At 32.8% G+C, this 144,076-nt stretch overlaps 6 protein-coding genes and 1 long non-coding RNA gene across 11 annotated transcripts; 6 read left to right on the forward strand and 1 right to left on the reverse strand.

Annotated features, from left to right (window-relative positions):
* The first annotated feature begins 2,575 nt into the window (after positions 1-2,575).
* LOC136980387 (putative fatty acyl-CoA reductase CG5065) lies at positions 2,576-17,434 on the forward strand. 2 transcript variants are annotated; one of them, XM_067276492.1, is made up of 13 exons: positions 2,576-2,649; positions 7,612-7,695; positions 7,774-7,887; positions 11,788-11,963; positions 12,030-12,102; positions 12,616-12,722; positions 12,792-12,969; positions 13,044-13,088; positions 13,148-13,275; positions 14,077-14,316; positions 14,408-14,537; positions 17,005-17,132; positions 17,201-17,434. In XM_067276492.1, exons 2-13 carry the CDS (start codon positions 7,627-7,629, stop codon positions 17,277-17,279), a joined length of 1,467 nt encoding a protein of 488 aa, XP_067132593.1. In that variant the 5' UTR covers positions 2,576-2,649; positions 7,612-7,626; the 3' UTR covers positions 17,280-17,434. The 2 variants fall into 2 exon arrangements, with proteins under 2 accessions (XP_067132593.1, XP_067132594.1); XM_067276493.1 differs by having other exon boundaries at positions 2,612-2,645.
* A 24,349-nt stretch (positions 17,435-41,783) lies between these two features.
* Positions 41,784-112,917, forward strand: LOC136980388 (cholesterol 7-desaturase nvd-like). Of its 3 annotated transcripts, none has more exons than XM_067276495.1 (7): positions 41,784-42,053; positions 42,148-42,343; positions 43,291-43,479; positions 43,979-44,157; positions 111,279-111,518; positions 112,443-112,613; positions 112,700-112,917. In XM_067276495.1, the coding sequence occupies exons 1-7, from the start codon at positions 41,859-41,861 to the stop codon at positions 112,853-112,855; spliced, it is 1,326 nt and encodes a 441-aa protein (XP_067132596.1). In that variant the 5' UTR covers positions 41,784-41,858; the 3' UTR covers positions 112,856-112,917. The 3 variants fall into 3 exon arrangements, with proteins under 3 accessions (XP_067132596.1, XP_067132597.1, XP_067132595.1); XM_067276496.1 differs by lacking the exons at positions 41,784-42,053; positions 42,148-42,343; positions 43,291-43,479; positions 43,979-44,157 and adding exons at positions 102,106-102,197; positions 109,968-110,163; positions 110,404-110,592; positions 111,035-111,213; XM_067276494.1 differs by lacking the exons at positions 41,784-42,053; positions 42,148-42,343; positions 43,291-43,479; positions 43,979-44,157 and adding exons at positions 109,608-109,873; positions 109,968-110,163; positions 110,404-110,592; positions 111,035-111,213.
* Positions 63,909-76,568, forward strand: LOC136980386 (putative fatty acyl-CoA reductase CG5065). Of its 2 annotated transcripts, none has more exons than XM_067276489.1 (13): positions 63,909-63,978; positions 69,853-69,936; positions 70,016-70,129; positions 71,998-72,173; positions 72,241-72,313; positions 72,792-72,898; positions 72,968-73,145; positions 73,219-73,263; positions 73,323-73,450; positions 74,253-74,492; positions 74,584-74,713; positions 76,110-76,237; positions 76,306-76,568. In XM_067276489.1, exons 2-13 carry the CDS (start codon positions 69,868-69,870, stop codon positions 76,382-76,384), a joined length of 1,467 nt encoding a protein of 488 aa, XP_067132590.1. In that variant the 5' UTR covers positions 63,909-63,978; positions 69,853-69,867; the 3' UTR covers positions 76,385-76,568. The 2 variants fall into 2 exon arrangements, with proteins under 2 accessions (XP_067132590.1, XP_067132592.1); XM_067276491.1 differs by having other exon boundaries at positions 63,946-63,974.
* Positions 112,918-116,339: 3,422 nt separating the features above from the next.
* LOC136980381 (uncharacterized) lies at positions 116,340-117,257 on the forward strand. The gene has a single exon (XM_067276482.1). The coding sequence runs from the start codon at positions 116,340-116,342 to the stop codon at positions 117,255-117,257; it is 918 nt and encodes a 305-aa protein (XP_067132583.1).
* Positions 117,258-119,136: 1,879 nt separating this feature from the next.
* LOC136980385 (uncharacterized) lies at positions 119,137-121,639 on the forward strand. Its single transcript, XR_010881549.1, has 3 exons — positions 119,137-119,235; positions 121,352-121,475; positions 121,564-121,639. It is a non-coding gene; the product is annotated as an uncharacterized lncRNA (long non-coding RNA).
* A 6,993-nt stretch (positions 121,640-128,632) lies between these two features.
* On the reverse strand, positions 128,633-129,529 carry LOC136980382 (mitochondrial cardiolipin hydrolase-like). The gene is made up of 3 exons (XM_067276484.1): positions 129,302-129,529; positions 129,148-129,241; positions 128,633-128,853 (listed from the first exon to the last, which is right to left on the reverse strand). The coding sequence occupies exons 1-3, from the start codon at positions 129,527-129,529 to the stop codon at positions 128,633-128,635; spliced, it is 543 nt and encodes a 180-aa protein (XP_067132585.1).
* A 10,296-nt stretch (positions 129,530-139,825) lies between these two features.
* Positions 139,826-143,837, forward strand: LOC136980389 (cholesterol 7-desaturase nvd-like). Its single transcript, XM_067276497.1, has 5 exons — positions 139,826-140,057; positions 140,152-140,347; positions 140,530-140,718; positions 141,183-141,361; positions 143,323-143,837. The coding sequence occupies exons 2-5, from the start codon at positions 140,296-140,298 to the stop codon at positions 143,332-143,334; spliced, it is 432 nt and encodes a 143-aa protein (XP_067132598.1). The 5' UTR covers positions 139,826-140,057; positions 140,152-140,295; the 3' UTR covers positions 143,335-143,837.
* The last annotated feature ends 239 nt before the right edge of the window (positions 143,838-144,076 follow it).

Raw genomic sequence — 144,076 nt, forward strand, 5'->3', positions numbered from 1 at the left:
AATTTGTTTCGACAGTAAATATACGTCGTAACAATTATAATTGTTATTTTTATGTGTAGCAATTAATATAGCATTTAAAAGAATGTGACATTTTTTAAAGCTTTAACAAGTAAATTATAAAAAATAATAAATCTGCAGTAGCTCAACTTTCCTTGAATTTCGCAATAGTTTCTTACACAATGTTTATTTTCAGTTTCAATTTCGAATACACAGCGACAATTTAACAAACAAAGGTATTGTTTGTTGATTTATTTACTCGTTGATAAGTGCGATCATATTATAAATATACCTTCTATCAAAGAAAAACGTATAGAATTTTGTTCACTTCGATCGTCATGAAGTGTTACTCTTATATAATTATCTACTCCTTATTTATTTATAAGGTGTAATAAAATACTTAACTTAAAATCGTCACAGGATTTATATATCGGAAACTGCTTGTAATTAACAAGTTAATAGCACTAATTTGCATAAAATCATTTTTGAATAAATTAATAGGAAATTATTATAAACAACGACAAGATTGGAATTTCCTATTTCTCAAGGTAATTGATGACGTAAATAACAGACATTATTTGAGACAAATTTTAATTCCAGAATAAATCAGACTCTACGAAAATTAATTACTTTACCAATAAATTATCGGCTCGAGTTTTTTATATCCACTGTTGTAGTTAAATTAAACAATGGTGTGGGAAAATGGCTGCTATTAATTGACACACGAAGGACATAATAGACATTAAGTGATTTTATGAGAACGAAGTACAGTTTAATTGTCTGCATCGAGAACATAGAACGACTTACTTCATGTACTTATGATATATAGACTAATAAACGATACAATATAAATTAAACTATAAACATATCTCATTTAAACATTGAAAAGACATCAAAATTTGTCAATTTGTCTCTAATTTTCCTTACAAATATAAATTCTATTGAATTATATAACTAAGAAATATTGTCGTTGTTGGCAGAGTTTATATAATAAGTTTTTATGTGCACTTCTTCTGAATACTTCAGAACGTTTCTCTATTATGATATTTTTTCAAAACACTTTTTGAATTATTAATTATTATAAAATGACAAAAATATTAATTTTCATGTTATAGATTACTTTTTTAATCGTAAATACCAATAACGCGTAAAGTCTTCATTAAATGAAACCCCACTCGAGATACGACACCCCCCTGTATCTCTTCGTCCCTTCGACCTTTTACCACCGAAATTTAATAGTATCAATGCCCCTTATATACAAACCACCACATAAAATTTTAGAAAGTTTCGACAAAAGATGCAGGAGTTATTAAGCTTTAAACACGGTGAACAATATGGTGCTACCCACACACACTTACATCCATACATACAGAAAAAAAAACCCGATTTTATTTTTGTATTTGTCAATGTTTCGAGGAATTCAAATCTTGCATGGGGGTCATTTTTTTGAACAATCGTCATACTTTTTCTCTGTTATTAACAAGCGGGAGCGTAACATTGCAGTATTTTATCAGTTAGAATGAAATTTCTCGTAGACAATAACGTAATAAAACATTATATATATATTGAGAAAATAATTATTATATATTAACAGTCTTTTCTTTATCTGGAGAACGGAGTTAAACAGATCAAATCCAAGGCAAGACATGGAAAGATTAGTGGTAGGAGGTCCCAATTAACTCAAACTTCTCAAACTCACGGTTTGCACTGGATGTCGTTATTTCAATTCAAAAAATTTCGCCCGAAAGGAGTTAGATAGATAACCGGCACGATTCTATTGTATCAGGAAAAGTATGATGTATACAGTACAAGGGCAAGACACTACTAATTTGAGATCAAGAGCATACATATGTAGTAATTAGGTAATGAGAGAAATAGAGAACTAGAAATTACAATAACCAGCGTTCGTAATTGTCGTAAATATAACCTTCTTTTGTTTCGTCCGTCACCGTCTTAATCGTCTTTTTCGTCCATTCTCCTTTCGCGCCGTCACCAACTGTCGTCCTGGTTTTGCCATCACCCACACTTCTCCCCTTACTTTACTCCCTCCTTCTCCCTCGTCAATTTATTATCTTAACGGTTTAGGAATGTTAGTCGTCTAAACCCCACATATATTAAATAAACTAAATGTAAAATATAATTGAAAATTACAGCCTGCGTAGTGACCATGTCACAACAAATAATTACTCGTTACAGTATTGCATTTAACTGTTATTGCAGCAATTCCGACTAATTGTTTGGACTCAAAATTAATTTCTGTTTTTATATTTATTTGTAGTCGTGTTATACGAGTAAAGAATGCAACGTTGGAGATAAAAAGAAAAATAAAAGAGCGATTTGTTATTTAACACACGCAATTTGTAAAGTTAAAGTGGAAGTCAAGACCGCTAGAAAGCATTTCCTTTAATTAATAATTACATAAGCGGTATTTGGTATTTAATTATAGTGTACGTTTTTAATAGAGACTCGAAGTAGTAAAGTAAGAACTATCGTATGCCAAGAAATTAACTTCGAAACACAAAAAAAAAATCAAGAAAACCGGTCTTGACCGACAAAGGAAATAAATTTCAATGGATGAGGAAGTTCTGTCTTTTTCTCTGTTCACTTAACTCAGACGTAGTATTAAATCGACTTCGTCATCGAATTTTGTAGGTAAGACTTTACTTATAGTTATTTTCTAAATAATTATAGGTATAGCTTTTATGATGATTGAATCATTGCATATAAATGTTAACAGATCTAGCAAAAGTATTTGATTAACAAGTGTTTCAAGAGGCTATATCTGTTTCCATTTATTCTACACACCAATTTATCAGGCTTATTATCATTACAGATAATTTTTTCCGAATAGTCTTTGCCATTTTTGAAAAGAAATCAATTTAAAAAATTCGTTTCCAGTTGTTTAGCACTTTTGTTTTGCTATTTATTACTTTAAATGAATGATAGGAAAGTAAAAAGGGTAATCAGGTGTATATTAGTGTAGTGTCACAATAAGAAGCTGAAAATTTTAAATTTAAAAGTCAAGCGACTTCCAGTTTAGACAAAAGATTGTATTTAGTTTATTAGCGCCTACAGCAAGGACTCTTTCCACATCCGACTTCTATTTTCATCTAACTCCGGTTCGAGACTAATGAAGGACAGACAACAGACAAAACTAAAAACGTATACATCTGCAATTTGAAAATTGCTAGAAACTTTCATCTTCACGTAGAAGCATTATTTATAAGCTTTTACATAAAGTAATTATGTTGACTTTATAAACGTAAGTTAATGCTAATTTTCTGTAGAAACAACGTTAATTTTTCAGTGTCACAAAGGTTTTTCAACGTTTCAGTTTGTTTACGTAAAACGCTCGCTACTTACGTCAAGGAAAGGCTTGTTAACCATGTAAATTGGCTTTCTAAGTCGATTTCCTCAAAACAAAAATAATTGATAACAGGATAAAATGTTCACAATTCAACAAAAATATCATTCTTAGATAAATTACGTGATAATAATGCAAATGAAATTAAGCTGCTGAAGTAACCATAAGTAATGGCCAGTTCATTGTTGCAATAAGAAGTACGCATACCTATTAAAAAACAAATCCTGTAATGGCTGCCAAAAATGTAATTTCAATTTAGCAATTCTTAAATCTATACTTATTTCATTCAAAAACTTTTGGAACCAGGTTTATACGAAATTTTCGATACTTTGTACTGTACATCACTTAACGTGAGGGTACTATAACTTGTATGATTAGATCGCATCTGGGCTATTGTTTTGTAGCATTTGGCATACCAGCCTTGTCGTGCTGCAAAATGTAGGCTTATCTTTGGAGAATTTTACGTCTTATATTCGCGTAGATGTTGCTGAGAGATTAGAATATAGAACTGAGTCCACGGCACCATCGCAAAAATGCAAATCTCCAATTGCCTCTGCGCTTGTCCATCCCAAACAATTAGAGGCTCTGGACGGGTCTTAATTAACATTCTGAATTGCTAGTTTGTCTTTATTACAAATGAGTTTGTAACCTATATTCCCACGGTTTACATGAAATGTTGATTCGTGTATTGTTCTAGTCAACGTTTTTCCGCTTCAGATAAGTTCTGGCCGAAGCTAAACGTCTGCACTTGCATGATTCATTTATGAGAGGATTTCACTTGGATTGTACGTATTGTCGGGTATATCTCTACACTATGCATTCAGATAATGGGATATTAGAGTATTCCCTTGTTCATTTTGTCAAATCTTCTACGGAAACTTGCCTGTTTTGAGAAATATAGCATAAAAAAGATCATAGTTTTGTTCCTAATGTTTTTCCTAGACGAGTGTTTCCCCGTTTCTCGAAAACATTTTATGATTTTCTATATTATAGACTGAGATATCTGCACATTCCGCGCAATACAGCACCGAGAGACTCTTTCTTTATGCTTCTGGATAGTAATTTTCCTGATTGGTACCGCTAGTGCCTTACCTCTCGCCATTTTTCACAAACATTAATATGAACCGCTAAAGGTAACTTGTCTTTTATATGCTATACGTGTGACGTAAGATAAACTGCCAGAAATTCCAGAAAATTCTCCAAAAATCCTTTCTGAACGAACGTCATTCCAATGTATTGCTCAAGTGGTTCAAGATCCGCGTAACTATTGTATTCTAAACTAAATTAATCTAAGATAGTGAGTAACTGGAATGAACTTGTTTATTTACAAAAGGAATTTTTAATACCACTTGGTTTAATATATATTAATATACAAAAGAGTTTTTAATTTTATGAAAATGTCTACAACTTAAGAAATTATAAACGACGTTCATTGCAAGCCGGGTTTTATTATTATTTATGAGTAAGCTTTAACCAAGTTCAATTTATTTCAATTTATATAGAAATCTGGGTTTTGTTTATAACTAAGTTACAAGCATATATACAACAGTAATTTTCTATATTGTAGTATAATAGTAGTAGTAGTTCCTTCAATGCTAGATAGCATACCGGGCAGCAATTATCTTCCATCTGTTTCGATTATGGGCTTCCTCCCAAGTCATGTTGAGCATCTTCAAATCTTGAAGAAAAGTTCTACGCCAAGTATTCCTGGGGCGTCCTCGTGGTCGTTTGGCACCAGGAAAGCCCATTTTATGGATCCTATTGTTCTCCGAAATATGTCAGATTCTTCTACGGGCGACAATGTTATGAAGTTTGCATATCTGACTCCTTCGGAAAACCTCTTCATTGGTGGTATGATCTAAATATCGGATCTTTAGGATTCGTCGTTGACATCTCTGTTAGAAGACATCGAGCCTCGTATTGATGTTTCCCGATGTCTTCCAGGACTCACTAGCATAAATAGCTATCGGAATCACGATGGAGGTGAACAAGCAAAATTTGATTCTCAATGAGATGGATGGTGAGGACCAAATTTTATTATATATTTGTCAACTTGGACATTAATCATTAACAGGGCAATTATACTGGTGTTAAGCATTTGCACAAGAATGAGGAAATTCTTGTGTAAATAATTAACACCAGTATAATTAGCCTGTTAATGATTAATGTCCATGTTGACAAATATATAATAAAGTGAACAAGGACGGTAAGGCAATAATAATGGACCAAATTTTGTTCATCTGCCAGAAGACTGTCGCCGTTTTTCTGTTGCGGCACTTCACGTCCATTTATGCGTCACCTTATGGGAAATAACACTACCCAAGTAAGAAAATTCTCCACTTCCTCCAATCGTTGTGCTCAGACAATTGTCTAAGCACAACGATTGGAGGAGGTGGAGAAATTACTCCCTGTGTTTGGGCAGTCTTACATGCATAATTTTCGATGTCACGGCGTTTATACTGAGACCAATTTTTTGTGCTTCTTGACCCAATGCGGCCGTGACGTGCTGTATCATTGTCTCGCCTTCCTCTAATAGGGCAATATCGCCCTATTAGAGGAAAGCGAGATAATGATGCAGCATGTCACGGGTCAAGAAGCAATAACTAAATCTCCAAGACGGTCCAGGTCAAACCAGTGGATGCCGGCCCCAGTGCGCGCACCGGACTCTCCTACCTGCCGTATGACGTAATTGCTTTAATTATATAATAAAAAACCTAGCTTGAAAAAAAGAAGAAATATGTAAGGTAATTCAAAAGTTTTCATGCATAAAAAACTAAAATTTCGAATATAAAAAACTAGATTGTTACCGTGACCCATGCAATATCCTAAAAAGTATACAGATCTCAGCCGATTCGAATCGTCGAAGGTTATAGTGTGCCCTATGAGTACAGAACACACAAATAATCTAACACCAATTAATTTTCACTTGTAACGATCACTCGAAGGAAAGCATTCGAAATTCATGTATAGTCACACCATTTCTGTTAAAATGAGTTAACGAACAGCGAGAATGACAATTAGATATGTATTACGAAGATACAATCATACATGTTCGTTTTGTACATAAAAAGACTGGAATTAACATAAATATATTATATTTTAACATTAGCAATATTACAGTATGTACAGTACCTAATTAAGACTATGTATTCTTACATATTCTTAATGATATTTGTAATAAGAGTATAAAAAATGTAGATAATTATCTTATATAAAAATGAATTTGTTTAAGTCAGTATTTACACACAATTAGACTAAGTTAATGAGTAATTAATACAATGATTTAAATTTTTCCGTGGAAGAAAATATTCTGTGAGGTTAACCGGGGATAGAGAGTCTGGATTATACTCTCCATCACTTAATCGGCTAGAGATTGGTAAAATCCGTCCCACAGTCGTAGGGTGGGAATTTTATGTGTGAAAAAGATGCGGAGACAAGACGATCGTATAATCACCGTCTCCTATCAGAATTCCCGACACCAGTTAAACTGTTTTTATCGTGGTTTAACTCGCGTATAAAAAGGATGATTACAAGGAGGGCTATTCATCGATAAATGTCTTAAAGATAAAGATTGAACAAAAACCAATAGATATATACATCAAACATTATTTATTAAACTATTAATATAACGATAAAGTATATAGAATATTCCACAAGCATTATTAGTTGTTACGAGTATTATATCAAGGATGTAAACCTAACTCTATTTTGTATATCTAGCACGAATACTACACGAGGGAGAGAGATCTTACAAAAGTTCAAAATATTATATACTATCTTTACTTGATGTTTGATCTTCTCTTGGGTGTCGTCGTATTGATAAGGATTCTGGAGAACGTGGAATGGGAGGATCAATATATCAATATAATATATTTCTATGTCTTCTATATGGTTCCCTCTATGGCATTTCTAACTATAGAGTACTGCCTTCTATGGGACTTTCCAAATTCTTGTGGACTGCCTTCTTATGACATGTTCGGATTCCGTTGAACTGCCTCGAGTGGCGGGAAAATTCCCACTTTCCCAAAAATATCTGAAGTTGAGAAACAAATCAATTGTGAGTGTTCGATCAGAAAAAATTTTTTACTGAGCACTTCTCGAGTTATTTTTCTAGAAATTTTACGTGTGAGCGACGTAAAATTTTTCTGGTTTTGGCGCTCAGTTCACGTTTTAAGTGGTTTTTTTTTCTGTAAATGTGACTCCAGTTTTACAGTCCTCCGCGACGATTGATTTAACTAAATATTTGACAGATTCACAGAAGAAGAATGTCTGTATCGAAATTTTATGAAAATCGTGAGATATTTGTAACAGGAGCAACTGGTTCATTGGGAAAGGCAAGCATTTTTGCATCATGTTATTACGCGCAGATATTTTAATAAGTTATTTATACCTAATTTTTCTAATATTTGAAGGTGCTTTTAGAAAAATTGCTAAGATCTTGCAATGCTCGAAAGATTTACGTTTTAATTAGAGGCAAAAAAGGAATGCCAGTGGAAGAAAGGAAAAAAGAATTGTTTCGTTCTAAAGTAAGTTAAAATAATATTTTTCATTAAAGATAAACTAGAAATAAACAGATTAAGATATTTTACCTATATTTTCTTAAAATAATTATTGGGTGTTAAAACTTCAGACCTACATTCAACAGTTACGCCAAAATTTAGAGTGTAGTCAAAAGTTTCGCAAACAAATTACATTGTTTAGAAGATGATGCTCAAAATATGTCCCACGTGATCAAATCTGGTAAGGGACACACGTTAATCCTGCCTACGATTATATTTGATACATCATTTATAAATAATAGAAATAGGTCTGGATAAGCATTGTATATTTATCGAATATACATTGCTTGTGAACTTGTGAACAATTTTGTAAGTTTGTGTACCACTAATGTTGAGGATGCTCATTATATGACATTGTCAAAGTTACTGATTAGAAAAATAAGATGAACAGAGACAGAAATTAGTTACAAAGAACATTTGATAAAACCATTTTATTACATCGAGACAGTAATTATAACTAAAACTTGTATACAACGTTGGTATTTCCAAACTCAGGTCATTCTTCTTCACACCTTCAAAATAAAAATTTTTAAATATGAATTTTTAAAATTATTATTGACTGTTGGATCACTTCGTATATTCAAATGTTATAGGAAGCTACTCTTAATTCTACATACATATAAATAATCCTTAAAAAACATACGGAATTGTGTATGGTTTTAACTTTCCTGGCTGTTATGAATATATAAGAAGGGAAACTAGAGGAATTGTGTCAAATTTCATTCGAATATTTTTGCAAATTTCTACGTTTTGAAACCTTCGAAACCAAAAAATTTTTAAAACGAGAAAAATTCAGTGGATATTTGTGTTTGTGTGTTTATTGGCGTCCTTTTCTTTAATATCTCAGGATGGAGTAAAAATTAAAAAATCAAATTTGGTATGTAATTTATATATAAGGAGCATCGATGCTATTAAACTGATGGTTAAGGTCGACTGGTGGGGATTTCAGACTTAATGATTTTACTTGTTATTAGCAGTTACAATTTTTTCAACTCATCTTTATGCTCAAAATTAAGCTCTGTGCCATTTATAATAATTAATAAATATAGAAAGATTTTTATAAGAAAATCTCATAACAGATGGCTTCACACACAACTTTATATATTATGATTAATAATGCAAAGTTACTTTTTAAATAAAATCTCATAATAGCCCGGAAAATTATGTAACTCATTACTGGATTTTTATATATATATTTTGGGCACCTTCGGTATAAAAATGTCGAGAAATACAAAAATTAGAGGGTCAGTATTTATCCCTATCAACACATTTTTCCTGTTATATTGTAAAGTTTTTATATTGTACACTGACAAAAGTTGAGCTACCAAGAAAAGTATGCAAATTAGTTTGCATTGTTGTATGGAACAGAATGCAATCATAATCAGTTGGATGAATATATATTAACTGATTTTATAAGAAATATAACAAAATGCCTCAAAGGAATACAATTATTAAATAATATCGAACAAAGAATGGTAGGTAGTGTTTGAAGAAAAAAAAGACCTATACTGAAATTAGTAAAATATTTAATGTGCATAAAACTGTTGTAGCGAAACTGGTGGAGCGTTTTCAAATATATGTGACCATTGTTTCTACCAAAAAGTCAGGTAAAAAAACAACACCACAGTTAGATCGTTTGATCAGGCATACTTGTGCAGCCAATCCTTGTTTGATTGCTTCACATATTAAACGGTAACCCAGATATAAGCATAAAGACTGTACGAAGACGTTCGACTAGTTTTGGATTACATGGGAGATGACCAGCAAAGAAACCACTCATCTCTGCAAAAAACAAAAAGTTGAGATTAGAGTTTTCACATGAACACATCACTTGGGCCGACTCGACCAAAAATGGTCCAAGGTGTTATAGAGTAATGAATCTAAATTTAGTGTCATCTCTAGTAAAGATGAAATACGATATGTCAGACGACCAGTGAATATGAGATATGACCCAAAATACACAGTTCCTATAATAAAGCATAATGATAAGAAGATGATTTTCTGCAAAGGGATTTAGTGCAGTTCATAGAATTAATGGAATAATAGATCAAACCATTTATCGGAATACATTGCATAATGAAATGCTTCTTCATGCACGTCGTTTAATGTCAAGGAAATGGATCTTCCAACAGGACAACGACCCAAAACACACAGCAAATTTGGGAGAGCAATGCTTTCAACAGAAAATGGTGAATCTTATGACATGGCTAGCCCAATCTCCAGATTTAAACCCCATAGGAAATCTTTTAGATGAAGTTGAGCGCCGTGTACGTCAGCGTACATATTCAAATCCGGTTGAATTGTGGTCTGCCAGCTAAACATCATGGTATGAGATTTCCCAATCAGTGCTTGACAACTTAGTTCATTCAGTGGAACGTAGTAGTCATGCAGTGATCTGAAGCTCTGGTTACGCCACAAAATACAAATATTTTGTCCTAAAAATACTGGACAAATCTGCATACTTCCTTCGGTAGCTCTACTTTTGTCACAGTGTAAACTATAAAAACTTCGTCCTTTCTTTTGTAAATCAGATTTAAAATAAAATCTGTTTGATTCAGTATTGACTATTTTGACTCTTTTTTGTGCTCTTTTCAACTATCACAATATTCATTATGTGGTAGATGGTAAACAAAACAGAGGTCGTGTCAAGAGCAGCTCTACTTATGGCCACTTCTGTATGCTCTCCACCACAAATTAGTAGAGGCTTGCCCCTCTACCTCATACTTTTCTTTTAATAACGAGGGCAAGACACTGCTAATTTGAAGTTGAGAGCATATACTTTAAATTAAGTTTTTTATCCCTGCGTTCTGGCGACGTCACAATAAATAATTTGCTCATTTCACTTAAGAATAAGTTCTGTTAATGGTAAATGACATCGAAAATGATAAATCGTAAAAGAAAAACAGTTTTATTGAAATCAAATTCTGACGTTATGAATTTAGATGATTGTAGAACACATCACATTATATCCCGACATTCGACTTAAATTTCTATTAAGATGTACTCTGGTTTAATCAGTGTTCATTTGTGATTTATAATAACTTGTATTGTCTGCATTGTAGATGTTCGTCAATGTATAATTTTGAGTGACTAGTTTACTTTTTTTACTTCTAAAATACATGCAATTGTAAGCAGCAGCACCACTACACACTTAAAATATAATTTCAATTTCGAGGTCATAGTATTGTAGACGTAAGAAAGAACACAATAGGCTATTCATTATCAGTAATCTTTCTTCATTTCTCCTGTGTAATAGTTAATCAGTCATGGCTGAGGAATCCAGAAAATTGCTGATAGATTGTACAGTACACGCGTTAGAATATAGAAACAAAAGAAATTTTCTACAATTTCTATTGTTTTAATCATTATTATATATATTAATGTTTTTGATTAGATTCGTTCATTTGGCTCTTAGTGACCTTCCGTCAGAGAAAATTGTTTGAAAAACAATTATTTGAATCTATTTGGCTATATTATGGACGTTAATTAATTTGAACGATGTTTTTAAAATTATTATAAAAAAGAATATTTAAGGAAACATTTTAAAAAATGTCATTAAATTTATTTTATACCCACGGAAATGATTATTTTTAATTATAATATTTCATATACAATACATACAAACTATTTGTAAACTATATAATAAAGTCCAATCGACATCACCTTCACACTTTCCATTGCCAAATAATTTAAGCATGACGTCAAACTAATATAAAAATAAACACAATTATGTCAATGCAAGTAAGTGTATTTAATGTTATAATACCTGACGCCATTCTGGTTGTATATCACTTACATTATCACGTGTATATATCATAAAAGTTGATACTAAAATTTTCGTAATATTTCATATTTATGATATAATAGATTTTCGAAAGTGTCTTACTGAAAAATCCGGAGATTTGTAATAAAGTCGAATGCATCGAAGGGAACCTCACTGAACGTAATATAGGAATTTCCTCTTCGGAAATGGGTTTGATTACGAAGAATGTTTCGGTGGTGTTTCACTTGGCCGCTTCGGTTAAATTCGATGAACCTTTACGGTATGTTTTGCATTAATTAAACACATAATCTGCGAGTTTCGTATTTATTTTTGATCTATTTCGCAGGGATTCATTTATCAACAATGTGGAATCGACAAAAAATCTAGCCGAAGTTTGTCGCCAAATGGAAAATTTGTTGGTAAATGTTTTGATTATAAATAATTTTTGATGAACAAGATTAGGTACATATTTCAAAAACCTTTATTTGTTTCTATTTTCAAATTTAAATCAAATCAGCACAAACACTATCTGTAATTAGTGAAAAACGTAAATTATAGGAAGCATTTTAATGCTATTGAAAAAAATCAGAAGAATTAATTAATAATTCTACAATGAAGCATTTACTCTTTTCTATTAATAGATTGCCCATTAAACTAATTTACATTAAAATAACAAAAAGTGAAAATACTAGGAAGTGTCGAGCTGGGTATATTTTATTCAAGCCTTTTTTTTAAATTAATTTAAATATAAAATGGAGGTTTCTTTAAATACGAAACTCTTGTACACTGTATGGTAACTGCGAAACTTTTGTACAAATAATGTTTGTAAATACTAAAACTGGAAACACATTATAAAATATCTTGTAGTGTCTAATCAGCTGTATTCATTTATAAGTATTGAATACAACATACGTTGTATATCTTAATTTCAGGTATTCGTGCACACATCTACGGCTTATTCTTTCTGCAATAGAAAGGAAGTGGATGAAAAAATTTATACAATGTCCAGAACTTTTGAAGAATTTAAGAAAATCGCAAAGTATTATAGTATAGCGCTTTAAATGCATTTTTCAACACTGGCATCTTATTGATATTTTTATAATTGTAGTCTAGAAAATATTGATTCAGCAAAGATAACAGACGAAAATGTTTTCGAAGGTCGACCCAACACCTATACTTTAACAAAGGCCATAGCAGAAAATTACTTGAATAACTTCTGTAGAGATTTGCCTGTAGTTATCGTAAGACCTTCTATAGTAGGTTGCAGTTGGAAGGAACCCATTCCCGTGAGTAGATTTTATTATGCATTAAAATAAGTTAGCCGCTTAAAGTAAAATCGTTGTAAATTTCTTTATTGTAGGGATGGAACGATAGCCATAGCGGTGCAGATTATGTAATTGCTGCCGTAAGTACATTTAAATACTTTTGGAGATGAAGAAGGGATTAAAAATTGCGTACTTTCAGGTATTAAAAGGAATAGCCAGAAGCTTATTAGTTGACGAAGACAAAATTTTTGATGTTATTCCTGTAGATACAGTGATTAATTTGATGTTGGCTGCCGCTTGGAAAAAGGCAACGATTCTTCATCGAGAGTAAATTTTTTTATTTATTTTTTTTTTTTTGTTGAAAATTCTAGAAAAAATGTCAATTATAAAAATATTGCAAATGCTAACGAGCAATTATTAATGTGATACAGTTACCATGCGAGGCTGCAATTTTTAATTTATTATATTTATAGTATATTATTTTTACGTGAAATTAATGGTATCTTGCCTCCGTACATCATACTTTTCCTGTTAGAAATAGAGTTGTACTGGTCATGTACCTAATTCTTTTCGGGGGAAATTTTCGAATTGAAATAACGAAACTTTCGGTTCGCATGAAAATTTCACATATAATTAATGGGATCCTCCTGAACCTAAGATTTCCATTTCTTGTCTGAACTTTCATCTGTCTAATTCAATTCTCGAGATTGTGGAAAGACAGCCAGACATATGACAGTGGGAATTTATAGGTATACAATTCTTAAATTGCAGCCCAATCAATATATTCACAAATATTTTTTTATTTAAATATGTATTAATCAAAAGTTTTATATTAGTTCGTCTTATAAATGATAATCATCCCTGTATATTAGCGAAAGAAATACTTTTGTCTTTAATAATTTCACTTCATACGAATTTTCAGAAATTAGCAGACAAAATACATCTATATTAAATTATCCCTTAAAGAAATTAAATTGGAAAAGATTCTGAAGTGAATTAATAGATAAATTTAAAATATGTTAATCATATATACCCTAGCTTGAAAATTTTAATTCGTGTAATTTCGTTCAGAATCTTATGTAACTTCTAGATACATTTAAGAAATTCTCTTTGCTATTCTCTTTGCAGAAAAGATGAAATCCCAATTTACAATTGCACTTCAGGATATATAAATCCTATTATATATCGAAAGTTTTTCCAACGTTTGTATTTCCATTCTTGGAATTCTCCATCGGCGAACACATTTTTATATCCAACAAAAGTAGCCAAGAAGAATTATTATTGGAATCGTGTATGCATTGTGATGCAGCATCAATTTCCCGCAATGTTAACAGATTTATTTCAAGTTGCTGTTGGCAGAAAACCAAAGTATATTGTTTTGAATTTGCTTAAGTATTATATATTAAATAAAGCATATATGTATAAATATTAATTAATTTATTTGTTTTTCGTTATTAAGGATGGTGAATGTCTACGAAAAGTTTCACAAGATGGTGAATGTATTAGAATATTTTTGCAATAGAGAATGGAACTTTTGTTCTAATAATATGGAAAAATTGATAGAAGCGATGTCCAGCGAAGATAAACAGGTAGGATGAATTTACAAGTATTGTACGTAACATCTTATTACTACTTGCATAGATATTTACAATCGAATTTGCACTGTAGGCAACCAAAGCTTATGAATTAAACTTTGAATCAGTTATGATAATGAAGTTCAGGAAAGTAACTTTAGAAAAGAACGTTAATGTTAATGATGATTTTATATCTACTATTAACACCAAAGCATACACAGGAACTAAGTAGGATACTGTGAAAAGAATGTAACAGTATATGAATTGACAATTGCCTTGTTTTATTTATTATTTTTCCGAAAATCTTTAACTTTATCAGAACACGCTATAATATGAGAACGTAACATGTATTTTTCGAATATACATTCCGTATTTATTTCATAAAATCCGTTAAGATTAAATAGCATAACGTGTCCAATTTCATAGCAATAAGAATTGCTGTCATAATAGAAATTTTATACTAATCTTAGTACTAATATTAATTCTTACTATTGTTATAGTAGCAAGAATTATTTATGAGATAGCAAATACAGATATATGCATTAAATTTAAATTTTAGATAGTAAAAAAAAAATATTGCTATGTTCCATGCTGCTTTGTTTCTTGTACATTCTACCAAAGCGAGTGTCATTAGCATGCACCAAATTCCAAAATATAAAGTTAAAAAAGGAATGACGATGTATACTGCCAATCGGAAAATCTATCACTAACACCATGCAAGGGTACAGTTTGCATTTTTGTCCTCTGGTTTTCGTCTCCTTCCACAAATTGAAGGTAAACCACTTTGGTTCAATAAATATGTCCTAGTCTCTGTAAATGACAAAATCATTACTCTAGGTTTCATGTAAAAAGTGACTGGGTGTTCCTGGAAACCCACACCTAGATAAAAAGTTCGACCGTAAGAAGGACTTGTCAAGCTCTCTTCGAAATACAGAATTTCAATTTACAAGAGGTATTCTGCACCAAGATAAGTTCATTAATTGTATATAGTATGACTCCGATTTGTGAACTTATCTTTTTCCATAATACAGTACTGTACTTGTTGTGAACTGAAATCCTGTAGATTGCGGTGAGCTTTTCCAAACAGTAAAATGCTTGTTATGGAGTAATATTGCCACTTCAGATGCCAAGGGAATCTAAAATGTTCTGTAAATATAGCCCTTCAAAAGCATGGTTTCAGTACCAGAAGGGTTTAAAGTTCGGACTAGCAATTTCTTAAGATTCTGATCTACAGTAGTTCTAAGCGCTGCAGAAAAGTCGAATTTCCTGTATGGGAGGAACACGGTTTTGTTCACCTAATTTAAAGTTTAATATCGCCTGCGTTCTTTGTCGAAAATTCTGATCAGAGAGTTTTTGTACTAGTAAAACTGATGCTGTCAAAAATTGGTAACTAGAGGTGTACGGGTAGACAGATAGAGAGGAGTCAGCAAGTATCGCATCTCCAGTGGTGTTGGACTTAATGGAGATTTCACTCGTTATTAGTATTTAAATATTTTTCTTTTTATTTTGTAAAACTCGTTTTATTTTCAAAACTAAGCTATTTTCTATCGAATAATAATTAATTATATAAAAGTTTTTAATAAAATATGATAACAGATGGCGTCAGACCTAGTTTCAAATGTTGCTGGAAAATTTACGCAACTCGTAAATTGCTGGATTTTTTTCTTTTAGGAAGGACCAAAGAAACAATTTGAACAGATTGTGCATGCTTACACACATATATATATATATATATATAAGTTGTTATGTTTTCTACAGAGTCTGCACATTTAACTTTGAGAACCTCTGACTTGACTAATTGTAAGTATTTGGGAGCAAGCACTAAAACATTCTGGACAGAGTAGCACATTCACGTGACAAATACATAAAATTTACCTTGTTAAGGTTTATTGCTATCAGTGTGCATCATACTTCGCGAGGTTTTCCATGAATACCGGAGATTACAGATAATCGAATGCTAAATTAAGAAATTTCTACTATAGGTCTGTCAGTTTCGTTGTCAGTGGGATAGGGCTTTCTGTATGGTCCATTGTCGACGACTTTACACCACCAACCCATTTTCCGCCATTGGACCTCGAGGTCCTTCCAAAGGAAACAAGGCATTTTGACCTTGTCTAGTGCCCTATTATTGCTGGCGCAAAAGTAAGCAACAAGCATATTATTATCTTGAATCAGCTGACAAACAGTACAAATCGAAAATTTATAACATAAAACTTTAAACATTTTCGTTTATTTCTGAATATCTTCTGAATTGCTGTTATTAAAGTTTACATAAATATAATCGAAGAAGAAATTACCAATTCAAGAATTGACTATTGATTTCTTTATGCTCCATCTAACAGAAAGAACAAACCAAAATTTACAATCATGGGATATGGCGAGGTAACTAAATTGCACGCCACTATTGCCTGCAAATAGATCTATTGAATGAAAACAAGAAAACCATTCGCAAAATGTACAAAATATCGAAATTTTCTTTCAGAATTTCGACTTTGACATCTCGAAACTCAATTGGGACGATTACTTGGACGAGTACGTTCTCGGCATCAGGAGATTTGTGTTGACGGAAGATGATTCGACCATCCCTCGAAGTAGAAAACGGTTGTTAATGTAAGCATCTATCTACATTCTTCTAACTCAAAATAAAATAATTTTTAACATAATGTTATATTTTACAGGAAATATTATTCCATTTTACTTGCCCAAACTGGATTGTTTTTGGGATTTCTTTACAGTCTCACCTTCTTATCATTGTAACTTTTTAGAGGATAATATATTAAATTGCATTTTAATGATATTACACTATCAAGATGTATATCGTAATGACGTTACTCCTGATGTTGATTGATTGATTGCTGTTTTCGAATGTAAAAGGAGAGAGATACATTAAGAATGAATATTTTTCGTATAAATTTTGAACTTTTTATTTCATGGATGATTTTCAAAATTCAGACGAAGTATCCTTTACGAATATTCCTTATTCCTTACTTTTTATATAGAAGTAGAGGTGTCAGAATACTCAACGACACTCACGAGATTATTGTTACACATTTCTCTAACTTGCAGTGAACATTGGCTTTGCTAGTTAAGACGGATTATTTTGCTAAAAGTTGAATAAGCAACATACCAAGAAAACAGAATTTTAATAGCTAAGAATTGTAAAACTTTCACTCCGAGCTGTAAGCAAAGACAATTAGAAAGTCACCGATCCCCGAAGCGATAAATCAACTAAATCTCGCCCGACTTTTACCAAATTTGGCAGGTTAATAAAACAAGACGAGGGGAATCGCTGATTATATTTTCACGAATATCCATTGAACATTTAACTAATTATCGGTAATAAACCACTAAAAAAGCAACTAAAGTGTAAACTTACACCATAAGATGGGGCCACAGTGCCGAGCTAGTCTGTTATGTACCGGTACGTAGACATTCGGGTATCTCAAATACTTAACACGCGCAGGAACGTCATCAGCAAGGTCAGTACAATTTCTTATTCTTATACGCTTCACGCTTTTTTAAAAAATTATTTATTCAGTATTAGAAAATGTATAATCTTGTATAAAACATCAATGGAGCTGGGGAATTTAAAAGTTTACATTTAGCATAAAGCAAGCGAGGAACATCTCCTAGGTTTGGAAACATCACACCTAACACCATTATATAAGAATGCTGGACTCATTAATCTGAAAAACGGAAGCATACGATGCAGTTATTGGTTTGCATACTTTCAACTTATTTGGAATATTTCAAAACACTCTCACGTAATAATGTAATTTAATAATAATTAAACATTAAGTACAGTAGAATCCCGATTATCCGAAAATAAATGCATTAATTTTCTTAAATGTAAGAGAGTTTTCAAAAAAAGTCTAAAGCGGTAATACGTACTACAATATGATTTGTTTATGATCTTACGTATGTGTTTATCACACCGAGTTTGGTAGGATAACCTTTGTAAATTTAAATCAAATACAGTATAATAATATAACATAGTAGAAGGTTAGAAGTACGAAATAATCTAATAATCTTAAGAATAATAAACTCTTTTATAACATAAGACATAGATCTTCAATTGGAATTCAATTTTTTAATTTAGATGGCTTCCAGACATTTTAAGATTGCCAATTTTTGAATTGTTGCAAGTTCCACGCATTCCAAAACTGAATTTTCGAATTGCTGCAGGTTTTCATATTCAAAACTTGTCACTTTCTAAATTTTTTAGGTTCCAGACATTCCATGTGTAAATTTATGAAGTATTGATAGTTACACGCATTTTGAAACTGTCAATTTTCGAATATTTGTGAATTCCTCACGTTTCAAAATTATCAATTTTTCAAATTTATCAACTACAGACATTTTAAAACTGTGAATTTTTTAAAATCCTTTAAACTGCAGACATTCCAAAACTGTGTTTATGTAATACATTTAATATCAATTAGATCAGTGTTTTTCAGTCAGTTGATATGGTCTCCTCGTGATCGTTTATTTCATTTTTGAATCGATGAGCTCTAAATTACGTTTTGCGGACGAATTGAAAGTGCTATGAACGATTTCGTAACAAACGAATATTTCATTTATATCTGCACTTTAATTCGGCTTACAGGAGTTCTTTAATGACTAAAAATCTTACTACATAATCGTAATTACATATGTCTAATGCTAATCAAGTTCCTATCGAATATAATGCCGCTACGTGTTAATGAGTGAAAATAGAAACGACTTTAAAACGCTACAGAATGAAATCAAATGACTTTGCTAATTATGGCATTTCCTACTTCTGATGGTGCCATTCTTTACTTGTTGTCCAAAGAAAAGAATCGTTTAATGTTCCGATAATTTGTTTTAGTTTACTTTCTCTATAAGATAAAGTAGACTGGTACAAAGTTGAAAATAAAGTTTACTTTATCTGTAAGATAAAGTAAATTTTGTTTAAAGCTTACTTTATGTGTTTACTTTATATGTAAGATAAAGTAAATTTTGTTTAAAGTTTACTTTATGTGTTTACTTTATCTGTAAGATAAAGTAAATTTTGTTTAAAGCTTACTTTATGTGTTTACTTTATATGTAAGATAAAGTAAATTTTGTTTAAAGTTTACTTTATGTGTTTACTTTATCTGTAAGATAAAGTAAATTTTGTTTAAAGCTTACTTTATGTGTTTAGTTTATATGTAAGATAAAGTAAATCAAAACCTCATATTTCGTTATCAAGATATAAATGTAAAATTTATCCAAAAAATGCTGTAAAATTACATAACTTCAGTTATTAAATATTATTCATTTTTAGAGAACACAACTAAATTTTCAAAACTTAAAGCATCTCAGTTTAATTCATCTGGTGTTGTACTTAAATTTTTTGATGAATTTACTGAAAAAAGTTATATAAAAATACCTGCATCTCTGTTACATAGTTTTTAATGATGTTTTGTTCATTTATCTTCATCATTTATAGTAAATAAAAATGTTTGCAGCCCTATCGGGTGTCTTTAGTAAAAATGAGAAAGTATGTAATTTTTTGAAAAATTAATGTGTCTAAAATGTAATGTATATACGTTAAGGAATATTGTTACAATAGTCGATTATTATAATCGACTATTACCATCTGCTGCTTAATTTTCGTACTAATAATTAAATTACACAGTTAAAACAGAAAAATTTCAATTTCTGGATTTTGGAAATTTATCAAAACTGTTTTACAACATACATTTACCTACAGTTCTAATACTGTAGGTAAATGTAGTTGATGAAATGTCGATTACACGAATATGGATATTGTGTATTTCATGGCTATTTGATAGATGTCGATATTTCTTATAGTTTACATCGTAACCGATCTCCTTGGCAACTCCATTAACACTACTCCACTAACCGTCTGAACTTAATCAATATTAGTATATGTGAAAGTCTAGATTTTCTCTCGCGTGTTTCTATGGCCTTTTATATAGAGAAAAAGTTATAAATAAAACGTTTATGAACAAGCTATTAACGTTTAAAATTTATATTATTTAACTACAAGGCAAATTGTTTCAGAGAGAAGAAAAAACTTTTTTCAACAATTAATAAAAGATAGATGGATGTAATTGTGTTTTCCACCGGATTTACTTCCTTCACACATCTTTTTGACTGTGTCACTCGGAACTTCTACCGAAATTCATCTATTGGCTACGACCTATAACATTTAGAAAAAAGGGCAGGAGGAAACGCGAAGTAGAACCCCCAATAAAAGACAGGGTTAGAGCCTTTGAGATTTCATTTTGGAGATGTATACGACGCCTTCCTAAGCATTTACAAAAACCAATAAATTAATAATTTAATAAGAGACAAGGCCTAGGGTTTATTAAATTGTATTAAACAATTTAAGTTTTTGTGTTCATTAGTTATTTGGCATAAAATTCTAAATTCCATTAATCCAATAAACTTGCTTATTGGATTACGGAACCGCGAAAGTAACAAAACAAAAGATGCAAACAAAAGATTTTGATCTAGCCTTTGCACTTGATCTTTTACAAAGCTGCAAAATATTTTTTAAGAATCTTCTATCGAATTCGTCCTTCGATGAAACTATTGTGATGTCGAGGGAGGTCGGAGGAAGTCGTATCTCCCTTTTCCGGTAACAGGTCGTTGATCTTTCACTTGTCAAGATGGCTAAAGTTTCGTTTTCGGTCCCGAGAGACGGGACTCTTCTTGTCGGGCGAGTGGATAGGAGGAAGGATGGGGTCGACGATAAGGCGCAAGCGATATTCGAGACACAGAGGAGACCATTTAACAACAAAACAAGATTTATTAAAGTTAACAAAGACACCAGTACAAAATCTGACTAACTTCCCTAAGTCGCGTAGGGTTCGAGAGAGAGAGCTTACAAGTTCGGTTCATACCTCATTAGTTCGTTCCTTAGGGTTAACACTTGATATCTACGAGGTGGGGATCAGCATCCGAAACAGGCACAGTTTTATATAGTCGCGACTGAGCGCGGAGACGTTCGGACAGTAGGTCCGAGTCGGTGACGACGAGCGACGGCGTTTTGTCCGGCAGATGATAGGAGACTCCCCGGGGGAAGGAGTGTTTTTTATAGCTTTTGGCTGGGAAAATCGGTCACGTGATCGTGGGTGAATGGCGATCGAGGTCATAGGTGCTCCCGGGACTAAAAATATATGACGAGTTCGGACGTTAACTATAAACTCAGGTTGCAAGATGATCTGGATACAGTTTAAGAACAAAGGATTGTTGACAGTTATATGGCCAGGGACGCATATTTTCTCATCCAGGACCGTTTTTAGACAGGATGTTTATATTAGGAGAAAATTCCTAAAACGAATTATTACAAAAAGTGACTCTGACAGAATTCCAGATCTCACACTATTATTGATGCAAAAGAACTTGATACCGAATTTTGGATCAACAATAACACGACATTACGTTAGAAGAAGGAAAAGAAACTTGTTATACGAACCCATCAAACATCCAAAAGAAAAATATAAAATAGATTTTTTTTATTTTACAATCGATCAAGCACTAAATTCACTAGATGCTAGATTTGAACAACTTATTATTCATAGTAAGGGGCCGTCTATAAATTACATAAGGGCGATTTCGGTCATTCTAGACCCCCACCCACCCCTGTGTAAGAAACTGTAATATTTTCTTCGATCCCCCTCCCTTCCCCTTCCCTTCCCCTTCCCTTCCTCTTCCCCTTCCCTTCCCCTTTCCCCTACCCTTCTCCTTCTTCTTTCCTATCTTACTTAATATTTAGGCATAATTTTATAGAAAAGTTTTAACAAAAAAAAATTGTTTTATGAAACTCTAAAAACCTTAGGTCCAAAATATATAATTATTAATTAGTTAATTAATATGTACAGTAGAGAACCGAAAATCGGAATCAATTGGGGACTGAGGTTGTTCAGATTAGTGATTTGTTCCGATTACCGATTGTGTACGAAAAAATACATTAACCTGTCCGATGTTCAAATTTTTCTCCGTTGCGTGTCGCTTCGTGTTGAATTTTCGTCGATTTTAAGCCTAACGAAAATTTTTATAATAATAATCGAGGCTATCGTATCGTTAAAAATTATTTTTTCATTTTGTACAAAAAAAATAAATATATTGAAGAATATAAAAACATAAAAATTATACTTTAGAAGTAAATCTAGTATCAAAAACGTTCGATTCAGCACGACACAGTCCGACTGAAAATCGTTCCGATTACCGGCAATTTCGATTACCGTGGTTCCGATTTACGAGTCTCTACTGTACTATTATTTATAAAAGACTATGTGAACAAATTTAAAAATATAAATATTTAATGAATTCGAATGAACAATTTATTTTAAGAGCTTTATTTTTTAATTATTAACAATATTTTTATTATTATCATCATTAATCAACATCATAATATTCATTTTTATATTAATTATAATTTTCACAAAAGGACGCAAAATACTTTGACAGATCGACTAGCTAGTGCACGTGTAAACAGAAACGTCATACAAAATAAAACAAGAGACAATAGAGAGAAACCACATTCCGTTACCATATTGATTACATCTTGGCTAAGGCCAAGAAAATAAACTACATGCTACTAAAATGTGCTAGGTGCACCTGGGGACTAAATCACGAAGCTTGTAAAACTCTATATAATGGGGCAATATTTATATTTATTATATTTATTAAATTCCTCTCTGATACTAGCAGAGCTCCTTCCTTTGCCTTTGTATTGTAGAAAAGGTTTTAAACTACAACATCAGAACTACAAACATCAAGACTCAACAACGGTCTCTACTCCTATTTACGGCTGTTCATATGCTACCACATTGCAATTACCCTACTATCAGGCTGTAAACAAGGTTATCCCCAGGGTAAATTTGGTGTCATCTGCTTTCTCCATGGATAACCATGCAGACATTAATATCTACACAGATGGGTCCAAAAGCACCTTTCATGTCGGCTCAAGTATTTGTATCTTCCTCCAAACTGACATATTTTGCCCATAATATGTTAGAAGGTACAGATACCCCCACATACCAAGCTGAAGAAGATGCTGTCTACCAAGCTGTTCAGTGGACCACATCACTACCAAACAAAACTCTGTCTATCAACATTTACAGTGATTCTCAGTGTGTCCTAAAAGCTCTATTAAATCCCAATTGCAATAGCAATAAAATCACATATATCTAGCACCATATTAAAAATCTTGTAAATAAGATAACTTTTATATTTGTTTCTGGCAATACTGGCATACTAGGAAATGAAAAAGCCGACTTTGAGGCTAAGTCAGCTGAAAAGGACACTGACTAGTACTACACTCACATTTCTCTCTGACGTAGCAGCATTAAAAATTATATTCATGACAACGCTATGCGAAAGTGAAATCAACAATGGTTGAGCAGAAAAATTGGTAGAATAAGAAGACTTTATTTTCCCTAGTGTTGAATGCAGGTTCTCATCGTCATTTAAAGATTTAACGTTTGCTACTGCTCAACTTACTGAGCATGGTAATTTTAGAAGCTACCTGGCGATGTATAACCGGGCAGAAACTGCCTCTTGCTATTGCTCTACAGAAAACCTAGACACTGTCGACCATATTATCTATCAAGCATATCCACTCGACATGCTTGTTCAGAAGCCACTGTTTGATGCTTTTTACTATTATGTTAAAAATACAGTCAAACCTGTTTTTATGCGGGGGATAGGGACCGCATTAAAAAAGACGCATTAAAAAAAATTGCACGAAACTTCACGAATGGCTGTAAAAAATAGTTTTCGCAACACAATTAAAAAATATTTTTTTATGCGGTCAACAGGGACCGCATAAAAAAAGTCTCACATAGAAAATAACTCAAAACCGTACGAAATAGAACTTATTGACAACAGATATCAGCACTTGACTGCATCGTCTGGTCTATCGTCTGTTTTACATATTTTTGTCCAGGTGGTGTTTTGTTGACTTAAAAAGTAAATTATTTCATTTTTCGCATATTCATGCAATAATATTACTATAATAAGTGCATTTATGCTATAATAAGTTTATTTAGCTATAATAAGTCAACGTGAGACATGATGAATCGCACGAAACTAGTCGCCAACTATACCGCACAAATAAAAAATCGCACAAAAAAAAACCGCATAAATTAAAAATTCGCATTAAAAAAATCGCACAAATAAAAATCGCACATAAAAAGAGCGCATAAAAACAGGTTTGACTGTATATGGAAAAAAAGACTATTATTTGTAATTTCTAGTTTTACATTTTTGTTTTCACTAAAAGCCGAATACTAATTTTGTTTACTTTGTATCATGTATTTCGGTTTACGTATTCTTAGTGTTATACACCCATAGGAGTGGTTCACTTATTCTAATAAAAAAAAGAGAGAGAGAGAGAAATCACCACAAAGCCTTTCTCCCATGATAAAATATGTGTAGAGCGTGAGTCTGCTAGTGTTATTATTCTATCACCTCACACAAGATGACGTTATTACAACGAGCATTCTTAATAGAAACCGCCAAATTCAAAACTCCGCCACTGAACGAGATTAAAAAATAAAAATAAGAATATTACGTAAGACGAAATCTATTACACCTGAGTAAGAAATTGTAAGAAATCCTTGATCCCCACTCACCCTAAAATACCTTACGTAATTTATGGATGGCCCATATTTTCAATTCTTATATAATATATACAATTTAAATATGTCCAAAGAAATGCTACTAAAATGCTGTAAGAATTTAGAATGCATTTTAACTGATGGTGATTCTGTTGACCTAAATGGGGTAGAATTAGCAGAGGAAATTTCAGGAGTATCTTCGCTTTCGGGCAAAAAAAGAAAGCCTAATCAATGTACTGAGCTTAATTACAAAGTTAAATTTTGCCCCAAATCTTACTATTGCTTTAAGAATATTGCTAACGATACCAATAACTGTAGCGAGTGGCGAAACGAGTTTCTCTAAGTTAAAATTAATTAAAAACTTTTTACGTTCGACTACTACACAAAATCGTCTTAATGGTTTGGCCATGTTGGCAATTGAGCATGATATTGCTGATCGAGTAAATTTAAAAGATGCAATAAAAATAAATTAATATGCCTCAATGTCCTAAATTTGTTACAATTTTATTATTGTCTACAAGTACGCAATTTCTATTAATAGGACCTGTTATACTGGTTTTAAGGATTCTACAACTTCAGTTTCACAGATCAGGAATTTATTTTATTTGATATAGGCTACCTGTATATCAAATAATCAGGTATATCAAACAAAATAAATTCCTGATCTGTGAAACTGCTATTGTAGAATCCTTATAACCAGTATAATAGGTCCTATTAATCGAAATTGCGTACTAGTAGACAATAATAAAATTGATGTAATAAAAAGTTTGCAGAACTGAAAGTAAGAAAAAAAAGATTTTGCGATTTTAGCGAATTTGTTTTATTTTCAAAATACAGTAGACCTCTCTATAATACGGGTTCATATAACACGGATTCGTATAACGGCGAAAAAATTGCGCTCGTGTTCGTATAACACGCTAAAAGGGACTCGTATAACACGGTAAAACGTCATCGCCGACTTGTGTCGCGACGGGGTTGGTCGACTCTGGACCAATAGCGGATATTGCAAAAACCATTGAGTTTAAACGAGCAGCGGACCTACTAAAAACCATTTATTATTTAACGGCCATAAAAATTATATTTTTATTAATGATGTCTCCAAATTTCAGCGAATTTTTCGCAGAAAAATAACTTATCAAGAAACTCGCGCCTGCCGTTCGATGAGCCGCTCCGCGACGAAAACAAGCTTAAGCAATGGCGTTGTCGAACGTTGCACACTCGGTAAGTAATCGTACAATTTTTTGTTTATAGCATAGTTTATATGGATTATTCCCAAAAAATTATACGTGTTTTGGAAATGTTGAGTCAAATTAGTCTAGAATCGATTAATTTTGTGTAAAAAAACCTTTCAAACAGCGGTAGACCCTAAACTGCACACGTGCCAGGCTGTGATTGGCTCATGTATTTAAGTGACTCCTACAACACGGAATTCATATAACACGTAATGTATCTACCGTATTATAGGGGGCTACTGTAATGGCATTTTGATTGTTTGTGCAATAATTCATTTTTAATAGTGTGAGAACACCAGGAGGTAGACGAAGTCGTACCTCCTTTTTGGTGGCTTACGGGTTAGTGAGAGACCCGCCGGATGTCGGAGGGCTGACCTCCGGTCTGGATTATCGGGATTAATTATTTGTCAGATCGAGTAGAGGGAGTGAATGGGCTCGTCGATAAGACAGAGGCTATGCTGGAATAAACGAAACCATTGTGACAACAAACCACGATTTATTTAAACCAACAAAAAAATACAGATAATAGCTCTAATCTAGCACGTCCGGTTCCTACCATTTGGGGCAATTACCGAGAGTTTACAAATTTCGGGGTTATACCTCTTCCTAGGATTAATATACGGAGGCGATCAGATCGGTCTTCGGTCCGGTCGGAGAGGCAGGAGGATCGGTCGGGTGCGGCTCGTCGGCGGGCTTCGGCGTCGGAGAGTTTCGGCCCTGGAGTCTCGATCATAACTCCACGTCCCAGGCGTTATATTCGGTCCTTCAGCGACCCCGTTATCAGCCTTTTCCTCTCTTATATACTACGGGTCACGTTATCTCCGATAATCAATCGTGATAGTTGGTGAATCGCTGGTGATTTGATCTCCGTGACTAAGAGTTAGGATCCGAAGAGACATGAAGTGCTTTCCGGCGGAGAAAGGCTGAACATCCTTTCAATTTCGAACTTTTCTAAAATTTCACACGAAGGGGTTAACAAAAGAAAAAAAAAACAATTTGGGCCGGGCTTAACCCGGTCCATACAATAGCATTTAAAAATGTAAAAAATTATATGGTTAACAATTTGTGGCTAGGTACAGATATTTCTTAATTAATTTCTACTGTTTTGTGCTCCTTGATTATAAATGTTATGTTATATATTTCTTTCTAAATATATGCTTTTATTAAGATTTAAATAAAATGATTTGATTTTTTTTAAATAAAGGTACTGTACATATTTTTTTATTTTCAATAAAAATCAAATCATTTTATTATGAATATTTTTTATTAAGAATATGAATAAATAAATAAATATATATTACTTTATATATATATCTATAATAGTCACTCATAACTTCTTAAGGAGCAGCAATTTGTCTTTTTGTCCGGGGCGACGTAACCGCTACAGCGGGCCCTAACATAACCAAGTAAATATAACTTACGGACGATATACCTGACATAGAGAGACGCGTTACACTAAGCTATATATTGTTCGTGTTACATATCATCGAAATACAAGTTTACCACAAGTGTCGTGAAGGGACGATCGTCCACCGACACCGAAATACACCGTGACGACTTTACGAGACTAAATCCTATCCCGCGTCGTACGAATGATACAGACAAAATGTAAATTACACAATTGTAGAGTGTCTCAAATTTAATAAGAAGCATTTTCTGTGCGATTAAAATATCCAAACACAAGAACTTGGATAACTGAAAACAAAAGAAAGAAAACAGTTTGTGAAATTTTTGTGATGCTTGTTTCCATCATCTTGCGCTATCTCATTAGATTAACAATACGAAAGCAGTACAATAGAGCAATATTGCTATTAGGGTTTCTCAAACGGGATCACGGGATTCCGGTTGTTTCTTTAACCCGGGAAATCTCCCAAAGTTTCTTAAAAATTCACTTCTTTTTTTATAATTTTGTTAAGGTTGAAGAAATTTTGCAAATAAAAAGTATAATTAAGTCATAAACTGTCAGAATTCATTTGTATTTATTAATTTTAAACCTACTTTTTAGTTTTTTGAATTTTTGCTCGTTATGGCATCTTACAAATGGTCAATAATCCATAGTTAACTTATTTGTAGCAGGACTCTAAAAATTCTTTACTTGTCAGAGCCTGTAATATTTGGAATAATTCCGCTTATGCTGTCTTAATTTTAACTATTCCCAATGGCTTCAATGGGCAAGGATACAAACAAGTACGAAGTCTGCAAGTGTGAAGTTTTTCTTGATAAACCAGATTATTAAAGACAAACGAACTACCGAATTATTTGGCTATAAAATTGATGTTTCTATTAAAGCAGCCGAGGTAGACAAATCAACAATACTAGAGAGCAAAAGAAATACTACAATCTCAAAAACAAACGAGAAACCTTCCAGAATACAAGTGAAAAAAACACATAATATCTGTCTTCTCTTAAATGCATTAAACACGATTCCACTCATATCAATTGAATCAGAAAGGGCACTTTCGGTAGTAGGACTTTTCATTACTAAAATAATTATCAGATGAGTAATCGGAGTATTGACCATCTTTGGTTTTTAAAATTTTATTATAAGAATTTACAATAACATTTTGTATTATGTTTCATTTATAAAACGAAAATTACCTATTAAGTTAGAAATTTGACCTAAGTTCTTTTTTTTTTAATTTTCAACTCAATTCAAAGCATTTCTTTGTTGTTGTTGTTGTTAATAGTATGCAGTTTCCAGCAAACTTTAATAATTTTTTTTTTCTATTTATGCAAATTTCTACGTAATTCAAAGGTAATTTTAATATAAATCTTACGCAGTATTATCAATATGATTTTGGAGGTTGCAAAACGTATTAAATTACTTTAAAAATGAAAAATAATTATATCATTTGATTTCAAGATATTTTGTATATCTTCGTAATGATTAATTCTATGCCGGGAAACAGTTCAGTTTTATCCCGGAATTCCGGGACAAGCAAAAGACTGGGAAATAAGAAACCCTAGTGCACACTATAACTAATAAAAAATAGCACTATCGTTTTGTCAAATCACAGTCAATCTTCACTTAAACGAAATTGTAAACGTCATTATTCGATCGCCTGTTCTATCAGTTACTGGTGTTGCGTGTAACAGATTCTACTGTATTTCGGAGAGATTCGTTTAGCGTAATTCCAAAATTATAATCGTAGTGTATAATTATTTTTAGAAGAACGCTTCTCACCTATTCAGAATTATAAAGTTACTGTTTTAAATATGTAACTAAGGAGAAAGAGCGACTTTAGTAAAGCTGACGAATAACCATAAACTAATGCAAGAAATAAAACTTTATTACACAAAAAAAATTCTTTTTTACATGTTTTCTGCTGGGTGTTTTATTTATCGATGTAATTATCGTTAGAAAACGATTCGAAATACGTGAAAGCAATTAAACACACCAAGCACGTAATTAGCATTAATTGACTCTCCAAGGACGAAATTGATTCGTTTTCGCATGCACACAAGGTAAGTAGAAATGAAACGGTGAAAATGCAAACAATATATTTATAGATATACAATATAATCCGATTTTCTACAGTTTACTGTATACAAATTTATAGTTTCATTCATACAGTTTACTGATATTTACAGTTCAGCATTAAAAAGATACGACAATTTGTATCCGTATTTCCTGTACATACGGTGACATCGTACCAGTGTTTATATACGTACTTAAATATTTATTGTTTAATTTCATTTAATTGTTTTAATTAAAGAAATAACGATGTCAATAAAAAAATTTTAACTCGTTTTTTCTCATCGAGAGATGAATCTTTTTAGATTAAAAATGTACAGAAAATACAACAAGGAAGTAGAGATTGAAACTCTATACGATATTGCAGAAAGACTGTTTCAAAAGCAAATTTCTCTCATATAATAATTAATATGCAAAATTATGAATTTATCTATAGTCTACACATTTTGAAAAGAAGGCACGATTTCAAAAGAGATTGGTTATTAGTTTTTCTTCATTAAAAATACAATTTATTGTGGTATTTATCGCCTTCCATTAAGTAGTGAACTAGAAACATACGAGACACAGAAAAACCAGTCCAGCTGTATCATAAGATCAGTAACAATTTCGAGTAATCATTTGTATGCTTGCATCTTACAACATTCGTTTATTTTCTTACCGAGGCCAAAGTCTGCAAAGTAGAGAAAATTTCTACAAAAAAACTTGATGGAGGACATCAGATATTTGCGTATTTGACCTGTTGATAAGTAATTAATCATTTCTTGAACATACAAATAATAAAGAAAACCGATCGTCGTCGACATATAAAGTGAATTTCGACACTTTGTTTGACTCCACTAATTCTCAAGATCAAGTGTGGAAACAGCTGTTTGGAAGAACTTTTTGGGTAATATTTTTCATGTATTTATGAATAAACTAAGCGAAAGTTATATTTAAATTTAATCCTTTTTAAGTGTAACTTTTCGAATTTAAGTTGAATTTTACTCTCGCATTATAACATTAATATAAATTAAATAGTTTGTAAAATATTATAAATCGCCTGTTTAATTAAAACACACATTGTTGTTATTACATAAGTAGTTATTACAGTATATGTATTTATATACTGTATTAACTTGTAGAAAAATATCTAGCAATGAGTCATGCCATATTCTCAGCAAAAAGTAAAAATTGTGTATAGCGTCATCTGTTACCAGATTTTATTTTTAAAAGTTTTATAATATTAACTATTATAAAATGCCGAAAAGCTTAATTTTTACGGATGTGAATGCTAATAACAAGTATAACCTTTATTCAGTCGGACTCTACTCCAGTTATGACACATCACTCCTTTTCTATCCAGTTTAAAAAACAGTTTGAAAAAATACTTTTATCTATCCAGAACAGTTTTTTAACCAAACTAACTTCAGAATTTAGCTAGATTTATCTATAGTGTTAAGTATCTATTTTTACTTTTTTCATTTTCCTTCTATTTTTTCATTCATCTACCACATACTTTTACAAAAATTATTTTATGATTTAAATTTGTTGTTAATACGGAACTCCAGAGGAGACGGGTTCCATATTAAAAGCACTAATGGGGTCCGTATTTTACGCATCGCCATCTTGAATTAACTTGTCTGTCAAGACCAAACTCTAAACAACGAGATCATCACACAGATTAATATGTACCCCTAAGTCTCTGGAACGGAATACGTGCACCAGTGAACCTACAACTACACGTTTTATATTTTAGAAATAATTAAATTCACTTACCATTTAATTTAGAATTTCGATAAACACAAATATGCTGATCCACTACGGACAACCGTTTAACTGAAGTGAAACGGGTTTTTCCCTTGCCATGAATATCTGCCTAGTGCAGTTCAGCCACAATCCGCAAGTGTTCTCCTTTATCATCAGTTTGAAATGGAAGGTTCCATAATACCATTTTTTCCTCTACTTTTCATCTATTCTAAGTTATAATTTTACTGTATTAATTACGAAAATATGGGTTTTTTTCATTAATCCTTGCTCAAAAGTTCTACGCAAAATCATAAATTGAGATTAAATCTTTCTCAGTATTCACTTTTTAAAAGCTTTTTTTAAATTCCCTGTATTCAACATAATACTTTCTTTACATTAGAAGAATAGTAAATGACTTTTAGTTAAAATTACGAATAGATACGAAATAATACAAACACCTTCATTTTGTACATAAGATTTCTGCTAATTATCCTTAAAAACCATATAACCGCAACTGGTAAGCACGTCAAACAGGTAATAAACATTAATAGATTTTTCGAGGACGATGTTGATTTGTGTTAACACGCGGAGAATATAATAGATAAATCTGTGAAAATATGTAAATACAGTAATAGCTGTACAATAAAATATTTAGTTTAGTATTGATAAGATGCAAACTTCCTTGACTGAATTTAATGATTTTTTTCAGAAGCATTCGCAACATCCGTATCTGCTATTTTTTGTAAACACGACTCTAGCATCCCTGTTTAATTTTCTGCTGTTATTTAATTGATTTAATTACACTGGAAAAAGTCGTTTTGCATGAAATAATTTTATTCTATCTGCAGGTGCAAATACAGTCAACAGTTGTTAGTTGGCTTTATCGAAAACTCGTATTAACGATTTTCACGGGGTCGAACTCAAAGTTATACAAATTAGAAGTTAAGGATTAATAGGCGATCGAAATTTCTATATTATAATATCATGAATTAATGTATTAAATAAACTTAAATAAATTGATGTTCTAAATGTTTTTAAAGGAAAGAAAATGAGGAGGAGAGTGCATTTCCCGTTTAAGTGTGCAGCATCATAACAGTACTTAAACAATACAAAGCTAGAAAAAATCGTGAATTTTTTTTTCTTGAAGATTGTTTGAGAAAGTAAAGAATAATTTCTGGTGTAAGGTCTGGTGTCCTTTAAATTCCCTTTATCTCTGTTTGTTTTAAGGCGAATCGAATGTAAAGTGAGATTACACATATAAAATTACAGTAGTAGAATGGTACAAAGTGATTAGGATGACAATAAACAGATTAGAGATGAATCTTCCTAGATTCAAAACGTACAGTAAATAAATAAATAAATAAAACAGAGATTGAAACTGTAGATAATGTGCAGATAGACTGTTTCAAAAACAGGTTTCTTTTATATAATAATTAAATAAGCGGAATTATGAATTTATTTATAATATACACGTTTTGAAAACAAGGCGCGATTTCGAAAAAGACTGGTTATTACAATTTCCTTTATTAAAAAATCGTTTTCTTTTTGTGGTTTTATGGTATTTACCGCCTTCCATCGAATAGTGAGCTAGAAACATACGAAACACAAAGAAAATTCAGTTCAGTTGTATCATAAGACCATTAATAATTTCGAGTAAACACTTGATTACGGTCATCTCACAACAATCGTTTTTTTTATCCAGGCCAAAATTTGCAAACTAAAAAAAATTCCTAAAATTCGATGAAAAACATGGTATATTTGCGTGTTCGATCTGTTGCCATGAAATTAATTATTATATAAATAAGGAAGAAAACCGGTCGTCATCGATAGACAAAGTGTCTTTCGACGCTGAATGACACCACTAATTTCCCGGTACAAGTATCGAAATAATTGTTTGGAATAACTTTTTGGGTAAGATTTTTCTGCTGCATTGTTTTTCTCATTGCGAAATTATTATCTTAGCAAACAATTATAAAATATTAAAAAAATTAAACGGTTGCAGAGAATATTTTCTGAATTAAATCATTCGTTTTTTGAACACGAATCAGTTTAATTGACAAAATCTAACAAAAGTCAAAAAGCTTTCGAGGTTTCCAACTATTATTTTCTACAGATTTACTTGAAGATTCACAAAATGGTGGATGCTGGTGATTCATTTTCGTATATAGCAATTCATATTTTATAAATTTTTCAGAAAATGTTTTATTTTATTTAACTACACACTTTTTGTCTCCTTCTATATAATTTGATAAATTATTATAAATCACCTGTCGAAACAAGTTTGTATTATGATTATTACGTGTATTTGTATATTAACTTCTTAACATTTATGTTTATGATGGAAGTACACGATTACATTCGCATCTATTATTCTTTTTCATGTAAAATAACAAGAAGTTAATGATTTATTACTATTCGCACACATCCATTAAAACATATCAGCCTGGCGAAGTTTCCCTTAATTCTACATTCATTTTAAACATGTTTATATTATTAATCATTATAAAATGACATAAAGCTTAATTTTCTGGGTAGAAACGAGCTTTATACATTTTTAAAAAACGTCTAAATGCTAATTACGAGTGAAATCATTAAATCTAACATCACTGGAAATATGACATATGATACGTGATCACTCCTTTCTATCTCATCACTTCCTGCACCTTTAACCATAAAAATTTATGTTATGTTAATCAGCCTTAATATCCAAACCCTCCTGCAAAATTTCAGAAATTTTTGCCAAAAGTTAAAGGAGTTATTAAGCATCAAACTTGGTGAAAAAAATCGTGTCCCCCCTCACACACACACAATTAAGACTAAAGCTTAGTTCACACCAGTGGCGTAGCGTAGTGGGGCGGCATTTTTTCACAGTAAATAATAATAATAATAATATCTTGTAAAAATTTGAATCATTTCATTTCATATTTTTGTCGCATCTACTATTCGGACCGATTGAAATGAGCACAGAATTTTTCATTACTTATTCTGTGACGAAACTGGGGATCCCCTTTCTTTAAATGAACGTATAATAATGACATCGTTGCTCATCGTAGCGACTGACAACACCGTCTACACTGACTTGTAGGGATTCCCTGTATTTTATTTAAGGAACGTAATTTTCCTTTGCCCCGGGCGGCTGACACCCACGCTACGCCACTGGTTCACATTGAGCGCGATTTGCTGGCGAAAACGGAAAACAGAGCGAATAACACGTCAGACGTGACGTCGTTTCCGGCGAATTTTACTATTTCGCGAATCGCTTTGAAGTTCGGAACCGCCGAGCTTTTTCGCTAGCGTAAAAATTTTGCCACCAATCCTATTCCCGCTAGTTGTCACGTGGTTCTTGTTGTTTTCAAGATGGCTACAGAAACTTCCTCACGCAATAGAGTAAATGTTGTGATTACGGATTTTTAATATTCCTCTCACTCTGCATCGTTTTCTTTTTAACGTATCTTTCTTTCTCGATAAATAAACAAACGTAGTTAACGACAGAATATCGGCAGAAGCCATTTTGTTTTTCGAGATGACGTTTTCTCTCTTGCAAATGACCGGCTGCTTAAAATTCGCAATCGCTTTTGGTTGTATGGGTCAATTTCGCTAAGCGAATAAAACTCGTTTTTCGCTTTTCTCATTCGCTTACGCTATTCGCTCAGTGTGAACTAAACTTTACACTAGTATCCAAAAATACAGAAAATGCCATGATTATTTTACATTTCTCGACATTTCGAGATACGGGTCCAACCATGTCGAAATCTTATGCAGGAGGTTATTTTTTGACTGATGGCCATACTTTCCAGAGAAGGTAAAAGTGATAATTATTATGAAAGTTTAGAATAATAACCGGTTGGAACGGATTTAATTATTAAGAATTGAAAAAGTTAGAAAACGCATGACGTAAGGTTTGAAATACACCCCATTTTTCTTTTTTTGTTTTTTACGCGATTTTAACACACACAATTTAAGGTTGTAACATGAAAAATAATTAAACTGATGTATAATAAAATGAAAATTGCATATACATGTACCTCATTGAGGAGTGATAAAGTCCCGTATCTCAAGGTCACTACGCAGCCGTTTGGCTTTTGTGGAATCGAGTAAAACATTCCACAAACTATAATCTCAAAAGTAACTGAGATTTGTATTCCTACATCGTCGATCATGCGATGCTTTGATGCAATACAGTATTTTATAATCTATTGTAAAAGAAAAAACAGACATTTAAATAATTAAATAAATAAATCACCACAGTATTAATTCATACCAGCAGTCGAGACTTAAAATGTAACAGAATTATATTCAATTTCATTGAGAAAAAAGAAATCTGTGTATAATTTTGAATATTTAAGTGTTTACGAAAAATCTGCAGATATAGTTACACATATAGGGCATTCAATAGTAGACAGTGCTGGCTCTGCTAATTAATTCGCGATTAAATATTTTACACTCAATTGTCAAATTAAAATATCCCAGTCACTAAATCCATCATTCAAAATCCTCTCTCGTGTCGTCCTCGCGATTTTCTCAATTTAATGCGTAATTAAAATCTAACTGCAAATTGAAGTTCTCCTTTTCCCCCAACCCTCATTCTGTCTACACCTAGTAGCTCCCCTCTCCCCGCTACACATATTATTACAACTGTAAACTAACTGATTAAAAAAAATATAGAAATTAATATTTACCTACTACTAGATTTAAACTTACGTCACAGAATAACACTTAGCTCTCTCCCTCCCCCCCTCCAGTTTCCCAACCTACCTGACCTAATTTCTTTTTGTAGACATATTCTCACAGCGTCATAGGGTTCTTGTTTCGAGCGCTCTTCCTCGCATCTTTCAGTGGTCTTTTCCCACAATTTTGGCTGCTTTATTAAATTTTTACACATCACTTTGTCTTTATAATTTTACAGTAATTATCTATACATCTCTTAGCCACAGAAATACAAGAGTACAATCTATTGTATGCCCCCTAAGCTGGTCTCTTCTCACTACAAGAAAACTCTTTCTTTCTTCTTTCAGCCATTATTGCACTGTCCACTTCCCCTCTTTATCATCTTTCCCCATTGTAAGCCTGTTTCAGTCTGTCAATTCCTTCCTCCCATGTGTTTCTCAGCTCCAACCACCGCATTCTCTGAAATGAATTTAATAATACAGTAAGTCCTCTACTTACGAACTTAATCCGTTCGTAGCGGTCGTTCGCAAGTGGAAAAGTTCGTAACTCGAAAAGACGATGTGTGACGCAAAACTCAAATACAACGTTGTTTTTACAATTATTTAATGTTTAGGCTACTTGAATAATGTTGAATTAAGATTGTTAAAGGAAAGTATAAATTCAAATCAATCACATGTACTGTACAGTACAGTACATTATTTATTAAAATTACTCATTTAAAATAATTACAAATGTACAGTACATATGTATGTGCTGTAAGTGTTTTAACGTAAAACTTCAAAAATAAACTTGACTCTACATAAAAAATAACCAACTGCACTTTAACCCGCCATCTTTCGGCTTTGTTCGTAACTTCGAAAGTTCGTAAGTCGAATGTTCGTAAGTAGAGGACTGCCTGTAAATAGGCCTAATTTTATATCAATACAATACACTAATTTAATTGTCTAGCACCACATTCACATAATTAAAATTCTCACCCAATCAGAACAAAATAAAATCAATTAACGTAACTCAACTCCGCACAATAGCACTTGTCAAGTTCTGTATAAGAAGGTCAGGACACGCTCCTGTGATTCTATGCAGCAGCGGCCATTTTGGGACTTATCGATAGAGCTCACCACACGTGGTTCCTGCGTGAGTCGACTATTATTACGTATATACGTATTCAAAACGTTAAACAATGGGTTTACGGAGTTTACAGCTTTCTGTGTGTTTACAGAGAAAGGAGTTATGTCACAGATAAGCTCTGTTAAAAATATCATTAAATTGTGTTTAATATTATTCGTTTTTGTTAAAGTTTATATAATTAGGAAAATAAAACGTTTAAGCCTTTGTAAAACCAAAAATGCTCATTAATTAAACGTTAGTTTAGTATTTATTTTTTTAATGCATTAATATTGTGTTGGTAAATGCTTTAAAATAAAATTTTGGATAACTTCATTGTATATTCTTTATTATACTTTAAATCTTCTTTGATGTTATTGCATCACTTTACGAAGTGACTATATACGTAATTGCATCAGTTTTAGCACCTATTTAATTAGTTTCAATTCACGACAGCAAATGATATGGATGATTGTTTCTTTTAAACTATTTGATCGAAAAGTTACATAAAATTGGGGTTGCATAATCATCCGAAATTATATTTTTGACTGGAAATCACTGGATTTATGCAATTTTAGTTTAATTAATGTCGTATAAAACTGACTGCTCGTACAAGTTTGCTTAAAACATGCGACTCAAAAAACCCCAAACTAGCGGCTCGAGAAATAGGTCACGCGTGTCCTGACCTTCTTATATAGACCTTGGCACTTGTTTGAAGTCTGTACAGCCATCTGGCAGCGGCTTCTGAAATTAATACAAACTTCCCAAATTTTACAGCCAAATCTACACTAAAAATGATAACTTTCTAACGTTAATCTTGCTGTTTAATAATTTTTCATATTAAGTACACAACTTTCTCTCCGGGAGGTTATCTCTACAGCCATTCCCAGCATATCGCGTTCCAGCGGCTCGCGGCCCTCTAGTGAGAAGCTTAGGCTTCCCTAAAAAGTTATCTAAAAATAAACGGTTAATGTTACCCTACGTATCGAGATGGCGGCTCGTCTCCAATCCCAGCAATCAGAAGAAAGAAAACAGTGGGAACGCACGTCCCACTGTTTGATTTCATCATTATATTTAGATTTCAGAGACAACTTTAATCTCCACACACACCTTTACCTCCAAGATCATTAATCACGTGACAGTTTTTCCACCACAAAACTATAAAAGCCACTTCTCCCCCCTCCAGGGAGTCGATCTTCGTCCGTAAACGAGTTGCTGTGGATATAAATTTTTCCTTTGTGCCTAACGGATTTATTTTGTTTCCTTGGTGCCTATATATGAATTATCAACGAGGTATGGAATCAAATTCTGTGAACTCTCTTTCGGCCCCTTCGCGCATTAAGGATTAGTGAATTCACTCGATGTTAGACTATTGTAACGTCTATTTAGTTAACCAATAAACCGTTGTTTTGTTGTTAATTGGAGTTCATCTTTATTCGTATATCGCCTGTCACCTTATCAACGACACTCCCCCTCCTACACTCGACCTGACAAAAATATTGTCCTATTCCCGTCAGGATAAAATTAAGAAAAAAATAAGCCATCTCTGACTAATGGGCAAGTCCCTCCGACTTGATAGTCGATCAATAGAACGTACAACGTCGTCATACCACCTCGGTGCTCACACTTCTCTCTGCTGTTCGCAGGCTTAATACTCCCGCAGCCACCTCGGTGGGTGTTTGCCTGCCAACTACGCTTTTTGCTTCGCTAAATTTCTGGTCTTTTGTTCTCTTACCCACTCTGGGCATCTCTATTACTTGTCTGAGCCTTAGAAGTAGTACTACTTGGTGAATGACTGGCTCACCCTTGTTTTCTCGCTTCTTCTCAAACTGTTAAGTACTAACGTATTGTACACCTTTTTCGTAAAATCCTTCGTTTATCGAGCTGCCATTTCTAGACTTCTCTGTCGATGAGGCGCCTTCTCTGTTGCCTTCCACCCCTTCGACTAGTGTATGTGGACAGCCTGGTTTCTCTCCTCCTTTCTGGATGGGCGTTAGGTGCAAGGTTTGTGCACTGGATCCGCCTGTCTTGTCTTCTTTGGGGCAGTCGCTTTGGTCGGGTGGACCTCCCCCGCCACTGCGTGCTGCCCTTTCGTTTTTCGGATAGTGGCCTCGAGCCCGTACGGGTATCCCTCGGTAGATCGGCAGTAGCGGTTCTGCTCCGGGGTTGCTGTTGGCAGTCGGCAACGTGCTTCCATCTTGCCTTCTGTGGCCTTCTTCCACTTGTGGGCGCCTCTTTTGGCGTGGCATTAGCGGTCCGCTGCACCTATCCTCTGCTGCTTTCGGCTGATCTTTTGTCTTTGGTTTTCTTTCTCTCCACCTGCCCCTGCAGGGCTCCTTCATTATCCCTCTGCCAGATACAATCCACTGTTTCCACACTGTTTGCACATTCAATTCTTACTTTCTCATTCTTCTACTTACTCTATAATCGCATTCTTGTCTATGATACCACTCACTCCTATAATCACCTTTTCAATACTTTGCTCTTCATGGTAATCCTGTCCAACTCAGCCCATTTTACTTAAATTATTTCCTTCATATTTTTAAAATATCATCTATAATTTAGCAACTTCAAATGTGAAGATTTTCTGGGTTTTCTTCATATTTTTCATCCCAAATGGGGTCAAGCTCCCCTCTAAAAGTCCTCTCAGTAGGCATCCAGCTGGCTTGTAGCCTTGTACTCTAAGCCAGACTTCCATTTCGAAAACTTAACAATTATTCTAAATTAGTCGGACTAGACCATCTGTGACTTTTCCACTGCTACTTTCTCTTCCACAGTGGCTTTTGACAACTCAAAAACATTTGTTAGGATGCGTTAGGAACTAACACTCTATAACTATCCTATTAATCTTTGACCATCAACCTAGTTTTCTTTCACAAATTCATCCAGCTTTGGCCTTTAGTAAAAGTACCAGGTAGTACCAACAGCGGCGTAGCTAGCATGAGGGGCACCCGGTGCGGATATTGTAATGTCACTCCAAGTCACACTGTGGTGTCACACTTGTTAACTCATTTATAAAACACTATTGAATTGTATTATTTTCGCACTTGAGCAACTCGAACGGTATATCAAATATAAGCGATGTCACGAAAGTTTAAATTTACAAAATAAATTACAAATAAATCATAACTATACTGGCACCTATAAAAATTCACAAAACTGTAGTCATTTCATGACTGCCCCTTGTAAACATTCTAATTTGTAGTAATCATTTATTTTGTAGCTTACATGCATTCATAAATTATCACAATTAATAAATTAAATTGTTTAATATGGTTAAAATGATTTTCAAGCTTAAGTGATTTATTGTTGAAAAACATTATGATGGTTTGTTTAAGTTTTTATTTTTTTTAGAGTCAGTGTCACCCCTAAGTAAGTAGCAAAGGTTGGAAGTGGCTTGTGTGGGGTCCTGGCTCTTTTCTGTTTGTGCTTCACATTTGCCACTCCTTGTCTGCTGCCTGTCCCTTCAAACGTACTTAACCAATCAGTCAAATGTAAATCTCTCCCTATTCTTTATCAAAATGTAAAATCCTTAACCACCTATACTATACCCATGCGCAAATCTTAAATATCCTCGGCCTTAGCTAGATGTTTCCTTGTTTAGGTCATTACACCTGCTATCTCTTTAGCAGCCAGTGATGACCACACTAACTATACTAATACACACTAAAAAGCTAATCATCAAAACAAACATCCAAACCATTCGGACTTCAATTATTTAAGTTAATTTCAAATACAGACGAAAACAGACGTAATTGTAAGAGCCGTTACAAGGAACTCGTTAAATTCATATTACACGTTCAGGCCTCTTAGTGCTCTCTGAACGAAAAGGGGCTGTGGTCGTCTAGTCCAAATCTGACTGTGAAAAAATATACAAAAAAAAAAGAAAAACAGACAGTGCATACGTAAATTTCGTTTGTTTACGTAATTTAAATTTAAAATTTTATTGTTTATAAAACTAGAATATTTTACTCGATTTGAGCGTTGTCTAGGTGTCACGAACTGGATTTTAGACTATTTTTGTTCTCTATGACTAGTTGCTTTATCAAATACATTGCTTAAACATGAATGAAAACCGTAGATCAGTAATCAGCAATCTTTCTGGATGCGAGCTGCAAGTGAATTTCGTACGATTCAGGGGGCCTCACAGATTTCTTTTTATGCAGTTGCAGGCTTTAATATTGCTAAATACTCCATAACTACCTGCAATTAGGTACTAGAATAATACAGTACATAGTAATTACTGTATATACAAACTAGTAATGAGTTACACCGTTTATTTTCATTTTTTCACTGGACAAGTATGAGTTGTATCTGTTACGAATAGCAACTTAAATAGCGTTGAGTAAATGGCACAAAAAAAGCGAGAAGATAAAATTAGGTTGACAAACTCTGAGGCAGTGGGTTGCACATGACTAGTTTTGATAAAATTGTATTTTTATAAATTTTTATAATTGTACAGATGATCTAATTTCTTATTTTTAATATTTTATTTCAGCATTTCTTAAAAAAGTTTGAAAACGAAAAGCGAAAAATGTCGTTTCTTCTATCTGAAATTGGTAGCCTCATGCTACAGCCGGCTGCGCGGATGTTCTCATTTTTCAAATGTTTCTTTCACTATTTCGTTATATTTTTTGTGGATTTAGCAGGAAAACCATGCCAACTGATCCTTCTATTGCTCTTATTAATAATTATTTACTATTCTTTAGTTAACTACGATAAAACTGTGGTAAGTCGGCTTTCAATACGTTCTTCAGTTATTCGTGCTTTTTTCTTTATTTCTTTTAACATGAATTACTTTTTACTTTTCCAATGTTTTATAGGATATGACAGAGACAGGCTACGATTATTTACGTCCTAAAGCGAAAAAACTACGTCAGAACTTATCGTTGTTGGTACGAGAAGTTAACGAGACAAGAGATTTCGGTGAACTCCCACCTGTATATCCTAATGGCTGGATACCTTTGATGGAATCTAGGGATCTTGCAATTGGGCAATCTGTACCTGTAACTGCCTTAGGTAATTTTATATTTAGTTATAGCTGATTCGAATTTATACGTTAAGTGTAGAGATAAGCAGAGGTCAGGGGGGAAACCTCGCTGACCACTTATGCTGCACGGGTTGGTAAAACCCGACCTCGTTGTCGTTGGATGGCTAGGAGGGAAAAAAGTGAGTGGGAAGGTGCGTCAGTAAGTCGACAGGCGTCCTTAATTAGACAGTAGACAGGTTTTACAAACTAACAATAAAGGTTTATTAACTAACAAAAGCGAACATACACTAATGATACACATAAAATAAAGATACACAGATAACTACTGCTAAAATGCGAATAAAATATCTCTATCGCTAATCGCGATCTAACCAATAAATTAGTCACGTGCCTAACCTCAAGTGGGAGAGAGTTAACAAAGTCGATATACCTTAATATGTGGTCCGATGACCGTATGCGACGGGCTCCTGGATTATGGAAGCTGGATCAGTCTTATGTCCGGGACTGAAGACACTGGATTCAGATCTTCCTGGATGATCGCGCTCTTTCCAGAGTCGATCGGGTTTTTATACGATCGTTGTTAGCACTGAGCCCGTCTATTATTCAATGCTCAATGACTAATTTGCTGCCTCGCGATGACTGGAACTTTTGTTTTCTCTTTCTGATCGGATCGGATGTGTAATCAATATCCGATCGATTTCCTATCGAACTTGCGGGTCATGAACCCTCTTTTAACTCTCGAATTTACTCCCTCAAAACCTGCGGGCTCATATAAGGTATAGATTAAGAAGTGCTCACTCTTATTGGGTTAGGAAGATTCCGTATGCAGTACATCTTAGAATTGAAACAAACCTAATCCGGACTGTTTAATAGTATCAACAATACTTTTTAACTGCTGTAATTGTCTCTAGAAATGAAGATTAGTGATTTTCCTGTTAATTTTCTCAGAGAAAATCTCTCAATTCTTCCTTTTCAGGTCATCAATTTGCCATATTCCGTGGTAAAACTGGTAAGAGCTTCGTTTTAGATGCCTTCTGTCCCCATTTAGGAGCTCATTTAGGGGTGAAAAGTAAAGTATACGGTGACTGCGTGCAATGCCCCTTTCACGGTTGGTTGTTTTCTGGTAAAGATGGCTCCTGTCAGAAAATACCATATACTGATAAAGGTAACATTTCATTTATAAAATATAAAGAGTGATTTGAAAGATACCTACCAAGTTTAATGCTTTATTACATCTGTACAAAGATTATACAGATCTTCAAGATATTTACAATATGTTCAGTTTATTCGACTTTCAGTTGAATGATTTTTGCATCATAAAAATCATCATTTAAGGGTATTAATTGATCTTCATCTGCTTAAACTTTGAATCATTTAAATAGTAATGTCTGAGGATACAGCTGCCAAAGTAATGAGTCTTTAACTCAATTTGCTTTGGAAGTGAAACAGTTTTTAAAAGTATGGTGTCAAGCTTTGGAATAAAATTAAAGAAGATCAAGATTGAATGTGAGAACAAACGGACTGAGTATATTGCAAATATAAATGGTTTGGAATAATAATACGAATTTTACGGAATAATCAATTAGATATCTGGTCTTATAATTGTAATAAATCATTAAACGAGGGCCATCCTGTTATACCCTTATTAACAAATTTTATTTCAGTTCCGGAATTTGCTAAAGTTAAAACGTGGACATCACTTGAACAGAATGGATTTATATACGTTTGGTATCACGCGGAGGGTTATCCACCATCTTGGAAACCTCCCATAATTCCAGAGATTGAGCAAGGATTGTGGGGTTATAAAGGTCGTTCGCAATATACAACGAATTGTCATATACAAGTAAGTCAAAAATTTTCATGGTTTGAATCCTTTGTTTCAGTATTTGATGGTGTCTATTTTTGCAGGAATTACCGGAAAATGGGCCCGATATAATGCATTTCGATAGCATACATAAAGCTAATATTTTTTCTGGTAGTAATTTTCATCCGGATAACTGGTGGAATTTTTCTAAATATATCTGGTCGTTTTCTTGGAAGGAAGATCCCGAACCAAATGAACATATTGCAACCATGAAATTCACTATTCATTTAAAAATTTTTGGGATCTCATTACCTTGGTTTTCTGCTTCACTGGACACAAAACAGGTAATTTAAACATTTACTCATACAACATTTATGAATACAATAAAGCTTGTTTAAAACGAAATCTTAATAAAACGGAAACCTGTTAATACGGAAAAATATTCGGTACCGTACCAGTCCGGTTTATATTAGCTTCACCGTACAAGCTGTTTGATAGATTTCCTAAATTTGGCTTTCGAAATACAGTGTATCCCAAAAATCACTTAACTGCTACGCTGTTCACACTACAATGTTAACTAAATAACTAATAAACCTGAAGTTTAATTTTCAGTTTTTATGAATCCAAAACAGTTTTAAAGTTGAAAAATACAGTAGAATCTCGGATTCGTCACAAGTTTTCCTAGCGTAGTGCGAAAACTTGGTTTATTGAAGCTTAAAAATTCGTATTATACCAAGTAATAATAATTGAAGTAGGAATAAAGAATAGGATTATTCAATGCTGCATACGAAGCTATTTAGTGGTTCAAATTTAGCTTAAAGTGGTATAGTCGCATTCAAGAACATGCGAAAGACATTTTCTTTAAAAACGAAAAAACCAGCAACGAGTTGCTGAACTTTCCCCGGCAATATCAGTATCAAACCTTACCACTGAGGTACAGTACATTCATCACACATTTAATTTTAAAATTAAATTTGATTTTTACAGAAAAGGCTTTTAGCCCTAACTGTATTTAAATTAATTAAAATATCTATAACCGTGAGGCAGATAATAATATGGCTTATCACACCAATGATAATGCTGAAGAATCAAAGCTCAAGAATCAAAGTAAAAACATTTAATAAAACAAAAACGGGGTGTACAATAAGATGATTACAAACGTATAGAAACCGAAAAATCCGAAATGCATTTCAAACTATTTTCTCCCTGCATCTAGTAGTAATATCTGAACCAGCAACTCTGTTATCTTAATATTTTTGGTATGTACATAATTTAAACTAACTTTATAACATTAGTTCATAACTGTAACCAATAATCCGGCTAATTCATAACTTTTTTGTATCAGCACCCTGTTCGTCAAGTTACCATGGAAAGTTAAGGAGAAATATTACTCCTGTCTAGATTGATATTGCTTACTGCTCATAATATCATGGCGACAATTTCATCTTTGCATTGTATAGCTTTAGGCACTGTTATAGTTTAATTTTAAATTTATTCTTTCACTTTGTTTCTTAAACTGTGACGACCGGGTAAAACCAGCCGTCCGATTTTAAAATTTGATTGTTTCAAATCCCCTCGGGAGATAACAATCAAATTCAGAGATAACAATCAAGAGTCAAAGGATGTACAGTCTTCTGCCGTCGACCCGCACTTCCCTCCTCACCGGATCCGACCTCTGAGTCAGGGAGATCGACTCATCATCTACCGTCATCGCAGCGGACGAGACCGGGATTATAAATAGGGGGGAGATATCTAAGAACGGGGTCGGTCGCTGAAGGTCCGCACAAGACACCCGACCCGTAGGATCCGGCACGAAAAGCGAGGGCCGAGACACGAAGTCACCGAGCCCGCCGACGACGAGCCGCTCGCCCGATCCTCCTGCTTCTCTCCACGACCAAAGAATTGAGACGATCAATCCTACAATTACAGCTAATCTTACGACTAATCCTAGGAAGAGGTATGATCCCCCCTAAATTTGTAAACTCTCTCTCGCGCGGTTAGGAACGGCAGGCGTTAGAGCTTTTGTATCTGTTTACCGTCTAAATAAATCTTATATGTGTTGTCCTGTTACTGCGGTTATTGCCGTTTTTCTTATCGACGACCCCACACTTCCTCCACTCGACCTGACAATTAAGTACCGATCCCGATAAAACGGGATATCGCGATAAATTTAGCCATCCTTGACAGTGGGGTGGGTCTTGCCAACCTGAACGCCGACAAAAAGGGGTCACAACTCCGTTTTACCCCCGGCGTTCCCACACAAAGTTAAGGAGAAATATTACTCCTGTCTAGATTGATATTGCTTACTGCTCATAATATCATGGCGACAATTTCATCTTTGCATTGTATAGCTTTAGGCACTGTTATAGTTTAATTTTAAATTTATTCTTTCACTTTGTATAATTTCAAGTATAATTCTTAAGTATTCTAAAACCTTTTGTTAACCAACTGACGAGAGACTATTTTCTATTAGAAAATAGTCCGAAATGCATTTTGGATTTTTCGGTTTCTATACTTTTGTAATCGTCTTATTGTACACCGCGTTTTTGTTTTATTAAATGTTTTTACTTTGATTCTTGAGCGTTTGATTCAAGTTTGATTTATATTTGCTTTGACTGAGGCACATCTGAGGTTTTAAAAACACCACAAAAAGACAAAGTCAGTAACATATAACAATCGCCCTATAAGCAGTGGTTATACTGAGTAACAAAAGGAACCAAAATAATTACAAAACGCATGCAAACTGTGTCTAAACGGTTTCAATTTGATTTTTTGAGAATTACTAACAATAAAACGCAATTGTAACTATTCTGGCCGTTAGGTAGCACGAAGTAATAAATACAAACATAAGTAATAATATAGGTTATGCTTTTTTTGTTTGAAGATTGGTCCAGCAATACTACAGATGTACATCACCAGCATATTCGGAAGAGGAATATTCATCCAGAACACCACTCCCGAACAACCTTTACAACAAAAGATCGTCCACCATTATTACGGACCAAGATTTTCACAGATATTTGCCAGCATTTTACTATTATTAGGAGACAAAATGGTGAGTTTGCTAATGATACGGACACGAAACATCTAGAATTACAAGAAAGATTCGACAGAAAAAAATGATTAACATTTATTTCTAATAGGTCGAGCGAGACGTTCTCGTGTGGAATAACAAAAAGTTCTTAAAGACACCGCTTTTAGTTAAAGAAGATCAGTTTATTGTGAGGTTCAGGAGATGGTATTCACAATTTTATAGCGAAAATAGCCCAAGATTGACTAAGAAGATATTAACTTGGTGAAATACAACCAACTTATTTAATGAGATTTCTGAAACTTTCAATAAATAAAAATAAAATCTTCAACCTTTGTATATATTAATAGCGTTAGATTGTAATATTAACAAGTAAAACGGCAAAGCCGTATTTGGGACAAAACTATGTCTCGGAGACTCACTACTAAGCGCAATCACTTTGACGCTCAAGGCAGATCTCGTTCTCATTCTCCAATCTTTGGAATAGCTGGTTTTGAGCGCGATCGTTCAAATTTCGCCGGCCACGACTACGAGGTCGTCCACGATGCATTTTCGGTGAAATTAACCTATCCGATGTAGAAATTTCTTTCCGTTGCGTGTCGGCCCGGGTTGAATTTTTGTCGATGCCTAACGAAAATTTCCCGTTTTTGAAAAAAAATAATCGTGGCTATTGTATCGTCCGAAGTTATTTATTTTTTTCTTTTTGCACAAACAATACTGGGTTATGTTCTACCTTGTCTGTTGACCTCGACCACGTGTTCTGCGTCTTTTGTTCTGCCGGTAAAACTTAACTGAGAAGGTGGTAATTTACTTAATTTGTATCGGCTACAGTGTAGTTGATACACAATATTTACAATAGCGTCAAGATATAATATAAATCCAAGATCAGCACAACTGTCGAATCGAAAGGTTAACTAAATGAAGTAAAAAGATGCTCTTGTTTTGAGAACCGTGCCGGTGCTTATTCTGCAACTTGAACACAAACTATATGGTGTATTTTCTCGGACACATGGCAAATTTCATCACTAAGTTTTCTTCAGTTGACGAGTTGTCAAAGTGTCAAGTGTCGAGTTGCAAAGTGTCAAGATGTCTCTCCTCGTTGGAGTTTGGGAGCAAAGTGAGGTCAGAGGACGAAGGTCACCCGGTGGCACCCTCTGCCCTACACGTCAAATTTTTATCGGTCCCACGATTTTACTATACTATATAATGTTAAAAAAACAACTTGTAACAACATATAACCCTGTTTTAACCTTATATTTGAAGCACTTTCAAATTTACAAAATTAGATTACAAATTTTATTTGACAAAGAAAATACTACGTGTTCAGTCCTAAGATCAGAGTTCACTTCCTACAATCACTGCCGGTGGTACTCTCCCCACATGATTTCGGTAGGGTGAGGTGCCTATTTTGCCTGTTTGTAGAAGAGAGTCGCCGTTTTGTATTTTATTTTGACTCGGTTCTCGGTCCCCTGACTACCTACAAGTCTGGATTTTATTTATTAGCAAATCATTTGGGCACCTAATACTCTGTGTTAAATATCAACTCTTGACACGTACTCCTTCATACCTCTAAGCTGGTAACATCGAAAGGCAGTACGATTTTATAGACAAGAAGATAGTCCTGTCAATTATTAGATACATGTAGTTTGTCCACGCGAGGAAGAGACCAGATGACTGCAATCACATGATCAACGGACAGGTCTATTATTATTCTAGGAAGTATTGCTTATGATGAATTTCTTAAATGAAATGAATATTGATAATAATAATAATAATAAAATTTGAAATATTTGTATTTTAATAATTTATTGAACTATTATAATTAGTAATTACATAAGAGATATTGGTACATTCTGGTTAGCAGGACGCCAGTCAACAGCCATTGGATTTAAAAATTTATGAATGATGATTGTGAATTTAACAAGCGTGCTATCTTTATTCTTTACATGTACTCAAGTTAACCCGCAGCTCTCGTTAATTTATTTCTTCTTGAAATTTCGAAAAATTGGCTTTTCTGCCAAAACCATCTGTTCACTTTTTTCTACGAAAACATTTATTAAACACAAACCACTTGCAGAATTTCAAATTTATATAAAAAAGTAAAAAGTAGTATAGTTTTTTTATTTACTGATAATTTTCGAACGTATTTCCGCCATAATTTATGTCTATATATTTAACTGTTTGATAAAATTATGTGATACGTGTTTAATTAATAATTCTGTATAAATCGGGTGCAAATTATAAGAACCTTTACTTATTATTCAGTTAATTATTCGTGACGGATTTTGAAACGAATGGTATGAACTAATTGTTGTTATACGAATAATTTTAATAAGATTCGAAATGAACTTTAACTGCTAAAAATAATTATACACTACGATTATAATTTTGGAATTACGCTAAACGAATCTTTCCCAAATACAGTGGTAACTGTTACACGCAACACCAGTAACCGAGAACAGGTGATCGAATAATGTCGTTTACAATTTCGTGAAAGTGAGTACTGACTAGGATTTGACAAAACGATAGTGCCATTTTTTATTATTTATAGTGTGCACTAGGGTTTCTTATTTCCCAGTCTTTTGCTTGTCCCGGAATTCTGAGATAAAACTGAACTGTTTCCCGGCATAGAATTAATCATTTTTAAGATACACAAAATATCTTGATAATTAATTATTTTTCATTTTTAAAGAAATTTAATACGTTCTGCAACCTCCAAAATCATTAATAATGCTGTGTAAGATTTATATTAAAAATTACCTTTGAATTACGTAGAAATTTTCATAAATAAAAAAATTTATTAAAGTTTGCTGGAAACTGCATGCAACGACGACGACAACAACAACAAACTGCTTTGAATTGAGTTGAAAATTTAAAAAAAATGAACTTAGATCAAACTTCTAACTTAAAAGGTAATTTTCGTTTCATAAATAAAACATGATACAAAATATTATTGCAAATTTTTATAATAGGATTTTAAAAACCAAAGATGGTCAATACTCCGATAACACAATCTGACTCTTGTTTTAGTAATGAAAAGTCTCGCTACTGAAAATGGCCTTTCTGATTCAATTGATGTGAGCGGAATCGTGTTTAATGCATTTAAGACAGATATTATGCGGTTTTTTTCACCTGTATCCTGGAAGATTTCTCGTTCGTTTTCGAGATTTGTATTGTTGATTTGTCTACCTCGGCTGCTTTAATAGAAACATCAATTTTATAGCCAAATAATTCGGCAGTTCGTTTGTCTTTAATAATCGGGTTTATCAAGAAAAACTTCACACTTGCAGACTTCGTACTCGTTTGTATCCTTGCCCAATTTGCACAACCTAACGTTACACAGTTATTGAAGTGTGACCGGGGGTCGGCACCTCTTCGATGCCTCGTCAGGATTGATACCACGTGTCTTAGCTGATACGGAAGCTGCGGCGGTTCAAAGATAGATTACTCGAGCGATCGGATTCGGGATTGAGGGAGAGACAGCGCACCGGAAGTGACTCACGCAGAGACCTAGTTAACTAAACAACGTTTATTTGTAATAGACAGAGGCTTTCATGATCGCACAATGCGTGAATAAGGGTAAATAAACCTAACTCGCGATTTTCGAGAGAAAGAGTTTACATAAGATTCGCGTAACGATAAATACCTGATGGTAGGTTGATTCGCTTGGCGGTTGTCTCGAGTTGCTTGCCGACGAAGTTAGTCCGATTAGATATCCCGTCTTCTGGTTCCGGTTCGACGACGATGGAAATCCAACAACAGGGCACTTAATAAGTCCGATGAAATGTCTATTTCATCGGAGTTATTAAGATATTCCAAACGGACGACAAAGATATTCCAAATAGGAGGCACTGAGAGCACGGGGAAAGATACGGGGTAGCCGGTCCGGGCGACGATTCGAACTCTCGGAGGAACGGGTGACGACTTCTTGAGTCGGAGAGGGATAGGCGGCGACTGACTAAATCGTTATTAAATCATATCGATGAAATCGAGATGTTAGGTCGAAAGGTGGTAAGAAAGTATTCCTTAGGTGTCTGAAAACCCAGCAGATGTTTCTCTCTCCGGCGTAAAAGTTGACAGTTCGTCGTTAGATAATTGACAAAAAGGTGACAAAGTATGATGTCACGACATAACACGGAAAATAGAATGTAGGCCAAATAATTCAGATACTCACAGAAGCCATTGGGCCTGGTTGGATATTAAGACAGCATAAGCACAATTATTCCAAATATTACAAGCTCCGACAAGTAAAGAATTTTTAGAGTCCTGCCACAAATAAGCTACATATTGATTATTGACCATTTGTGACATGTCATAACGAGCAAAAATTCAAAAAACTAAAAAGTAGGTTTAAAATTAATAAATACAAATGAATTCTGACAGTTTATGAGTTAATTACACTTTCTATTTGCAAAATTTCCTCAACCTTAAAAATTCACTTTTTTTAAAAACTTTGTGTTAAAAAATTTTCAAGATGTCCCGAGTTAAAAAAACAACCGGAATCCCGTTTGAGAAACCCTAGTAGCAATATTGCTCTATTGTACTGCTTTCGTATTGTTAATCTAATAAGATAGCGCGAGATGATGCAAACAAGCATCACAAGAATTTCACAAAATGTTTTCTTTCTTTTGTTTTCAGTTATCCAAGTTCTTGTGTTTGGATATTTTAATCGCACAGAAAATGCTTATTAAATTGCACTAAGAATATATATATATTCTTAAGGAGCGGCACTTTGTCTTATATATATGAGATTTTTTTTAAAATAAACGTACATATTTTTTTATTTTCAATAAAAATCAAATCATTTTATATAAATTTTAATAAAAGTATCTATTTAAAAAGAAACATATAACATAACATTGATAATCAAGCAGTACAAAACAGTAGAAATTAATTAATCTCTTAACAGTGAGCGACGTATATATACGTCAAGGGCGATCGTGTGACAGGGGTGAACGACGTATATAACCGCAAAAAAATTTATATAAAATACCTGGACCATTTCGTGAAGTCGTAGAATTTTCACAAGTAGTTGGGTTCTCCAACTTTGTTTCGGAATATCCTTTAGTTGTCGAGAAATTACAATAAAAGAGAGAAAATTAAAACAAATATGAAATTTTAGACGGCCATCTATCGACATAAATCGAATTTAAACTCTCCCGCCATCATCTGATTGTTTAAAAAATTAATATTCCTAATTGGCTCGTGTCAGAAAAAAGTAGGCGTGACTTCTGTAAACCATGCTATCGCGAGAGTACCGATACAACCCGAAAAAGTAAACAGCCTACGTCATTAGTCTAACGGTCCTTGTGTGACCTACTTTTTGTAAAATCAACATTAGAGTAAGACGTAGTAATTTATAGTAAAGCGGTCTTCTCTAATATTCATAGTACTTTGTAAAGCTTGGATTTCAATTTAATAAGTATTATTTAGTACAGAAACATTATAAATGCATCATTATATAGGAGAATAACATAAAAAAACTTTATTTTTTAGTATAATATTTACAAAATCAAAAGTTAATATATCGTGATATTGCGAAAAACCTACATCGAATCATACAAAGTCAACTAATTTACTTAAATGCAGTTCATTATACAACTGTCGATACTTTTGCCTTCCTCAGTTTTTGTCAAACAAAACTCGAAAACTTCAATTAATCCTGTAAATATTTAAGCGCCATTACTATTCGAATGATATATTATTATATCAAGCTGAATTTTACATAATTTGGAACTGTGATTACAAACATAACTGAAAAATATTTTCGATATCAACACTAGGCCATAATTATCAAATCAAAATTCTTCAAGTATAAATTTTTCTAACATTTTCTAATCGAGTAATACGTAACAATACTTTTATCTATTAGTCTTGCCATATTCTACTTTCTATATTCACATCCGTTTAGTTTCATCTAATTACACTTAGAATGTAAAAAAAAATCTACCAACAAATTAATTTGCTAATAAAGGGACTACTTGCTAATTGAACTTTGTATTCTTCTTTGACGTAGTTTTACGTTTTAGCACTAAATTGGTAGACATGTCTAAATAACACGCTTATAAACACTAAAAAACATAAATGTTTCGAAACTAGAACTACATTATTATGTGCACAAATAAATTAGTAGTCCAATAATACATACTTTCAAGCGGTTCCCCAGATGAGAGTACCCTATTGAATTTCTGGTTCGATGCAAATGTGATAAGACGTTTTACAGTGTTTTAAAAATCCTGAAATTTTCCTATTATTCCAGTGAACTTAGCAATGGTCTTAGTAAAATTTTTTATGTGTCTATCATGACTGAGTTTATCGTCTATCAACATGCCGAGATATTTTATATTGTTTACTCTTTCTATCTTATTTTCATTTATTTCAACTTGTAATTTTTCCATACCAACATTTTTATTTACATAACAGAGTTGTTTCGTTTTATTTGTGTTTAATGTAACATTTGAGCTCATATAACCGGTTAATATGGAAGTAACGTTATTTAATTCATATTGCGCTTTCTGGACATTATCACTGGAGTGTAATTGAAATGTCGTCTGCATATACAATGACTTTTACTTTTGGCATCAACTACGTCGTGTCTTTTAAACATTTAACGAAACTATAATTATATTCTTCCTCCACTAAAAAAAAAGTATTAGAGTGTCTGTAAAATAACATAAAGCATTAAATAATCCAGAACTAACTTTTGTTTTTTATAATTATTATCTATACAGGATAAGAAAGAAAGTCACTTAACACCATGCTTCAGAATATAGAATGTAAAGTATGTACAGTACAGTACAGTACATACATTGAGCAAACAAAGTGCATAACTCTGTAACCGTTCGACGCGGGTCAATCAAAACCTTTCAGCAATCAATTCCTTGTAAAATTCTGACCCCAAATTATTTGTCAATTGACCTCCTTTCCATTTACAGTTTCGGAGTTGCATTCAACATGGCCGCCATCAAGATGACCGCCGTGCGCGTAACACACATCAATGTTTCCTCCTTAGTCTAATGTATTCTGACATGAGCGAATTAACTTTGAATATACTGTATGCTTTGTAACAAAGGTTGAAGTGACTTTTTTCTCACCGTATATATTATATTACTTAAGTAATTTAATACGCAATGCAACTGACGATACACAACAATCGTAGTTAGATTATAGTAAAATGTAATGTGTCTAACATTACCCTTCCACTTACAGGAAGGAAGAATTTGTGAAAGATGAAAACCTTTGAATTCCTTTTAATTTTTGTCTTGAGTGTGATGGTTGGTATGTAATCAGTCATTTTATTTCATGAAGCACGTGCGAAAAATTTCATTAAATACCATGTATTGTTTATGTAATATACATACATGTTGCAATTTCATTGAAACTTTATTTCATTTTCTTCAGCTACTTTCTCAAAGGTGAAAGCTTTGTGTTTCCAGCGCGTAGGTAAATGCCTATTAATGGAAAATGTGTAAACGATAAATGCGAATTTTACGCTCGAAGTGCTTCGTCATTCGACTACAAAATAAAATGATAAAATGTACGTAAAATGAAAAATGAAAGTATTTATAAATGCATATTCTGGAGTTATTTTTCATTAAAATTATAATTCGCTAATTAATGAAATGTCTATTTTGAATAAATACGTGTTTATGTTTTCAATTTCCTAAAGAAAAGTCACTGTAATTGGTCAAATTTAAAATCTTTGAATACATTACTTAGAAAATCGTTCATGACAGATGTTTGCTTATACAGCGTGATCGTAAAGTTCTTACACAGTGGGCGGGTAAACGGGAGGAGCTTCTGGAAACGAAGTTATGACGTCAGAGGCAGACCGCGCATAGAAACAGTTCAAGTATCTTATGACGTTACCACTCGGCGGAAGTGCTTGGGTATGGTTTAGTGAAAAGCGATTTTATCATCACACTGTACTATGTAAGGAGAAATATACGAGGACGAAGCCATATTGTTTTATTAAGGAAAAATGTAGAAATAACATCATTTTTTCATATCAAATTTCTGAAAATGAAATCTATATTAAAAAATTCGTGTACAATTATTTAGCATAAGGTATGCAGATATTCTTGTAGTGTTTCCCGTTATCTTTTCGGAAACTTAATTGACAACTCAATGACCAATAGAAAAGATGGTTTTCTTATCTACTTACAATAAAAAAAGTATTCGCGGTTCAAAATTACAATCATTAGACGTGACAAGCTGGTAAATAAGCGAGTCTGTATTAGTTTTATATATAAAAAATAAATAAAAATGTTTATTTAAAGTGTAAATAACTAAATGAAGAAATTGTTATTTTCCTGCATCACAGTTTTATTCATTTATAATGAAAACTGAAATTTTATGTTAGGTCACGAATACGACTACATTTGAGTGATTCGGCTGCAATTTGATAAAATTGTAGACATAAATTACCCCTATCGTTTGTTCGTCCGTTGTCGTCCCTTAATTTCGAGAAGGGAGTTAGACGATTAAAGATGACACCAGATATGAAACATTAGAGAAATGAGAAACCCGATTATGATAGGAACTTCCTGTTTACACCGAAAGTGACGTTTGAATGCAAATATTTTCCCTGAAAGGGACCGACACGACTCTGTTGTTAAGGGAAAAGGAAGGTATACAGGAGTAAGCCACTATTAATTTTAGGTGAAGAGCATATATTTTAAATTTAATAAATTTGAAATACAATTTATTTATATTACTCCATATATAACGCATACAAAATGGTGTAAACACTAATCTCTTGTACAAAACTGCTTATTAGCACAAGTTATGTTGCCGTGCATTATTGGAAAAGGTGTACTAACACTTACTAACATTTAAGTTTAAATAGCAAGAGATATCAATTGAAGTTAGATGAATATTCTTTCTGTATTTATCCTACGAAGGGAGGTATAGAGCGGCAACACGCAATGTTTTTCATATCTTTATCAAATAAAATAAAGAATAACACTAGTGATATATTCAAAATCGAAATATGATAAATGAGGTTATAACGGGGGAAAGGTGAGTATATCAAAATAATATCCATAAACTTATTAATATTTTCATCTTTGTATGACACTTAAATGATTCTCGACTGACATTATGATAATATAATAATTTAGAAAATGTTATGTTAATAATACTATTTTTAGAAATATAGCATAGTATAGTTTAGTTTAAACTTCACGATTTATTGTTTTCATATGAAAGGTTCTATTGAAATGTCATAAAATAACACAAACTAAAATAATACAATTTATCCTCGATTCTATGGACCAGGATATAACGAATTTCGAACATAATGGACTAAGACTTCAGTCAAAACGAAAGTAACTTATACAATAACTTATCCAAGTGTTGTGTTTATTTCTCTCGTGTTTATGACAATATAGACCGTTTATCTGTCTTATTGTATCTCGTATAAAGTTCAAATTTTAATTGGCCACGTGTCAGCAGCTGGCATGTTGTACTTATGATAATTAAGTTATATTTTTAATTAATTTATTCTTATGGTTTAATTTAACACGAGATGGCGACTTAAGCGCCTACTAGCAGATGTGTTATAATTATTAATTAATAAATAATTCATTAGCCATATTACAGTCCAGCTGTATCGTTTCGTTATTAACATACAGGGTAACATAAACGTTACCAATTTGTTTTTAAATTATTTTTAAATTAATCAATATGTATATTAGAAACCTGTAGCTGTCGTACATAGAAATGCAAGCTCTTTTAACATTTCTCATAACATTTTCATGTAGTTCTTGTGTTAATCGTTGGTAATTTTTTGACGAATTTTGGCTTATTTGCAAAGATCTATCTCTTTAAGTTCATACGAAAAATCTGAAGTATTATCGTCGCTACGCTGGGCAACAATGTTTATTTATATTTTAATTAAAAACCATCGTGACTTCCGAAACAAAAGGAAATTTCTAGATTAATCGTAATCTCTGACCGTAAGCGTTCTACCATATATGTGGTCTCTTCTTTCATCTAACTTTGTTTTTGAGTTTAAGAAAGGACAGACGGCGGACGGACGGACGGACGACAGTGGAATTTAGAGGTCTGCAATATTTTCAAATTGCAGCCCAATTACACTACTCTAGTGGAATTTTTTGATAGTTGTACAATCATCCGATAGCTGTTATTGGAGGCAGTGGCAAGAAACAGCACCGAATAAATTATTACTCATGAATAATAACAATTATATTTAAATAACCTTCAAGTTATTCATCTTTTGTTTTAGAAACATGTCCATTCGACGTCATACTAAAAAATATCTTTCCTCGGTTAGTGTTAGCTACAGATTATTATCATCAACCTAAAGTACTCTCATTAATCACATAGTTTTCTTCCCCAGTGTACTTAATTAACTTATACGAAATGCATTTCGTACTTACTGGTCCATATCAATTGGATGACATAGACAAAACACAGTCTATGTACAATTATTACAAATAATTACATACATCTTATTAACAGAATAAGTCTATTCCGTCACAGCATAAGATTTAGCGCAATTTCTGGAGAGGAGCAGTTCTATTTCTATAGCAAATGTATTACAGTTTATAATCCTGTGCCTAGTAGATACGAGGCATGACTTAACACAGGTAAATGTAGAGGTGACATAAGAAAGCAATACAAAATGAATACGAAAGAAGTGTACAATATTACTAAATACATATAATACATGAATAAAAGTTACATAAAATATTACAATGAGTAGGCTATAATAGCAGTAATTTACATGCAGCAATACAGAAAAAAACATGGCTGCACGTTGCCGTCGAAAACCAACCGTTCCACGCGTTGTCAGCTTAGAAACGACATTATATTTATTCAATCTATATATATAATCGAGACGAGTTGATAATAATAATAATAATAATAATAATAATAATCAGCGCAGAGCCCAAACGGTTAGGAGTTGAAAGTTGAAATTTGGTACACAGTTAGGGTACATCACGAAAACGCACACTAAGAAGGGATTTTTCGAAATTCCTCCCCACAGGGGAGAGGGACAGGATTAAGTCTTAACACTTCCATCAACAATGGAAGTGTTAAGTAACAATGGAAGTGTGAAGCAACAATGGAAGTATGAAGTAATAATGGAAGTGTCAACAATGGAAGTGTTACGTAACAATGGAAATGTTAAGAGCCCAAACGGTTAAGAGTAGAAAGTTGGAATTTTGTACATAGTTACGGTACGTCATAAAAACGCACACTAAGAAGGGATTTTTCGAAATTCCTCCCCACGGGGGAAAGGGACAGGATTAAGGTTTAACACTTCCATCAACAATGGAAGTGTTAAGTGTCAATAGAATTGTTAAGTAACAATGGAGAACAAGAGAAGGCGACGTGCAAGATTTACGGGCGCTGGAGGAAAAAAAAAAAGTAATATGTTAGAACATATTCGATTTTCAAATTTAAACAGATTAATTCGGTTTTTCTCGACTTTTATTCTTTAGAACATTCGATGAAAATCGAACGATATAATCAGAACACGTCGTGAAAATCGAACAATATTACAATATTCGATTTTCAAATTCGACCTTTTATTAAAAATATTCAGTTTGTTGATGAAATTACTCTTTTTCTTCTGTGACTATAACGTAATAATCTTAATCTCCGCTATCATTACTTTTGCCCGAGCAACGCCGGGCCTATCTGCTAGTTTATTATATTTTAAACGAATAATGGCGCATTCCAAGTGTTTTATTTTTTTTTAAATTATGTTTCCTTAAAAACACGCCACATTTCCAGGTTTAATTAATTAAAAATTAATGACATTGAATACGGCTGTAGTGTATTTAAAACGTGTTTTACATTTATTTAACCTGCGGCTCTAGAAATTTCTTTTCTATTTATTAAATATTGAGCAAATGAGTCTTCTGGCAAAATAGGCTGACATCGTTCGAGGAAAACTTTTATTAATTGCGTAAGACTTGTGAGAATGTTTAATTTTTTTAAACGAAAATAATAAAACCTTTTATACATTTTATAGTTAATTTTTGAGCATATATTTACGGTATAATCTAACATAAATTTATTTTAATTCAAATTAAAGTTCTAAGTTTCGCAACTTAGCATTGATTTAAACTTAAGAAAATGTAAACATGAATTAATTTGACACCGATTAATGTTTTTATTTATGATTTTATGAAAATTGTTTTACGAATTAAACTGTGAAAACTGAAATCGGCTAATTTCATTTATAAAGTAACAGAAAGAATTATTATTTGTTTTACAAGTAACAAATAGGTAAACAATGACCGGAATGCCTAGAGACCGTATGTAATGTATTTATAAACGTCTTACAGATTTAATTTATAAATACAAATTAAAATATATTATCAGATTTTTGATTATTAATATGCTAATTTGTTAAAAATACCATCAATTAGATCGAGACGAAAATATTATAGGGTACTTTGCATGTGTTCTTATAAAGTACTTTATTGTTAAAAAGCTACATTTTATGCTATTATTACTTTTTTATTTATCTATTGTCACTTCTAACGTACAAAAAACAACTTTATACACTTTACATAACTTGAAAATTAGTAATTTAGATGTTCAAATTGAAAGATAAATAAGTAAATTATTTATTTATGTGCATTTAAATTCATTAATTTATATATAAATAAATAGAAGTATACTATACATTAAGTGAATGTAAAATATATAGGGAATTGGGCTACAATTTGAAAAAAGTGTAGACCTATGAATTGTTACCGTTGTCTGTCTGATCGTCTGTCCTCTTCAAATCTCGAGAACGGAGTTACATACATAAATGTAGAAATGAAATATTTAAATCTTGGGCGCAGGGTGTCCAGATTAACTGTACAGGAACTTCACATTTGCACCAAAAGTCACGTTATTTAAATTAAAAATATTTTCCCTCTAAAGGAGTTAGATAGATGATCGGCACGATTGTATTGTATGAAGAAAAGTATGACGTAAAGGGGCAAGACACTACTAATTTGATACGAATATCATATATTTTATATTAAATAAATAATATGATTTAAAATTTCAGCTTGGCATCGTGACCGTGTGACAAGAAATTGTTCTACATTAATTTTATAGAGACATAAACGATATCGTACTGTAAGTATCAGAGATGGTTAAACCTTGTCACGATAGGAGCTATACACTTTTATCGTGTATTTATTTATTTACTGCTACTGGTAGAAACTCATTTAACTCCTTCGACGTTACGAATATACTCTACGCTTTCAGCTGCACGTTCGAGGTTAAGTTGCGAGTTACCCTTACGATCCTGGTGTATATTACATTAAGTAGTAGCTATAAAACTTACAAAAATATTATATAAGTATATGGGAATCGAATAAATATACGGAAGCCGTAATAAGGGTCTACAAGAGCTGCATGCGGCTCGCAAGACACTGTTTAGCCACTGTTGGTAATTTGTGCAAAAAACTGAACATATATCTATGATATTATGATATATAATAACTCGGTCCTAACATTTATCTAAATGTTTTAGTAAGAAGTAAGCATTTCTATCTACGTAATTTTTATACGTATAAATTAATAACGGCATAAAGATTTGTGAGAATCCAGATTTAGGGAGATTTGTTATGCAAACTATTGTTTTTTTTTCCTCAGGAACAACGTCTTAATTGTTTGAAATAATTAAGTGGCTTAACAATAAAATTTTATCTTTTTCAAACACGATAATCTAAATTTGTTTCGACAGTAAATATACGTCGTAACAATTATAATTGTTATTTTTATGTGTAGCAATTAATATAGCATTTAAACGAATGTGACATTTTTTAAAGCTTTAACAAGTAAATTATAAAAAATAATAAATCTGCAGTAGCTCAACTTTCCTTGAATTTCGCAATAGTTTCTTACACAATGTTTATTTTCAGCTCCAATTTCGAATACACAGCGACAATTTAACAAACAAAGGTATTGTTTGTTGATTTATTTACTCGTTGATAAGTGCGATCATATTATAAATATACCTTCTATCAAAGAAAAACGTATAGAATTTTGTTCACTTCGATCGTCATGAAGTGTTACTCTTATATAATTATCTACTCCTTATTTATTTATAAGGTGTAATAAAATACTTAACTTAAAATCGTCACAGGATTTATATATCGGAAACTGCTTGTAATTAACAAGTTAATAGCACTAATTTGCATAAAATCATTTTTGAATAAATTAATAGGAAATTATTATAAACAACGACAAGATTGGAATTTCCTATTTCTCAAGGTAATTGATGACGTAAATAACAGACATTATTTGAGACAAATTTTAATTCCAGAATAAATCAGACTCTACGAAAATTAATTACTTTACCAATAAATTATCGGCTCGAGTTTTTTATATCCACTGTTGTAGTTAAATTAAACAATGGTGTGGGAAAATGGCTGCAATTAATTGACACACGAAGGACATAATAGACATTAAGTGATTTTATGAGAACGAAGTACAGTTTAATTGTTTGCATCGAAAACATAAAAAGACTTACTTCATACACTTATGATATAATATATGAACTAATAAACGATACAATATAAATTAAACTATAAACATATCTCATTTATACATTGAAAAGACGTCATAATTTGTCAATTGAATATCATTTTTTAATTACATTGAAAAATTTGCATCTAATTTCCCTTGCAAATATAAATTCTATTGAATTATATAACTAAGAAATATTTTCCTTGTTGGCAGAGTTTATATAATAACTTTTTATTTGTACCTCTTCCAGTAACTGGAGAACGTTTTTCTATTATGGTATTTTATTCAAAAACTTTTTCAATTATTAATTATAAAAAATGACAAAAAGATTAATTTTCATGTTATCGATTACTTTTTTTAATCGTAGATACTAATAACGAGTGAAGTCTTCATTAAGTCAAACCTCACTCGAGATACGACACACGATCCCCTGTATCTCTCGAATTGTCCCGAATATCTCCCTGTATTATCCCGAAGTCCAACAACCAACAACCGAGAAACCAAGATGCCAGCGACCATAAATAACTACAACCACAACTATGTCAGAGAGGGAGATACTCAAGACGATGATCGAGACTGACAACGACGACCGGGATAACCGAAGACCAAGACGACGACCAAGATAAACGAGGAAGACAACCAACTAATGAAGACAATCTAAATGTTACTAACTGGACCTACTTATGTAAATAATATACATAGTGTAAATTGTAATGTGAATTAAGAGTTTAAGATGTATGTAACGGGTATGTATTTATTGCAGCTACTTAGGTTATTGTACTATAGTACTATAGGCAACACATGATACATGTTTTCTGGAATGTAATCATTTCAATATGTTAACTCCAATTACTTGTGTCTACTGAGTGAAAGGCTAACCTTATGTTATTTTGTTGGCTAACCAGCCACTAACATAGTCAATTAACTATGTTATTTATGTAATATTTATTTTGTAATTGACTTCAATATACTTTAATTGTTTTTTTTCAATAAAAGCGAGGCAGACGCCCATGGGATCCCATGGGCTTAAGGTTGCTTATTTCACACTTTCCTTTCCTCCTTCATTTCCTCTTCCCCTAATTCTACTTTCTATTATTTCTTCCTTCCTTTTCACACAAGGCAAAGTCTATTGCTTACACAGATAACCCTTCTTATCTTTAAATATAAATAAATTTTGGATGGGGGTCATTTTTTTGAACGATAGCCATACTTCCTCTCTCTTATTAACAAGCGGGAGTGTAACATTGCAGTATTTTATCAGTTAGAATGAAATTTCTCGTAGACAATAGAGTAATAAAAAAAATTTTATATATTTTCAGAAGATAATTAATATATATTAACATTCCTTTCTTTATCTGGAGAACGGAGTTAAACAGATCAAATCCAAGACAAGACATGGAAAGATTAGTCCCAGGAGGTCCCAATTAACTCAAACTAATCAAACTTACGGTTTGCACCGGAAGTCTTTATTTGAATTCAAAAAATTTGGCGCGAAAGGAGTTAGATAGATAACCGGCACGATTCTATTCTATCAGGAAAAGTACGATGTACTGTACAAGGGCAAGCCACTACTAATTTGAGATCAAGAGCATATATATTAAATGAACTAAATTTTTAATCATATGTGACCATTTGCAGTATTACATTTAAGGGTTAATGTTACCCTTGGTGCCAGGATGGCGGCTCGTCTCTGATTCCAGCAAGGAAACAGCGGGGACGAACGTTCTAACCTAACCTAACCTATTCTAATAAATTACCATAATTATTAGCAACCAAATTATTAGAATAGGTTAGGTTATGTTAGAACGTGCGTCCCTACTGTTTCCTTGCTGGAATCAGATACGAGCCGCCATCTTGGCACCAAAGGTAGCATTAATCCATTTAAGTGTTATTCTAGCGATTCCGATTGATTGTTTGAACTCAAAATTAATTTCTGTTTTTATATTTGTTTGGAGTCGTGTTATACGAGTAAAGAATGCAACGTTGGCAATGAAAAAAAAATGAAAGAAAGATTTAAGTTATTTAACACACGCAATTTGTAATGTTAAAGTGGAATTCAAGACCGCTAGAAAGCATTTCCTTTAATTAATAATTACATAAGCGGTATTTGGTATTTAATTATAGTCTACGCTTTCAATAGGAATTGGAAGTAGTAAAGTAAGAACTTTCGTATGCCAAGAAATTAACTTCGAAACATATTAAAAAATCAATCAGGTAAACCGGTCGTGATCGACAAAGAAAATAAATTTCAGTGGATGAGGAAATTCTGTCTTTTCCTCGACGTAGTGTCGAATCGACTTCGTCGTCGAATTTTGTAGGTAAGACTTTACTTATGCCTATTTTTATTCTCGTAAAATTAGTAAGGATGCAAATAATTATAAGTACAGCTTTTACAATGATCGTATCATTGCATATAAATGCGTAATAATTGTTTCAAGAGTCTATATCTGTTTCTATTTATTCTAAGCACCAATTTACCAGGCTTATTATAATTGCAAATATTTTTTCCGAATGTAGTCTTTAGCATTTTTAAAAGTAATCAGTTTAAAAAATTCATTTCCAGTTGTTTAGCACTTTTGTTTTGCTATATTTTACTCTAAATAAATAATAGGAAAGTAAAAAGGGTAATCAGGTATAGAATAATCTAGTCTCACAATAAGGTACTGCAAATTTTAAATCACGTTTTAATTTTTAAAACTTAAGCGATTTCCAGTTTAGACCAAAGTTTCTATTTAATTTATTAGGGCCTAAAGCAAATAATCTTTCCACATCCGGCCTCCATTTACATCTATCTAACTCCGTTCTCGAGACTATTGAAAGACAGACCGAGAAAAGAACGTAAGAATTTATAGATTTGCAGTACAAAAAGAAAACGTGAAACACGGATAAATTTTACCGTTATTTTAATGAACAATTTGTCTTATTTGTTTCTATATTAAAGGATAAAATATATCTTCGTAATTCAACAAAAATATCATTTTTAGATATTACGTGATAATAATTGCAAATGTATGAGAAATTAAGCTGCTGAAGTAACCATAAGCTCATTCTTGCAATAAGAATTACGCTTACCCATTAGAAAAAAAAATCGTGTAATGGGTGCCAAAAATGTAATTTTAATTTAGCAATTTTTCAATCTATACTTATTTCATTCAAAAAATTTTAGAACCAGGTTTTTGCGAAATTCTCGATATTTTGTGCATCACTAAAGGTTAGGGTTTGGTTACATTATCGATTACCTTCGCTTGTCTACTATTTAAAAAATATGCCAGGCAGTGTTGGGCATTTTTTAGCCGATTAATAAATCGAGACTAAAGACTACTCATTGCGTATATTAATGTCTAATTAGTTAGTCATTAGTCTTGGATATTCAGATTGATGATTGATTATAGTCATAATGTAGAGTAAGAATTGATTTATTCATTAGTGATGAATGATGTATACAATGACTAACTGTCTTATTTCTTATCGATGAATAATCTATTGTACAATTCCGTTTCCCGCGTATTTCGCTCACCAATAAACGTTTAAAATAATTCATTTGTCAATGTACAGATGTTTATTTTCGTCATAAAAAGTAACTTATTATAAAAATAAGTTGTTATACAAACGTATTAGCAGCCCAGATTTCACGAAATAGCCTTAAAATATGTAATTTAAAATCTACGGAGTATTTGTAACTAGGGATTGCAATCCAGCAGTGTTTTGAATCCAGATGGATTTTTGCTGAATTGAAATCATTCCAGCTGGATCCAGCGCGGATCCAGCGTAGATGTATTTTTGGTGCAATAAAGTGTTATCTGTCTATCTATCTATCCTGCAATTTATGTTTTTTTTAATGAAATAAAACATTTTTTAAAAATACTTAAAAAGCTTTTATTATTTAGACTGGTATAAATCAGTAAAACTTCTTACACATTTAGGTAGTAAACTTAACTTTGATTCGGTTTAACATTTGAGATAGTTAGATTATAATTATAATGTAATCTTTAAGTTAAATAATAGCAAAGGTAATTCTACTGATTAATTTATATTAATATATTATAATAATGTAAGGACGGATAATCAGTGGCTAAGTGGCTATCAGTCTTACCAGTTTTCATATATAGGCTCTACATATTAGTCTGTAGTTATTTATAGGTATATAAAGCTATGTACTGGAAGTAGAATAAGTTAAATAAACTACACCTTTATCAATCCAGCAAAATTTAATAAAAATAATAACGTTTTCAATCGTTTTTAACGATCTTCCTCGGTTACAAAAAAAATAGAACATTAAATATAGAAAAATATATACAGGGTGTTTTTTTTAAACTGACGGTACTCAGAGACATCTGTAGAGCAATCTAACAGCCGGACTGTCGCCAAATTTGGGAGAGTGACTAAAGATGACATGGAAAAGAGATTCCGCGAAGAAAAAAGTAGTACCTAAATTCGCCGGTAGAGGAGGATTTGGCGCTGTTGTAGCGAAAAAGCTACCAGCACTTCACTGAAGAAAGGGTCATCAGTCGCTTTTTCCACTTGCATGGCCGCCTCGCTCTCCGGATCTAACCCCATGTTACTTTTTCCTGTGGGGTTACTTAAAGTCCAAGGTCTATCTTGGTAGTGTCCCAAACTTGATGACTTTGAAGGACAACATTTCTCGAACTGTGATGAACATTTCTGCGGACATGTTACGTTCGGCCATAGAGAACACGGTGTTCAGAATGCAATGAGTTGTCCAGCAGGACGGTGATCACATTGAAGAAGGGAGAAGGTTATTTGCTGATTAATTAAACTTTCGTTATTACACTGAAACCTCTGTCTGATTATTCATTCGTGTGTTTGTTAATTGCAGCTAGATTTTATGCAGATTCTTAGCTGTTTCGCTACAACATCGCCAAATCCACCCCTACCGGAAAATTTGAGTACTACTTTTTTCTTCGCGGAATCTTTTTTCCATGTCGTCCTTAGTCACTCTTCCAAATTTGGCGACAGTCCGGCTGTTAGATTGTTCTACAGATGTCTCTGAGTACCGTCAGTTTAAAAAAAAACACCCTGTATATAAGATCCAACGAAACCAGCATTGTCCGTTAATAACATTAATTAATATAAAAGGATCTCCACATGGTAGACAATGAGTCCGCATCTCTATGGTTTATACAACCAGTTGTCATGTGCGCCTTGCAGATTTCCAATCTCTCGAGATGTTTGACCGTTTGCCTATTCGTCGTCGTTTTTATAATTGCCGCTCGATCCCATTGAATGTTAACATCCTTCTCTCTTGCGTATGATGACAGCGCAGTGTTGTCGAGGTTCTTACTGATTGTATATTTGTGCTCTAGAGCCTTTGTTTTAAACTGCGCATCGTTGCACCCACATAAACGAGCTTGGAATTGAAACGTTGGTTGTGTAAAGGCACCGAATATATACCCGTTGTTGAATTCCGATCCTCTTTCTTTTTATCGTTTCTTAAAAGTTTGAAAACAGTGGGATTACGTCGGTATACAATACGAAAATTATTAGACCTGGCAGTACATCTATGTATCTTGTTTAAAAATGGAATGTAATTAAGCACTATTCTTTTTACATTTATTCCAAACACATTTTATGTTCTATAGTTAATGTTGTATTTTTTTGTAACTGAGGAAGATCGTTAAAAGCGATTGAATACGTTATTATTTTATTAAATTTTGTTGAATTGATTAAGGTATAGTTTATTTATAAGTAATTTAATTATTAGTGTTAGTAAAGTAGTGAGTAAGTAATTAGTAGCAGTCTAGTAGTTAGCAAAGCGGCAACGCGACGACGTAGACTTTTGCGCAATTATTTAGAAAGTTAATTGAGTATTTGCGGATCCGCAGCGCTGGATCCAGCAGGCCGAAGAATGCGCTGGATCCAGCTGGATTGCTGGATGAGGGATCCAGCAATTGCAATCCCTATTTGTAACACGTTTTATTGGACTTCGTTCTCTGTAGCAACTGCGTGAGAATTTTCTTTCCACTTTTCATTTAAATACGTACGTATTTATCCTAATGTGCTAGAATGGCGGTGAGTCATTTATCTTTTGAAAAACCTCCATAATTTTATTGTGGTAACGGGTCTGGCTTGACGACGCCCAAAGAGTACACGTATATGATTAGATTGCATCTGGACTTTGGTTTTCTAAGATTTAGCAGACGAGCTTTGTCGTGCTGCAAAATACCGGCTTGTCTTTGGAAAAGTTTACGTTTTGATTCACGTAGATGTGGCTGAAGGATTAGAATATAAACTTAAGAGTCCACGGCATCATCGCAGAAATGCAAGTTTCCAACTCCCTCTGCGCTCGTGCATCCCAAACCATTAGAGAGTGCGGGTCTCTGCTGGTCTTGAATAACATTCTGAATTATTAGTTTATCTTTATTACGAATGACTTTGTTGCCTTTATTCCCACAGTTTATGTGAAATATTGATTCGCGTATTCTTCTAATCAACCTTCTCCACTTTAGATGAGTTCTGGTCCAAGCTAAACGTCTGCAGTTGCACGATTCATTTCTGAAAAGTTTTCGCTTGGATTTGTACGGTTTGTATTTGCATTGTCGGGCATATCTCTACGCTACGCATTCACGTAATGGGATATTAGACTAATCCCTTTCCATTTTGTCAAATCTTCTACGGAAACTTGTCTGTTTTGGGAAATATAGCATAGAAAAGTCCGTAGTTATTTGCATCGTAGTTGACTTTTTAAAGCTTTTCCTGGACGAGTGTTTTCCCCGTTTCCGGAAATCATTTTATGATTCCCTGTTTTACTGACTGAAATATATGCACATTCCGCGCGATACTGTACTGAGAGACTCCTTTTTACTTCTGGATAGTATTTTGGCTGATTGATTGCTGTAGTGCCTTACCTCTCGCCATTTTTCACAAACATTAATATGAACCGCTAAAGGTAACTTGCCTTTTATATGTTATTCACGTGACATAAAGTAAACTGTTACAAATTCCGAAAAAATTCTCTAAAAACCCCTTTTCAACGAACTTCATTGTAACCTCTTGCCAAGCAGTTCAAAATCCGCGTAACTATTGTATTCCAAACTAATGAAATCCAAGGTACTGAATTATTGGAATAAACTTGTTTATTTACAAAAAAATTGTTTATATCACTTGTTTTAAAATATACGAAAGAGTTATTATTTTTATATAAATTTCTAAAAATTAAGAAATGGTGAATGACGTTCATTGCAAGAGGAATTGTATTATTATTTATAAGTAAGCTTTACCCAATTTCAATTTATTTCAATTTATATAGAAATCTGGGTTTTGTTTATAACTAAGTTACAAGCATATATACAAGAGTAATTTCTATATTGTAGTATAATTAAGCTTTATTTATATAATAAAAAGCGTAGCGTAGAAAAAAAAGGAAATATATAAGGCAATTCGAAAGTTTCCATACATAGAAAACTAGACTTACCGTCACACGTGGAACGTCCTGCAGAGTACACAGATTTAAGCCCATGCGAATTGTCAGAGATGATAATGTGTCCTATGAAGACAGAATACATAAATAATAAAAAAGTCAGTTAATTTTCACTTGTAAAGATTACTTCAAGGAAAGCATTCGAATCTGTGTGTGCTCACGCTATTTCTTTTAAAATTAGTTAATCAAGAGCGAGAAGAACAATTAGCTATGTATTAAGAAGATACTGACAATCATACATCGTTTTCTAAATAAAAACACTTTGAAATTAACATGTATATTATTTTAACATGATCAATATTACGTACGGTACTTAATTAAGACTGTGTATTCTTACATATTGTTAACGAGATATGTAATAAGTGAATAAGTACATTTTTACGTATTAATGCAATGATTTAATGTTTCATATTGTATTCATAATGTATCATTGTATTAATATACCACCTGCTATATTAATACAATGATAAAATTTAAATCTGTATATATGTCAATATATTTATATTCACGTGTACATATATACAGTCTCTTATAAAATTTCGTATATTTATTATTTTAAAATAAATTTCTAGTTTATATTTTAAAAGAAATTTGTGCATGGAAGGAAATATTCTGTAATTATTGAAAGGTAGTGAAATTCGCATTTTTCCAAAAATATCTTAAGTTGAGAAATAAAACAATTGTGAGTGTTTCAAGGGCAGTGATTTACTTTTACATTTCTCCAAGTTTATTCATTCAACTAAATATTTGATAGGTTCACAGAAGAAGAATGTCTGTATCGAAATTTTATAAAAATCGTGAGATATTTGTAACAGGAGCAACTGGATCATTGGGAAAGGCAAGCATTTCTGCATCATATTGTTACTCAGATATTTTAATAATAAGTTATTTATACCTAATTTTACCAACATTTGAAGGTGCTTTTAGAGAAATTGCTAAGATCTTGCAATGCTCGAAAGATTTACGTTTTAATTAGATGCAAGAAAGGAATGCCAGTGGAAGAAAGGAAAAAGGAATTGTTTCGTTCTAAAGTAAGTTAAAATAATAATATATTTCATTAAAGAAATACTAGAAATAAATAGGTTAAGATATTTTACTTATATTATCGTAAAATAATTATTGGGTATTCAAACTTCAGACCTACGAGTAAATTGAAAAGTTGCTCCAAAATTCGAACCGTAGTCAATAGTTTCGCAATCAAATGATACTGTTTAAAAGATGGTGCCCAACGTGGTGAAATCTGGTACGAACACACGTTAATACGGCCTACGAACATATTTGACACATCATTTAGAAATAATAGGCCTGAATTTAGTGTTTATCGAATATATATACTCTCATAACAAATGCCTTCACACACAACTTTATATATTATGATTAATAATATAAAAGTTATTTTTAAATAAAATGTTATAATAGTCAGAAAAATTACGCAATTCGTAATTTGATTTTTTTATTTTGGGGCGTCTTGAGTATAAAAACGTCGAGAAATGCAAAATTTCGGCGGTCAAAATTTATTCTTATTAACACATTTTTCCTGTTATATTCTATAACAGCCAGGAAAATAAAATACAAACATTTTTTCCCGTGCTTTATCGTCATTCAAATTAAAATATACGACTATATTATAACACAAAATTATTCAATGTTTGTTTTATAATGAATTCACAATATGGCCGGGTGGCTGAGTGGTCAAGGTGACAGCCTAGCGCTCTGGGCACTCAGGAACGGATCCGTACGAGGTCGAAACATCCTCAGGAATTTTTCGGGGTTGGTCGTTGTCCAACCGGATATGTCGGCCCCCGTCCCTCACCATACGGCCGCTCCATTGTGGGTCTGACCAAATTCATAATGGGCTTGCAAGAGTTGCTGTCTTAGTGCCCACAGGGTGGAAAAAGTTTTAAAAAAATGAATTTACAATTAATGTTGATTATTGAATATTTGTCATAAATTTCAGATATACATATTTAATAATCTAATTTATAATTCATATGGTTGTATAATACAATACATCGCATTGTACTGTACTTCGATATTTGACTTAAATTTCTATTGAGCTCTACACAGGTTTAATGAGTGTTTACTCGAAACTTATAATAACTTGTATTGTCTGCATTGCGGACGTTCGTCAATGCTTACTTTTGGGTGATTAGTTTACTTTCTTTGCTTCTAAAATACCTGCAATTGTAAGCAGCACCATTACTACACAATTTAAATATAATTTCAATTTCGAGAAGGTCATAGTATTGTAGACGAAAGAAAGAACACCAGTGACCTTTCTTCATTTATCCTGTGTAATAGTTAATCAGTCATGGCTGAGGAATAAGAATTCGGGAAAATTGCTGATAGATTGTACGGTACAGTACATGCGTTAGAACATAGGAACAAAAAACGTTTCTACAATTTCTATTGTTTTAATCATTATTAAATATATTGTTTTTGTTTAGATTCGTTCCTTTGGCTGTTCGAGAACAAAAAAAATTGACGTCAGAAACAATTGTAGGGAAAATAATCATTTCAATCTATTTGGCTATATTATGAACATTAACTAATTTGAATGATGTTTTTAATATCGTAAAAAAATTTTTAAGGGAACATTTTTTAAAAATGTCATTAAATTTAGTTTATATCCACGGAAAGAATTATTATTAATTATATTTCATGTGGAGTACATGCAAACTATTCATAAACTATATAATAAAATCCGATCGTCATCATTTTCACACTTTCCATTGCCAAAGAATTTTAGCATAACGTCAAACTAATTTAAAAATGAACAAAATTGTGTCAATGCTAATGTATTTAATCTTACAATACCTGTCACAAATGCAATACATCACTTACATTATATCATAAAAATTGATATTGACATTTTCGTAACATTTTATACTTGTAAAAGATTTTCGAAAGTGTCTTACTGAGAAATCCGGAGATTTGCAATAAAGTCGAATGCATCGAAGGGAACCTCACTAAAGAGAATTTAGGAATTTCCTCTTCAAAAATGGGTTTGATTACGAAGAATGTTTCGGTGGTGTTTCACTTGGCCGCTTCGGTTAAATTCGATGAACCTTTACGGTATGTTTTGCATTAATTAAACACATTAATCTGCGAGGTTCGTATTTATTTTTGACTTATTTCGCAGAGATTCGTTCGTCAACAACGTGGAATCGACAAAAAATCTAGCCGAAGTTTGTCGCCGAATGAAAAATTTATCGGTAAATATTTTGATTACAAATAATTTTTTAATGCACAAGATTAAGTACAGAAAAGTTTCTTATTTAAAAAAGCTTTATTTGTTTTTATTTCAAACTTAAATCAGCACAAACACTATGTATAATTTACGTTAAGGCTTCCTGTATTGCCGAAATCAGAATAATTAATTAATTAATAATTGTAGAATGAACTTTTCACTCTTTTCTGTAAATTGATAATCCATTGAATCAATTTACAATAAAAAACAGAAAGTGAAAACATTAGGAAATTTCTTATTCTTTTAAATTATTTAAATATAAAATGGAACTTTCTTTAAATACGAAACCCTTGTACACTGTATGGTAACTGCGAAACTTTTGTACAAATAGTGTTTGTAAATACTAAAACTAAAAACACATTATAAAATGGCTTGTAGTGTTTTATCAGCTGTATTTCTTTATAAGTATCGAATACAACATACGTTGTATATCTTAATTTCAGGTATTCGTGCACACATCTACGGCTTATTCTTTCTGCAATAGAGAGGAAGTGGATGAAAAAATTTATACAATGTCCAGAACTTGTGAAGAATTTAAAAATATAGCAAAGTATTATAGTATGACATTTTAAATGCGTTTTTTAACATTGGCATGTTATTCATATTTTTTCAATTGTAGTCTAGAAAATATTGATTCCGCAAACATAACAGACGAAAATGTTTTCGAAGGTCGACCCAACACCTATACTTTAACAAAGGCCATAGCAGAAAATTACTTGAATAACTTCTGTAGAGATTTGCCTGTAGTTATCGTAAGACCTTCTATAGTAGGTTGCAGTTGGAAGGAACCCATTCCCGTAAGTAGATTTTATTATGTATTAAAATAAATTAGCCCTTAATGTAAAATCGTTGTAAATTTCTTTATTGTAGGGATGGAACAATAGCCATAGCGGTGCAGATCATTTAATTGCTGCCGTAAGTACATTTAAATACTTTTGGAGATGAAGAAGGGATTAAAAATTGCGTACTTTCAGGGATTAAAAGGAATACTCAGAAGTATATTAATGAACGAAGACAAAATAAGTGATATCATTCCTGCAGACACAGTGATTAATTTGATGTTGGCTGCCGCTTGGAAAAAGGCAACGTCTCTTCATCGAAAGTAAATTTTTTTTTTTTGAAAATTCTAAAGAAAATGTCAATTAGAAAAAAATTTTAAATTCTAACGAGCAATTATTTACTGTGACACGACACAATGCCGGGCTGAAATTTTTAATCATATTTTTAATTTATTTAAAGTATAGCGTCTACACCTCAAATTAGTAGTGGGTTGCCTTTGTTTATCACCGTTTTCCTGTTAATAGAGTCATATATCTAACTCATTCGGAGGAAAACATTCGAATTAAACTAAAGTAACTTCCGGTTCGCATTAGAAGTTCATATGTCATTAATCCGGTCTTCCTGACCCTAAAATCGCCAATTCTTGTCTGAACTTTCATCTTTCTAATACCATTCATTAGTTTAAGGAAGGACAGACAAACATACAGCTGTAGAAATTTATAGGTCTACGAGTTTTAAATTGCAACCTAATCAATATATTTACGGATATTATTTTTTATTTAAAAAAATGTATTAAGCAAAAATTCAATACTGGTTCAATAGTCTTATAAATCTCAATCATCTCTGTATATTAGCGAAAGAGTTATGCTTTTGTCCTTAATACGTTCACTTTATACGAATTTTTAGAAATTAGCAGACAAAATGTGTCTTAAGTATTAAATTATCCCATAAAACAGTAAAATTCGGAAAGATTCTGAAGTAAATTTATAGATAAATTTAAGATATGTTAATTATTTATACCCTAAGTCAAGAATATTTTTAAACCGTTATCGGTAATTTCGTGCAGAAATCATATGTAACTTGTTGACACATTTTAGAAATTCTGTATGCCATTTTCTTCGCAGAGAAGATGAAATCCCAGTTTACAATTGCACTTCAGGATGTATAAATCCTCTTACAAATCGGAAGTTTCTCCAACGTTTGTATTTCCATTCTTGGAATTCTCCATCGGCGAACACATTTTTATATCCAACAAAAGTAGCCAAGAAGAATTATTATTGGAATCGTGTATGCACTGTGATGCAGCATCAATTTCCCGCAATGTTAACAGATTTATTTCAAGTTGCTGTTGGCAGAAAACCAAAGTATATTGTTTTGAATTTGCTTAAGTATTATATATTAAATAAAGCATATATGTATAAATATTAATTAATTTATTTGTTTTTCGTTATTAAGGATGGTGAATGTCTACGAAAAGTTTCACAAGACGGTGAATGTATTAGAATATTTTTGCAATAGAGAATGGAAGTTTTATTCTAATAATATGGAAAAATTGATAGAAACGATGTCAAGCGAAGATAAACAGGTAGGATTATTTTACATGTACTGTACGTAGCACCTTATTAGTACCTATCTACCCACCTACGTAGATATTTACATTCGAATCTGCATTGTCGGCAAGACTGTCCCAATGCCGGTAATCTACCGTCGAGCAAACATCGATTTGTAATTGTGATGTAACTCTGGCCCAACGATTTTAATGAACATTGGTTCGATGTCTGATAATAGTAATAAATCCAGACACGAATGCCAACATACTGTGTGTCAATGAATTTTTATGAAAATATCAAGAAAGCCGTCATGATCGATAATTTTCGACAACCCTGGTCTTATCGATTTTGGATCATAACGAACTCCTTGTCATAGAATAGTCCTAGCACCTTCTGTAGTAATGGAAGTCAAATACAGAAGGTTTTATTGTCTTAGAAACCAAAGCTTATAAATTAAACAAGCATTTGGTTTCATTTCTTGCGCTTTCCCACAACACAGCAGCAGCACAGCTAGAATGAGGCTTTTCCGCAACGTTTAACGTGTAGCTAACAACCTGAAGTTTATTCCCTTCTAGAGCTGAAACCATTTGTCTGAAGGGGTTCATAAGACAATTTTGGATCATAAAAAGATCTACGATTATATTAAGTTTCTTTCAGTTTTATGTACTGTACGGTATAATTTACTTGCTCGGATGATATATTTAACAGGAGAAAAGTACGGAGATCAGTCCAAAAATGATTTCACACTTTGGGACCTGGAAACTTCAAAAACTGCAAAAAGAAATTAGGAGTTTTTCTCAATGGGAAGGACAGGATTATGCTCGCCTAATTTAAAACTTAATAACTCCTGCCTCTTTTGTCGAATTTCTAAAGTTTTGCAGGGAAGTTTTTGTATTAGGAAGATTGATGCTGTCAAAATTTCATCGTTAGAGGTCTACCGGTTGAGAGATAGAGGGGAGACACGTGTCATATCTCCAGTGTTGTTAGACTTAATAGAGCTTTCGCTCGTTACTAGTATTTAAAACGTTTTTTGTAAAACTCGTTTTACCGTCAAAACTAAGCTATTTTCCATTGTATAATAATTAATTATATGAAAGTTTTTAATAAAATATGATAACAGATACCGCCACACCTAGTTTTAAATATTGCCAAAAAATTTGAATAGATTGTGCAAGCTTATATATACTGTATATAAAACTTACCATGTTTTCTAAAGAGTCTGTACGTGTAAGATTGACTGACTTAACTAACAATTGTAAGTATTTGGGAGCACTAAAACATTCTGATCAGAGTAGAACATACATAAAATTTAGCTTGATAAGATTTATTTCTCTCAGGATGCATCACACTTTAAGTGTTTTTCAGTGAATACCGGAAATTACAGATAGTTGGATGTTGCAAAATGTACAAAATATCGAAATTTTATTTCAGAATTTCGACTTTGACATCTCGAAACTCAATTGGGACGATTACTTGGACGAGTACGTTCTCGGCATCAGGAGATTTGTGTTAAAGGAAGATGACTCGACCATCCCTCGAAGTAGAAAACAGTTGTTAATGTAAGCATCTATCTACATTCTTCTAACTCAAAATAAAATAATTTTTAACATAATGTTATATTTTACAGGAAATATTATTCCATTTTACTTGCCCAAACTGGATTGTTTTTGGGATTTCTTTACAGTTTTACCTTCTTATCATTGTAATAATTAATGAAATGTTTTAATTTTCTAGAGGATAATATATTGAATTATATTGTAATGATATTACTTTCTTACGATGCAAATTATACAGATGTTACTCCCGATGTTAATAAATTGACTGCTGTTTTCGAATGTAAAAAACTACAAAGAATATCTAAATAATAAAAATTGATATTTTTCGTATAAATTTTGAACTTTTTATTTCATGGATGATTTTCAAAACTCAGACGAATTATCCTTTACAAGTGTTCTTTATTCCTTATTTTTTGTATAGAAGTAGAGGTGTCAGAAGACTCAACGACATTCACGAGATTATTATTACACATTTCTCTAACTTGCAGTGAATGTTGGCTTTGCTAGTTAAGACGGATTATTTTCCTAAAAATTGAATAAGCAACATACCAAGAAAACAGAATTTTAACGGCTAAGAATTGTAAAGTTTTTAGTCTGAGCTGTAAGCAAAGACAATTCGAAAGTCATCGATCCCCGAAGCGATAAATCAACTAAATCTCGCCCAATTTTTACCAAATTTGGCCTGTGAGTAAAACAAGACGAGGGGAATCGCTGATTATATTTTCACGAATATCCATTGAACATTTAACTATTTATCGGAAATAAACCACTAAAAAAAGCAACTAAAGTGTAAACTTACGCCATAAGATGGCGACACAGTGCCGAGCTGGCCTGCTAGGTGTACGTACTGTAATATGATTCGTTGATGATCTTACGTAAGAGTTTATCACACCGAGTTTGGTGTGATAATCACTTACGTAGAATAACCTTTGTTAATTTAAATCAAATACAGTACAAGGTCTTCTTGTGATCGTTTATTTCATTTTTAAATCGATGAGCTCAAAATTACGTTTTTCGGACGAATTGAACGCTTACTGCACTATTTAGTAACAAACGAATATTTTATTTATTTCTGCAATCTGACTCGGCTTTACGAGGCTTCTAGTGACTAAAAACCACAATACATAATCGTAATTACATGTGTCTAGTGCTAAGCAAGTTCCTATTGAATATAACGACGTGTTAATGGGTGAATATAGAAACGATTTTAAACCCTATTGAATGAAATGAAATGACATTGCTAATTATGGCATTTCTAACTTACTGTGGTGGCATTCTTCACTTCTTGCGCAAACACGGGAATCGTTTGCAAATAACAAAATATGATTTGAGATTACTTTTAACTATTGATAATTTCGAAGCAAATATAAACAGTTAATAAGGTGCGGTAATAATAAATAATTATCGATCTTTAGGTGTCAATTTTGCAGTTGTATTTTGTTTGTGAAACTGTGTACAATAACAGTCAGTTATAAACAAGTAGGGATTGTTCGAATTGCTGCCATAAGGATATCTTTGTTGTGTAGTATTTGCAATTACAAATAAATTAAACTAATAAATTCAAAACTTTTACACAGTTATTTACTTACTGATTATTACAGAAGTCACACCCATAATAAGAAGTGGTGTTAAAATCTGAGAAACGTCAGACATTTTACTTCCAAAAAAAGCATGTAATCCTTCCATTTTCTATTTCACTGAAGTCAGAAATGACGATTCGCCCTTTATTATACAATTTAACATAATGTAAAAACTGCCGATTTTAGATAAATTTGGGTATTTTTAAGGCAATAGAAATGTAAAATGTTTGGAAATGATACAAATGGATACGTAGAATAATTTTTAATGATTTTCAGGGAAAAGTACTTTTCCCTGAAAATCTTACTTTTTATTATAAGTTGAATCATTAATTCAGTTATTTCTCAGATGTTTAAATAATTAAATTTTAATATTGTTCATTTTACGTAATAACAGTTATTGCTTTTGAAATAATACATCCATAATAAAAGTATTTTATCGTGGAACTTTCCTATTCGTCAATTTTTACGTAAGTAGGAAGTTTGGAATCATACTAACCAATTAAATTTAAGTGTTTTGCTACGTTTTGTGTATATATACTGCATGAAAAATGTTTACATTATGAGAATTCGTCACTTCTCTGCCGTATTCAATCGGTAAGTATATAATTTCTCACGCACGATATATCTTTTAAACCTTTCCATAAAAATATTTCATTACTTCTTTTATAATTTCTTATCTGTAGTGATAATGTTTGGTAACCTAAACGTTACTTTTTTACTTCTTTTAGTGCTACAACAAGGTTGTCTTTCCTCTTTCTTCTTCTTCTCACGCCTTTTCTCGTCTGCACTAGTAGCTTCCTCTTCCTCATTTTCTCCTGCGCTTTGCTGGCTTCAGAGGAATTAGGCTCACAGTTTTCTATCTTTCTGGTTCCAGAGAGGAGATAATATGGTCAAATGATCAAAAATCTTCTCTATAAGTGCCACTACTAATCACTGTCAGAATGAAAGCAAACTATTAGCAATTAAGTCGTTAGCTCTGACATGACCAAATATGAATCGTTTTAAACTCATTGTTCCCTATTAGGAGCGTTCACATTCTTGTTGAATTTTTGTAAGTGAACTTCAGATACTAGCTAGCACATTTAACCAGATTTCTATAAAGTAGACCTAACTTTAAAATTGGGCTTGCACTGAGGAAATACGGCATAGTAAAATATCAGCGATCTGCCAAGGAGGATTGCATCCCGAGAAAAATTCCGCACGTCATACGTGCGGAATATGAGTATGCGAATATTAAAGAAAAACTCAATTAACTTCATACAAATTAACTTGGATAGAGGTTCTAGTGCTACGGCCCACCTGGTAAAATATATCACAGAAAACAGTACAGATATAGCAATAATTAAAGAACCATACCATACAGATCAGATCAAGGGCTTTCCCCAGCGATTCAAAGTACACACAAAAAATCAATACACAGCCATTGTTGTTTGCAACCCTGTACTACGGGCTACTTTAATAGAAGAGCTCAGCAATGAGATAATGACCACAGTTTATTTGGAAGTTAATAATTCGAAATTACTAATAAACTCCACCTATTTCCGACCAAGTGGCAATGTTAACGAGCAGATTCCAAATATAAAATACCTTTTAACAAAAGCAAACTACCCATTACTGATATGAATAGACTCAAACTGCAGATCTACAGCATGGTGGAACAGGGTTGGAAACGGCCGTGGCGGTGCACTTCTCGAATTCATACTGAACAACATCACACTACAAAACACTAAAGGCCCGCCTACTTTCTATAACCACCAGGGTTCTAGCCATATAGACCTCACACTAACCACTGGGAACATAGGCCAGCATATTGCAGACTGTTCAACACTGCTAACAGAAACACTATCAGGACATAGATATATTACATTTAGCTTTCTTATAGGAAATCAACATCAAAGAAACACAGCAATAACTAAAAAATATAATATACACAAAGCAAATTGGGATAACTTTAACTTGGATTACAATAATGAAGCACAAAGCATTAGACATAATTTACAATTAGACCTACCCATTAACGAAATAGTCGAAGAATACACGAAGAAAATCATACATTGCTGTGATAAAAATATCCTTACATACTCCAAACATAAACAATCAGTCCCCTGGTGGTCTAGCGAACTAACCCTACAGAGGAGACTATTAAATAACGCGAGGCGAAAGTACCAACGCTGTAAACAACAATCCCAACGAGAGACACTAAGACAAGCATATACCCAGCTAAGAAATAATTACCAAAAATTAATCAAACAATCCAAAGCACACTCTTGGAAAGAATTCTGTACTGATGTAGGAAATCAAAACCCATGGGGCGAAGTATATAAATTTCTAAAACACTAAAGCAATATCAACAAACAAACTGTATTATTAAAGGATAAAAATGTAAATAAATGTATGACTAGCGAGGATGGAGCAAAAACAATACTTGACTACTTTTATCCTAAGGATGAGCAAAACACAGACAATAGCAATCAGAGCTCAATTCGTCTCTGCATTAATGAACCATATCTCAAGGAAAATGACTCCCTGTTTCAGATACATGAGGTCCAAAATGTAATAAAAGCACTTCAAAATAAAAATGCACCCAGGCACGACGGGATCCTTCCAGAGATAGTAAGACATATATTCCAGATAACTCCCGATATCTTGCACAATATCTACAATAGCTGTCTAAAACAAGCTACCTTTCCAAATACCTGGAAGATGGCAATATGCAAATTAATTCCAAAGCCTGGCACCCAAATTCTCAGTGAACTCAAAAACTACAGGCCGATCAGTCTCCTACCAGTTATGGGAAAAATTTTGGAAAAATTACTAATAAACAGAATTAATTATCGCCTTCACAAAAATAACATACTTAATAGAAAACAATTTGGTTTTACCCCACAAACTAGTACTGTAGACGCCCTATCTGCATTTACCAAAATAATTAAAAATAGTCAAGATAACAAAGATTACTGTTTAGTAATATCTCTTGATATCTCTGCGGCGTTTGATCGTCCCTGGATTCCTAAGATACTTTACACATTACGTAGATATAACTGCCCAAAAAATTTATATGATCTAACAGTTAGTTACTTTAAAAACAGATGCACAACACTAATACACAACAATAACACTTATACCAGGAATGTATAAGTGCCAGGATGTTCCAGGCTTTCGGAACATCCTAATGAACACAATATTTGATATCAAACTACCAGCACATTGCGAACTGTTTTGCTTTGCTGACGACTCTCTCGTAACAGTTGTTGCTGATAACATTAAAGCACTAGAAAACAAAGCAAAATCAATCCTTCGTAAAATTGAAAACTGGGGGAAAGAGTGCAAAATTACATTTAATATGGATAAAACTAAGTTAATGCTAATACACAAAGCAGGTAAGCACAGAAAACCTACATTAAGACTACAAGGTAAATATTTAAAATATCAAAAAGATATTAAATACTTGGGTTGCACTCTCAACTGAAAACTCACTTGGAAAGAACATATAGATACAAAAATACAAAAAGCTGAGCGAATGCTGCTAATGCTACACAGAGTCGCTACCTTACGTTGGGGTTTAAATTCAAACACATTACACACTATCTATGAAGGTGTCCTCCTCCCACAACTAACATACGCCTGTCAGGTGTGGGGTCATGCGCTAAATCGCAAATATCTTTGTGAAAAATTATTAAAATTCCAACGAAAAATCTGCATTAAAATGATAAAAGGATACAGAACACTTTCAAGAGAGTCAACGTTGGTAAAATTCCTATAGACATACTCATAAAAAGTAAAATGGAATTACACAACACAATAAAAACAAACAGATTAATCATAAATACAAAACATTATGAAATAGACTCTCCAGTCGATTTTCGCGCCCTCCCTCACCCGTCATACACACATGCACAAGCAATAGTAAAATACACTTCTAACAAACGCTCTATCATATGTACTGATAGCTCCAAATCAAAAAATGGTGTGGGTGCTGGTTTCTGTCATATCAAGGATGAGAAAGTACTTCAATGTTCAACATTTAAGCTAGAAAATCACTGCACAATAACACAGGCAGAAATATTAGCCATCAATCACGCACTAAGTTACATTCTAAAATATAAATATAACGGCACACTCATATGTACAGACTCAAACATATCAATTAAAATTTTGAGCACACCTAAAATTAGCAGTAAACTATACTACAACACTTACCTACTCTTCTAAGCAAGTTACACCAAACACAACACGCAAATCTCGTGGATAAAAAGCCATTCAGGTTGTGGCGGCAATGAGATTGCCGACTTGCTTGCCACAACCGCTTATCTAAATGACACAATTAAATACAGTGACGTACCTGTAGTATTCGCTCGTTTACATCTCCAGCATTGGTCAATCAGGACATGGCAAACTCGTTGGCATGAAGATAATAAAGGACAGATTACACACAAGTTCTTCCCGAAATTAGAAACTAGACACAACTGCAAAATTATAATTCATGATTTTCAGCTAACACAAATACTTACAGAACGTGGCAAATTTAATAATTATCTAACTAGATTCAAAATTATAAATCAACCGAACTGTAACTGTTAAGAAAATGTACCCGACAATATAGAACACATAATATATAATTGTGCTCTTTTCGACCCTTGGCGGAGGCCATGTTAGCTTTTTAAATAAGATTTAATACACAAATTGAAAAATGGTAATTATGAATTAAAACACTTTTATATATTTAAAAATATAAAAATTTGGGGATACTATAGATTACCACCTATAGAATTTCGAGTGTTTGGGCATATATCTGAACTCAGGAGACCGAGACGAGTTCAATGATAACCTACTTTTACAGCGGAGACAAAAAATAAAAAAGTTATCATACTTTTTTCCAGCGATCGCGCAATGATAGGGAATCGCGTCGCTCTCTCCGCTAAATCGGCCTCGCTATCGCGATCGGGAGTGGCGTCTTTTGCCGTTAAAATTGCCTTTAGTAGACGTTTTCCCCCTTTTTTACTTTGTTCAAGAACTACCGTGAATCAATAACTAGTGACGTTTAGCACATGGTGGCCTGCTGGCGGCTCCCCTCCGGGAGATCAGTCGGGAGCACGAACAGTGGGAACGGCCGCCATGTTCGCTGCCATAAGTAACATTAACCGAAATGGCGATCGCGCGATGATCGGAAGTCGCGTCGCTCTCTCTGCTCTCGTATCGCGTGTTTAACCCTACTGGAGATGACCGTAGTCCGACGTCATGGTTTGCAGACTTTACCGCAAGATGGCAGTACTAGCAACCATGGTGCCGTCTAACATTTAAGATTAAAAAAGTATGATAACTTTTTTATTTTTCGTCTCCGGTTCAAAAATAGGGTACCGTTGAACTCGTCCCGGTCCTCTGAATTCAAATATATAATCAAAGTCCTAAAATTCCATAAATGGTAATCTATAGTACACCCAAAAATTGTAATATTGGTGAATTACTTTTTCACAATTTATTGTTTATAAAAAATGGCGGTCAAACCGGCATCTAGATTTGGTTAATATTGTGTGGTTCATTCGTTGCCATGAAAATAGCGCATCAACAAGAAATTGTTGTACTGCTGTGAATCTGCCATGGAAATAAGTCTGACACGTATATAGAAACTAACAGATGAGCCAGGCGTTCCTCGAACCAAAAGTAATGATAGAAAAGATTAAGATTATTACAGTATAGCCGATCTTACGCATTTTTAACGAGTGCAAGAATTAGTTTCCTCACTTCCAAGACTAATTAGAGAATTTTTAGATATCTGTTTACCACACCGGGATAACGCTAATTAAGACTGTTTGCAACCACTATCCGGTGCGTAATACCGCTGCTATGAATAACAAACGTTTTCGTAACCTTTTCTGAGTTCTTCTTCAGCTTTACTTAATTCCAAAAGTACTCATAAAAGGTCAACATAAAACAGTCGAAGTAGGAACAGGCTGAAATTGACAACAAATTATAAGCTCTGTTCTGGGGATGTAAGCTTGTTTGTCCCCATCTTTGATATAATTTGTTTTTTTCTGTATTTTCACTCAATTTACGTAAAAATTATTCTATTGTCCTGTTTATAATTAATAGCTTGTCTTTGTTTCCGTTTACTAAATGGAATTTCACAGTAAAATATTCGAAAACTAAATTATAAAAGCCAAACAAATTAAATAGCTTAATTTTTACAATATCCACTTAAAATGGATAAAAGCATTATTGTATATTTATTATTTATTCGTGCATATCGACGTCTTTCGAAGAAATAATCATTTATTGTAGAGTTTTTATGAGCTGAAAATTATTCTGTTGTCTTTGATGAAATTTGTTACAATTTACTAATTTTTACAGAAACGTTAAATTTTAAACGATGACATTAGTTAAAATGTATTAATTTGTACACAAACATTAAATTTAAGGCGTATTTCTTCGTGATCACGTGACCGAAAGCTATTTTTATCTTGGCGGGAATTTTCCCACAGTGATCTTTGTCATATCTAATTTGCATATTAATGATAGTACATTACTAATCTTTATTAAACAGATCTAGACATTTTATATTATTTAAATTTGACTGGATTAGTAAAATAATTATATAAAAATTTTCACTGTTTTGCAGGAAACTTCAATCCAGATGACGTAAGAGTCATCCATGGTTCGCGGGAGAATTTGCGCGATGATCTTTTTTATATCTAATTTGCATAATTATAATGGAAAATTATTAATCTTTATTAAACAGATCTAGTTATTGTGTATTAATTAAATTCATCGGATTTTATGAAAGAATTTTTAAAAACTTTTAGCTTTTATTCAAAAACTTTTCGTCATGTGATGAAATTATTCACAGGTGCATTAAAATATGAATCAGTTCGTGGCAAAATTTTGTACAGTGCAGTCTGGTGTATCTGTGTTTCTGGTTTTTTCGAAGTTCACTGCGATAATTTTTTATTACGTGGATCCATACATTTTGCGTTGTTTTTAACGATAAAAGGTGGAAATTTTACGCTGAATATAGAACTTGTTTTTCAGAATATGCTACTTTACAAAAAGAAAAGTTGAAAATAATTTATTTTTCGACAATTTGGGAGAACTGACTTTTGGATATAACATATGGATATAAATGAAAGTATGTATTATTGAGCTACTAATTTATTTGTGTTTATGTGTATTGTTGTACTGCAACTTACTTTGTTTTACTACGTTAGAGAAAGTAGGTCACACATTGGATTTCTGACATAAAACTGTCGGCTTTTTCAGAGTGAAGCGGACCTTCTCAATGAAGTGTGTTTTAGGGAAGTTATGCTTTCTTTTTCTGATGCATGCCAATTGTGAAAATTGTTTTTAAAATTAAATATCGGTCAATGACGATAACATATGTTATAAATGTGAAGATGAATATAAAAATATTTCTACATTTTTTTATTGTTTTGTTGTTTCTTAAAGATTAATTTATTTAAATTTATTATATGTCAAGTAAGTTTATTTACAAAATGCTAATATTTTAATTCGCTTTAATATTTCGGTGTAAATTTGAACAAGGAATTTTAAAATTTTAAATAAACGATATACTGAAATTTTCTTTTATTTACAATGATTACGTCACTTCTACAGAAAGTAGAACACGAGACGACCTTCACCCACATTTCAGTCTGGGGGGAAAGGCCGCCAGGCGTCGTAGTTGTAAACGTAACAACTTTTACGTCATCTATTGTTGTGGATGAAATTCGTTAACTGTCAATTACATTTTCTTGAATTTGATTCGAAGGTTGAAAAAATCGTCATGACTTAAATGCCTAAAACTTTAAAAAATTATATAAAATTGAAAATAAATTAAAAACTTTTGAAAAAATCGTATCGGATAGAAAATCAAAAAAGAATTTAATATAAATTTGAAAAAAAAATTTTTAGCAAAAAATTACCGCGAAAAAAATTCACATATAAAAAAATTATGTGACAATAAAGAACGATTTTTTCTTTACAAGACGTAACTGTTTTAAATTTTTTTTTCCTAAACGGAAACGAGAAAAATGCGTGGGAAAATTCTTAAAAATTTTCCCACGGTTTACCTCCACAACTAACTGGTAGCGCGGCGTCTGACTGTTCCACTGTTAAGAGGTTAATACAGTATCTTTATTAGGTAAGTTTAGCATATAAAGTAATTTCGACAAATCCTTTACGGCAATAAATAACTCGTGTTCATCTTTTATATTTATATCCACAGTTTGATTATTTTTATCAAAAAGAAATTCTGCTAAATTAGAATTTGTTTGACTAATTATGTTTTGAATTTATTATATCAAACAATTCAGTTTTATCACTTTTAATAGAAGTTAATGGAATCATATATGATTTATTCGGCAAGGGCTCATCTTATCGTTTCATGCTTTTTTCGATCGTCACAATATACTGATTATTATGATTAGATATATTAAACCAGTTTCTGGGAATAATGACTTCGGCAAGTCCGACGGCCCAATTTCCGTGTAAATTAATAGGCAGACTCATTTTCACCGTGAAATGTGCTTGCATATTCTCGGGAAACAGGTTCATACTTGCATTACTTATCAGCGTTACGTAAAAATCTGACTGCATCATTTTGTTACCTTTTGTAATTCTTTGATATAAAACCTTCCATCTAGAATCTAGTTATTTGTATCTTTTAATACGTAAGTCGGAGGATGAGATAGAAATCGATCGTGAATAACAAATATTTCTTTCGTTCACCCCGGCAGATATCCGCGACTAAATGTTTTACGTATTTTCGAAATTCGAACTAAATCACCAATATTAAATTTAAATTTACTTTTCCTTTTTATACCATACAGCCTGTCAAAAATCGAACCGTAATGCAAAAGACTAACTTCAGATGGAGCCATCCCGATACTTCTATGAAAACTATTATTATAACCTTTTACAATATCGTTTAATTTATCAATATATTGATATGAATTACGATAAGTAAATAATCTATATATTTTATTTCGTAAAGTTTTATTTAATCTCTCAACCACTGAAGCTTTAGTATCCAAATGAGTCAAATAATGATTAATTTTATTGAATGGATCAAGAAATCAATAATTAATCTCACAGATGTTGAAATACCAAATGATTATTTAAGAATCCTTTCTTTAGGTATGTGTATGAATCTTCCAATGCAGTCTAAGAATTTGCCAATAATTGCGGAAATAGAACATGCAATAAGGAAACTCCCGGGAAGTAAAGAAGAACAAACAAAATTAAGAACAGCCATAAGTAAGGATTTAAACAAATTTAAAGGTAAAAATAAAAATAATAGTTATATTATAGATAAAAAAGCTGTTAAAATAGCTAAAAAATGAAAAGATTAATCAAATTTTTTAACAAAAAACATATTTCTTTAGTCATGGCAGATAAATCAAAGCAATTGGTGATTATTAAAAAGGAGGAATTGTTATCCAAAAAATTAGAAATAATTTCATCGGATGACTATGAATTATTACCAAGAAACCCTATTGAGGAAATTAAAAGCAACCTTACTAAATTAATTAAAAAATATAAGAATGAAATTCCAGCTAACCAAGTCAAAAATATTTTGGACTTTAATAATGTAAGAGAACCTAAGTTAAATGTAAGAATCAAAACGCATAAGCCTGGTAACACTTGTAGACCCCTTGTGGATTTTAGAAGAACTGTTTTGTATAACTTAGAAGGTTTTTTAAAAAACTTCTTTCAGAATATGGAAAAATCAACCTATAGTATACAAAGTACAGAAGAATTAATTAACGGATTGTTAAAAGGTAACTATAAAAAATCTTTTCGTATTATGAGTTTGGATATAAAGTCTATGTACCCATCTATCACTTTAGAAATGATAATAGAAAGTCTCAAAACATGTAACGTTTCTGAATATATAATAGAGCTTGTTAAATTTGTATTTAATAATAACTACTTTAAAATCTCTACAGAATATTATAGACAGAAAAAAGGTATTGCCATGGGATCGGTTATAGGACCAAAATTGGCTGATAATTATATGAATAAAATAGATGAAAGAATTTCAAGTCTAACAGGTATTAAATATTATGCACGATATGTAGATGATATAATAATAGTTTATGATTCTCAAATAGTTTCATCCAAACATATTGAAGAATATGCAAATAGATTACGTAAAAACTTAAAGTTTACAAGTGAAGATGAACAACAAAATAGAATGGATTTTTTAGATGTCACTATAAAAAGAGAAGAGAGAAGTGTATCATTTAGTAAGTATGAAAAACTATGTAATAATGGTAAAACTATTAACTTTAAATCTTATTGTCCTTTAGAAAATAAAAAGAATGTCTTTAATATGGAATTGAGAAAGATACTAAATAGAACAACTCAGCAAGAAAACATAGATATCGAAGTAAAACAATTGTTCAAAAAATTTCAGTTAAATGACTATCCGAAACATATCCTCTGTAAGTGGTATAAATTATATTTAAAACGTAGATTTAATGTTAAAAATAACATAGAAGATATTTCTTATGCAAAGTTTCCTTATGTTGCTAAAGTTTTTGAAAAATATAAACCAATTTTTAAAAGATTTTCTATATGCATAGTTGCGAACCAAAAGAATAAGATGTCTAACATTATCAGTATAATGAACAGTGAAAATTCGCCCGGAGATCAATTTAAAATCGCCGGCGTCGTATATAGGATGTCATGTACATGTGGAAGCCCAAATTATTACATTGGCGAAACCGGAAGAAGATTGGAGTTGAGAGTAAAGGAACATGAGGCAGCCATTAGACTGAGAAGAACGGAATCAGCATGGTTTTTACATTGCAATAAATTTAATTGTAATATAAGTATAAAAAATACTAAAGTTTTGTATAGAATAGAAAATAACTTAGAAAGAAAAATTGTAGAACATTTCTGTATTGCCGAACATGTAAATTTACTTAATTTGAATGCTGGAATGGTTGTTGATGCATGCTGGGAACGGTTGTTGGGTATAAAACGTAATCAACGAATAACATCCTGATGTATCCACTGAGGAGGCCTAGATGGCAAAATGCATATGGATAAATTAATAAAGTAGTGATTGTTCCTTGCCATTTGTTTGTCTTGTTTTGGCTCATAGAATCCTCGAAGTCGGAAATGGAAAGAGTATAATTTTTACTTGTTTTTTAACTAAAAATTTATTTTTAGTGTGTTAATATTACCACCGATCCCATTGGTTTTAATAATCGAATTTTTATAATTATTATATTTAAATTTTTAAATTTAAAGATGGGGATAGAGGATATGAAGCGTCAAATGGACAGATTGGCAATGGATAGAAATTATTTTAAGTGCTTTTTAAGAGAGCAATATGTGCCAGCAACATTTAGATTGCCAGCATCTATATGTTCCAGTATTCGAATGGGCGATGTAATGAAAATAGAAAAATTAATAATAAGATCAGCAATTAAAAAGAAAGATAAAGAGATTAATTTTATATTTTTTAAACAAATTTTTAACTAATCTATTATAAAATTCGGTTCCTTTTTCAGTTTGAACATTTTTAGGAATATTTTGTTTAAAAATAATTTGAAATGCTTCCACAATAGACTTAGGTTTTTTATCCTTTATTGGTACAACGTAACAATATTTACTAAATACATCGATTACTGTTAATAAATATTTTATGCTGTTATTATATCTAGAAAATTGTTTTAACACAATTAAATCGGCTTGCCATAAGTCGTTTGGATAAAAAGCTTTAGTTTTTCTTCGCGAATATTTAACTCTTACAGGTTTATGCAATGAATAAGCAGGCTGAGAAGACAGCCATTTTTCGACAGTAGATCTCGATAAATTAGAAGCTTTATCTAGTTTACTCACTTTTCCGAACGATGCCGAAGTTTTAGGGTTATAGTATATTGATTTCAGTAGTTTCTCCATTCGGGGCTCTTCTTCCTCTTTTTCGATGACTTTTTCTACTGGTAAAATACTCTCAGAGAAATTGTAGAAAAAATTTCTTCGGGACTTTCAACTTGTATTGGTTGATATCTCGGCTTTTCCCTGATTTCAGGTAGAGTTGCCAAACTTTTATTCCCTATCCACTCTTTAGGAAAATTTAATTTTCTTACAGCTTCCCAAATCACGTTAAAACCAATAGGAGAAATAGGTGTTTTTCGATTACGCATTAAATAACATAACAGATCAATTATGTGACTCCCAACAACTGGAGTGCCCTTAACGGTTAATTCACCTTTTGTATTCCATTCATAGTCATTTTGTCTCAGTTTGTCGATTAAATGAGGAATGTATTTTTGATATAACTGTGGTACAGATATAGTTATTTGTTTAATAAATGCATCCACACTGTTATTCGTCGGCAGTAGCAGGTTTTTTTTGGGTGGATCCGGCGATTTTTCATCTGGTACAACAGACACTCTGACCGGCTCTTTCAGCTTATGGACGGTTCTCTGATATCTCGAAATCAACTGACTTAATAATTTAACTTTACTATCGTCGGATAAATCGGTACTCTCGAGTAATTCTTCGATATTATTTCCAATTCTTATTTCAGGTTTAATTTGATACGCCGCTAACAATTCGGGAGGAACCAGAGCCATCTGTTTTGCCATTAGATTCTTTTTGCTATTACTTTATCAATTAACTCTCCTGCCATAGACAAAAATGGTGCCAGTAGAAGGGGAAAGAATCTACCAGATTGATTAACCAAAATTTTTTTCTTGGTATTTAAAGGAACGTGTTTTTCACTTAATTTTCTAATTATTTTTTTATATTTTCGTAATTTATGAACATTGGCGGGTATATTTTCTCTCCGCAAATTATCGCATATTTCGCACAAAACTTTAACTTGATCGGGAGTAGCATCTCTCAATATTGCTCTTCGTTGAGAGGGAATAGTTTTGGCTAAATGCGCCAACATATGATAATTTTTCTTTACGTTCTTCATTTTATCGGTAAGTATATCCAATAAATACCTTGTTTATCCGGAAAACACGAATCCCGCACCGAAAGTTTCTTGTCTGTTTTAGAGTGAAAATCCAATAACAAGTAACCAAAGTCCTTTTTTGTCGCTTTTTTATACGCATCCATAAAAAAATCACATTTTCCTGCAAAAGCCTGCCTCACCAAACAACTTACTTGACTTTCGTCACGATTATTTTTAAACAAAATCAAACAATGGGTATTTAAAGTTATATCTCTCATAATTCTATTTTTGGGAAACAGATTTTGCATTATCAAGATCGCACTCACATTATAATGATGAGACTCTGTCGTAACAGGAACGCAGTTTTTGAACAAAGTTCGTGCATCAAATCATCAATTATTACTAAATCCCATCCTTGCACAGATTCGGGTAAACCGTACATAAATGTAATACCTTTTTCATCTCGAAAAAACGGTAAATATACAGAATAACACCATAAAATTTTCTTTAACTGTTTTTCATAAATTTTACAACGAATAATTTTTCTTACTAACGTAGTTTTTCCACACTTCGACGGTCCCGCAATTATGCAGTTACTCGGATGTTTAAAATACATATCAATCAATTTTATGAACTTTAGTAAATTTATAATGTCTCGATCCGCAATTTATTTCTCTAAATATTAATATGTTCTTTTTATTCTTTTGAACATAAATTTTTCTCATAACATCCGAACATTCTTCGAACGAATATTATAAATTATTACTATCTTCATTAATTCTTCCATCGTCGTCCACAATCACAAAACCAAAGTTTTCATCTCCCTTCCATATTTCTCCGTTAACTTTAAAATAACGCAAAACAATAGGAAAATTATCAGGAATATCGAAAGAAAAATTATTTACCGCAGCAATACAGCTATCGAGTGACTTGTACAAACGAGGAGAAACAGAATAATTTCTGTTGCCGTCGTAGGTAATAATAAAACCGTATGCTTCCATTACCGATCATGGCATTAAAATAAATTCTAACATATCTTAAAACTTAATTCATATCAAAATCCCACCAATCAGAGTTCTTATAATCTAAAATGGTAAGTCTAAAAATTATTTACTTAGCAATTTTGTGATTTATGCTACTCATACATGTTATCCTATGGGAATTTTTCTGATTAGAGTGTGTCATACATTATATCGAATGGGAATGTAATTAGTGCTACTCATACATGTTATCCTATGAAAATTTTGTGATTAGTGCTACTCATTTGACTACTACTCCTCGATTTATTTAAATCACCTGAATCACGTAATAATAATGTTTGTTTAAATCACAGGTGATTTAAATAAACGATATTATTTCTGATCTGTAAGACCTTATTGCTGCATCCATAAATCCAGTATAATATATCCTGTTAATTGATAAAGTACTAGTAGACAAGATAAGTTTAAAATAATTTATTTATTTATGTGCATTTAAATTAATTAATTTCTATATAAATAAATGGAAGTATACTATACATTAAGTGAATGTAAAATATATAGGGAATTGGGCTACAATTTGAAAAAAGTGTAGACCTATGAATTGTTACTGTTGTCCGTCTGATTGTCTGTCCTTTTCAAATCTCGAGAATGAAGTTACATACATGAAAGTACAGATTAAATATTGAAATCTTGGGCGCAAGGTGTCCAGATTAACTGTACAGGAACCTCACTTTTGCACCGAAAGTTACGTTATTTGAATTAAAAATATTTTCCTTCTAAAGGAGTTAGATAGATGATCGGCACGATTCTATTGTATGAAGAAAAGTATGATGTAAAGGGGCAAGACACTACTAATTTGATATGAATATCATATATTTTATATTAAATAAATACAGTAGAGAACCGAAAATCAGAATCAATTGGGTACTGGGGTTGTTCAGATTAGGGATTTGTTCCGATTACGATCTATGTACGAAAAAATACATTAACCTGTCTGATGTTCAAATTTTTCTCCGTTGCGTGTCGCTTCGCGTTGAATTTTCTTCGATTTTAAGCCTAACAAAAATTTTTATAATAATAATCGAGGCTATCGTATCGTTAAAAATTATTTCTGCATTTTGTACAAACAAAATAAAAATATTGAAGAATATAAAAACATGAAAATTATACTTTAGAAGTAAATTTAGTATCAAAAACGTTCGATTCAGCACGACACAGTCCGACTGAAAATCGTGCCGATTACCGGCGATTCCAATTACCAGGGTGCCGATTTACGACTCTCTACTGTAAATAATATGATTCAAAATTTCAGCTTGGCATTGTGACCGTGTCACATTAATTTCTATATAGACCTAAACGATATCGTACTGTACTGTACGTATCAGAGATGGTTAAACCTTGTCACGATAGGAGCTATACACTTTTATCGTGTATTTATTTATTTACTGCTACTGGTAAAAACTCACTTAATTCCTTCGACATTATGAATATACTCTACGCTTTCAACTGCACGTTCGAGGTTAAGTTGCGAATTACCCTTACGATCCTGGTGTATATTACATTAAGTAGTAGCTATAAAACTTACAAAAATATTATATAAGTATATGGGAATCGAATAAATATATGAAAGCCGTAATAAGGGTCTACAAGAGCTGCTTGCGGCTTGCCAGTCACAGTTTGGCAACTGTGAGTACTTCCTTTTAGTGGTTGACTAAAAGTTACTCACTGTCCTACAATTTTGAGTCAGTTAATCAGTCGAGTTTACAAAAATAAACATTTTCCCTCCATTCCGGGTATCTCTTCAAACGAAACTACCATATGAAGTACAGCTCTGTGCAAACAGGTTGACTATGCGTGAGACGATTGCGCAGCTCAGGAAGCTGCTCATCCGTGACGTAAGTGTGAAGCTTCGGAAGTGGGCCTACTATTTGTGCAAATAAGAAAATTTCTTTTTGGAATTTTTGTATAGAAGCAAATAATAATAATTGTTGTTATTATAAATTAACGTTGTAAAAAGAAACCGTCAAACAAGAAAAAAAATAGTAAAAACAAAAAATGAATATTACATGTCCATAAAAGGACATGTCTGTAGAAATTTCTGAGAAAGTCATTCTTCTCAGGTTGAAACAATAGATGAATTTGAGTACTTAGATCGAACATCTTCGATAGGAATCGAATTGTCAGTCGATGTTGACTCATCCGACGACCGGGGTTCCGATCTCGTTACAATGCGTAACGAGGGGGGGACCAATTAGAGAGTGGAGGCAAGTCGACATCGACCTATCGAAATGTTCGATCTGGGACTCAAAAGAAAGTTATAAAAACCCTCAGAAAAAGGGATGTGATGTTCTCGGTCATTAGTTCTCTCGGTTCTTGGCTCTTAGAGCTTTGTCTCGCGATTTTACGACACAGGGGTTTTTTTTCCGTGATCTTCGGCAGTTGGATTACATCTCTTTTGGAAGCTCACCCACTCCCTTGGATTTGTCACCTGTTATCTGAATCGTCCCTGCGTCCGGAACTTTCCCTCGAGAAGCTGGACAGTGCGCCCCAGGGCCATCATACTCCTGTGAAACATCGGAGGACTTTTCTTGTGGACTTTCGATTCCGAGAGGAGGCCCAGAAGACTCGAACGCCGCCGCTGATAAAAGTGTATCATAGCTGTAAGCACCTTTTGTTATATAAACGGGTTACTAATGAAAACCTGTCTCTTGAGAGTTTCTTTCACTCCCACACGTGGATCGTGACCTGCGCGACATCTGACTAATGCAGTCGTTCGGCAAACCTCACATAAGAACGTGCTAATCGTCATCAAAGGCATTTCAGGTGGACTGGTCCGATTTCACGCAATAGGGATGCGGAAATCGATCAGAGGGACGCGTTATAGCATAGTAGATTGATAATACTAATCGCTTATTGCTTTTTTAATGCTTAGCATCGGCCGTTTTTATTTTAATAGCGTAAATGTGCTTACAACTGATTATAAGAAATTATGATTGAATCTGTTATTTTCATACTTTTCTTTTCTTTATTAACGTTTTATTTACGTTTATTTCTCTGTAATTAGAGACGATACAGCTTTAAAATAAACAGATCAGGTTCCATTTCTTAATAGACTATCTCTATTGACATCGGTTTCTTTGTAATCGGAGAGGAAGAGATTCTGTGTCAATTTCCAGTGTTTATTGCTTTTGCGGTAATCTGAGAAATCACTTGATAAATTGCCAAGTGTTTTATTACCCTTTTAAACAACTCTTCCCCCATTTGTTATTTTTAGTAATCAGAGAAGGGTAGATCGTGGGTCAAGGTCCGTTAAAGTTTATTGCTTTAGCAACAGGGTGTCCAGTGAGCTGCCTCCCACTCCCCTGCTGTTAATGACAACAACGCGCTAAGTGTTTTATTACTTTGAAACAAAAACTCTTTTTCCTGTCAGAACTGGGTCAGATGTCAAGGTTACTGATTAACTGTATTGAACAGAACATTGTCCTTGATATTTAAGAATCCAGTTTTGTCAGAACTGTTTACTTTTAATACATTTCTTATAATTTATTTCTGCTTCGTTTATAAAATTGTTTTTATCATGTTTAAAAATCGATTTGTTTTAAATTATACTTGTATAAAGTTTATGAATTAAAGTGTAAAAACAGCAATGAAAATGTCGTTATTTCAAGATATATTTATTGATTATACAGTTCAACTTTGCAAAAAATGTTTTCATATCTCTTCGTTATTATATATATATATATAATATCGCCATTTTATAAAAGAGATGTTATTGAATCGTATATTCAATTGTTATATTGTATTGTATTTATATTTATATTGTATTCGAATTGACCTTTTTACAATTTGTAATTATTCGTGTATCACATTATATTTCATTTATTTAATTCTATACTACTTGTAATTATGTAAAGACTATTTTTATATCGTTAAATTTATTTTCCGTTTAGTTTTGTCACGTTTACAATGTTTAATTATTATTTTATACTAATGCGACCGAACCTACGAATGGCAGCTTCTAGCTATCACATAGAATTTCTACGGGAAAGCCATCATTGCAGGCATAAAGTTGCCTCTGTAAAGTTGTTTATCCGGGAAAGATGCCATTCAGGAACCATTTTCGACATATTAAAACAAAATAAATATACACACTTTTTAAAATTTCTAATGAATATATACTTTAAAATAATCAAAAGCTATACTTTTTTCAGCACATGATTTCGAAAGAAGACTTCTACTGAAAGAGTTAAACTATTAGAAACAATGTGACGATGTTTTCTAATAGAATGAAAAATATTTTACAAAGCATAATTAAGAGCGATACATCGCATTATCACCATCAACTACTTTCTGGTTCTGAATCAAGGAACACACGATTTGTAATGTTCACGAAGGTAATAAATCCTTCACTCTTACATTTCGGTCAATGAATATAGAACATTGTCATTTCCTGGAACTGATCTAGTCTCCCGTTACCTGCATATAGAAACGAAATGAATTGGAGAGCAACGACAGGAAATAGGGACGAATCGGAATGGTTAATTCGAAGACCCACTCTTTAAGATTCCAATTTGTTTTTCTAAGTAGACAAGTTCAACTGAGAAGGTGACATTCCTCAGTGTTTTCAACACCTACGTTTCTCTCCTCAACATTTTTTCCTCCTGAATTACATTTTTCCTCCCCTTTTCGCAAACTCGCCACTTTATTATTTACTGGTTAAGTTTTGCAAGTGCAGAGACAAAACAGGAAGTGTATTGGTTTGTTATTATCCAATAAAACATTCGAAAATTTCCTTGAACATGATTTGTTAAAAGGTGTAAGCCACACCTTGTTCTACTTGCTTGATTGGGCATTCTTGTTGGTCACACCCTGCAAACAGCTATTGGCAGTGAATCGTTACCGAACTATATCAGATTTGCGAATCAGAGACAACAAAGATATGTAAGCGACCAATCTGCCAGCAATGCACATTAATGTCAAGCAGAACAATCAAGAGAATGCCCAATTAAGCAAGTAGAACAAGGTGTGGCTTACACCTTTTAACAAATCATGTTCAAGGAAATTTTCGAATGTTTTATTGGATAATAACAAACCAATATACGTCGTGTTTTGTCTTTGAACTTGCAAAACTTAATCAGTAAGCAATAAAGTGGCAAGATTGCAAAAAGGGAAAAGGAAATCAAATTCAGATGCAATGAATTGCCAAGAGCGATACATTGCATCTGAATTACATGGCTATAATGCAATGTGTCGCGTTTAATTATGCCATGTAAAATATTTATATTTATTTTATTTCAAAACACCATCAGGTTGTTTACAATAGTTTAACCCCATTCATTAGAAGGCTTCTTTCGAAATCATGCCCAGAAAAATGTATAGCTTTTGATTATTGAAATAAATATTCATTAAAAATTTTAAAAAGTGTGTATATTTATTTTGTTTTAATATGCGAAAATGGTTCCTGAATAGCATCTTTCCCGGTTAAACAACCTTGCAGAGGCAACTTTACACCTGCAATGATGGCTTTCCCGTAGAAACTCTATGTGATGCGTGGGAAGCTGCCATTCGTAGATTAGGTCGCATTAGCTTAAAAAACTAATTAAAAACATATAAAATGAAATTAAATGATATAAAAATAGTTTTTACATAAGTAGTACAGAATTAAACGAATGAACTATAATGTGATATGTGCATATTTATAAATTATAAAAAGGCGAATTCGAATATGATATGAATATAAATACAATATAATAAAAGAAATTAAATTCAATAAGATCTGTTTATAGAATGGCAATATATTTTATTCATATATATGTAATAACGAAGATGTAGAGATATGGAAACATTTGCAAACTTGAACTCTATATAATCAATAAATATTTTATGAAACAACGAAATGTGCATTGCAATTTTAATTCGTAACTTTATACAAGTGTATTATAAAATGCGCGGATTTAAAACATGATAAAAACAATTTTATAACCGAGGCAAAAATAAATTATAAAAAAGATATTAAAAGTGAACAGTTGTGACAAAACTGATTCTTAATATCAAGGAAAACATTGTTTTCAATACAATCAAACAGTAACCTTGACATCTGACCCATTTCTGACAGGGAAGAGAGCTTTTGTTTACATAGTAATAAAACACTTAGCGCGTTGTTGTCACTAAGGGTGGGGAGTGGGTGGCAGCTCATATGACACCCTGTTGCTAAAGCAATAAACTTTAACTGACCTTGACCCACGATCTACCCTTCTTTGATTACTAAAAATAATAAGTGGGGAGGAGTTGTTTAAAGGATAATAAAACACTTGGCGATTTATTAAGTGACCTCTCCGGCTCTACTCAGATTACCTCAAAAGCAATAAACACTTAACACTGGACATTGACACACGATCTCTTTTTCTCCGATTACAAAGGAACCGACAACAATCTGTGAAAGTTGAGATAGTCTATTGGCTAGTGAGACTTGATCTGTTTATTTTAAAGCTTATTGTCTCAAATTACAGGAAAATAGACGTGAATAAAACGTTATAAGGAAAGAAAAGTATGAAAATAACAGATAAAATTATATTTCTGATGATCAGTGACGGAAATTTACAATTAAAAAAACCAACCAACCGATAACTCGATCCCAGTGCTAGGCAAGCGATAAGCGATTAGTCTTGTCAATCTGCAGCACGCTTGGCTGCACAAGTAAGTCCCTCCGGCTCGATCTCCTCGCCCCTATTATGGCAGAAATCAGGCCAGTCTACCTGAAACGCCTTTGCAAAGAGATAGAACGTCCAGGCGTATTAAGCGATCAACTGCCTGAGCTGCGCAATCGATCTACCTGGCGACAACGTCAATGGCCTAGACAGGTCAATTAGGATTAAGTTAGATAGTTTGATCTCTGTTCGCGATATAGGTCTAAATATATTATTTGTAATCCAATTTATTTGTATTTTTTTTATTTTATTTGTTCCAATTATATTTTGTGTTATTGCTTCAACACGATCTCATTCATCGCCTATGCACTCCCACTCGCTAAATCTTAAACTCTCCTATGATGATTTGTACGGACGTCGTCTCTCGGACGTCACAGATATCTAAATAAAAGTAAAGGTGAGTTAAGGCGCATATCTTGATTACCCCAGCTGGTGTCGGGAATCTTAACGATTGGAGGAAGGTAATTAAGAGATCGTCAATCTCCACATTTTTCACTCATATGAAGCCAATAAATGAGACCGTGTTAATTTCCCTAAATCTGGATTCTCACAGATTAATACATTTAGGAGCTTTGTCAGATTGAAAGCACATTCCTGCCGTTAACTGTTATGCAAATTATTGTTTTATTTTCACAGGAACAACGTCTTAATTGTTTGAAATAATTAAGTGGCTTAACAATAAAGTTTTATCTATTTCAAACAAGAAAATCTAAATTTGTTTCGACAGTAAATATACGTCGTAACAATTATCATTGTTATTTTTATATGTAGCAAAATTTTTATATGTAGCATTTAAAGGAATGTGACATTTTTAAAGCTTTAGCAAGTAAAATATAACAAATAATAAATCTGCAGTAGCTCAACTTTCCTTGAATTTCGCAATAGTTTCTTACACAATGTTTATTTTCAGCTCCAAGTTCGAATATACAGCGACAATTTAACAACAAAGCTATTATTGTTGATTTATTTACTCATCAATAAGTGCAATCATATTATAAATATAAAATCTATCAAAGAAAAACGTATAGAATTTTGCTCACTTCGATCGTCATGAAGTGTTACTCTTATATAATTATCTACTCCTTATTTATTTATAAGGTGTAATAAAATACTTAACTTAAAATCGTCACAAGATTTATATAAGATTTATTAACTTGTTAATTATAACTGCTTATAATTAACAAGTTAATAGCACTAATTTGCATAAAATCATTTTTGAATAAATTAGTAGGAAATTTTTATAAACAATGACAAAATTGGAATTTCCTATTTCTCAAGGTAATTGATGACGTAAATAACAGACATTATTTGAGACTAATTGTAATTCCAGAATAAATCAGACTCTAGAAAATTAATTGATTTACCAATAAATTATCGGCTCGAGTTTTTTTATATCCACTGTTGTAGTTAAATTAAACAATGGTGTGGGAAAATGGCTGCAATTAATTGACACACGAAGGACATAATAGAAATTAAGTGATTTTATGAGAACGAAGTACAGTTTAATTGTCTGCATCGAGAACATAGAACGACTTACTTCATACACTTATAATATAATACATAGACTAATAAACGATACAATATAAATTAAACTATAAACATATCTCATTTAAACATTGAAAAGACGTCAAAATTTGTCAATTGAATGTCATTTTTTAATTACATTGAAAAATTTGCATCTAATTTCCCTTGCAAACATAAATTCTATTGAATTACATAACTAATTGTCGTTGTTGGCAGAGTTTATATAATAACTTTTTATGTGCGTCTCTTCCAGTAACTGGAGAACGTTTCCCTATTATGATATTTTTTCAAAACATTTTTTGAATTATTAATTATTATAAAATGACAAAAATATTAATTTTCATGTAATAGATTACTTTTTTAATCGTAAATACCAATAACGCGTAAAGTCTTCATTAAATCAAACCCCACTCGAGATACGACACACGATCCCCTGTATCTCTTCGTCCCTTCAACCTTTTACTCACCGAAATTTAATACTATCAATGCCCCTTATATACAAACCACCACATAACATTTTAGAAATTTTCGACAAAAGATGCAGGAGTTATTAAGCTTTAAACACGGTGAACAAAATTGTGCTCCCCACACACACTTACATCCATACATATAGAAAAAAAAACCCGATTTTATTTTTGTATTTGTCAATGTTTCGAGGAATTCAAATCTTGCATGGGGGTCATTTTTTTGAACAATCGTCATACTTTTTCTCTGTTATTAACAAGCGGGAGCGTAACATTGCAGTTTTTTATCGGTTAAAATGAAATTTCTCGTAGACAATAGAGTAATAAAAGAATTTTATATATTTTGAGAAAATAATTGATATATATTAACAGTCCTTCCTTTATCTGGAGAACGGAGTTAAACAGATAAAATCCAAGACAAGACACGGAAAGTGGCAGGAGGTCCCAATTAACTCAAACTTCTCAAACTTACAGTTTGCATCGAAAGTGTTTATTTGAATTCAAAAAATTTCATATGAAAGGAGTTAGATAGATAACCGGCACGATTCTATTGTATCAGGAAATGTATGATGTACTGTACAAGGACAAGCCACTACTAATTTGAGATCAAGAGCATATATATTAAATGAACTAAATTTAAAATATGATTAAAAAGTACAGTCTGGCACATTGTGACATGGACACAATCTGCCAGGTTGTACTTTTTAATCATATGTGACCATGTTGCAGTATTACATTTCAGGGTTAATGTTACCCTTGGTGCCAAGATGGCGGCTTTTCTCTGATTCCAGCAAGGAAACAGCGGGGACGCACGTTCTAACCTAACCTTACCTATTCTAATAAATTACTATAATTATTAGCAACCAAATTATTAGAATAGGTTAGGTTATGTTAGAACGTGCGTCCCTATTGTTTCCTTGCTGGAATCAGAGACGAGCCGCCATCTTGGCACCGAGAGTAGCATTAACCCATTTAAGTGTTATTCTAGCGATTCCGATTGGTTGTTTGAACTCAAAATTAATTTCTGTTTTTATAAAATATATAAATTTAATAATAAAATCAATGGAATCGGTATACTTTTAAAAAAAATTTAAAAGGATTATCCTTAGCTTTAAAACAACTAAAACTACTTTCTTAATCCGACTTCGAGAAAAACACTACAAGTTCAGACGGACAAACTAACAATAAAAAATGACCTCAGTATTTTATTATTACAAGTTTTATTTTATCCTTATCACAATTCTCATATTCCTTGTGATAAGGATAAAATAAAACTTGTAATAATAAAATACTGAGATCATTTTTCATTGTTAGTTCGTCCGTCTGAACTTGTAGTGTTTTCCTCGAAGTCGGATTAAGAAAGTAGTTTTACTTGTTTTAAAGCTAAAGATAATTTTAAAAAATTTTTTTTTCTGTTTTTATATTTGTTTGGAGTCGTGTTATACGAGTAAAGAATGCAACGTTGGCAATGAAATGAAAAATAAAAGAGAGATTTAAGTTATTTAACATCCGCAGTTTGTAATGTTAAAGTGGAAGTGAAGACCGCTAGAAAGCATTTTTTTTAATTAATAATTACATAAGCGGTATTTGGTATTTAATTATAGTCTACGCTTTCAATAGGAACTGGAAGTAGTAAAGTAAGAACTTTCGTATGCCAAGAAATTAACTTCGAAACATATTAAAAAATCAATCAGGTAAACCGGTCGTGATCGACAAAGAAAATAAATTTCAGTGGATGAGGAAATTCTGTCTTTTCCTCGACGTAGTGTCGAATCGACTTCGTCGTCGAATTTTGTAGGTAAGACTTTACTTATGCCTATTTTTATTCTCGTAAAATTAGTAAGGATGCAAACAATTATAAGTACAGCCTTTACAATGATCGAATCATTGCACATAAATGCGTAATAATTGTTTCAGGAATCTATATCTGTTCTATTTACTCTAAACACTAAGTTACCAGGCTATTATAATTGCAAATATTTTTTCCGAATGTAGTCTTTAGCATTTTTAAAAGTAATTAGTTTAAAAAATTCATTTCCAGTTGTTTAGCACTTTTGTTTTGCTATATTTTACTTTAAATAAATAATAGGAAAGTAAAAAGGGTAATCAGGTATAGAATACTCTGGTGTCAGATTGAGAATTGAATATAGGGGGCCGTCCATAAATTACGTAAGGTATTTTGGGGTGGGTGGGGGTAAAGGATTTCTTACGATTTCTTACTCGGGGGTGGGGGTAATAGATCTCGTCTTACGTAATATTTTTATTTTTATTTTTTAATCTCGTTGAGTGATAGAGTTTTCAATTTGGCTGTTTCTATTAAGAACGCTCCTCGCACTAATGCCATCAAGTGTGACACAATAGAATAATAACGCTAACAGACACATTTTTTATCATGGGAGAAGGGTCGTGTAGTTGTCTCTCCCGTTTTTTTTTTTTTTTTTTTTTTATTTTAATAAGTGCATTACTCCTATGGGTGTATAACACTAAGAATACATAAACCAAAATACATGATATAAAGTAAACATAAATTAGTATTCGGTTTTTAGTGAAAACCAAAATATAAAACTAGAAATTATAAATAGTTTTATCTTCCATATTTTTTGAACATAATTGTAAAAAGCATTAAACAGTGGCATCTGAACAAACGTATCGAATAGATATGGCCACCTGAAACCGAGCGTAAAGATTTCTAATTTCAGAATAAGTCTATCTTGATCGTAAATTGGACAATAATAGATCATATTGTCGACGGTGTCTAGGTTTTCTGTAGAGCAAACGCAAGAGGCAGTTTCTGCCCGCAGTGGCGTAGCTAGGATTCTCCTGGCCCGGCGCGGAACCAGATTTGTGGGCCCCGAAAAAATTTTTCGGGTCTTTTATTCGTGATTTTGGGGCTCCCATGGGCCTATCGTTTTCCAGGGGCCCGGTGCGGACCGCACCTACCGCACCCCCCTAGCTACGCCACTGTCTGTCCGGTTATACATGCTCAGTATGTAGTTGAGCAGTAGCAAACGTTAAATCTCTAAGTGGTGATGAGAACCTCCATTCAACACTAGGAAAATAAAGTCTTCTAAAGTTATTCTACCAGTTCTACTGCTCAACTATTGTTGATTCAGCTTTTGCATAGCGTTGTAATAAATATAATTTTTTAGGCTGCTGCGTGAGAGAGGGATGTGAGTGTAGTCTTTTGTAGCTGACATAGCCTCAAGTCGACTTTTTCATTTCCTAGTATGCCAGTATGGCCACGAACAAACGTAAAAGTTATCTTATTTACAAAATTTTTAATGTGGTGCTGGATATATATGATTTTATTGCTATTGCAATTGGGATTTAATAGAGCTTTTAGGACAGACTAAGAATCACTGTAAATGTTGACAGACAGAGTTTTGTTTGGTATTGAAGTGGCCCACTGAACAGCTTGGTAGACAGCGTCTTCTTCAGCTTGATATGTGGGGGTATCTGTACCTTCTAACATATTTTGGGTAAAATATGTCAGTTTAGAGGAAGATACGGATACTTGAGCAGACATGAAGGGATATTTTGGATCTATCTGGGTAGATATTAATGTCTGCATGGTTATCCATGGAGGAAGCAGATGACACCAAATGTAACCTGGGGATAACCTTGTTTACAGACTGATGATCAGAGATAGGATAATTGCATATGAACAGCCGTAGATAGGAGTAGAGACCGTTGTTGAGCCTTGATGCTTGTAGTTCTGATGTAGTAGTTTAGAACCTTTTCTACAACACATAGTGGCAAAGGAAGGAGCTCCGCTAGAATCAGAGAGGCATTAGTAGAAACAGTTCTGCAGCACTTTGAAATTCTCATGGCAAACTGTCTTTGAAGAGAGAGTAATTCACTTGCTACTGAATTTTCACTAGTTACATGACCCCAGCTAGAGGCCGCGTAAAGTAGCATTGGTTGTATTGCCCCATTATATAGAGTTTTATAAGCTTTATGATTTATCCCCGGTGCACCTAGCACATTTTAGCAGCATGTAGTTTATTTTCTTGGCCTTAGCCAAGATGTAATTAACATGGCAACGGAATGTGGTTTCTATTCTCTCTGGTTTTATTTTGTATGACGTTTCTGTTTACAGGTGCTAGTCGATCTGTCAAAGTATTTTGCGTCCTTTTGTAAAAATTAAAATTAATATAAAAATGAATATAATGATGTTGATTAATGATGATAATAATAAAAAGTAAATATAAAGTAGATGATAATAAATTAAAAAATATAGTTCTTAAAATAAATTGTTTATTCGAATTCATTAAATTTATATATTTTTAAATTTGTTCACATAGTCTTTTATAAATAATAGTACATATTAATTAACTAATTAATCTATATATATAATCGAGACAAATTGATAATAATAATAATAATAATAATCAGTACAGAGCCCAAACGGTTAGGAGTTGAAATTTGGTACATAGTTAGGGTACGTCACAAGAACGCGCGCTAAGAAGGGATTTTTCGAAATTCCTCCCCACGGGGGAGAGGGACAGGATTAAGTCTTCATTTTTATATAACGTTAAATTTTTATTCCCTTAAACACAGTCGCAGAAAAATATAACAAAACATATAAAATTAAACTATGAAATAATTTATTTATAACTAATTGTATAGTTTTTATTTTACTGTTACTTTTTGTCTCATTCTATTTATTCATTACGAAGTGGATTAACACGTAAAAATGAAATTACAGAGCAATAACAGAGTGTTGTACAAGTACTGTGTTTATTCATGAATGTGCGAGCGTACTACTGATCAGTTGGGTCTGTCATAACAAACAGTTGTCATTCGTCTCGTTGGAGAATTGCAGTTTGATGTCAATCAGAGAGAAAAAGAGGGCAAATAACTGTTCGAATATTTGGATATTCGATTATTCGGAGTTCTACTGTAGTGTAATGTTACTTGAAATGTAATGTATGTTTTGGTAAACGGTACATATCATTACAAGTCACAGAAGATATTTACGTACATTTAAATGTCTCGTGATGACTTGTGCAGACATTTTTATTCTGTTAACTTTCATTTTTTTGATTTTTACGAACTGCTTCTATCATATTTATCTACAATTTTGCAAACAATTTGAAGATTTCTGCACAAGAATCGATAAATTCTATGAGTTATAACGTAAATTTGTATCTATTACGCATAACACATACACGAATACGAAAGAATAATTGGAATTATAGGATCAATTCTCTTCTTTTTAATTAATCAACCAGTGTTATCTAACTATTATTTCGTGGTTAAACATAATATAAGTAATAAAAACATCGCAATATTTTAAATAAAATAAATTTTGAATATATTACAAGACAGCCTTCACTAACGACGTCAACAATGGAATCTCTTATCTGGCTCGTGTTCAGAATCATAATTACAGTATATTATTATTTTCGGAATAAGAGTACTTTTCACCTATTCTAAGTTACAATTTAAGTGTATTAATTCGGTAAATATGAATCTTTTCCATTAATCTTTGCTCAAAAGTTCAACGCAAAATCATAATTGGAGATAAAATCTTTCCCTGTATTCACTTTTTAAAAGCTTTTCCTAAATTCCCTGTATTCAACATAATACTTTCTTTACATTGGATGAGTAGTAAATGACTTCTATTTAAAATTACAAATACACACCAAATAATACAAAAAGTTAGATTTTATTACGGGAAGTACATGTACCTTCATTTTGTACATAAGATTTCTAATAATTATCGTTAAAAAAAACATATAACAGTTATTAGTAAGCACGTCAAACAGGTAATAAATATTAATAAATTCTTCGAGGACGAAGTTAATTTGTGTTAGCACGCGGAGAATATAATAGATAAAACTGTGAAAATACGTAAATACAGTAATAGATATGCAATAAAATATTTACAGTTTAGTATTGAAAAGATGCAAACTTCCTCGACTGAATTTAATGTTTTTTTTTCAGAAACATTCGCAACATTCGTATCTGCTATTCCTTGTAAACACGACTCTAGCATCCCTGTTTAATTTTCTGCTGTTATTTAATTCATTTAATTACACTGGAGAAAGTCATTTTGAACGAAATAATTTTATTCTAATTAGCTGAAGACGCAAATTCATCAACAGTTGTTAGTTGGCTTTATCGAAAAGTCGTATTAACGATTTTCACGGGGTCGAACTCAAATTTATATAATTTAGAAAATTAAGGATTAATAGGCGATCGAAATTTCTATATTATAATATTATAAATTAATGTATTAAATAAACTTAAATAAATTGATGTTCTAAATGTTTTTAAATGAAAGAAAATGAGGAGGCGAGTGTATTTGCCGTTTAAATGTGGAGCTGCATATCGGTGCTTAAACAATACAAAGCTAGAAAAAATCGTGAATTTTTTCTGAAAATTGTTTGAGAAAGTAAACAATAATTTCTGGTGTAAGGTCTGGTGTCCTTTAAATTACCTTTGTCGCTCTTGATAAAAATTGCGAGGACAAATATGACTATACATACATAGATGAGTCTTCATTTTTTGTCCCTTCACACGCTGTACGAAGCAATAACAATTCCACCGACGAAGTCGACCTTTCTATGTAGGCTACCGTTCGTCGCAAGGGATATAGAAAAAAATATTTTTTTCTGGATATCCCTTTATCGCTGTTTGTTTTAAGGTGAATCGAATGTAAATTAGAGTAACACAATGAGATTACACATATAAAATTACCGAAGTAGAATGATACAAAGTGATCAGGATGACGGTAAACAGATTAGAGATTAATCTTCCTAGATTCAAAACGTACAGAAAATAAATAAGTAAAAGAGAGATTGAAACTGTAGACGATAATACAGATACTGTTTCAAAAACAGGTTTCTCTTATACAGGCCTAATAATTAAATAAGCGGAATTGTGAATTTATTTACAGTCTACACGTTTTGAAAACAAGGCGCGATTTCGAAAAAGACTGGTTATGACAATTTCCTTTATTAAAAATTCGTTTTCTTTTTGTGGTTTTATGGTATTTACCGCCTTCCATCGAATAGTGAGCTAGAAACATACGAAACACAATGAAATTCCAGTTCAGCTGTATCATAAGAGCATTAATAATTTCGAGTAAACACTTGAATACCTGCATCTCACAACCCTCGTTTTTCTTTTATCCAAGCCAAAATTTGCAAAATAAAAAAAAATTCCTAAAATTCGATGAAGGACATGGTATATTTGCGTGTTAGAGCTGTTGCCAAGATATTAATTATTTCTAAAATATATAAGTAAGGAAGAAAACCGGTCGTCATCGATAGACAAAGTGTCTTTCGACACTGGGTGACACCACTAATTTCCCAGATCAAGTATCGAAAGAGCTTTTTCGAAGAACTTTTTGGGTAAGATTTTTCTGCTGCTTTCTTTTTCTCATTGCGAAATTATTATCTAAGCAAATAATTATAAAATATTAGAAAAATTAAACGGTTGCGGAGAATAATTTCTGAATTAAATCATTCGTTTTTTGAACACGAACCAGTTTAATTGACAAAATCTAACAAAAGTCAAAAAGCTTTCGAGGTTTCCAACTATTATTTGCTAAAGATTTACTTGAAGATTCACAAAATGGTCATTCATTTTTTTATACACCAATTCATATTTTATAAATTTTTCAGAAAATGTTTTATTCTATTTATTGTCTTTAACTTCACACTCACTTTTTGTTTTCTTCTATATAATTTTATAAATTATTATAAATCGTTTATCGAAACATAATTTTGTATTATTCTTAATATTGTTATAATTATTACGTGTATTTATATACTAACTTGTTAACATTGATGTTTATGATGGAAGAACACGATTACATTCGCATCTCTTATTATTTTTGTTGTAAAAAAACAAGAAATTAATGATTTATTACTATTTCGCACGCATCCATTAAAACATTTATTTGCCTCGAGCACGCGATCCAATACGAATAAGCCTGGCAAAGTTTCCCTCAATTCTATATTTTAAACATTTAAATGTTTAAATGCTAATTACGAGTGAAATCTTTAAATCTAACATCACTGGAAATATGAGATACGATACGTGATCATTCCTTTCTATCTCATCACCTCCTTCACCTTTAACTATAGAAATTTATATTATATTAATCACCCTTCATATCTAAACCCTCCTGCAAAATTTCATAAATTTTTGACAAAAGTTAAAGGAGCTATTAAGCATCAAAATTTATGACAAAAATCGTGTCCCCCGCTCACAAACACACAATTAAGACTAACACTAGTATCCAAACATACAGAAAATGCCATGAGTTCTTTTATATTTCTCGACGTTTCGAGGTACGGGATCCAACCATGTCGAAATCTTATGCGGGAGGTTATTTTTTGACCGATGGCCATACTTTCCCTCTGTTATATTTAACAACCAGAGAAAATAAAGGTGATAATTATTATGAAAGTTTACAAGAATAACCGGTTGCAACGGATTTAATTATTAAGAATTGAAAAAATGTTACAAAACGTATGACGTAAGTTTCAAATACACCCCGTTTTCCTTATATTGTTTTTTACGCGATTTAACCGCACATAATTTAAGGTTGTAACATAAAAAATAATTAAAATGCTATATAATAAAATGAAAATTGCATATACGTGTACCTCAGTGAGGAGTGATAAAGTCTCGTTTCTTAAGGTCACTACGCAGCCGTTTGGCTTTTGTGGAATCGAGTAAAATATTCCACAAACTATAATCTCAAAAGTTACTGAGATTACTGAGTAACTATTCTTACATCCTCGACCACGCGACGCTTTGATGCAATATTATATTCTACAATCTATTGTGAAAGAAAAAACCACAGTTTTAAATAATTAAATAAATCACCACTGTGTTAATTGATATGCCTTTACGTCCTTATCTCATACAGTTTGTTGTATAAATGTCTACTAGAACAGATCGTATTAATAGGGCTATTGATGTTCCGTTTCTGCAATTGCGGAAAACTTACTCAGAGGAACGACAATCAATTTTCTTGTTCATAGGTGAAATACCAGGCGAAAAATAAAGAGTGATTGTTTTTCCTCGGAACACCAGTACAATAGTCCTATTAATACGATCTGTCCTAGAAGGTATTAATATTTATATAACAAATCACCACAGTGTTTACACTTGTTCATTACGATGTTCGAATACGTATTATTGGGTACGACGTGCTATATTTTATAGATTTTCATAATTGTACAGATGATCTAATTAGTTATTTTTAAAACTTTTTAAAGGTATTTCTTAAGAAAATTTGAAAAAGAAAAGCAAAAAATGTCGTTTTTTCTGTCTGAAATTGGCAGCCTCACGCTACAAGTGGCTGCGTGGATCTTCTCGTTCTTCGAATGTTTCTTTCATTATTTCGTTACATTTCTTGTGGATTTATCAGGAAACCCATGCCAATTGATCCCTCTATTGCTTATATTAGTAATTATTTACTATTCTTTAGTTAACTACGATAAAACTGTGGTAAGTCGGCTTTCAATACGTTCTTCAGTTATTCGTGCTTCTTTCTCCCTTCCTTTTAACATGAATTACTTTTTACTTTTCCAATGTTTTGTAGGATATGACAGAGACAGGCTACGATTATTTACGTCCTAAAGCGAGAAAACTACGTCAGAACTTATCGTTGTTGGTACGAGAAGTTAAAGAGACAAGAGATTCCAGTGAACTCCCACCTGTATATCCTAATGGCTGGATACCTTTGATGGAATCTAGGGATCTTGCAATTGGGCAATCTGTACCTGTAACTGCCTTAGGTAATTTTACATCTAGTGATAGCTGATTCGAATTTATACGTTATAGCTTAAAAAGTTCACACTCTCATTGGATTAGGAAGATCCCTTATGCAGTACACTTCGGAATCGCAACAAACCTAATCCGGACTGTTTAATAGTATCAACAACACTTTTTAACTGCTTTAAATGTCTCTATTAATGAAGATTAATGAAGTTCCTGTTAATTTCCTCACAAAAAATCTCTGAATTCTTCCTTTTCAGGTCATCAATTTGCAATATTCCGTGGTAAAACTGGTAAGAGTTTCGTTTTGGATGCCTTCTGTCCCCATTTAGGAGCTCATTTAGGGGTGAAAAGTAAAGTATACGGTGATTGCGTGCAATGCCCCTTTCACGGTTGGTTGTTTTCTGGTAAAGATGGCTCCTGTCAGAAAATACCATATACTGATAAAGGTAACATTTCATTTATATAAAAGATAAAGAGTGATCTGAAAGATGCCTACCAAGTTTAATGCTTTATTACATCTGCACGAAGATTATACAGATCTTCTAGATATTTACAATATGTTCAGTTTATTCGACTTTCAGTTGAATGATTTTTGCGTCATAAAAATCATTATGAAAGCGAATTGATCGATCTTCATCTGCTCAATCTTTAAATCATTTACATAGTGATGTTTGAGTATACAGCTACCAAAGTATTGAGTTTTTAACTCAATGTCGAGATTAAGATCTTTAACTTGGATTAACTACTGATCATATCGCAAATATAAATGGTTTGGAATATTAATACGAATTTTACGGAAATATCAATTAGATATCTGATCGTACAGTTGTAATAAATCATTAAACGTGGGCTATCCTGTGATACCCTTATTAACAAATTTTATTTCAGTTCCGAAATTTGCTAAAGTTAAAACGTGGACATCACTTGAACAGAATGGTTTTATATATGTTTGGCATCACGCGGAGGGTCATCCACCATATTGGAAACCTCCCATTATTCCAGAGATAGAGCAAGGATTGTGGAGTTATAAAGGTCGTACGCAATATACAACGAATTGTCATACACAAGTAAATCAAAAATTTTCATGGTTTGAATCCTTTGTTTCAGTATTTGAAGGTATCTATTTTTGCAGGAATTACCGGAAAATGGAGCCGATATAATGCATTTAGATAGTATACATCAAGCTAGTATTTTTTCTGGTAGTAATTTTCATCCAGATAACTGGTGGAATTTTTGCAAGCATATCTGGTCATCTTCTTGGAATGAAGATCCGGAACCAAATCAACATATGACAACCATGAAAATCACTAATTATATAAAAATTTTTGGAATCTCTTTACCTTGGTTTTCTGCTTCACTGGACATAAAACAGGTAATCTAAATATCTACTAATACAACATTTACGAATACAATAAAGCTTATTTAAAGCGGAATCTTAATGAAACGGAAACCTGTTAATACGGAAAAATATTCGGTTACGTACGAGTCAGGTTTATATTAGCTTCACCGTACAAGCTGTTTGCTAGATTTCCTAAATTTGGTATTCGAAATACAGTGTATCCCAAAAACACTTAACCTCTATGCTGTTCACACTGTACAATGTTTACAAAATGTACATCGCTATTTGATAAATAACTAATAAAGTATAGTTTAATTTTTAGTTTTTCATGGATCCAAAACAGTTTTAAAGTTAAAAATACAGTAGAATCTGGGATTTCTCGCAGGTTTTGCTAGGGTAATGCGAAAACTTGGTTTCTTAAGCTTAAAAAATCGTATTGTGGCAGGTAATAATAATTAAGTAGAAATGAAAAATAGAATTATTCAATGCTGTATACAAAGCTATTTGGTAGTCTAAATTTAACTAAAAGTGGTATAGTCGCATTCAAGAACATGTGAAAGACATTTTCTTTGAAATCGAAAAAACCAGCAACGAGTTCCTCAACATTCCCCGGCAATATCAGTATCAGAACCTCCCACTGAGGTACTTTCATCACACATTTAATTTTAAACTTAAGTTTGATTTATATTTGGTTCGGCTGAGGCACATCTGAGGTTTTAAAGAAACCACGAAAAGACAAAGTGAGTAACATATAACAATAGGCCTATAAACAGTAGTTATACTAAGTAACAAAGGGAACCAAAGTAATTACAAAATATCTTTAAGCGGTTAGAATTTGATTTTTGTGCGAATTGCTAAAAATAAAACGTAATTGTAACTATTCTGGCCTTTGGGTAGCATGAAGTAATAAATACAAGCATAAGTAATAATATAGGCTATACTTCTTTTATTTTGAAGATTGGTCCAGCAATAGTACATTTGTACATCACCAGCATATTCGGAAGAGGAATATTCATCCAGAGCATCACTCCCGAACGACCTTTACAACAAAAGATCGTCCACCATTATTACGGACCAAGATTTTCACAGATATCTGCTAGCATTTTACTATTATTAGAAGCCAAAATGGTGAGTGAACTAATGATACGGACGCTAAAAATCTAGAATTAAAGAAAGATTCGACAAAAAAAATGATTAATATTTATTTCCATTAGGTCGAGCGAGACGTTCTCGTGTGGAATAACAAAAAGTTCTTAAAGGCACCGCTTTTAGTTAAAGAAGATAAGTTTATTTTGAGGTTCAGAAGATGGTATTCACAATTTTATAGCGAAAATAGCCCAAGACTAAGTAAGAAGATCTTAACTTGGTGAAATACAACCAACTTGTTTCAAAAGATTTCTGAAGCTTTCAATAAAGAAATCAAATTTTCAAACTTTGTATATATTAATAGCGTTAGATTGTAATGTTAATCATTAGGTACATATAGTTTGCCCACGCCAGGAAGAGACCAGATGACTGCAATCATATGATCAACAAACCGGTCCAATTCAATGATCCCTCTAATTTTTTTCGTAGATGAGCGAAACATATACTTCTGTAAGCAAAAAAAAAATTTTGCTGAGCATATATATATAAATTCTTATTTTTTCCTATAAAAATTAAAATAATTAATTATAAAGTAGAGATTAAAATTTATTTTAAAACATACTTCCATGCAAAATATGGGTGAACTATAGATTGGGTGTACTATACCTATGGAATTTCGGGACTTTGAGTATATATTTGAACTCAGAGGATCAAGGCGAGTTCAACGGTACCCTACTTTTTGGCCGGAGGCAAAAATAAGAAAGTTATCATACTTTTTTCGGCGATCGCGCTATGATCGGGAGTCGCGTCGCTCTCTCCGCTATGCCTATCGCGTGTTTAACAGGCAGTCTGGCAAGTCGGCCATATATACATTCAACGCAGGCAGATATCGATCCACGAGCACACTGATCGTCTACAGTTCGAGTTAAGTCCTTTTTGCTCACCCTCGCGCTCGTCGACCTCGGGGAGGGCCTACGGCTCCTCAGTCTCGCTATCGCTCGCGGTCGGCAGTCGCGATGCTTGAAAAAAAGGAAAAAAAGGAAGTCGCATTCGACTGTTCGTGCAATTTCTTGCCTTTCAAAGTGCTTTTTTTTTAAATTTGTTTGCAGATTTTACCGTGAGATGGCAGCACTAGCAACTACGGTGCCGTCTGCACGAAAGCTTTAAAAAAGTATGATAACTTTCTTATTTTTGTCTCCGGTCCAAAAATAGGGTATCGTTGAACTTGTCTCGGCTCCCTCAGTTCAGATATATACTCAAAGTTCCCGAAATTCCATAGGTGGTAATCTATAGCATCCCCAGTGGTGATATTCGGCGGGTTCGCACAGGTTCGGCCGAACCCGTTGTTAAAATTTTCAGTTTCCCGAACCTTGTTAAACACACGGAACATTTCTCAGTGGGTTTGTTTTTTTTTAAAAAATATATTAAAATATGCGTATTATACTCTGTAATACTACTAAACTAGGGCCTTATACCCCGTTTGCACCGAGCATTTCAATCTAGATTGTGAGCAAGGTCGGGGAGTATGTCTTGGTGCGATCTCTCTCGACCGTTTCAATCGAGGTTTAATCGCGATCGATTCAAGAGTGTTCTTGAAAGTAGATCCAATCATAAGAGAGATCCCAGAATGCCACGCGCGCGAGACAATACAAGATGGCTGTGAAACACGTATCGGGCTATGGACAGCGAAAGAAAAAGTATAATGTATCTCGAGAGATGATGACATGTGCCTATTTCTAGAAGCGCCATATTGCGGTAAAGAATTTCTCTGCCTTAAAAAAGAAAAAAAGAAAAAAGGTCGACAGCTTTAAAATACTATTGTTACCTGGCCTTTTCCCATGGCTCGTTACGTTCTAAATACGCCACTGATTGTTAGATATATGGTTGCAAGAAAAGGTATTGTATTTATTTCTAGCCAAAACCTCCATTTCGTTAGTCGGTAATTGTCAGGGAAAAATTTTCTGCTAGCGAACCCCTTGTTAAATATCTCGAATATCACCACTGAGCATTCCCCAAAATATTATGTTTTGTTAATGATTGTATTTAATGAATGATTGTAATTTAATGAATGATTTAATGATTGTATTTTGTTAATGAATGTATTTAATCGAAATATATGTAGCAATAATCATGTTTCAGACAGAGTCAGAAATAAGTAAACAACAATTCAAATCAGTGTGCATGCTCACCTGCGCGGCACATAAATTCTCGTGCGCGGCAACAGTTTGAGCAGTGCGCGGCCGCGCAGCTTAGAGGGAAAATTGGACAGGTCTATTGTTATTCTAGGGAGTATTGCTTATGACGAATTTTTTAATAAAATGAATGTTCGTAATAATAATAATAAACATGATTTTATCAAAATTTAATTTTTTTGCCTTAAATCCTATTTTGTCCTGGCCTTACAAAACTAAAATTTCAAATATTTGTATTTTAATAATTTATTAAACATCATAATAAGTAATTTAGATAAGAGAGATCGGTACATTCTGGTTAGCAGGACGCCAGTCAACAGATATAGAATTTAAACATTTATGGAAGATGATTGTGAATTTAACAAGCGTGCTATCTTTATACTAAGTTCAACAAAACGATTAGCATATTTGCGTGTGTTCATCACCGAAGGAGTGAAAATTCGTTATATTCTACTACATGTGTTGTTGTAACTATTTATAAACGTTTATTACATGAATAATTTTGGTTTTATAATATTTATTATGTATTTTTGTTTTGTTTTTTCTTTAATTTTTACAAATCTGACTATGCAAAGCGATCTGATTATACAAAGTGGTTTTACGCATCGACGTGAAGTGTGTTCCTCTATCTTAACCCGGGAAATATCCGGGGAAATCCCGCAAATTTCTTTAAAAATTCACTTTTTTTTCTATTTTGTGTTAAGGTCAAGGAAATTTTGTAAATAAAAAGTCTAACTAACTCATAAATTGTCAGTATACATTTGTATTTATTAATTTTAAACCTACTTATTAGCTTTTTAAATTATTGCTCGTTATGGCATGTCAATGGTAAATAATCAATGCGTAGCCATGGGCGTAGCCAAGAAGGATCGTGGGTAGGCCCGGTCTCCCAATGAATCTGGTGCCCCTCCCCAGAAAAACACGATTCAAAATTATTAAATCCAATCAATCGATCAATTATATTTAAGTCACAACCAAGCAAGCGTAAGGAGATACATTGAAAGCATAAACAAATAATTTAATAGTGAACTGCCGCGCCATCTAGATTTGGTCGCAGTCGTAAGATTGTAGCGTTTATTAATTTGAAACAAAATAATTATTTGTCCATTTAACAAAATGAATAAATTTTGTTGTTGAATATTGAGAATATTAGAACCAATTTAAAGATGGAGAGGTAAAGGAGTGTCGTGTGAGTCCCGAGGCTTGTCTGATGACCGAAGATTCCACGGAAAAGAAGAATGTGCAGCCGGTGGCTTAACTCGCTGATGCTTTCAATTCGGATAATTTGGGATAGAGCACTTTGGTTAGAATATTTTGGCCGAAAGACAGATAAGGCGGCTCTTTAATTCTCCCTACTGGAACTCTTGAATTCATTTCGGAAAGATATTTATTAATTCATAGTACAATTCAAGAGACTTTTTGATTTAAATATTGAATTAAATTGTTTCGTTTAATTTCGGCAATTTTTGTTGTAATAATGGATCTTGAATGATAATACGGTATATTGAAAACAATTGAAATTAATAGACGGGTCTATTGTTTCAAAAAATTCACTTGCCGTATGTTAAAAAATAAAATGGTTATGGACATCGAACGTTTTTATCAGATAAAAAGAAAAATCGGTCTCGGTTCGTTCGGTCGAGTAATTGAAGCCACTGATAGAATTACGGGCGAAGACGTAGCCATAAAAGTGGAGGATAGCAACACGATGCGATCACAATTGCGCAACGAAAAAAAAGTCTACGATGCGATCAAAGAAACCAACGGATTTCCGAAATTAATTTGTTACGGAAGAGATCGCAATTACAGTTTTTTGATAACCGACTTATTGGGTCCAAGTTTGGAAGAGTTATTCGAATATTGCGGTCGCCAATTCACGCTAAGAACGACATTAATGCTGGCGATAGACATGCTTAATAGAATCGAATATTTACACAGTAAACATTATATTCATCGAGACATCAAACCGGATAATTTTCTTATGGGTTGGGGAAGAAAAAGTAAAACTGTTTATATGATTGATTTTGGTTTAGCCAAGGAATACATCGATCCTCATACAAAGAGGCATATACTGTGCCAAGATGGCAAAGGATTAACAGGTACTGCGAGATATGCCAGCATTAATACTCACGAAGGAATAGAACAAAGTCGAAGAGACGACATGGAATCTCTCGGATACGTCATCATCTACTTTCTGTCAGGTACTCTTCCTTGGCAGGGTGTGAAAAAACCTACTAAACAACAAAAGTACGAAGAGATTGCTCACTTAAAGAAAGTTTGTTCCATCGAAGAATTATGTAAGAACCACCCGAAAGAAATTGCAACCTACATGAAATACTGTCGTGGGTTAAGTTTCGAAGATAAACCTGATTACAAGTACCTGAAAAGGCTTTTACGAAGTGCCTTTGAACGGAATGGTAACCAATTTGACAGGATTTACGATTGGACTATAAAAAAGTTTAAAGAAAAACACTCTCATACAACAAGGCTCTAATACTTGCATATTCAAAACATGCGGTCCCAAAACAATCGTGCCCGAACAAAATTTAAACGAAGAAATAATAAAAAATTATAAAAAAGTCAATGACATTCAGATCATAAATATTCTGTTGATTTTTTAAAAATAAAATTAAAAAATTATTTTTATATATTGCAATACATTTTATTTATATATCATAATATTAAAAGTTTCGACGGCCGGATGGCCGAAGGGTTACGATATCAGTCTACTGCTCTAGAGTACCCGGGACTGATCCTGATGAGTCTAATATTTCGGGGAGTGCTCCGTCTGGATGTATCGGGCCCGTTTTCACCACCCGCTTTTCCCGTTGTAAGCCTGGCCGAACTCATAATAAGTTTGCCAAATTGTTTATCATATTAAGGGATATATTTTTTGAGAGGGAAAAAACGTGTTTTTAATTTTTACATATTTTTCAGATACAAATAATTTTAACATTTCACGGCATAACAGTTTCTTCGTGTAGAAATGTAGCGTAAAAACAGACTCCCTTTATTGCCCATAGAGTATTAAGAGGGTCTTTTTCAAGCTCATTATAGGTTCGGCCAGGCTTACAAAGATAACTAGTTACAATTACTATCCTGGTTACGCCTTAAACATATCAATTATTTAACGCGTGGGCATTAAAGAATTAAAGCAACATATACACGTATGTACTCTGCAAAGTAACACAAATCTTCCGCCATGTTTGCCGAGATTAGTACACTAATCGCCTGAATTTGGTAGATTAGTTACTAATGCCAGATTACGTCTAATCTTAAAATGGTGGCCAACTATTGCAAAATGCCAAAGCGATTACGACCACATAATAGGATCGAATCCAGGCAGATAATCCTTGAAATTTTTCTTGTGTGGTTCATTCCGGATATAGCCGAACTCTCGATAAGGATTTTTAAAAACTCTTTTCGCCCTTGAGCACTAAGATCTCTTTTTTAGCAAGCCCGTTATGGGTTCGACCAGGCCCACAATGGGCGGCCGGGTGGTGAGGGACGGGGGCCGACCTATTCGATCGGACCACCCCCAAAAAATCCCTGTGAATTTTCCTATCCGTCCGGATTTCATCCTGGGTCCCCGAGAGCGGTAAGCTGCCATTGTGACCGCTCGGCCATCCGGCCAAATCGCGATGGGTATGACTAAAATAAGATTTTAGTGACGCAAGGATTAAAGTTAAAATAATAAAAAGGAAAACCCGAAAACCAATTGTGAAGTAACTTTTTTACGTATCCTAAGTAATTTAAGATACAAAAAGATATAAAAAAAAATTAAACTTTTTTTATTGAAATGAGTACATCTCTATGGTCTTAAATATATTGAGAAGACACTTCTGGCTAATATTCTGATTTAGAAATACTCAAGAGTAAATTCTATGCAAATAAAAAATATTTTAGAGTATAAAAAAGCCTCTTTTAAAGTTATTTAAAAGTTAAGTTTATTTTTTTCACTCCATCAAATTTTAAAAAGTAACCGTAGGAGTTGGCAACAGTGATTTTTCAAAAATCGCTCGCTTGGTGTCGCGATCGTTTCTGTTGCCATGCGTTCGCAACGTTACACGCGTGACTATTTATTCGGACTTAATGATGTCCGTTTCTGTGCCACTTCTATGTCATTCTTACGATGATTTATTGTGAAAGAAAGAAGTCAAATGGACTCAAAAGTTATGTTATAAATTAAATAAAAAAAAAACATTGAAGAAGGAACAAACTAGCGAATGTAGGTGTGTAGTGTAATCCTCCATGTTTAGTCCTGTCAATATCGTAACATTTAACAACACGTTTCGCGCCAGGTACTAAGAAACATGCCGTGCTGCTGTGTCGTCGATTTTACAAATCGTACCGAATAGGGCTTCAGATTATTTAAATTACCCCAGGGACCTAAGAACGAGGAGAGACGAAAGATGTGGATTAAAAATATAGGAAGGAAGGGTAACCTGTCCAGTCAGTCCTAGGTTTGTCAAGTAAGTGAACATTACTCTATGCAGTAGGCCTATACAAAGCTATTATATAATCGACATAAAAAACTATAACAAAAATACACCCAATAAATCTACATACAAAATGGCCATGGCCATGAAATTATATTCAGAATTATACAGTTACACAACATGATGAAAAATTCAATGGATGTGACTCCATTACAGGTGTTTTTAGTTTATATTTAATGTGTGAAAGTTTACTTTTTAGGATCCTAAAAGAGGAAATTTGACAGGTTAGATTTATAATAATCGGCTTAAAAATAACTATTTGGCTGTTTTAACGATTTCTAACTGCCAAGATAAACGATGATGAGGAGAAAAATTAAAATTTATGTGGAGAATATAGGAAAATGTGCAGATAACTTCTAATTACATTCCCTTGTAAATTCAGCCCACTCAATGAAAACAATACAACAGTGGCGTAGCGAACATAACTGGCACCCGACACTTTATTGGCGCCCCTCTCCCCCCTTTAGAAACACATATAGTTCATCTTGGAGACCATTTGGGTGCTCCTCTGCGAGTGGCACCCGGTGCACGATACACCCCCTCGCACCCCCTCGCTACGCCACTGCAATACAAATGAATTTAGACGAAGTACCCTTGTTAGAAACTTCCTCTTTAGATAACATTTTAAAATACCTTATAAATAAAAAAATAGTGTTATGTAATTAATTTCGTATGGAATTGTTGCTGTTATAAAAAGTAAGATGTTCATATATAAATATACATAAAGTGATAGCTCTTTCTGTAAACAACCTAAGTGCTTGCTTGAGACTCTAAATAGAAATATTTGCATATAAAGTTTCATTTATAATTATCTTTAGTTTTTGTTTGATGGGATAAGGCAGTAAAACAGAATGGTAATCTTCCAAGAGATTTCTCTCAGACGACCCAGCCCTTTAGATGTCAGATATGTGAAGTAAACCCAAAAAACTTCAGGCGAAAACTCTAAATTAAATACCAGTGTTTAGTGGTTATCCTCTTGGCCATTAATGACCTCATTTATAATTATTAAATGTAAAATTTTAAAGAGTTCCGAAGTTAATTGATGTTTACAGTCTACAAATTTGTATAAATATCATTTTGTATGCTTGTGTATATGTTACCGTAAAAGTCCAAAGTCCGTTAAATCTTAGAACTTACTGGTAAATCCGGACATTTACTAGTATTGACTGGTAAAAGTCTGAAACCCCGGATAAAATGTCTACTTTTCGGACTTTTAAGAAGAGATGCCGGTAAATGTCCAAATTTACCAATCGCTTAGGTGAAAATGTATTCGTACGTATCTGTTGTTTTGTAATATACTTAAAAATATTAATTAAAAAATTGAAAGTATTTGTGTAATAATTGGGCCGTAATTGAAAAAACTGTAGAGTTATAAATTCCCACAGTTGTCTGACACACTGGCTGTCTGTCCTTCCTTAATGTCAAGAACAGGTTTGGATAGATGAAAGTCAAGACCCAGATAAGGAAAGCTTAGAGGCACGAGGTCCCAATTAACTATATACGAACTTCGGGACTAAACCGGAAGTCACAATTTGAATAAATAAAGTTCCCTGGTATGGAGTTACGTAGACGATTGGCACGACTCCGTTGTTATTAGGAAGAGTATGATGTACGGGAGCAAGGCAGTACTAATTTGAGATCGAGAATATATATTTCAAATTAAATAAATTAAGAATATGATTAAAAATTGCAGCCCAGCATTGTGACAATGTCATATTAATCTTTGGTTTTATTTGATTTCGGAAAATATATTTTGCAATAAGCAGTGTAGATGAATAAGTTACCTATTATATGATTCTTGTGTTTATGTAAGTCTTGCTTTTATGCAACAGAATGAGTGACGTAATACACAGCAGATTTTATGAACTTTTAACTGAATTAGTGAATAAGAAAAAGACAACAATTCGTACTTAACTAACGAACGATATAACATAATCATTTATATTTTTAAGTATATTACGAAACAATAGATATGTACAATTACTTTTTCTAGCCAAGCCGATCGGTAAATCCGGACGTCGGACTTTTACGGTAACATATCTCATATATGCAGTTTATTAGAGGAAAATTATAACCTTAATGTTTTCAGATACATTTCACGGAAGATCAATTTGAAAACAATCGAATTGACGGGAAAAAGCCGTTAAGGTGGAATGCAGTGCCGACAATATTCGGCCATAATAAAGTATCTTCGCCAAAGAAATCACTTTCAAGTAATTGAATATAGTTTCTATATTTTATTAATTTTTTTCCTGCATTTTTTAAAATATTTATTATTAAGTATTACTTTTTTAAACATAGAATCTACTATATCCAAGATTAAAGAGATAGAAGACAATCAAACAGATCGTCACGGGTCGGAAAATCAAACAAATCGATTGCAAGGAATCCATGCAAGGATTTAAGTGGTCCGAAGAAACTATAAATAAACGTCTCAGATTATATCTGTCGTGCGGTAACGGCGGATATTAAAAAATAAGAAAACAATTTGCCATATCCGTGTATACGAACTTTGCAGAAGCACTTAGAGGACTTAAAATGTAAATCTAGAACAATTAATGACGAATAACAAGTTAAACTCAACAATGCCCGACTTGTATATTTGTTTATATAATGATCAAATGAATGATGCCTCTCTATCTAATGTTGTGATGATAAACTTTTAGAGTATTTTTTATATCTATTAAATATTTTAAAACAAATATTTGAAATGGTTGTGATATCCATTTATGTAGTTTTTTTTTTTTAAATCTTTCACTCTACAAGCACTATTATAGCTCGACTTCTTGTCTATCGATGTTTAGCCGGGTCCGTAAGGGATTTGGCTCGAATCGTCGAGAGACGTGAATAACAGGGCATAGCGTAGCTAGGCCAAACCATTAGAAAAGTTCTGAAAACCTAATTTGGATTTGAACCCAAGTTTAAAGTTCATAAATTTTGATTGAGTTTGAATAGAGAATGCTATAGAATAAGCAGAGACCAAACTCTCTGTGTAACTGAAATCACTACAGCATCTGTAGATTGGAGTACAGTGAACACGTCACGTACGTACCATACATAACATTATGGTAGATTTTTAATAAATTTGTCCTTGGATACAGTAATTAAATTAAAGTATGTATTGTCCATTAAACTTTAAATGAACAATGCTCGATGCACTCAAAACACAAAAATAAATGAGTTTATGGCAGGGGCGACTGGCCTTAAAATTTTTGTGTGGAAAAAATCATTACCGGCCCAGCCCATAAGTAAAAAAAATGACTTTTTTCTATTTATATTTAAATACAGTATATTCAAAAGACAACATTGGCAAAAATTGCAATAAGCACAAGTCTAGAACATTAATTTTTTATTTAGAAGTTTGCTTCGTTGAGCAATAATATTAATGACATCATCAGAATCTATTTCATTTAAAATATCCTTCTGCGTCGACATTAACGCCAAAGCTTCTAGATTTTCTTGCCATATACTTGATCTTAATGAATTTTAACGTAGAAAAGCTCCGTTCGCAGGACACTTGTGTTACAGACATAGATGGTAAATATTTGTATCCTCGACCGAGTATAAAATAAGCACCATTTAACACGTTATATCCGAATAATATAACAACAAATAGGACAATTTTTGCAAGCTTTGCAGTAAGAGGATGAAATCGTTTACAAGAGGATCATACATATACTCGCTTGGACTTCGCTTAGTCTTGAAAAGGGGTCAAGCGCGTATGGACAGTCTACGAAAGTATACGCGCATTTGTACACAATTCTATCGTCCCTTAAAGACGCAAAAATGAACCAACCCAAGGACCAACTCTAGTTGTGTACGAAGCGGGTTAAGGCGAATTGTCAAGGGAGGAATGTCTCCTGGGAGGTGTTTTATATAATAGTTGCACCTATTTAAGTGTTACTAATGTAAAATCTCCACGCGAACAACCCGTTGACGAAGCGCGAAACCACGATCAACTGCAAGAGTCGAGTAGTTTTATCCCCGGGCCACTGGTGGCTTCCAGTTTAAAAAAGTGAAAAAATTGGGAAAATTAAGCTCGGTGTTGCAAATTCGAACAGAACGTTGTTTATAATAAGAGAAATATTTGCTTAAATATACGATTCTTTGCCGTACGTGAGAAACACGTTTGCGTATTTAAAGAGGCCGGTTGTCCTAATGAAGAACATTCCTAAACATGCCTGGGGTGTTCGTGGGAACTGCATAAAAATGAAAGTGTATTTAAGAATTTTATTTCTAACCGGAGTATCCCACGTCGTTATTTTTGTACACGTAATAAAGAAAATAATACGAAAATTGAAAAAAAAAAACATTTAGTAAATTTAGGTGAATTAAAGTCTCTTTTCTAATAACTTTTGGAATGTTTATTTTTTAAATTAGTTTACATATATTTAATATGACAATCTTGTCATAATATAGGCCCTCCTGAGAACAATAAAACAAATCGGAGACAACAAAAATGCCTTTATTTCACAATATTCTTAAAGTTCAACGTTAAGAGATTGGACAGATATTATAGAATTTAAGTCATTCATATCACATCGAATGTTTTGGTATTGTTCTAATGTCACAGAAGTGTTGTTTCTCTAAGACTATCGCTACAAACTTCTTAACTGAAAACGGCTTAAATCTGATAAAGCCGAAATGCATTTTCATAGTTTATAAACAAGAATATTGTTAAATAAACGCACTTTTTATTGATCTAATTTGTTTTGTTGTCCTCGGATAGACAGTGACAATTGATGTATATTATGACAAGATTTTCACAATAAATATATGTAAACTAACTTAAAATATTTCTTTTTCACCCTGTAAATATAAGGCAACGTTATTATTTCTCTTAATTATTCTGTTTGTTTTTTATTGTTTACTTTTTACATTTATACAAGTTGCATTAATTATATTAATTCTTCGTTTAGCACTTAAGTTAACGTACTGTACATTATTATTCTCTGTAAAATTTCGCTAATTTTTTTCTAAAATTATTTGAATACTCCACAAAAAGGGTAATGTCACGAAGAATAGAATTGCGTGGAAATTTTCGACTGGATCCGACATCGAACAGCGAGTGCAAATTCCGTTATAAGATATTGTCTGGACAGCAGACTAAATAAGAGAGTAAATTATAGTATTAACAATAAGAATAGGAATTTTTTTCTCTCAATAACAAATTAATTAGTATAAAATTGATTTCATAATTTTAATTTAAACCAAATTACTTGTCTAGCATTACATTTTGAGTCCTGATTATTAAATTATTCCTTCATTTTAAGAAATTTCACAATTTTTAAATCCGCACATAATTATATTATTCGACTTTAATAGCCCGAAATTATTTCCATGCAAAACTCTCAATTTCTCGCAATTAAAGGTGAATGAAACCCAGAGCCGTAACTATGTTATGGCCACCGTGGCTCCCGCCAAAGGCGTCGACGAAAAGGTTTCGGAATAATAGGCCCTGTGTTCGAAATTAATAACGCAAAAAACTTCTATAATTATATTTATATAGTATTTATTATCTGTAATTTCTGCGAATGTATATTTCAGAAATAAACCACCATTTTTATTTATTTAACTTGATTTATTCAGAGATTCATAAGCAGACATTTTTAACTGATAATCTTAAAGACTTGCCCGAAGATCAGTCCACTTAATCCAATGTTTCAGTTTTCTATTAAATACAATTACCGCTGACAGAAACAAAAAAGGCAGTATGAGGTCAGTAATAGGACCTAAGTTAGCTGAACTGATAATGATATAAAAGGAATAAAATTTTACAGAAGATACGTCGATGACATTCTAATTATATATAATGAAACAGAATTAAAAATAGACGAAATAAACGGGTTAATAAATAATGTAAGTGAAACAATACAATTTAAATATCAAATATGTAAGTTTTCCATATACAGGTACTCCTCACTTTACGACCGAGTTCCGTTCCGACGAATACGTCGTTAAGCGAGGAGCTTGCGCCGGGAATATAGGATCGTTGTAAAATTACCCAAATTATGCAACAAACTTCAAATTTATTCATAAAAAGACTATTATAGTACGCTTAGTGCTCGTGTCACCATCCGCCACTGATCGACACTCGAGCTGAGAATGGGGATTCCCCGAATTGCAGGTCGAAGCTCGTTGGTCGTAAGTGCGAGTTGTCGTTAAGTAGATAGGTCGTAAATTGAGGAGTACCTGTATTAAAAGATTATATGAAGAAATAAATAAGGAAAGGCAGAAAATTAATATAAAATTAGCACCAAAATACGAGAAGTTATAGGCCAGGATCAAAGCTAGACTATCCACAAAAGGAAGAAAACAACCAACAGAAGAAATGAGGAATATAGTTTACCAAATTCCGTGTACAGTACATGCAGTACTAATGAAGTTTATGTAGGAGAAACGAAAAGACAGATCAAAACAAGACTTAAAGATCATGTAGCCGGATCTCAAATATCATAGACTTAACTCGGCGTTTCACGATCACTGTACAATAAACAACTGTAACATCGACCAAAATAATATAAAAATTTTACGTAAAGAGACAGAAACATAGACTATAACAGAAAGTTTAAAGAAAGTGTTGAAATTTACAAAAGCCGAAATAGTAGGCCTATAAATAAATATCCAAGTGTAAAATAAACGAAAAGTGCTTAAGGATATTATGAAAATTAATACATCTTTAATGATAACCTTTAATAATCTTTCATGGTCTTTGACAATAATCTCAGAAAGTCCAATATGATCTCGTATCGACCGGCCTCCGACGGAAGAATATGCTAATGAGCATCGCCGTGTAAGACACGTAACAAGCAGACAGTCGAGAATATAACAGATAAGAAAGGGAGAAATACTTTTATTAGTTTGAACTGACATTACTTAAGTATGTAGAATTTACCTTAAGAACGTTATAAAAATAATAATCTAATAATTCGGCATAAAAATTGGAATTTTTAATACGAGGTGAGGGCAATGGCGGATCACACGTGGAATCAAAGAACTGTCGGTCCATCGCCCATCCATTTCCATCATTACACGGACGTCGCTTATCGAGATGAAGTAAAGGAATTAAGTAAAGTCCATGGCTACCATTAAAACTATAACAATATTTATTCGTGAACAATCGGTACAAGTACAGTACACGTTACAGCTACACGTGCTCTAGCTGTTAACCTCCGACAAAAACAGGTATCCCAGCATTCCACCGGAATAATCGAGTTCTCGTGTACGAGGCTATGGGGGCCTCTAGAGGAGCGGCGCCATCTGTCGAGTCTGTGACAAGTTACTGGTCGCCGCAGAGGTATAATATGCTGTGCTAACAGTGTTAACAGTATACACCCCCTTTTTCTATCATTTAACCGAAAGACAACAAAACGGATTATTTAAGGTATGTTAACGTTGGATATAAGAAATAATGTAATAGTCAACAATATACTTACTTAATGTTATATATTTGTTAAAGCAGACATGCCAGAGTATGCATGCAAGTTACACACGTGTTGCGTATGCATGAAACTTCATACAGTTTGCAGAATCCGCAATATAAAGGTATAACTGTAAGATAATTAATTAATTAGTATCTTTTTTAAAGTATTGTATGTAAAAGTCTTTATTTTAAACAAATTTTAGTTGACTGAGGCCCGAAACGCGAGATGTATACGCGTATCAACGAAAAGTAAAGATGAAAGGAAGCCAAATGATCGTTAAGTTGCACTGCATTGTGTATGAGAAACAATAGAAACAGAACACGACACGGTTTCTAGTTATCAAAAAAAAAAGAAAAAAAAATGTAAGCTCTCTCTCGGCTAGGAACCCGTTAACCCAGTATCTACTAGTATAAAGCCTAATCGAGTGCGCTTCTTCCGGTCGTCTCTCGGGCCATCTGCATTCCGGGTCCCAAGCGCCAACAAACGAAATTAGCGGCCATCAAGGTTTCTGTGTCTACCTAAAAGACAGAGTAGTGTCATTCCTGACGTAGGCATCGCGGATCCGATGCCGACCCTTCGGCCACGTTTTATTTAAAAAGTATTCAGAATATCGTGCAAGCAACTGTATCGTATTGAATTAATAAGTATTAATTATTGTAATTTTAAATTTTTGTTACTCAAGTGGAGAGCGGAACAGTGCTGCGCATCCACCAGAAAGATCTCTGCTCGGAACTTATTTACCCTTTCTACTGCATTTCTTCAGCTTAATTTAATGCTTATCTTAAATTTCATACTTACTTATACTAATAGAATTCAATTTCTTTTCTTTACAATTCCAAAGCCAAATATTACCTTTAGTGTAACCATATATTTGTCCACTAATTCTTTTTTTTTTACTCTATGTGCGGAATTCATTCGAATACTGTTATAAATCAGGGATTGTTCTGTTGTTGGTGCGAGATAATCTATGTATATAAATGAGGATGTTTGTTTGTACGCTATACACTCCTCGGCCGTTCTATCAATTGCTACGAAACTCGAAATACATGCGCCAGTACTACGACAGGTAGCACATAGCTCTTGCCTGCTAGTGTAGTAGTGTTTCCCTCCTGTAAATCCCGCTATTCCTGTTAGCAATGGAGTGTGCTGGGTATGTATCTAATTCCGTTCGGGGGAAAATTTTATTGAAATAACGTGAGTTGCGGTACAAATTAGAAGTTCATATAGATCTATAGGTAATCCGGTCCTTTTCTCTTGCGGTTTTCATGTTTTGTCTCGACTTTCATCTATGAAACTCCGTTCTCGAGATTAAGGAAGGAGTATAGATACGTGACGACAATGGGAATTTATAGGTCTAAAAATATTTCCAATTGCAGCCCAATAATTTTGCCATAAACTCAATATTTACGAAGACATACTTCCCACGTGGTTTATACAATCCGTTGCCAAAATTTTAAAAAATTTATTTTTACATAAAAGCAATTATTCGGGTATTTTTACAAGATTTTTTTTTATTTAAACAAGTCGTACGAAGTGTTTCGAACGTTAGGTTAGCAATTTCAATCACCTGCGGAGCCATCACAACCCATCAAACACGGATCAGTTTTCAAATATTAATAATAGACCGGTATTAATGAGTATTTTCTCTTCTGGGACTCATTTTGGTCGAATACTTCAACCCCCTTCCTCAACAATCCCTTTCTATCGAACCAGCAGTATGGTGGCATTCGAATAGGAAAAACGACCAAACGCCTAGTGTTCGGGGAACGATGACAGATTGGCTAATGGTGGGCATACACGCTCAGTATTTTATGATTTGTGTTTAAAAACAAGTTCACACATTTCAAATTAAGTAGTTTAGAAATAATTTATTCAATAACCGATTAATTAATACATTGTACAAATTTTAAAATTTACATTGTATAAAACATTTTGTATACAAAAATTTATAAAAATTTCACATTTTTTAAAGTATTCCACAACCTTTCAAATTCATTGATGTATGCTTTTGTTATATTCTCCTCGTTAGTAATCACAACATTTTCGTGATTATGTGTAAGTGCCTTTAATGTCCAGTTCAAAGTTCCCGTTATTACTATCTCTTTGTCGATGATAGCAAATTTATGATGCATCAGAAACTTTGAACTGTGTGTCCTGACTTCTATACCTGTAATAGACAAGATATTGTATATAAAAAATGGGTACATTAACGTCAAAGTTATAAAATATTACATGATATAATATACTTAATTATTTGTTTTGCGTACAGATATAACAAAATTTGTGCATTTGTCAATTATAGAATGCGCTGCTTTAAAAATAAGAGAAAATATAGGCTAATGAAAAGTAATTAATTGAAAATATGCGCGATATACAAATAGAATAGACATTAATTACGATTGATTGTGTATTTTAAGTATTACATTAACATATATAATCATTATTTTAATAACATTCTCACCATTTCTTCGGAACTTTTTAATCTGTGCCTGAGCGAAATCCCTCTGTTCGCCTGTATTATTTTTACAAGTAAATATCCTTACTTTCACTCCATCCTGGTGACATTTTACAATAATATCAGCCTAAGACTGACTGGTAATTAAGTATACACAAACGTCTATACTTCTCTTTGCAGAAAGCAAGTGCAGAGATTCTGACGAAGTGTCTTCTCGTAAATTGTTACACCTGACAATTCTAGAATCGACATCGGTGTCGGGGAAGAAAAATACTTTCGTATAAACATCTTGTTTCTTCTTCTTATATTCAATTTTATTATAAGCACAAATATCTGTTACCCAACTTATAATGCTAACTGCAGTAATAACTAATGTCTCTTTCGACATTTTTAGAATGTGTCCTGCCTTCTTGGTTTGAAACCTTCGACTGAAACCACGCGTAAAAATTGGAGTATTTGAATGACCGCGCTTAGAAGCAGGACGGTAATTGGCTGCAGATGTCACGTGACTCTAACGTGATTGGGTGTCTGAAGGAGTATTTCCTGGTGGGTTGATTCATTTTAGTGTGCTGTAGGGGGGATTGATTGATAAGATGATGTCTCTTCTTCCGTTAACCCTTTTTGTACCGTCCAAACAAAGAAATCGGTTACAATTAACACAAAAAGGTGATTTGCGATTACTTTTGACAAATTTCGAACCAATGATAAACAAATTGGCTCAACTTCATCAGCCTCAAGGATCGCACTAACAATACTTTTTCTGTATACTTAAACATTTTATATTCAATAAAAAGTGTTATATTTTATTACATTTGTTAAATTTGTCAACACTTACGTTTTTTTTTAAATTTAGTTAATCATATTAAAATCTAATACGTATTCCGAGTAAATAAATGTTTAATTTTTTACAAAGTATATAAAGACGCAACGAATTTGCCAACTGCGTGGAAATTCATGGTTGACAAACACCCCATTTAATCAAGCATACAGCATATCCTCATCCCGTATAAAATATAGATATATATTATGTTAGCTTACGTCCCTTAAATTATTATTTAGCGGATCAATATGTTTATTTAATTAATTTTATTAATGTTTTTATTATTGTTTATATTTTATATTTTACATGGAATGTTCCAACGGTTTTTTAAAATTTGAAATATCGTGCGCATATATATTCGAACCTGCACGAGATAACATTCCAGAAGTAAAAAATTGCTTGAAGATGACCTGTGGAACAGGTGGAAAACGTTTGCATTATTAAATTAATAATTTTTCAGAGGTATAAGGTGTCTGAGTAGTAATATATAATTATCAAATAAATTAATAAACCCAACAAAATTTTTTTTCGAAGTGAAGGGGGCGATACCACGTAACGGTTTTATTGAAGGGGATGACGATTCGTTAGAGGTTGAGAAACACTGATTTAAACAGATTCGGTGAATTTTGTGCATTAGTTACTTTAACAAATATACTTTAAGTTACTTTAAACAAAGCAGCAGCTGTGCAGATAGAGCGAGTGGTAAGTTATTTCCATTATTTACACTTCGTTTGTAATTGCTCTCCTGAGGGGAGTGTATGAGTCATCTAATAGTCAAAATTCATACAAGTTTCAAGTTTTCTTCGACAGAATGTATAATAAAGATTATTTTTATATTATTTCTACGATTTTTACAATATTCGACTATAATACGCAGTTTGCATGCGATTATTCACATTTTTTCTCGTATTACGTAACGGCGGGGGAGTTGACTTTCCCGGAAAATTTATAGTTTGGCGGATGTAAAATAATGTTTACTCGCCTAAATACTGGCAAAGAACATTAAATTAGCTAATTAGAGCTTTAAAAAACGATTTAAAAAGAGAACTTATAACTATTCTACTTCCAAAGTCGTAGTTAGAGGAGGCGGGGCTTTCCGCAGCAACTTGTAGCTACCACGAGTCTGTGATTGGTTAAAGTAATGTCTATAAAAACGGAAATAGCCAATTAAAGTGTAAAAGGCGTTTTCCTTCGATTGTTCTGAGCCAATTGTACAGTAAGTGCTTCTAATTGCTGTAAAGTGGTAGGGGATAACAGAACACTTATGAGATAACTTGGTTGGGTAATACAAAGCACTTATCGACTTAAAAAATCGATCGACCTATTGAATAGTGAATCAGAGCATAAACCGCCGCAAACTCGGATTAAACGCAAACTAATCGAATTTTTAGATTAATTTATTTAAAATCAAGGGTCGCGTGAACTTTACACCTATCAGTGATACTCATAGGAAAAGAGAATAATAGAAGATAATAATGCTGATATAATTAACCGCAATAATTAAATTTTAACCGTTTTCAAGACAAAGTGAGTTGAGTACGTTATACACCCCTGATAAACAATTAGGATCGGTCAGTCAGTCGGTTATAGAGTGAAATATCCCTAATAAACCACTGCTTTCTGATCTTCCTGCACACCTGTTTGCCCTGGGGCAAATGACCACTCAATTCTTGCCATTGATAATCACAACCGTAAGATGAGGGGAAATGCATTAGGCAATTAGTTGCTAGAATGACATAGTTTGTTAATTGCGCTTCGGCTGGTCTCTCGCCCTGAATGCTTCAGAACTTCCAGTTAGCTAACGTATCATCAAGTATTGTTTAAAATTTCCTTTTTAGTTAATGCAATTACGAATTGACGTTTAAACTGGGAAAATCGATTCCATAGACTTGTAAAACATATTTATAAATTAACGAATCCAGTCAAAAACAATCGTATACGAAGTATATTTAGGCCTATGTTTTAATGAATATCTTTATTTACGTTAGCCAACGTATATCAGACCTCTCTGTGTACAAATAATACATAAAAATGAAAGTATAAGAAATTACATAATAGAATAAAAATAGAGTAACAGTTAATCAATGTTATGCAATTGGTTTTGAATTTCTTACATCAAATGCTTAGTATTTGCATTATAGAAGCATTCTATGGAAAAATCGTAATCGGATTAGAAGTGCAACGTTTAAAAAAAACAGAAATAAATAAATAAATTCTTGGTATTGACTTGTGAGCACAAAAATTGACCTTTTTTATCGCTAGACTTATTACGCCACCACAGGACATGAAATTAGGCAGAAAAACACTTTTTTTTTTTTTAATTTTCGGAATGCATTTTTCCTAAGTCCCTCGTCAGCTTTCTTTGCTACAATATTAAAAGCGGGTTAACGATTTTAGAGCACTGCAATTAACATAAATGAGAAAAGGATGTGGACTTACATTTAACATGTCGATTCGATTATAAATTAAACACACAATAAAACCAAATAAAAAGATACTGCTGATACAATAAAACATAATAACAAACCGGATAAAACAGTAAAGCAGTAAAAACATACAGCGTTAAAACAAAATAATAAGCAGATTCACAGTAAAATGAATAAAGTGACAAGATGATTCTAACAATCGAACTATAAATTAAATATTATTTATTTACGAATTTTTCTCGGAATTGCATTTGATCATTCATAACTGCTATATTTCTAATTTGTTCTATTTTTAACGAAATTTTATCTAAAATTGTTTAATTTTGTTGCCGTGGGCAGTGTTCGATTCCAGAGGTTACCGTGGGATTCCCTCAAAAATTTTTCCCGAAGAAAAATGTCAGAAGTAACACTGCCATTTAATATCTAGCACACGCATTTATATATGTGTAGCCTATATACTGTATATATATGTTTGTTTAATTTAAAAAGTAATAATAATAATCGTGGGCCTTTGTTAATAAGTAAGAAAATATAGGCCTATTAAAGATAGATAAAATACAAATAACGTTTGATTAAAAAGTTGCCGGGACAAATAGGTTCTTTGAAAACACTTTTTACGTATTGTCTCTTTTAAGAATCTTTTGTAATCTTTGCTAAGATTACAAATGCCCTCTCTTGAACGGCTGTTATATTATATAAAGTATTGGAATGGTGACAAATTTGACCCTCTGAGTTAGAAGAAACTCTGTTTAAGACCTGAATCCAAAAACGGGTTAAAATTTCCGTGTGTTGGCGTATATTTCGTTTAATATCTCAGGATGGGTTAACGATTAAGAAACGAAATTTGACACGGTAGCTTCTGTATAAGAGCATGGATGCTATTGAATTGTGGTGGTTAAACCTCAGTTTTCTACATCGTAACACTCAATTATACCAAGCGGCCCTGATGAGCATGTGCCAATCATACCAAAAAGCGGTAAAATGGCAACACTGCTACCCACACACCCTTGCTCCATCTGACGAATTCGAACCGTGGCACGCTCAGACGTGCGCAAACCTGAAGGAACCAGTTGGCTTTATACTACGTACAACGAATAAACTTTCTGCTGTTTTTTTAGACAAATAATAAAAATTATTTGTTAATACACTATACAATACAGGTGAGTTGAAGTTTCAAGTTTTGTGGTAAATAGTGTAAAGATTTTATACTATTTATCGAATTCTATAAGTCGCAATGTAAGCACGTACTTCCCATAGACCAAATTAACCTGCATTTCATTTTATTCTTTTCCTTCCTGAAAAATTTTGACAATGAGAAACAGTATTTTCACTGAAAACACTTGGATAAAAAAAAAATCTGTTGTAAACTGAAAGTAATAGGGAATTAGAAATTGGCATGTGTTTTACGTTCCATAAATGAATTTCTGCTATAAACAAGTAAGTTAAATCGTTGGTTTGCCCTTCGATCCAGAAGTGCCCATGAACGAAAGTTACTCGAGGTCACTTTATTTAACGTCGTCAAATTGTACGACAAAAATCTTTAACGAATTGTTCAAATTATTCTTATTATTATTTTACCTTGGCCTGCACACTTGCACATCTGAAATTGAAAAATTCCAATTCATATTGAAAATAAGTGCTAAATTCTATTGCGTGTAAGGTTGGTAGTGTCCACCTATGTATCCTGTCTGGACGAAAAAAGGTGGTTGAAGGTACAAATGATTTAGAAAACGCCTCTGTGTGCTCGCCACCACCAACGTCAGTAACGTCACAGTCAGCCGACTCGGTCATAGAAGCGAATGGTGACAGAGTCATCGTTATTGATTCCACAAGACTTTTTTCTAAAAAATTTGACAAACCGAATGAATTAGGTACCCTTCAAGTTGGACCATCACAACCTGTTATAGATTTCCAAAAAATTAAATTTGGAACAAAATTCAGATCGTTTTAGTCTAGATATTGGAATACAGCAAAGAAGTAGACAAAGTTTATTGTTTCGTATGCAGAAACTTCAACAAGGGCAATAACATACAAGACCAATATGAGAAATTTGTGGAAAGTGGTTTTAACAACTGGAAAAAATTAGCAGAAGCGTTAAAAAAACCACTCAGAATCATCGCCTCACGCTGAATGCAGCCAAATACGTGTGTCTTATCGTCAATCTCTTATAGTTGTAGATGTTCATCAACAACTTATGAAACATCAAGAGGAAGAAATTGTTCAAAACAGAGAATACTTGGCTAAACTTATTGATATAATACTGACCCCTGTTCGTCAGGGTTTGCCATTGAGAGGACACCGGAAAGTAGCATCTTCTGAAAACAAAGGTAATTTCTTGGAAATTGCTCAACTCTTTTGTAAATACGATGACAAATTTTTACTCCACTGTGAAAAACACTACAAATACTGCAGCCCAGATAGCCAGTATAAAATAATTGAAGTGATATCGAACCTCACTCTGGAAGAAATTGTTGATAAAGCTAAAGCATGTGGCTTTTTTTCTTTGTAGACGACGCCAGATCCTTTATAGAGAAACAATTGTCAATGACCATAAGATATGCGAACGGTTTAGACATAGTCGAAAGATTTACGGGCTTTACAAATTGTTCCACCTCAGAGATGCGCAAGGACTGGCTACATTAATTTTGGACACATTGAATAAAAACTGTTAGAGTCGCAAAAAGGAGGCTTCAACAAAAATATTTTTATACAGAGTCGACTGTGGGCAAAAGCAATACATTAGATTTTTCAGCCGATTCACAACCAGAAGAATACTGAAAGATCGACATTTACTACCAAGTGGTAGATAATATCATAGTAAATCTGAAAGGCCCATTGGAAAATCTACCGTTAGCTCGTGCGGTGGACGCATTTCTTTTTAAATTGGAAACGAAGAACGAAGAGGATTTCATCAGTAATTATAAAAAATCTTAAGAATTGATACATCAGCCTTAGAAGCTGAAACGATGGTCATGAAAAACGCGATTCAATTAAAAAATGTTGAGATGAATGCTGAAAGTTTGAAAAACCACATTAAAAAAGAGTACTTCCCTAATTTATATAAACTTTTTTCAAGCAGCGATGGTACTTCCCGTGAGCTCCGTCGGCTGGGAGCGTAGTTTTTCTGCTATGAAGCGGATAAAAACGTGGCTTAGAAGCACAATGCTTCAAGAACGATTCTCTCACATGTCACTGCTCAACATAGAGAATGCCATTGTCGAAAAAAAAATTACAGCCGAAAAAGTGTTGAGTCGATTTGCAAAAAGAAATAGAAAGCTGAAGCTAATTTAATTGGGTGTTGTGTACCCACTGAAAGTCTAGATCTAAATTAAAGACGGTGAACTATATTAAAGAATGGTAAAAAAAAAATAATTGATTGGTTAATTTTTGTTTATGTCATTGCTACAGTTTTCTGTTAAGGTTACGAGAAGTTACGTTTGGTCTATCGTCTGTTTTACATATTTTCGTTGACTTAAAAAATAAATTATTTCATTTTTCGCATATTCACGCAATAATATTACTATAATAAGTTTATTTAGCTATAATAAGTCAACCTGATTATTAAAGACAAACAAACTGCCGAATTATTTGGATATAAGCTTGATGTTTCTATTAAAGCAGCCCAGGTAGACAAATCAAGAATACTAGAGAGCAAAAAAAGTACTGCAGTCTCGAAAACGAACTAGAAATCTTTCAGGCTACGGGTGAAAAAACACGTAACGTGTTTTCTCTTAAATGCAATAAACACGATAAGTTTTCATTACTTAAATAAGAACCAGATCGAGTGATTGGAGTATCGACCAGCTTTTTAAAATCTCATTATAAAAATTTACAATAATACTTTGTATTATGTTTTATTTATTGAATATAAAACAGAAATTACCTTTTAAGTTAGAAGTTTGATCTAAGTTCACTTTTTTTTAAATTTTTAACTCAATTCAAAGCATTTTTTTTTTCTTTGTTGTTGTTGTTGTTGCGTGCAGTTTCCAGCGAACTTTAATAATTTTTTTTTTCTATTTATGAAAATTTCTACGTAATTCAAAGGTAATTTTTAATATAAATCTTACGCAGCATTATCAATATAATTTTGGAGGTTGCAAAACGTATTAAATTACTTTAAAAATGAAAAATGATTATATCATTTGATTTCAAGATATTTTGTATATCTTCATAATAATTAATTCTATGCCGGAAAACAGTTCAGTTTTATCCCGGAATTCCGGGACAAGCAAAAGACTGGGAAATGAGAAACCCTAGTGCACACTATAATTAACAAAAATTAACACTATCGTTTTTTCAAATTCCAGTCAACCTTCACTTACACAATATTGTAAACGTCATTATTCGATCGCCTGTTCCATCAGTTACTAGTGTTGCGTGTAACAGATACTACTGTATTTGGGAAAGATTCGTTTAGCGTAATTCGAAAATTATAATCGTACTGTATAATTATTTTTAGGAGAACGCTTCTCATCTATTCCGAGTTATAAAATTACTGTTTTAATTATGTAACTAAGAACGACTTTAGTAAAACTGACGAATAACCATAAAATAATGCAATAAATTAAGCTTTATTACGCGAAAACATTCTTTTTTACATGTCTTCTGCTGGGTTTTTTTTTATGTATAGGTGTAATTATCGTTAGAGAACGACTGGAAATACGTGAAAGCAATTAGGCACACCAAGCACGTAAGTAGCGTTAATTGACTCTCCAAGGACTGAATCGATTCGTATTCGCACGCACACAACGTAGGTAGAAATAAAACGGTAAAAATGCAAACAATATATTTATAGATATACAATAAAATCCGATTTTCTACAGTTTACCCTATACAAATTTATAGTTTCATTCATACACTTTACTGATATTTACAGTTGAGCATTAAAAAGGTACGACAATTCGTATCCGTATTTCCTGTACATAACAGTGCTATCATACCAGTGATTATATACGTACGTCAATGTTTTTTATTTAATTTTATTTAATTGTTTTAATTAAAGGAACAAGGATGTCAATAAAAGAATTTTCAATCGTTTTTTTTTTCTCATCGAGAGATGAATTTTTTTATTCAAAATATACAGAAAATGCAAGGAAGCAGAGATTGAAAGTCTGTATGATGTTACGGAAAGACTGTTTCACAAGCAGAATTCTCTCATATAATAATTAAATATGCAAAATTATGAATTTATCTATAGTCTACACGTTTTGAAAACAAGGAACGATTTCGAAAGAGACTGGTTATTACAGTTTTTCTTCATTAAAAACACAATTTATTGTGGTATTTATCGCTTTCCGTTAAGTAATGAACTAGAAACATACGAGACACAGAAAAACCAGTCCAGCTGTATCATAAGACCAGTAACAATTTCGAGTAATCATTGTATGCTTGCATCTTACAACATTCGTTTTTTTTCTTACCGAGGCCAAATTCTACAAAGTAGAAAAAATTTGATGAAGGACATCAGATATTTGCGTGTTCCACCTGTACTGAGTAATTATTCATTTCTTGAACATATAAATAATAAAGAAAACCGATCGTCGTCGACATATGAAGTGAATTTCGACACTTTGTTTGACTCAACTAATTCTCAAGATCAAGTGTGGAAACAGCTGTTTGGAAGAACTTTTTGGGTAATATTTTTTAAGTATTTATGAATAAACTATGCGAAAGTTATATTTAAATTTAATCCTTTTTAAGTAAAACTTGTTAAATTTAAGTTGAATTTTACTCTGGCATTATAACATTAATATAAATTAAATAGTTTGTAAAATATTATAAATCGCCTGTTTAATTAAAACATATATTATTGTTATTACATAAGTATTTATTATATATATTTATATATTAACTTGTAGAAAAAGCTTAATTTTTACGGATGTAAATGCTAATAACGAGTATAATCTTTATTTAGTCGGACCCTACTCCAGTTATGACACATTACTCCCTTTATATCCCCAACCTGTCTACCTTCAATTACCAAATTTTAATTGCATTTGTGCTCCATATACACAAGCTATAACGTAAATTTGTATCTATTACCGCATAGCACACGTTTCAAAATTCATTTTGTATACGAATACGACAAAGAATAATTGGGATTATAGAATCAATCATCCAGTGTCATCTAACCTTTATATCGAGAGTTAACATTATATAATTAACAAAAACATAGCATTATTTTAAATAAAATAAATTTTGAATATATTACAAGTCAATCTTCACTAAACGACGTTAACAAAAGAATCTCTTATCTGTATGAGTAACCGATGACGTAGCTCGTGTTACAGATAATAATTAAAGTATATTATTATTTTTGGAATTGGCGTGCTTTTCACCTAATTAAATAAGCAAAACTATAAATTTATTTCTTATCTACACAAGGCGCGATTTCGAACAAGACTAATTATTACACTTTTCCTTCATTGAAAGTTCGGTTTCTTTTTGTGGATTTATGATATTTTCCGTCCTCCATTGAATAGTGAGATACAAAACACAAAGGGAATCAGCCCAGCTGCTTCCTAAGACAATTAATAATTTCGAGTAAACACTCGAATCCCTGCACCTTTAATAATCCACCGAGGCGAACTTTCTTGATGGCCTCGGTGGATTTTCTTACCGAGGCCAAAATCTGCAGAAAAGATTTCTAAAATTAACTTCGATGAAGGACATGGTATATTTGCGTGTTCGACCTGTTGCCGAGGAATTAAACGTTTCTTAAATATATAAATAGGTCAAGAAAACCGATCGTCGTCGACAGATAAAGTGTATTTCGGCACACGAGAAAATAACTTTGTGTATAATTTTGAATACTTAAGTGTTTATTAATAATCTGTAGGTGTATTTACACGTAAGGGGCATTCAATCAATATAGAAAAAGTTTTGTTATTTATAAAAATTAAAATATTTTACTCGATTTAAGTGTCTTCCAGATGTCATAAACAGGATTTTAGACAACTTTTTTTCTCTATGACTAGTTGCTTTACCAAATACATAGCTTAAATATGAATAAAAATAGTAGATCAGTAATCAGCAATCTTTCTGGATGCTGGCGGCAAGTGAATTTCGTACGATTCGGGCGGTCCTCCCACATTTTTTCCTCACGCAGTTGCAGGTTTTAATGTTGCTGAGTACTCCATAACCCCGGTAACTAGGTACGAAAATGATACAGTACATTGTAATTATTGTATGTTCAAACTAGTAACGAGTTACACCGTTTATTTTCATTTTTTCACTGGCCAAGTTTGAATTGTTATCGTTACGAATATCAGCTGACGAAGGGTTGAGTAATACCACGAGGAAGGAAACGAGAAGATAAAATTAGGTTGACAAAGTCTGGCGCAGCGAGTTGCATGTGACTAATTTACATAAAATTGTATTTTTATAGATTTTCATAATTGCACAGATGATCTAATTAGTTATTTTAAAATATTTTTAAAGATTTCTTAAGAAAATTTGAAAAGGAAAAGCAAAACATGTCGTTTCTTCTATCCGAAATTGGTAGCCTCATGCTACAGGTGGCTGCGTCGATCTTCTCGTTCTTCGAATGTTTCTATCACTATTTCGTTATGTTTCTTCTAAATTTAGCAGGAAAACCATGCCAATTGATACTTTTACTGCTCTTATTAATACTTATTTACTATTCTTTTGTTAACTACGATAAAACTGTGGTAAGTCGGCTTTCGATACGTTCTTCAGTTATTCGTGCTTGTTTCTTCCTTTCTTTTAACCTAAATTACTTTTTACTTTTCCAATGTTTTATAGGATATGACAGAGACAGGCTACGATTATTTACGTCCTAAAGCGAAAAAACTGCATCAGAACTTATCGTTGTCGGTATGAGAAGTTAACGAGACAAGAGATTTTGGTGAACTCCCACCTGTATATCCTAATGGCTGGATACCTTTGATGGAATCTAGGGATCTTGCAATTGGGCAATCTGTACCCGTAACTGCCATAGGTAATTTCACATAGGAAGATCCCTTATGCAGTACGTACATCTAGGAATCGAAACAAACTTAATCCGGACTGTTTAATAGTTCCAAAAATACTTTTTAACGGCTTTAATTGTCTCAACTAATGAAGATTAATGAAGTTCTTGTTAATTTCCTCACAGAAAATTTCTGAATTCTTCCTTTTCAGGTCATCAATTTGCAATATTCCGTGGTAAAACTGGTAAGAGTTTCGTTTTGGATGCCTTCTGTCCCCATTTAGGAGCTCATTTAGGGGTGAAAAGTAAAGTATACGGTGATTGCGTGCAATGCCCCTTTCACGGTTGGTTGTTTTCTGGTAAAGATGGCTCCTGTCAGAAAATACCATATACTGATAAAGGTAACATTTCATTTATATAAAATATAAAGAGTGATCTGAAAGATACCTACCAAGTTTAATGCTTTATTACATCTGCACGAAGATTATACAGATCTTCAAGATATTTACAATATGTTCAGTTTATTCGACTTTCAGTTGAATGATTTTTGCGTCATAAAAATCATCATGAAAGCGAATTGATCGATCTTCACCTGCTCAATCTTTAAATCATTTACATAGTGATGTTTGAGTATACAGCTACCAAAGTATTGAGTGTTTAACTCAATGTCGAGATTAAGATCTTTAACTTGGGAATCGAGATTAACTCTGAGAACAAACGTACTGATCATATCGCAAATATAAATGGTTCGGAATATTAACAGGAATTTTACGGAGATAGCAATAGGATATTTGGTCTTATAGTTGTAATAAATTATTAAACGAGGGCCATCTAGTTATACCCCTATTAACAAATTTTATTTCAGTTCCGGAATTTGCTAAAGTTAAAACGTGGACATCACTTGAACAGAATGGTTTTATATACGTTTGGCATCACGCGGAGGGTCATCCACCATCTTGGAAACCTCCTATTATTCCAGAGATTGAACAAGGATTATGGGGTTATAAAGGTCGTACGCAATATACAACGAATTGTCATATACAAGTAAGTAAAAAGTTTTCATAGTTTTAACTAAGGATGCACCGATTAATCGGTAAGTAATCGGTAATCAGCCGTGTCGGCCATTTCTTCGATTAATCGGTTTGAATAATCGGCTAATTTTGCATTTTAATATTTTTGTTAGAATGTCAGGTATAAGGCTAGTAATAAAAAATAATAAATGTCTGTTATATATTTATTATTTATCACATGACAAATTGAATATTAAAAAAAATTTAAGTTAAATTGTTTCTTTTATCAATACATATTTTTTTTTTTTTTTGTAACTCTTTCCGCCCAGTGGGCACTAAGAGGGCCTCTTACAGCAAGCCCATTATGGGTTCGGCCAGGCCCACAATGAGGCGGCCGGGTGGTGAGGGACGGGGACCGACATATCCGGACGGACCACCCCCCCCCGAAAAATTCCTGGGGATTTCTCGACCCGTCCGGATTCGATCCCGGGTCCCCCAGGGCAGCAGGCTGCTAACCTTGACCGCTCGGCCATCCGGCCGCCATATCAATACATATTATAAGGTATAATATAACCTAATCAAAGCTATTTCTTTATTTAGAGCTTGAACTTTAAATATGTAAAAACTAATAAAAATTTAATATTTAAAGTTTAAAATCCTTAAATTGTGATGCAAAAACATGAGAATTTCATCATTTTCAGAGCATAGCCTATTTCTTGCCGGCTCATAAATGTTACCTGCAGTGCTGAAAATTCTTTCACGTTCAATGGAAGATGCTGGGGCACTTAGATATTTCATAGCTATTTTGAATTATCAATGTTATCTAAGGTATCGATTGTTCATCTTTTCATTTCCTCTACCATATCCTTTTTCTTTTTTTTTTTTATATATATATATTGAATTTTCTAGTCCTATTGTGGTATTAATGCCACTAAAGAAACTACTGTCCTTTGCTTTTGATAATAAGAATAATTTCAGAGTTTCTATTGTGTGAATTATTGAAAATGAGGTAGTTTCTCGGTTGCTGGCTTCCACGGTAATTTGTTTGAATGGTTTTAAAAGTAGAACAATTTTTTCAACGAGAGACCACTAATATGTGCTCAACGTCGAAATTTTATTATCTATATCATACGGACAAGGATCTTTTGCTGTTCCAAGTTTTTTTTGCAACATGTAGTATGTAGAATTCCAGCGAGAATTCCATCTTGAATTAATTTGTGTTTCTGAAAACCTAAGTTGTCTCGCAAATCTTCCAATTTGCTTACAGCTACAGCAGAACGATTAAAATGTGTGACAATATTTCTATTAACTGTGATTATAGTTTTCACATCTTGTTGAGAAAATTTGCATTCGTTTAGAGTCAGCTGCAGTGTATGTGTAAAGCATGATAATGGCGTTGCGATTCCCGATTTCTGCTACCATATTTGCTCCAGAATCTCTCAGTACTAAGAATATCTTCTCACTTTTCAACTTATACTGTTCAAGAACAATGTTTATCTGTTCACTGATTCGTGTAGCTTGTGGGAACCTTCAAAGTTAATAAAAACCTTTGAAGGTTCCACAAGCTACACGAATTGGCACAAATTCAACTTGGAAATCATCTCGTTTCAATCTTTCCTAAAAAATTTCCAAGCAACACTAGAATCCATGAAAGATTTGGATTTGGCTACTAATTAATTAAAATTAAAAAGTTTTCCAAAATAATAATTTCTCATTTTAATTTAATACGTAAATCTGAAAAAAGAAAAAAAAGCTTCATATTGAAAATTATTTTTATAACAAATTGTTATAAAATTATTTTTATCGTATGAAATTTTATATTTTTATTAAGAATATATAATTTCGTGCGATAATAATCATGATATTAGTATAATATTAGTACAATAAATTATTAACACTAATCGGCCGATTAATCGGTAATCGATCATTTTGCTTATCGTTGTACCCTTACTTTTAACTCTTTGTTTCGGTATTTGATGATGTCTATTTTTGCAGGAATTACCGTAAAATGAAGCCGATTTAATGCATTTAGATTGCATACATCAAGCTAGTTTTTTTTTATGGTAATAATTTTCATCCAGACAACTGGTGGAATTTTTGTAAGCATATCTGGTCGTCTTCTTGGAATGAAGGTCCCGAACCGAATCAACATACGGCAACCATTAAAATCGCTAATTACATAAAAATTTTTGGGATTTTTTTACCTTGGTTATCTGCTTCACTGGACATAAAACAGGTAATCTAGACATCTTACCTCTTACCAAACTTACCACTATGGCACTTTCATCACAAATTTTATTTTAAAATTAAGTTTTGTTTATAAGTTCCATTAAGTTTGCTTCGTTTCACTAATTTTCGCCAAGGCACATATGAAGTTTAATGTGATTAATATATAACAATGGAAACAACACATAAAAAGAAAATGTGAAAAATATAACAATAGGTCTATAAAAGCTGTGGTTATACTGAGTAACAAAAGAAACCAAAATAATTACAAAACGCATGCGAAATATGTTAAACGGTTACAATTTGATTTTTGTAACAATTTTGTACTCTCTACAGTAATGTAGTGTATAAGAAATAAAGATTAATGTTACCGATGGTTCCAAATGGTGGCTCGTCTCTGATTCAAGGAAACGGAAGAAAGAAAACTGTGGGGATTTGGTTGGTAATAATTATGGTAATTTATTAGAATAGGTTAGGTTAGGTTAGAACATGAGTCCTTACTGTTTTCTATTTTCTGTTTTCT

Source organism: Centruroides vittatus, unplaced genomic scaffold, assembly GCF_030686945.1.
Source record: "Centruroides vittatus isolate TY-2023 unplaced genomic scaffold, ASM3068694v2 contig_696, whole genome shotgun sequence".
NCBI classification, from domain to species: Eukaryota; Metazoa; Arthropoda; class Arachnida; order Scorpiones; family Buthidae; genus Centruroides; species Centruroides vittatus.

What these genes read in the sequence shown, in the direction of transcription:
- LOC136980387 (XM_067276492.1), top strand. Translation starts at nt 7,627, where the DNA reads ATGTCTGTATCGAAATTTTATGAAAATCGTGAGATATTTGTAACAGGA. An exon ending in GTTGGAAGGAACCCATTCCC is followed by an intron (nt 12,970 to 13,043) that starts GTGAGTAGATTT and finishes TCTTTATTGTAG; the next exon opens with GGATGGAACGATAGCCATAG. An exon ending in AGTAGAAAACGGTTGTTAAT is followed by an intron (nt 17,133 to 17,200) that starts GTAAGCATCTAT and finishes TATATTTTACAG; the next exon opens with GAAATATTATTCCATTTTAC.
- LOC136980388 (XM_067276495.1), top strand. Translation starts at nt 41,859, where the DNA reads ATGTCGTTTCTTCTATCTGAAATTGGTAGCCTCATGCTACAGCCGGCT. An exon ending in TTAACTACGATAAAACTGTG is followed by an intron (nt 42,054 to 42,147) that starts GTAAGTCGGCTT and finishes AATGTTTTATAG; the next exon opens with GATATGACAGAGACAGGCTA. An exon ending in CTTCACTGGACATAAAACAG is followed by an intron (nt 111,519 to 112,442) that starts GTAATCTAAATA and finishes TTTATTTTGAAG; the next exon opens with ATTGGTCCAGCAATAGTACA.
- LOC136980386 (XM_067276489.1), top strand. Translation starts at nt 69,868, where the DNA reads ATGTCTGTATCGAAATTTTATAAAAATCGTGAGATATTTGTAACAGGA. An exon ending in GCCGAATGAAAAATTTATCG is followed by an intron (nt 72,314 to 72,791) that starts GTAAATATTTTG and finishes TCTTAATTTCAG; the next exon opens with GTATTCGTGCACACATCTAC. An exon ending in GTTGGAAGGAACCCATTCCC is followed by an intron (nt 73,146 to 73,218) that starts GTAAGTAGATTT and finishes TCTTTATTGTAG; the next exon opens with GGATGGAACAATAGCCATAG.
- LOC136980381 (XM_067276482.1), top strand. Translation starts at nt 116,340, where the DNA reads ATGGTTATGGACATCGAACGTTTTTATCAGATAAAAAGAAAAATCGGT.
- LOC136980382 (XM_067276484.1), bottom strand. Translation starts at nt 129,529, where the DNA reads ATGTCGAAAGAGACATTAGTTATTACTGCAGTTAGCATTATAAGTTGG. An exon ending in CTGCAAAGAGAAGTATAGAC is followed by an intron (nt 129,242 to 129,301) that starts GTTTGTGTATAC and finishes AAATGTCACCAG; the next exon opens with GATGGAGTGAAAGTAAGGAT. An exon ending in TAAAAAGTTCCGAAGAAATG is followed by an intron (nt 128,854 to 129,147) that starts GTGAGAATGTTA and finishes TGTCTATTACAG; the next exon opens with GTATAGAAGTCAGGACACAC.
- LOC136980389 (XM_067276497.1), top strand. Translation starts at nt 140,296, where the DNA reads ATGGAATCTAGGGATCTTGCAATTGGGCAATCTGTACCCGTAACTGCC. An exon ending in TGTACCCGTAACTGCCATAG is followed by an intron (nt 140,348 to 140,529) that starts GTAATTTCACAT and finishes CTTCCTTTTCAG; the next exon opens with GTCATCAATTTGCAATATTC. An exon ending in AATACCATATACTGATAAAG is followed by an intron (nt 140,719 to 141,182) that starts GTAACATTTCAT and finishes ATTTTATTTCAG; the next exon opens with TTCCGGAATTTGCTAAAGTT.